Genomic DNA, 144,179 nt, shown 5'->3' on the forward strand with positions numbered 1-144,179 from the left:
TTTTTGCAAGTGTTAAACTTAATGCCAGCTTTTCACAGAGTATAGAGGAAGAAGAGAGTGCCTTTCCTTTTTCACAAGACAGCTCTGTGAAACCTTGGACGTCAATGGACAACCTTGATACTCCACCTCAGGCAAGTGACAAAATAGTTCAAGAAAAGAGGAAAGGCAGTGAGACTGAAGCAGCAAAGATGCCACACCGTCATTCAACTGTGATCAATGTTAACGTAGGTGGAAAAGTCTTTACAATTCCCAAGCACCTGGCTATCAGATACCCTAAAACCAGAATAGGGAGCTTAGCCCTGTGCAGAGATCCTGCCAAGCAGCTAACGCTCTGCGATGACTATTGTGTGCTCACTAATCAGTTTTTTTTTGACCGGGATCCTACTTTCTTTCACTACATCTTCCATTTCTATTGTAGCAATGTATTATGGGTAATGGAAAGTCTTTGCCCTGTCAATTTTGAGGAGGAGATGCAGTTTTGGGGCCTGCGCTTGAGGGACACTCCTCGCTGCTGTCGCATTCTCTACGAGGAGAAACTAGACGAGATAAGAGACCAGCTCAAAGTGAACAGGGAGCTTATGGCGGAAATTGAGCCCCAGCATAGTGAGAAGGGTTTCAAAACAATGTTTTTTGGTGGCATTCGTAAGATGCTATGGGACCTGATGGAGAACCCATACTCCTCAATGGCTGCTAAGGCCTTTGCTGTGTTCTCCAGCCTCTTTGTGCTCATCTCCATTGTAGCGATGACTCTAAATACTGTGAATGAACTGAAAGATTATAAAATCTATGGAAGGACCTACATGGAGTGTGTGGAGATCACTTCAATTCTCTTCTTCACCTTTGAGTACTTCCTTCGCTTGCTGACAACTTGCAACGTCAAGCATTTTCTGAAGAGTGCACTTAATTTTGTAGACTTAGTGGCTGTCATGCCTTACTTTATCCAGCTGGTATTTGAGGCTTTTGCTGACCAGGAAGATCTCAGTGTCCAAGATGATCTGAAAACGATGGCGAGAGTTAGCAAAGTTAGCAAAGTGCTAAAAGTTGTCAAACTAATGCGAATCTTTCGCATCCTGAAACTGGCGAGGCACTCGACGGGCATGCGGGCCTTTGGCTTCACTCTTCGCCAGTGTTTTGAGCAGGTCTGCTGCCTGTTTCTGTTCATTATCATGGGGATCTTCACCTTCTCCGCCCTAATGCACTCAGTGGAACAAGATGTTGCAGGAACACCATTTAGCAGTATACCAGATGCCTGGTGGTGGGCAGCGGTGAGTACGTCTCAAATTGTCTCAAACATTGATCCCAATTAGCAGAATTGCAGTATAATTCATTTATTCAAATACATGGCCAAAATTATGCAGAGATCCAAATGCCACACCTAGGCATGTAGTTTTAAAATCATGGCTATTATTAGGACTTTGCTGCTGTATCAGCCTTCTTTAATCTGGGAAGGCTTTTAACTCAGTGTTAGAATGTGGCTCTGGGGATTTGCTTCCGTTCAGGGACAATAGCATCAGTGAGGTCAGACACAGATGTGGGGTGACGGAGTGGGCTCACATGGGACCAGTAGTGATCAGGTTTGGGTTTTGTACAGGTCAGTCTTCCACATAGAAGTGTTGTTATTGTTGACTAAAACTATATTTAATACAACTTTGAAAAATAGTAATTGAAAAGAAAGTGAAATAAATATAAATATTGGATACAAAAAAAAATATTAGATGAAAATGTTGCTGTGTCAACAAACTGAAATAAGTTTAAGTACTAAAATGAAAATAATATAAAAAAATAAAATTAATTTAAGATACTAGAAATATAAAAAAGTTATAAAAGCACATTACTTAGCACAAAATTACTAAGACTGAAAATATAAAAATAAAAGCTATTTCAAAGTATCAATATACAGTACTATGACCAATATACAGTACTAGTATTTAAATAATACTAAAATAACATTGCACTCAAGCCAATAAACAGTTTAGCTGGTTAAGAAGCTTTTGTTGTGCTGTAAGGATACTGTGCAAATGTATTCAGAATGTACACATATTAGTATAGGATGTGGTTTAGTGGTTTTGTTCTGTACAAAGCTTACATACTTAAACCATTTTTATGCACACACACACACACACACACACACACACACACACACACACACACACACACACACACACACACATAAAATATATAAATAGCATCACTTGCGTGTGAGTGTTTTTTTTATTGTTATCGTTATCATCATTTGCTGTGGCTGTTGTATCCTTCTATCCTCTTTAAATTGTTAGTCTTTATCCTCTGGCAGCTGTGTTTAATCTTGTATAATACCTTGTAATGCCGCTCAAATGGAGGCATCCACACAGATTGGAAAAGTTAAGATTAGTTTGGAACTTTCTGGACGTTTACTAAGTTGACCTGCTTGCAAAATTTTGAGCTGAACTGATATGGAAACATAATTCTCTTTTGCTTCTTTCCTGGTCTTTCATTTGTATTTTGTCCAGTATTTAAATAGTTGTTGTTTTAATATCGTCTTTCTTTTACTCTATTACAGGTGAGCATCTCCACTGTGGGATACGGAGATGTGGTGCCCATTTCTTACTCTGGTCGAGTGGTAGCCTTCGGGTGCATATCTTTTGGTATTATTCTGAATGGAATGCCAATCTCCATTCTGTTTAACAAGTTCTCTGACTATTATGCCAAGCTGAAGGCCCAGGAGGACACTAACACAAAAGTGCAGCAGGGCTTGAACCTCAAAAAAAGACTGCAAAGGAAATTAGAGAACTGCTTCGAGCCCCCATCTGAAGAATCCGATGAGGACAATAGACATCATATCGGTCCGTGTCATCACTAAACGTCCTTGTCACCCAAACTGCCTTCACTGCCCTTGAACAGAGAGCTCAGGTTCCCAGCCTTGAATTAAATCGGGATTTAAAAAATGAGTGTACGTCAGGTTAAAGAAAATTAAGCCGTTAGCTTTAAGATGGCTTACAAATGGCATGTCGCTGAGGATCTTTGGCGCACTACCTCGTGCTGATTTTCAGCAGCATCTTTTTATTTCAGGAAACAAATGGATTCAGATAAAAAGGTATTACATCACAGACTGCAGACTATTACAGTTTTTTTTCGATTGCTAAACGACTGTGAGCACATCTGGAGCTACATGTGCAAAACTCTAACTACAGTCTGCACTAGCAACAGCCACCTGAGCTAAACAGTTCACATCACCTGCAAAACTCATTCAAAGCAACACAACTCTTAACACATGGCTCAAAACAGGCTCAGTGCAGCCAAACACTACACACAACCCTCACTGAGATAACACACACTGTCACTCAAAAACACACTGAGAGGAAAAACACTAGCATCAAACACCAATACAGAAAATACTCACTTTTCATCTCTACAGTTTGAACTGTTTCAGTGACTTCATAAAATGTCATATTTTCTTCAAAGAAAAGAGTGACATTCTTTCACATGATTTATTTACATTTTTAGAACATAATTCTTTAAGGTAAATGAAAATTAGCAGTTTGCTTCAATAGTCTGCAGTAATCAGCAGTGTTTGAAAGGCACAAGGCTGAAATCTATTCTGTTTTGAATGTGTGGTTCACAGTTTTGACAGCAGTGTGTTAGCATTTGAACAAAGTGCTGTAAATCCACAATGTTGTGCAGGTTGTGGTTAAAGTCATGGGATAAGTGTGTAGAGTTTTGAAAACTGTGTTCAAGCAATGAAAAATGAACTAGAGTTTGGTCCACATGAACTGCTGCTGTGCAGACTGTAGTTAGAGTTTTGCACATGTGACTCCAGTTGTGCCCACTGTCGTTTAGCAATTGAAAAAAAACTGTAATTGCAACATCAACACAAACTGGTGGAAGTGCACTGTACAGATAAATACATATAAGAATCCTGACATTCTGAAGATGTTTCTTCCTCAATTAAAACAAAAAGGATTTCCGTGGATCAAGTGAGACTTACGTGGCCTTCAGACACCTTTGGTGTATTTGGAGTGTTGCTTTCACATATTTTCTATTCTAGGTCAAGTGCATTTTGATGCTATGACTTTCAAGGACTGATAAAACTGGAATAATAATAATAATAATAATATTTTACATTTACATTTATTTTAGATTAGCCAAACATATGTTTGGACTGTTTTTGGAAGGCCTGAAGAGTGATTTCCTATACTGTTTTATTATTTGTAATGATTTTTATTTATAAGACCATATCAGCAGTAAGTCAGAGGACACAATAACAAATTTCTTGTACATTTCTCCCAGTATAATCATATATTTTTCCTATAATACATTATATCATCATATCATCAAACTTTTAGATAACATAGGGGCCCCTTTTGCTCTGTGTCACATGACATATTCCTGCAACTTGCATATACTGAAAAAATAATAAAAGATATGAAAATTTTGCTCATAAGATAGAACTAGTTCATCGTATGTATCTCGCTACATAAATAATTCAGTATAATAATTAATTTAAAATCTTTAGGCTCCATGAAACTACATGAAACAAGTAACATTTTCTGTATTTAGCCCATGCACAACGTGAATCTCAGAGGAGCTGCTTTCCTTTGGCTTAGTATTAATGGCTTTGTTTGTATTGCTTTAAGAGTTTTCCCATGAACAATTTTTTTTTTCTTCTCTGAAGACAATCGAAGTGCTAAGTGAGCACGTAAGCTACCGTCTGTGAGAAGTCAAGCAATCTGACTTAATGTCTAATGGGATTTAAGGATCAAGAGGACCCGTGATGCCACTGTTTTGAGTGAAATGTTCAACTTCAATTAAGGGATTGTAAAGACAAGAGCCATTGACAGTTGCATGTTAGTGGCCTTTGTTGTACAGGAAAGGTCATCCTCTGCCACTGACAGCAGGAATTACTGCATAACGGTCATTTATGGGATCATCTAGTGAATTCAGACAATACTGGAATAACTAATGTATCTTTTTGTTATTTATTACATGTTTCTCCTCTGTTGCTTAACCCCCTGTGCTTAATCCACACCAACAGCGAACACAAAATTGAAATCATCAGTATTTCAAATTAAAATGAATTCAAGAAAGCGCCCTGCATGTCTTGCATAATCTTTTTAAAGATCTTGATGTATAAAAGTAAGACGATGAGATGACCACCAATTTCCTGTTAAAACATTTAAAGATAACTTAAAGATTCAAGATGATGCATACTGTACATCACAAGATATTATTAAGGGAAATAATAAATGATTACATTTAGCTGGCCTATTGTTTATTATAAATGATCAAGATGTTTGAAATGACTAATTCAAAATGTATTAAATAATTACTATATTAATTATAATAATTATCAAAATAAATGAGAAAAAGGATAGCAACAACATTCCACTAGGGGGCTTCTGTCTCATTCACTTTTCACTTGAAAAAAAAAAAATAGTATCTTTTTTATCCTAACTATCCAAATGAATAAATGTGTCCACAGATACATTCCATTAACATATAGACCTTAAAACATTTAATAACCAACATTAAATTTACAAATCATCTAAAGAACATAAATAAGATTAGACGGTTTAGATAGAATAAATCTCAAAAATGTTGATCTTTAGATAAAAGGTCCATATTAATATGAGCATAACCATTAAATAAATGTGTTTAGATGAGTTAGTGATATCTATGGTTAATATGGAAGTGTCTTATCCATTTTTCTTCCTAATATTAAAAGTTCACATTCATTGACGCATTTAAGAGACGCATAAAAGAGATATTATAAGGAAATACGAAAAATGTGACCAGCTATCACTATTTTCCTTGAAAATGCATTACAATATATCACAGCTGACACGTTTTATCTGAAATACGTCCCAGCTTGAAGGCCTAAAAGATCAGAACGTGATTTTCTTCATTCAAGGGCAGATAGATGCTTGTAAAACCATGTGTGCCAAGGGTCTGATGGGGGGTATAAAAACCCCCAAATTGGTTTTGGTAGGTAGCCTGCTGTACCTGAACACACTTGAATATTGTTTGTTTCAATTTGATCACCTCAAGAAACAGCATGAACATGAAGGGTTTTGCATCTTTAGCTTTTTTAATTCTTCTTGAGATTTCCAAGACTGAGAGTCAAGATGTACGAGTGAAGCTTTGTGGTCGTGAGTTCATTCGGATGGTGGTCACATCGTGTGGAAGCTCGAGACTCAAAAGGAATTCACCTGATTCAGACCTTCACTTTGCAAACCCCCATAGTAGGTTTGCCTTGTTCTGACATTCATGTAGTTATCAATTCATTAACCTTTTATTTACTTTATTCTGTGTGTTGATAAATGAAAATATCTCATACTGATGTGATCTGTCCCTTTTCAGGGAATCTACAAAACTGGCTCAACAGAGATCTCGTTGCGCAGAAAGGGACCCTGACTGCTGAGGAGGAACAGTGGAGGGAGCACGAATCCCCCGAGAGCATGGCAGAGCATCTAGTCCTCCACCAACAGCACATAAGCCCACCAGCAGAGCATCTGGAACACTCTAGCACTGTGCAGGATCTCAGCATGTCCTCCAGGACCCGCCGTGATGTCGGGCCAGCGGGCGTCTGCTGTACTTCAGGATGTACTATGAGTGAACTGATTCAATACTGCTAAACTCACACAAGCTCTCCTAGGACGGATATAGAGCCCTAAAGAGGTCCTGAAGCTGCATGTGGTATATTAAATTATGCTTCATTAAACATTGCATCTAAGTTACCTCAACTGTGTTCCACTGTTGTTCATAGTCATTATGGTAACATGGCTTCATTTCTGTACCTAACATGAACTAACAATGAAAATTATTCTAATTAATTCTAAATTATTTATTAATCTAAAAATGTTAATTTTAGCATTCACTGATAAAGTATTGTAATCAAAAAGCTGTAACTGTTACTGTAATATGCTTTAACAAACCTGAGCTAACATGAACTAAAAATGAACAGTAGCATTTTTTTATTAACTAATGTTAGCAAAGATTAATAAATACTGTAACAAATGTATTTCTCATTGTTAGTTAATGCACAAATGGGACCTTGTGTGGGTATACGTATTCAATTTAATGAAAAGTGTTGTTTGTTATAGACATATATGATGGCTCATATATATATATATATATATATATATATACAGAATTTATAGATTGGTGGTATATGACTGATCAGTTATTTCAGTAGGACAGGGGACACTGACGGGCTTCTGTGCAATGAATCCAACGAGTGTAAGATAATGTCCAGTATAATTGTTGAATTTTTTTTTTTTTTTTTTTGTGAATATGCAGGCTGTATATTTAATCAATGACAACAAAAATAAACTCTTAGAATTCAAACTGTAAGCAGCATACCAATTTTTTTTTTTTTTACAGTAAATAACATTTGATTATTTCATCACTGAAATACAAATTAATTGTGCTGGTGTAATCTGTATTAAAATTTTTGTATAGGCTAGTTCAACATTCCATATTACAAACTTACAGCTTGAGGGCATCACTAGTAGTAAAAGCATTACTTACTAAACACACCTCCTACATCAATCAAACCTTACAACAGGGCTATTCAAATCTTGCTCTGGATGGCCAGTTTGTTTGGCTTCAACCCTAGTCAAACACACTTGAGCATGCTAATCAATGTTTTTGGGATCATTAGAAAATCACAGGCAGGTGACTTTGATCAGGGTTGGATCCAAACGCTGCCCCGCATTGGCCCTCCAGGGCAAGATTTGAATAGCCCTGCCTTACAACATGGCATCAATATAGTATTTTATTGTTTACAATGTACTAAATCAGTTCTGAACACACCTTCAGACATTTAAATCAAAGTGATATGCTTGATATAAGGCTATAGGAAATGTCTCCGGTTACTGTCGTAACCTCGGGTCCCTGAGAGCGGGAACAAGACACTGCGAAGCATTCGCAGAGGGAGCTCCACCCCTTCTCCAAAAATCTTGAACCCTTATAGGACAACGGCAGTACAATAAACTGTCCAATACAAACAAATTGTCAATAATTATGCAAATCGCATGTGAATACTGGCAGTATATGGCCCTGTCCCAAACGGCACACTTCAGGTGCATTTGCGGTCTTGTGCACTTACAATGGCCATCGTGTGTGTGTGTCCATTAAGTCCACGAGAACCTAGGGTGTCCCATTCGTCATTTTAGCTTTCAGAAGGGTGCTCACGAATGCCCTCTTTGCAGCCGCTATACACCCTTGATGCATACTTGCTGCTGATCCTACACTGGGACGAGATCTTCAGCAGACTTCTACATGACAGTCAAAGCGGCATTACGTCATGAAAGTGTGGACTCAGAGGAAGACAGAGAGGGTTTAGGGTGAGACTTGAGACAGGGCCTGTAATGCAGTGTAGGGCTGTTTAATTCTGATTCTTGGTTCTGGAATCGATGGGATTCGATCCAAGAATCAATTCCCCTCTGTTCACGATTCTTGTTTTTAGATTGAAGGAACCTCTCTCACCATGACTGTAGTATATATAAAGGTCGTAGAAAGTAGCCTTCTCAAAATATGAAGATTTATTTGTAAAAATTATGATACATTTCTATAGCTCTGATTGATTTTCAAAATGTAGTTTTGTCTGCAATGCCCATGAAATTAGTCTTAGCCCACAGCATAGCAGTGGACGTGTGTTTATTACATGAATGGAACAAGACATGAAGTGTCTAAAATACATATGCACAGTTAAGCTGATTAAGTTTCCTTTAACAGTATGCTTTGCACAAAATTTACAAACTTTACACTGAAACAAAATGACCAGAACATTAACAACAATACTGATATAAGTGCTTGTAGTTCATCTGTTTATCATTTTCTTTCAGAATTTTCATTGGCTGATAGAAATGTAAAAAAAATTGCTTTTTATTTAAAATGGAAATAGAATCAAGACCCCCGATCACAACATGATTTATTCTGTCATGAAGTGCTCAAAATTGTGGACAACATAAGTGTGGCGAGGTGGGCGTGGGAAGCCGAAAAAGCTGCAGCGGGAGAAAGAATGTGGGGACGAGCGGTAATAAGGAGGTCAAATGATTAATGATTAACACCTGTTTGTAATTCCAGTGATTGGGGAGAGAGGAGTTATAAGCGCCGAGCAGACCGGCGAAGGGGAGTTCGTTGAGAGAGCCAGAGCTGAGCAGTGTGTGTGTGGAAATAGATGTGTGAAGGCAGAGCGCCGAGCCGCAGTTTACTTTTGTTTATTCTGTTTATTTTTGGAGTTAATAAAGAGCCTTTGTTCGCCACCCCTGACTTCCTTGTCCATCATCTTTCCGAACTGTATTACACTGGTGCCGAAACCCGGGACAAGGAAGCCGGCACGCCGCCATGCAGCCAGCAACAGCAACGCCACTTGCGGAGCTGGTGAAGTCACTCGCTGGTCTTCACCAAACCCAACATCAGGCGCTGAAGGACCTCAAGTTGGAGCAGGAGGATCGCTTCCGGCTGTTGGTCCAAGCCCAGGATGAAGACCGGCGAGTCCTCCGGAGCTTTCTTGGCCGGGAGGGCGCCCCAGCAGCAGTCCCTTCTTTAACACACGTCCCGCTGATGAAGATGGGTCCACAAGACGATCCGGAGGCATTTGTGGACCTCTTTGAGAGGACAGTGGAGGCGTGTGGCTGGGCGCGCACCCAATGGCCGGTGCGCCTCATCCCGCTGCTGACTGGGGAGGCACAGGTGGCGGCCCAACAGCTGCCTGTGGCGAACCTCCTGGCCTATGACGACCTAAAGCGGGCCATCCTTCAGCGAGTTGGCCGTACCCCCGAACAACATCGGCAACGCTTCCGGTCAAGGGAGCTGGGGGACAGCGGCCAGCCTTTCGTGATGGCCCAACAGCTCCGGGACGCTTGTCGCAGGTGGTTATTGGCAGAGGATCGCGATGTCGAGGGAGTGGTCGATCTGGTGGTACTGGAACAGTTCATCGCTCGGCTACCTTGGGGGACGGCCGAGTGGGTCCGGTGCCACCGCCCGACATCGCTGACGCAGGCTATCCAGCTGGCTGAAGACCATCTGGTGGCGTGCCCGGGGGGTGGCGAGCCCCTTTCTAACCTCTCGCTCTCTCTCTCTTCTCCTTCCCTTCCCTCTCCCTCTCGCCCTATTCCTGTTCCCAGGTCGCGGAGTAACGTGCCCCCTCGAGTCCCACAGCAGAGTGGGGCCTTCCAGGGGAACAGACCAGGGACACGGGGGGTGCCGGGGCTACTGGTCCATCCGCCCCTTTTCCCTCTCTCCACCAATCTTTTGGCCATCCTTCTGCCGCTGGGGCAGAAGGAGATGCGGGGACCCGGGGCATTTCCTGGACCGCTGCCCAATGATGGAAGTGGGGGCATTGATCCGGGTTCCCGACTCCCCAGCGGCTGCCCCCTATCAAGCTGGGCTGTACCAAATACCTGTGAGTATCGAGGGGGGTACATTTCAGGCTTTGGTGGATTCGGCTGTAACCAAACCTCCATTCATCAAAGCCTGATGCAACAGAGGGCATTGGATACAAGCCGCAAGGTTAAAGTGAGGTGTGTACACGGGGAAGTGGTGGACTACCCTCTAGTGCCGGTTAGTATTCAGTTTCGGGGGAAAACGCATAGAATGAAGGTGGCGGTTAATTCCCACCTTAGGCATCCGCTGATTTTGGGGACAGATTGGCCAGCTTTTACACAGTTATTGGGGGTTTTGTGTGCGGATGCTTCTTGGGAGACAGGGCAGGGAAACAGAGAAGCGGTGGCGCAGGCTGGCGATGCAGTTGCGGGACCTTCACAGGCTGACTCAGAGGAAACGAGAGCGAGGGCGGACTTCATGTCCCCTGAGCTAGATGACTTTCCACTGGAGCAGTCTCGTGATGAGACGCTTAAAAACGCGTATGACCGGGTCTGCACCATCGACGGACGGCTTCTCCAGCCTGATCAACCGCTCTCTTTTCCTTATTTTTCCATGATAAAGGATAGGTTGTATCGGGTGACCCAAGATACCGAGTCAAAAAGGAATATAACCCAGTTATTAGTCCCAAAAAGCCGTCGGGAAATGCTTTTCCAGGCGGCTCACTGTAGTCCCATGGCAGGCCACTTGGGGGAAGCAAAGACACGTGAGCGGCTCATGGCCCGTTTTTTTTTGGCCGGGCATTCACGAGCACATCCGCCGGTGGTGTGCGGGGTGTCGGGAATGTCAGCTGGTAAATCCGCCGGCCACTTCTAAAGCGCCATTGCGTCCCTTACCACTGATGGAGGTCCCCTTCGAGAGAATTGGTATGGACCTCATCGGGCCATTAGAACGCTCAGCACGCGGGCATCGTTTTGCATTAGTTCTTGTGGACTATGCAACACGATACCCAGAAGCAGTGCCGCTACGCACAATCTCTGCAAAGAGTGTGGCGGACGCACTGTTTCGAGTGATCTCCCGAGTTGGGATCCCCAAAGAGATCCTCACAGACCAGGGCACGGCGTTTATGTCACGTACAGTAAGCGAGCTATACGAGCTACTGGGCATTAAATCGATTTGCACCAGCGTCTATCACCCACAAACAGATGGCTTGGTGGAACGATTTAATCGCACGTTGGAATCCATGGTTCGTAAGTTCGTTAAGGAGGACGCCAAAAATTGGGATAAATGGCTCGAGCCCCTATTGTTCGCAGTGCGGGAGGTTCCACAAGCCTCCACAGGTTTTTCCCCATTCAAGCTTCTCTATGGTCGTCAGCCCCGCGGGGGGCTTGACGTCATTAGGAAGGCTTGGGAGGAGGGGCCTTCAAACAGCCGTAGTGAAATTCAGTATGTCATGGACCTTCGAGCAAAACTTCACACTCTGGGGCGGCTGTCAATGGAGAATTTGCTCCAGGCCCAAGACAAACAGAGTCGGCTGTACAACAGGGGTACGCGAGCGCGTCAATTTACACCGGGAGAGAAAGTGCTTGTGTTACTTCCAACATCCAGTTCTAAATTACTCGCGAAGTGGCAAGGACCGTTTGTGGTTACACGGCGAGTGGGGGATCTCGATTATGAGGTGGTGCGATCGGATAGAGGGAATTCACGTCAAATTTATCATCTCAACCTTCTAAAACGGTGGAATGAGGTGACCTCGGTTGAGTTAGCCGTGACAATTTCGGCAAAGGATGATCTCGGACCAGAAGCAGCGGTCAAAACCAACCCGCTCGCTCTGGTCCCTGGGGGAGATCACCTCTCGCCGCAGCAGCTCGCCGAGGTGGCCAAGTTGCAAGCAGATTTTGCGGACGTATTTTCCCCCTTGCCGGGTCGCACGAATCTCATACAGCACCATATCGAAACGGTCCCCGGGGAAATGGCGCGCAACCGCCCCTATCGTTTACTGGAACACAAAAAAAAGGTGGTTCAAGATGAATTAACGGCCATGCTAGAGTTGGGAGTAATAGAAGAATCGCATAGCGACTGGGCGAGCCCGATAGTTTTAGTCCCTAAAACCGACAGCTCGGTCCGTTTCTGTGTTGATTATAGAAAGGTGAATGCAGTGTCGAAATTCGACGCTTATCCGATGCCCCGAGTTGACGAGCTGCTTGATCGGTTAGGTTCGGCTCGCTTTTATTCGACACTGGATTTAACAAAAGGGTATTGGCAGATCTCCTTGTCGCCATTATCCAAAGAAAAAACGGCCTTCACCACGCCATTTGGGTTGCACCAATTTGTCTCCCTTCCGTTTGGGTTATTCGGGGCTCCCGCCACCTTTCAGCGTCTTATGGACAAAATTCTCCGGCCCCATTGCGCGTACGCCGCTGCCTATCTCGACGACATCATTATACACAGTAATGATTGGCAGCGGCATATGGAACATCTGCGTGCGGTCCTGAGGTCCTTAAGGGCGGCTGGACTCACGGCGAACCCACGGAAGTGTGCAATTGGGCGGGTGGAGGTACGGTATCTGGGCTTCCACTTGGGGCATGGGCAAGTGCGTCCCCAAATTGACAAGACAGCAGCAATTGCAGCTTGCCCAAGCCCCAAGACCAAAAAGGAAGTGAGACAATTCCTGGGGCTGGCGGGATATTATAGAAGGTTTATTCCTAAATATTCGGAGCTCACCAGCCCGCTGACTGATCTCACCAAAAAGGAAGCACCAGATCCGGTCCAGTGGACGGAGCCGTGCCAACAGGCCCTAACCAAGGTAAAGGCTGCCCTGTGCGGCGGGCCGCTCTTGCACTCTCCTAACTTTAATCTCCCGTTTTTGTTGCAGACGGACGCGTCGGACAGGGGGCTGGGTGCAGTCCTGTCTCAGGTGGTCGCAGGAGAGGTGCGGCCGGTGCTGTATCTAAGTCGAAAGCTCTCAAAGAGAGAGACTAGTTACAGCACCATTGAAAAAGAATGTTTAGCCATTCGGTGGGCTGTCCTCACCCTGCGCTATTACCTCCTGGGACGGGAATTCACCCTCTGTTCGGACCACGCGCCCCTCCAGTGGCTCCACCGCATGAAGGATACCAACGCGTGGATCACCCGTTGGTATCTCGCTTTACAGCCTTTTAAATTCAAGGTGATCCACAGGCCGGGGGCCCAGATGGCGGTGGCCGACTTCCTCTCCAGGAATGGGGGGGGGGGCTGCTGCAGGCCGGAGTGCTCCCCGGCCTGAGTCGGGCGGTGGGGGTATGTGGCGAGGTGGGCGTGGGAAGCCGAAATAGCTGCAGCGGGAGAAAGAATGTGGGGACGAGCGGTAATAAGGAGGTCAAATGATTAATGATTAACACCTGTTTGTAATTCCAGTGATTGGGGAGAGAGGAGTTATAAGCGCCGAGCAGACCGGCGAAGGGGAGTTCGTTGAGAGAGCCAGAGCTGAGCAGTGTGTGTGTGGAAATAGATGTGTGAAGGCAGAGCGCTGAGCCGCAGTTTACTTTTGTTTATTCTGTTTATTTTTGGAGTTAATAAAGAGCCTTTGTTCGCCACCCCTGACTTCCTTGTCCATCATCTTTCCGAACTGTATTACAATAAGCCAGTTCGACCATAAAATAACTTCTGAATTGTTTTTTTTAACTGGTTCATTAAAACAATCTATCTGAACATTAAACACTAAACATTTAAGTGGAAACAAATCAGACTTAATCACTGTTGGTTAGCAAAAGACAGATTAATGGGTGCTTCGTAAATGGAAACTACATCCTCAAACTCGGACAACTCGGTAATTTTCTTACAGTTTATTTTAGTGAATTTAAATGTGTGCAAAGTATTGTGGACGAAGGATACATCAGATGTGTCCTTCAAAACAGGCCAAAAGAAGAGTGCGAAACGAAGGCTGCTCAAGGATCCTTTAAATTGAAATGGCCTTCAGCAAAGTTTCATGACATAGCAGCTGAGATATGCAGCTTCGTAGGATGCAGCCTTCCTTTTTTTAGAGACACTCATAGATAAGCTTTGTTGAACTGAAAAAGGCTCTGAATGAGGAGTCAATTCCCATTGATGGGATCGATTCCAACCTTTGGAATTGACTCTCGATTTTGATCAGCCCGAACCAAGGGATAAGACCACACCAAGCATGGGGTAGAACAACACACAATTCCCAAACAACAGCGATGTTGCTATCGATATGATGATGAACAGATCGGGATGCAGAAGGATGCACTTATGCACCTTAAAGAAGCGCTCAAAAACAGCTAGGGTCAGCCATAGGTGCCTGTGAAGGGCTACCATGAACTCCATGGAATGACCGATGGCTTGAGCAGAGAGCTTTATAGCCCTTAGCAGTGTTTCATAGTGCAAAAGTCTTTCACTGCAACTGCGTTCATGTCGCTTCTGTTCAGGGACTGTAGGAGCTTAACTTGAAAAACCTGCAGCACCGCCATCGTGTGCCGCTTTACCACCAGAAGTGTTAAGCTGGTCAGCGAGGTGGGCAGTCAGTATGCAAGCCTGCAAGTGTTCTGCATCATGCATGGCTGAGGAAGGGAACAGACTCGGGGCAAACATCACCTCAATGAGGTATATGCTCATTTTACCGTGGGTCTCCGCCTTGTCCATGTGGGAAAAACATGACTTGTGTGAAAGTGTGGACATGCATCGACTGTCTTGCAGACCACAACTTCACCACCTGGACATCCGGGAAGAATGTAATCTTCCTCCTTGAGGTAGCATGGCAACGGCTCAACAGGAAGCACCAGGAGTCGAGCTTACTCCTGGTAGGTTCCCCCGGAGCATCCCATTTGAGGTTGAAATCCTTAACGGCTTTTGTGAGGACCCAAGTGAGCTCCTCCTGGAGGTCTGGGGGACCTTCAGTGTCTTGGCTCTCATCAGCAAAAAGGACTGGGCAAAGGGGCGACGGCAGAGGATGACTACCCTGGACCGAGGTGTCACCTTTGCACAAAGGGAGGGCAGTACACACAGTTGGACTCAGAGAACGCAGCCTCAGCATGGGCCAGGCCCAGGCAGGCGAGCCAGTGCTTGTGCGTGTCCAGTGGGTCAATGGGGCCTGTACAAAGTCAACAGAAGGTAGCCATCAGATGCAGTGAAGAATTTGTTGTATCTTCTGGTGCATCTTTGACGATGGCAGAGTAAAGAAGATGATTCTGAGGCCATTTTTGCTCTTACCGCATAATATACAGCATTTGCAGGTGGTTTGCATATTTAGTGACAATTGGCCAGTTTATTGTACTGGCGTTATACTATAAGGTTTCAAGAATTTCCGAGAGAGTTTTGCAATGTATAAAATGGCACAAAGACTCAAACATGCTACGGTCTTATAGATGAACAATGCTAACATATATACACACACAAGCAGTGACTTTCTAATTGCAACTAAGATGAGTAGATGTATATTTCAGGCCACATACAGATTGTCAGAGCAGCTGCTGTGCCACAGCTGCTCTTGATAGCACGTCTTCATCTTCCTCCTATGGGCCTCCGTATATTACTGTCACTTTATTCAACAGTCCAGGACAAATGAAGATAAGCAACTTACAATACTGTACAATACAACTCTACAATAGAGGAAACATGCTGTGAATGACTGTTTTCTGACATCATCTGGTAAATTTTTTCGTTATTAGTGTATAATTAGTTGCAATAGCCAGTCAGAAGGTTTTGAGCCACTGTCAATCATTCTGTGAATTCACAGACTGCAGTCGATATATGGGAAACCAAAAACTGAGAGCGCAAAAATCTAACCAGTCTATCTGCTTACATAGCCAAAAGTCCTAAAAAGAATAGAAATACAGAAGATTTAAAAAAAGTCACACTTTTTCTTTTGCTAAACCAGCCTTACCAAAGATTTTTATTATACCCCCGCTGCCCACTTGCCCATTTAAGAACACCAAATTGCAAATGAATTAATTTCAATTTGTATTTAGGTATAATTTCACATTATGGCTTACACAAATTATCTCTTTAGTTTTCTTACCTTGGAACTAAATGCACTGACTAAATGATTTACTGTAGTAACATTAACTGTAACCATGTTGTTTTGCCTGAAATGTGGTAAATCCATGTTGAATGCTATAATATTAATATAGTCCTATACTGTATTCACAAGTTTACACTTACATATAATTGGATTGAGCAAATAGTAATTTTTAAATAGTAAAAAAAAAACATTTTTGGCTGTCCTGAGGGAGGGTTCAGAGCCCATAAAATAGCCCAAACCCAAAGAGCCCCCTATCCCTAGTCTAGGATGAGAATAGTTAAGAGTGAGGAGTTGGGGTGGAGGAGGGATGACGGAAAACTGTTGTGAGACAAAGGTGAGTTGGCTGTATATCTATACATATCATGCTATTCAAGTTGATTATAGCACCTGTGCAAGTGCATCGGTTAAAGATATAAAAGGTGTCAAGGTATTTACAGTAATTATTATTAAGCTATGGCAGTTTTTTGAAGTTATATTTATACTAAAAATAGCATTTATGCTCTCTGATTTTCCAAGTCCTACATCCCATCCGCAGCGCAAACAGACTTCACCCACTCCCACTCTACAGTCCTCTTATCTGCTTTCCTGCCCCTGCACTTCCCCTGTGAGTGAGTGGGTGTTTTCACTACAGCTGCCATGCATAATTAAGGCTGCAGTGGAGGTGTACTGCAGTGGTGCTGAGCTGTAACACCATTACAGGCCGCTGCAACGGTCATGCCTCGCAAGCAGTGGCGTGCAAGGGGGGGGTTGGGTCTCAAGCCTATGCCTCTTTAATCGTCAGTGCTAAAGTGCCCTTTTGGTCTAATATACGTGCCCACGGACCACAATTGTACCCTCGTAATGCAACTTCTCTCCTGCCCCTTCAGAGGTCTGTGCACGCCACTGCTCACAAGTGACCATGTTATACACCATTCCCTCAGTTGTTGCTCAGAGAGCAAGCAGGATGATTAGATTAACTGTACATAGCCCAGTTTCGATTGCTGCTATTTAATGCAAAAAATGCAGCTCATTGAATTCATCAAAGATTCTGATTGTATACACAAACTGGCTCATTGCCTGACATCCTGACAAGTACTACTTGCAATTATATAGTGCACACACTGTGAGGGATGTCCTCACAGGAGATCTCTTAATAGGCTCTGCATCACGACTGAGACTTGGTCACCAAGTGCTCAGTGGTCCCTCTCAGCAATCAAGAGAACACAATTCATTAATATTAATTGAATGCTGTCTTCCACGCATATGTTACAGGTTAATGCAGTAAGCTACTGCGGTACAGTGCTGAATAATATTTCATCAGCAATAACCTGATGACTCTTTGAATTGCTGCCAGAGATACATGTTTTTTGGTAAAATAAAAGGAAAAAATAAACCTCGATGCAGCTGCAGTTTATCATAGGATTGCTGCAAAAAACAACAACAAAAATCCCTGTACAACAAGTAATAAACAAATGATAAGTATTTAAGTACTCATAAATCCATTGTATAGAGATTGCATCTTCAATGCAGAACCCACCAAATAAATTTACTGTTGAAATTTTCCTTGATTTTGTAAAAAATGTTTGCATTTCATTTTTTTTTAAATATTTTTAATATTGCCCTGTGATTGCAATATTATTTATTTATTTATCTACGTATGCTTTTTTTTTAAAGGAATACTTTCACTTGAAAAAATGTCAAAACTTTTTAGGTTGAATAATCAATGTCCAATGACTTCCCAAAAACTATATATTATTTTGTGTTAATTTTTTAAAGTCATAAAGGTTGAGAACATCAGGGTGAGTACATTATGGCAAGTCTACAATAGTAAATCAGGATAGTCATGAAAAGACTTTGAATGATATCAGATATGTTTTTGAATGCCTTCCATTCCAGTGAGGCAAATTTTAAGATGATTGACTCTCATTCTCTTTCAGGTGTGCAGCTGTGAAAGTCATAGAGAGGGCTTAATTAGGACATTATAAATTCCTGCAGAGTACATTCACATAATCTTGTGTGAAAGCAGATTTCACTCCAAAAATGAGAGTAGTACTGATGCTAAGACTTTATGTGAGGAAAATTAGGGTATAATTCCAACAAGAAAAGAACACCAACCCTGACACTCAAAAGAACCTGTCAAACTCTGTGTAAAAGTCATGCATAAAGTATTTCTCCTTGTCTCAATATGCACTGCAGATAATCAAGGCTAGACATAAATAACTGTATCCTTACCATGGGATGTCTTCAGTGAAAGGAGACTGTAATTATTGGAAGGTGAAAGATATGACATTGTTATCAAATAAAATCATCTGAACAATCGGTTCATTCTCTTTCGCTTCTGCTGATCTTCTGATGCAATAATGTTAACGGCTGACTTCAGTTTTATTCCAATAGCCTCATCAGACCGTGGCACCCTGCTGTTTCCCCACAAAATTATTTGCACCCTCTTTGGTAATAAAGTCACTTTGAGGTTGATTAACACAAACAATTGAATCCCATTAAATTCTGTTTTAAGTGACAGGCTGCTTGTAGCCTATGTCAAATAATGGCCCCTGGGCAAACCTCATGCACAAAGGTTTCTAATCCTCTTAAAGATAATTAAAAAAGAGTCATGATTTACTCTCAACTCTGATGCACCTTCCACCACTGTGTAGGCTACAGTTGTGTTGTGTAATATTATTTCCATTGCATAACTAAACCTACAGATTCATTAAGAGTGAAGAAAGACAATCAAGATATTAGAAATTAAGAGAAATCGTTGATAGCGTAACTCAGATTACACTGCAGAGAGTATATTGCCATGACTGGGCCTGTACTTGACTTTACAATTTCCAGTAAAACATGCAACTAAGCTGATGTTCCAAACTAATGTTGTCTGTCAGATTAAATGTACTGTCAGGCTGCAAACAAGTGCAAAATGCCCGTCATTATGAGACATCCAACACACACTCCTGCACTGCGCAAAGCATATTCACCAGTACACACAATACAGGCTCCACAACAGCGTATATACAGTGTGTCAATAAAGGATGTTATGTATCAGCAAAGATTCACTCTATAATGGCTCCTAACGATAATCAAAAAGGGGAACTGAAACTCAATAAGCATTTTAAGCACAATAAAAATAACTATATATATATATATATATATGCTATTCCAGAATTTAATAGGCTACAAACATCGTAAAAAAGCACTCAAACATGCTGAAACATATTTGTCCACGTACTACAAAAAATATATTTGTTATATAATTAGCTCCATGCATTTCTAAAACCACGAGGATGTAAAGTCAACAATAGTCCTTATAAGACAACAGCAAAATGGTGTCTCCATCAATGGTGCGTCCATATGTAGAATAGAATCCTTTCTTCCGAAAGCTGCATATGAGCATCATTCTAGGATCAGTTTTGCTGCGGTTTGTGCGTGCACGGGAACCCCCGAGCCCCCACCCTATTCATCCACCCCCGCTAGTCTCTCAACAACCAAGATCTAAAAATAGAACAGGGAACCCCCCCCCATCCATTTACAATAAGTTACAAGGTCATATAACCCTCCTCTCACGATCCTCAAACAATACTACGGCGTGACGGTCTAGTGTGGATCTTGCGACCAATTAACTATTTGCTGCACGTGAAAAACAGGTTCGCGAGGATTTTTGCTTTCCCCCCTCAATTAGTCACGGCGTATATATAGCCTAATTAACTGCGGAGGAAGTGTTTTCCATTATTCCCCGTTTGAGATACCTTTCAAAAAGCAAACGTACCATTTCTGGAGATGAAAGTGAAGGGGAGACACGGAGAGTTCTCGCGCCATCGGGCTCATGCATATTCACGCGCTGGAGGGCATGCCCGTCACCACTAGACCGAGAATCTCCACACAGGACAACGAGGAATTGTGTCGGTGTGGGCTACCTTGTTTTTTTCCGGGAAAACAACTTCCGCTTCTTATTTTAAATCACTTTATATATGTATTTTATATTATTTTATATAGAGTGCTGATGTCATTGTCAGGAGCATTCAAAAAGATCTGAATGAAGATGTGTAAAAGTGTAAGGTAAGATCGTGGCGATTCTGTAACTTACTGGACAGGTTTTAATGCCACAGCTCATGGCTTACATTTGGTATTTCATGTGATTCCCTCTGTTATTATTAGTCTTAAAATGGCACACCAGAGGTGATGAAAGAAGGGTTCTCAAGGCCTTTGAAGCATATCTTTGTGATGATTTATTCTGACCTATCTTCATGTTGCCCTTTCATTTATACAGACAACCTTTGTCAGGGAAGATGAAAAATATGTGACACCCTCCACCCCTCTATAAATCCAAGCAAGCGCCTTCTACTAAGTGTTTGTTTGATAATCACATTTGATGAGGGCTTTTTTCTTAGTGATTTATTTATTTGTGTTGTTTTTTTTTCTTTTGTTTCGAAACTATAGTGACATTAATAACTAAATCTATTCCACGTAAAAAGCGGATCAGAATGAAAATATTCTCTATTGGTCTTGACAACTGCAACATTAATAAAGCTGCAAAAAGCAAAATACATTTGTAAATGAATAAAATGAAAAATGCATTTCTTAACCAGTGTGAGTGATCCAAGCTGAAAGGGTCCTAAATGATTCAAGCTACAATGCAAACACTACATCAAGGCTTTCTGTTTTTAACAAACAAATCCTTCAACTCTTTAGATTTCTTGCTTTTCATACTGGCATAAAATATTACATTTTAATATGTGCTTGAGCAAACTGAATGTCATTTCTGTCTTAAAATGCAAGCATATATTAGATCTGGTCCCCGTCCTTTCCCACTGGGCATTTATAAAAATCTTTGTGGATCACGACTCATGTCAGCTCAGTTCAGGTCCTTCATTTCCCCTCAAAATATCTGTGTATGTGAAAGAACTGATTTGTTGTGTCATCCTCATTATATTCCATAGATTGCATTGCTTTGTGATGCGTGTTTTAGAGGTAACATCTCTCAGTCAGTCAGATGTGATAGACTGTATGCAGGATATTGAATTGTGCATTCCACACTGTTAAAAATTTACTGTAAATTTTACAGTAAAATACTGGCAGCAGGGTTGCCAGCCAGTTACTGTAAATTTTACAGTAGTCTCACTGTAATTTAATTTACAGATTTTTACTGTATTCTCAATTACAGTAAATTTACTGTAAAATTTACAGTATTTTTTAAATATTTTGTATACTGCATTTTTACCAAAAATAAATTATATACTGCATTTTTAATATATTGTATATGGCAATTAACATAATTATTATCATCAAATACACATATGCTTTTTTCACAGTATGTAAAATGATAGCATTCAATATATTTTCCCTATTACTGACTTAATGACTGGCAGCTGAATTTTAAATGTAAACTATTAACTGCATATGCTTTAAACTATTTTTATCTGCATAAAGTGTTGTATAATGCATAACTTAATTCACCAAAAAAATAAATAAAATAAAAATTTTAAAATCTTAAAAAAAAAACAGGTCAAAATGTTATATATCACTTTCAAATTTACATGAAAAAATGCCATAAAAAGTATATTATTTTGAACTCATTTTTATTTATTTTAAAATTATTTCATTTTTTTTTTAATGGACATGAAAATTTTGGCATGATTTTTTTTTAATTACTTGGAACATATTGGCCATCATGGACCTTGACACAAAGAAATATTCAAACTGCGTTATAACCAAAACATGACCAACATGGTCATATTAAAACAGTTCACCCAAAAGTGATAATTCTGTCATTTCTCACCCTCATGCCATTCCACACCCTTAAGACCTTTGTTCTTCTTCACAACACACATTAAGATATTGTTTTATAAAACCTGATGGCCCAGTGAGGCCTACATTGCTAGCAAGATCATTTCCTTTTCCAATGCCCAGAAAGGTACTAAAAACATGATGAGAATGAGAATACTGAGATGTGTGCCAAAAAACAAAATAATGACTATTCCACAATATCTCGTGATGGATGATTTTTTTAAAAACACTGCTTCATGAAGCTTCGAAGCTTTATGAATCTTTTGGTTCAAATCATAGCATATCAAACTGCCAAAGTCACATGATTTCAGGAAACGAGGCTTCGTTACGTCATAAGTGTTTTGAAATTTCAATAGTTCATGTGACTTTAGCAGTTTGATACATGTTCAGAGCAAATGATTTAAAAACAAAAGGTCCGTAAAGCTTCTAAGCTTCATGGAGCAGTGTTTTGAGATCGCCCATCACTAGATATTGTTGAATAAAATAATTGTTTTGGGAAGTCATACAAAGTCATACAAGAAGTCATACAAACTTTCCATCAAAAACAGATAAAAATCGACCAAATAACAGTTATGCTCCAGATGAAGTTCCATCCCAGGATTCAAAGTGTGACTAGAAATATTGAAAAGAGCAAAGAGGACAATACATTAGATATATTACAAAACATGATAATACTTTCAGAAACAGATAGGGGAGGACAGATACAGTCAGAGACAGATAGAGGGATGAGAGGTACAGTCAGAGACAGATAGAGGGATGAGAGGTACAGTCAGAGACCGATAGAGGGATGAGAGGTACAGTCAGAGACAGATAGAGGGATGAAAGGTACAGTCAGAGACAGATAGAGGGACGAGAGGTACAGTCAGAGACAGATAGGGGACGAGAGGTACAGTCAGAGACAGATAGGGGACGAGAGGTACAGTCAGAGACAGATAGAGGGACGAGAGGTACAGTCAGAGACCGCTAGAGGGACGAGAGGTACAGTCAGAGACAGCTAGAGGGACGAGAGGTACAGTCAGAGACAGATAGAGGGACGAGAGGTACAGTCAGAGACAGATAGAGGGACGAGAGGTACAGTCAGAGACAGATAGAGGGACGAGAGGTACAGTCAGAGACAGATAGAGGGACGAGAGGTACAGTCAGAGACGGATAGGGGACGAGAGGTACAGTCAGAGACAGATAGGGGACGAGAGGTACAGTCAGAGACAAATAGGGGATGAGAGGTACAGTCAGAGACAGATAGAGGGACGAGAGGTACAGTCAGAGACAGATAGAGGGACGAGAGGTACAGTCAGAGACAGATAGGGGGACGAGAGGTACAGTCAGAGACAGATAGAGGGACGAGAGGTACAGTCAGAGACAGATAGAGGGACGAGAGGTACAGTCAGAGACAGATAGAGGGACGAGAGGTACAGTCAGAGACAGATAGAGGGATGAGAGGTACAGTCAGAGACAGATAGAGAACAATAAAAGGAAGATGCAATCTTGGTGTGTGTGTGTATCCTTACATTTCAGAAATTCCATTGGAAATCCATTACTTTGCACAGAAGAGTGGCAACATGTGGGTTGACTGCCACACGTTTTCCTCTGTATCACTTGTCCTGTTTTTTTTTTTCGATGGCACTTTTCCCTTGGCTTTGGTTCCTCTCTCACAAAGCACCTAAAGGGTCATGAAACAGACAATATGTAATTAAGATCGGTTTTAGGACCTCCCAGAAAGTTTGAGATGTCCACTAATAAAAAATAAAAAAAAACATTTAACTCAATAGCTTGATGGTGTTAAACTGGGAGACAAGAAACATTGTTTTAAAGGCCTCAACAGAAATATATATAACATAACATAACATTATTAAAAGGAATGTTCTGATATAACTTATCAATAAAATGCTGGTACTGAAGTTGTTAGAATTCAACCATTACCTTTGAATGAACTCCAAGGTACACACTGCTTCCTCCTGGTACTCAAGATTAAACAAGTAATAAGCAGCAAACAGAGTGGCAAGGCCGGACAGGAAACTGGGCCCTCACACACAACCTCGCCTTCAATACTCAGCATCCAGTGCCCACTTGTCAAAGTGTCTCCTAAAACAATCAATATCACAATAGTAATTTTTACCTATACCATTTTTTTTTTTTTTGTATTTCAGATTTTTACATTTACATCATATACTATATTTAGTAGGGGTGGGATAAAAATGTGATTCTTAAATGTATCGCAATGCATAAGCAGACGATTCTGAATTGATTCACAAATGTCAAAAATCTATTTTCTAAATGTTAATTGATAATGTAATGTTGACGGAAAGTAAAAGGCGGATCTCTGAAACGTGGAAGTGCATGCCCGGACAGTCAGTGACGTGCACATAACTGTGTGTATCCACTGGCGCAGAGCGAGCTTTTTCAGTTCATTTATGGAAGTTGACCTTCCATAGTTGCATATGGTCAGTGGTGGATCGATTATGCAGCAAAATGCCTTCTAATGTGAAACATTAAACCTTCGGGTTGTTCGTTCTTTTGTCCCGTGACAACATTGGCTAGAGTGATTAGTAATTTACAACCTTCCTTACAAATGGGTGCATAGTAGGTTTTTTTTTTATTTTTTATAATAATTATTATTTACTCTTACAGTTATGTGATGCATTTCTGGTTTCAAATTGTTGCTTTTAATTTCTGTCATGATGGTACTTTTCCATAACACTGAATGTGGAAATAAAGAGTTGGTTATGCTTTATATGATGGCAAAATCACTTTGATAAAGAAGATATATTTTTTTCTATCTTTTTTTTTTTTTTTTTTTTTTTTACAGTGGATTGAAATCTTCAAAAATGACCTTATTGTATGATTTAGCTCTTTTGAGTTCACCCTTCAAATTAGACTATAGAACTGTAGTGTTACTTGTTTAGGATTCAAAATGTTATGTGCTTTTAATTTATGTCATAATGTCCTTTTTGAGCAATCATCTTATACATACATTAGACCAATATGTCAAGTCTGCCTAGGAAAAGCAATTATTCTACCAGCAAACTCAAAATTGGAGTAAAAATGAACAAACTAGCCTATAAATACTTTGTATTGTAGGCTAGGATTATTATATTATATACCCTAGTGTTTATTTACTAGACAGTCAAAAATACAAATTAATCAATACTTTATTTATAACAGGGTTTTATTTATTAAAAAATGATAACACACCACAGATCCTCAAGAAACGGAAACAAAAACAGTGACAAATGTCAGAAATAGTGTATGGGTCTGTCACGTGATTAAGGAACGACTTACTGTAAACCCGAGGACTTGTCAGACAAGAGGTGAGGTGAGCTAATCACAGACTGAAGACCCAGGTAAAGAATTAATTCATCTTTTCTGTTTATTATAGCATTTTAGTTTTGTATCGTTTGTAGTGTGAACGTTTGCGTAAGTACTGGATGTGTTGGGGAAGTAACACGTAACATTTAATTACATTTTGCTAAAATGAACGAAATGACTCGGAAAAAAGATTCGTTCATTTTGCTGAACGAGACTCAAAAGTCCGAGTCGGTAAAATGATCCGAACTTCCCATCACTACAACTGATGATAAGATTCAAGTCAAAGGCGCAATAAAACACCAGAGGTGGAAAGAGTACAAAAATATTCTACTCAAGTAAAAGTACCATTACATTAATGAAATTTTACTTAAGTACAAGTAAAAGTACCAGTCTAAAAATCAACTCAAGTAAAAGTAAAAAGTAGCTCATTTAAAATTTACTCAGAGTAAAAATTACTTAGTTACATTTTAACAGTGGGAGGGAGTCAAAAATGGGACAGGCCAAGGATGTCAAACTCAGTTCCTGGAGGGCCACAGTCCTGCACAGTTTAGATTTAACCCTAATTAAACACACCTGATCCAGCTAATCTAATCATTTAGGTTTATTTGAAAACTACATGATATGTGTGCTGGAGCAGGGTTAGAACTAAACTCTGCAGGGCTATGGCCCTCCAGGAACTGAGTCTGACACCCCTGGTATAGGTCTATTAATCTCAAACGAGTTGTTTTTAATTAAAGGAATCAGTTATTTAGAATAATAAAACATTTGGGCTGTTACCAGGCAAATCAGTATCAACAAACTCATCTTTTAATGCAGAGGAAATGCAGAAGATTCATTGGAAGTGGCATTTAGAAGTATTACACTGTTTAGTGCAGGACAAGAATGCATTTAACCTGCAGTTACAAATGCATGAATAATGTTTTGATATACAAAACATAAAATGTTGAATACTCCTTTGAAATTATAAGAAATTAATTATTTAAAAAAAATCAAAAGATACTTTAAATGTGATATTAAAATGGCCAGTATGTGTCAGCAAGTCACTGTTAATAAGTGAGTCATTGCGACTGAACCGAATCATTTAAACGGTTGATTCATTCAGGAACGAAACACTGTCACGTTGCTCAGAGACGCAAAACTGTGCTTTGGTGGCTGTGTTTGGAATTATTTTCTGTTGTAGAAATAGAGCTAAAAAAGGCAATATGGTGTCTAAAACGCAAGTCTCTTAATTAACTTGTTTACTGAACTGTTATATATATATGTATGTATGTATATATTCATGATGATTTTTGGAGGAAAAGACGGCATTCTTTGTGTGATTTTGATTTAATGTATGAAATTATATAAATATGTGAATTTTCTGCCCCTATATCTTCAATTTTGTGATCATTCTAAACATAGGCGCCGATTTATGTTTTTCTCCGTGGGTGCTCAAGGGCGCAAGCCATTTAAAAAATTAAAAAATAGACTAGGCTATTAAAAAAATATTGCATTTCAGAACCTTAGGCTAATGGACAGCGGCCGATACAAACAAACACAACAGCGTCACTTCTCAAAAATACAAACAGGATTGGAGATGAAAAGTTTAACTGACACGTAACCGCTAATGCCTTCAGCTTCTTGGGAAATTAATGTTTTGTAAATATTGATTAAAAGACTATTGCGAAAGGACAGCGTTTCCATTAACCGATTGTTGCGACTAAAATAATGAGTTTCTGGGAATGTCTACCTCATTTATGTTTCGAGGTTTCTTTTGATAGTGGCATGGCTTTTCTTTGAGGTTTCGAATCCATTATTCATATAGGCTAAAAAAATATTTTTTTATTTTATGTATTTAACAAAGAACTTGTATTCTGTCCAAAAGTAGGCTACTTTTGTGTCCATTAGTTTTTCCTCTTTTAAACCGTATATAGGCCTATACTTGAGCAGAAAAATGTTCCCATTTAAACCCTGTTACGAACTTTAAGGAGTCTAGGGAATGTACCGTAACATTTACATATTAACGTACTGCTGGGTATGAAATGAGGTGGAAGAACATGACAGACAAAACTTTGAAAGAGAAAAAATACTGGACGTTTATTCACAAAAAGCCAAAGCCACTAGATCCAGTAAAATAATGTCGATATATCAATATTAATAGGTTTGGCTTTTTTTATAACAAATCTGTCCATTTTAGTCTGATTAATGATTAGTGATTACGGAAAGCAGTAAATGATTACATACTCGCACGGCACTGTAAAGTGGGGGATGGGACGTTTTCAGAAACGCTGTGATTGGTGGATAGGATATGGAACATGCATGCGACTGGTTATGTAACTGACACTGACAACAACATAACCAATCACAGTGTGGCAGACGCTTCATAGCGCCAACTGCAATGTTTAATTTTAAATAAATGTAGCCTACTGGCAGTCTGGCACTGGCACACGTGGGTGCTCATTTTCCGTGGGTGCTCGGTATTTTCCGTGGGTGCTCCACGGTATCGGCGCCTATGATTCTAAATGCATTTTAGGAGACTGAATCACACAGTGAAAGAACGCACTATAAGCGCGCACATCATTAAAACAAAAAATATGATATTATCGCAGATGATATATATAGCACACTCCTCACCACTGTCTTTTTGGCTAATTTGTGCAAAACCTCTTGCTAAAATGTCAAAGCTTCATTTTAACCACCAATGCAACGATGCAATTATTTAGCTTACCTCTACATTCTTGCGAAGGGTTGATGTCTTGTCGAGATTTTATAAGCTGCTAGTTTGGTCTTCCTAGGCAAGTACAGCTTACACTGCATAATAGAGCATACATATGGCCAGGGGTTCACTTCATTTCCTTCGAGTTCAACTTCAGAATATGACGGGGTTTCGTTTTCAGCGGTGTCTGCACCACTAACGCCTGTTTTGACCGTCTGCATCTTTCTTGTGATTTTAGCGCCAGTTTGCCCTCCTGCCCATTATTTACTGACGTAGTTTCCAGGGAGCGATTTTTTTTTTTTTTTTTTTTTTTTTTACTCAGTAATTAATGTGTTTTAAAATGTAGCGAAGTACAATACTTCAAACAAAATATACTTAAGTAAAAGTAAAATTGCAGATTAAAAAAATTACTTTAAAAAGTATTAGTACACAAAAAAGCTACTCAATTACAGTAACGCGAGTAAATGTAATTCGTTACTTTCCACCTCTGTAAAACACACAAGATTTGCCTGCCGACATAAATATAGACACATATCTATAAATAGCATATTTAATAATTTCAAGGAAAAAGTATTTGGTTGCCCTATGGTAATAAATTAGGCTAACTATACAGAGCAGACTTTATATCAAACAGATATGTTAAAGTTTTCACATTACCTGAAGTTAGCAAAGGCTCAAAAAATCTACATCTCACTGGTTACGCACCACTGAGAATTTATATGACACACACACATCCTCCGTGAGCGGCCTGACTGACCGCGAGGCTTTAGAAACGCGTTTTATTTCGGCGCCCGTGTTAACAGCTGACTGCCTGTGCAAAGTTGTTTTACATCATAAAATAATCACGACGAAGTGTGCCGATAAACACGAAGTTACCGTGAATATAAACTATTAGCACTGAAACATGTCATTCATAACGAAGGAACCCAGAGATTTTCTGCCCATAGCCGCTATAGCGACCGCGCTACTGAAACCCCCCCGCAAGTCTGCCTCGCGCCCCGCGGACGGATGATGATTGAATCTGGGGTTACCAGTATAAACCGCGAATGTAGATACCTTCATATACTACAAGTTACCAAACAAAAAAAATAAAAAACTGAAGTCAAGTCACTTACCAGTTTTGAATCACTCCTCTTGCCTTTAACGTTAATCTCCTCGACCGTTCAAGACCTACGATGCGGCTCTGAAGATTTGAAATTTACAGCAAAATTCTGTAAATTTGAGTCAGACCTACACGTGACCCCAGAATGCATTGCAGTTTACAGCAGTATGCTGTATTATTAAAAAACAGCCCGCGGCTGTAAAATAATGCTGTAATTTTTACAGCAATTCATTACAGTGCATCCATTGCAAGCATTGACAGCAATGTCTGCCTGATTCTTATTCAAATGAGAGGCATTTGAAGCATTACATATGTTTGTGTGAGAGAGATTTACATTTTTAAACTGGCTGTCGTACTTCATTTTGGGATGCACTACAGCAAACCAACCCTTGCTGTTAAATTCTTCTCTGTTCATATTGAGTAAAATTAGATTCAAAACTACAGAGATGTTTTTTCCTGATAAATTTATTAACAGCATGTATAACACTACGTTGTGCTCCTAATACAGTAATGGAGTGTAAATCTAGCAAAAAGTATGGACAGGATTGCAAAATGCCTTGACATTTACTTTGCATATATCTTGCCATCTGACATGCTGGGACTAAAACTCAACCAATATAAAATAATGGGATTTTGAAAATTTTGCTTTTTATTTAAAATTTAAAAAGTATCAAAATGTTACAACAGTTACAATTTTCGATTTCAGTTGCAGTTTATTATTTAATAGTGTGGTGATATCAGTTTATATAATTATATAGTTTTATTTAGTTGCCATATTCTATTAATAAATCTGGTTTGATTTAATGACTTGTAAGAGCCTACTTACTACATAGGAGCAAATAATATATTTTTTATATTGTTTGGTGCTTTCTGTTATCTGTTAGGGTTAGGGTTATCTGTTTTCTTTTTACTAAGCAAATTCTGTTCCATAAACATATACGCCACACAGATCTTTCTGTATTTATAGAATTTAGATTAAAGTTATTTCTCATATTGTTTTATATTAGGCTGTTTTTCATGTGGTGACCGTGGAGGACTGTAGGTGATTTCAGGTTTCACTATCCTTGTCTTTTTAGTCCTCACAATGGAAGCAATACCTGATCAACAGCTCTCATGGTTTGGTCTTTTTCAGGACCATAGAAAGCATCTTTATCTTCATTCTTTCCAACACTCATCTCCATTCTCATTATCATGCAGCATAATGGGATGTCCTCAGTAAACTATCATTGATATTAATGAGGAAAGTTATTTATATCTGTGCTTTCACAAAAGCTTGAAGTCTTTCATCTCTAACATGTAAAATGTGTGTTTTATCATATTGAATGATGAATTGGCATTCTGTGATTGAAGATGAAAATTATACTGAGACCTCTATATTGCACAAGCTGGAAAATGTGTGGGTGGAGAATTTATTAAGAGATACAAAATTACAAAAATAAAATTTCTTTCTATTTGAGAACTGCTTGTCTGCACTTGTTAAGATATTTAACAACCGCATGTGAGTAAATGATTCTGACTGAGAATGTTTCTGGAGGATGACAGCCGAGAATCAGATAAAACCTCTTCATAATTTTCCCAGTGTTCAATTCTTTAATGTATTTTTGGTAATGGAATATGCATTATCTTTTAAAATTAACTACATGAGGATGGCATAGTAAATTTATTATAGAATGAACCACCTGATTAGAGTGTCAATCAAGGACAGATCACCTTGTGTTTAAACGGAAGATCCATTCTTCATTAGTCGTCATCCTTGTGTTTTTCAAGTGTGATTAATTCCACATTATACAACAGTCAGTTCCGGTCACAAAGTTTATTGATTTGGAATAACAGCACTGGAATGTTTCGCTGTATCAATCTTCTTTTCTGTGTGAATGGCATTATAGACCAGAGTATGTGAATGGTGCAGAGTAGTGAGCAGCAGCTGTCTGGAGTAAAGAGCATTTTTAACACAGTCACAGTATAAATTTTGTCTAAAATGTCAGTTTTTGAATTATGACGCATAATTTTCTACAGTCATGGAAAATCTGGAAAAATCAGGGAATGAAGGGATAGTGAAATCACGTAAATGAAAAGATACATTGAGATTTCTATAATGAATATAGGCTACTATTATTAAATTCAATTGATATTTTTGTAGGCTAATAACCTTTTGCTAATGATCTTTGTGAGCAATTTTTTTCTTTCGAGTTTGATCTCTACACTTGGTCAAACTGATTCACAGATGATGTCTGAATGTTTCTTTCTTTGTTTTAATCCTTGTCCATTAAAACTTGATAATCCCAACCCTTATAAAAGCGACATCAGACTAGCAATAATTTTGTACCGAATATGCTCGTGTGCTATTGTTTAACTATTTCCCTCCACTCAACACTCGGTTACCATTGTAGGCCTATGCGCAGGTTTGGACATACATTATGCCGTAATAATAACAATAAGCATAAGCAATTTATAAAAGAGGTGCACTTGTCTCCTGAAGTGTTTAATGCTCGTTCTTTTTAATAATGGCACAGGCATGAAAAAGTCAGTCCCGTCAAGGCATCCAGCTTTCGCCGCGTGCATGACCTTGCGAATACCATGTTCGCATCTCAGGTTTAATCTTATCAACTGTAAACATAAAGCGGTTTTCACACGAGGGCGGTGTTCATCTCGGCGATGACGTCAAGAGGCAGGTCTCGCTCGAGCCCACCAATGAGACGAGGCAGTTCGGTTCTTTTGGGGTACATCGCAATGAATGGGTGTCGGTGCTTTACAAGGCAAAGGAGCAATCACAACAAGACGCGGATATTGAGGGGATGCGGCATCGGCACGCGGGAGCTGTCCACCAGCAGAACAGCAACGACACGGACGCTCGTGACAGTCAAAAGGAAGGATCTCGTCCAGTCGCCGCGCTCTTTAGTTTGCCGCCCCCACCGCCATCGATAAAGGAGCGATCCACCTCCTCACATCACAGCCAACATGTACAGTCCTGTCCGGAACGCGGCAGCAGGAACGGCGAGTGCGTGCCTCTGACCGGCCACTGCAGCCTTGCGCACACTGATCGTGTGCCTAACGACAGCCAGCCGCATCCGTTTCCAGGGGCCTCATCTGGCTCTCAGTGTCATTTTGAGGGGCTCTCGCAGAGCAGCCATTCTCCTCAGCACAGATCTTCAGTTTCCCCGCAGCCCTCCCCATCTGATCTGCTGCCGTCGCCTCTGCCTTCGCACATTTCTAATACACGGGATACGCGCCAAAAGAGTGCTAATTACAAACAAGACATCTTACAGCGTCGCGTCGAGGAGGGGGGGCGTCGAGACCAAAACCAGTTGCTGCGGCAACCTTGTTATAATCAACAAAAGGACCCCTCCTTTGAGCTACTCTTGCCAAACTCTTGTCAAGGACAGATAAATGCACGCGAGGAAGCAGAAAAGGAGAGGCAAGTAATTGAGCCTCAGGCTCAGTTACTGTTGGGCAGCAGCTTGCCCGTCAACTACTGCATCAGCGGATCGGGGCAAGTGTTCAGAAACAAGCAAGCGCCGCTGTTGCAGCATCAGCATCAGCATCAGCAGGGTCGCGCGCAGGAGCACAGCCTCCAGCGGCAGCAGAGTGACCGAGACAGCAGCGGGTACCAGGAGGGGGAAATCGCACTCTGTCAGCCGTATCAATGCGAGCGCGCGCTAGAGAGAAACTCGTCGGTGTCTAGTAGTGACAACAGCAGCCCCCCGTACGGCTCTAGCAGTCAACTGTGGCCAGAGCCCCACGACGAGGAGGACAGGAGAAATCGCTCAAGCAAACACAAGGTAGGTTATTTATGTATGGGCACAAGCACAGCTTTCAATATGCAACAAATTGAGAATACACGCAGCGTAATATGCGACCACGCCTGTCCTATGTTATTGTTGGTGTTCTTTTGCTGCCCTTAAATTAATGATCGGCATGTTTCGAGGCGGCTAATTTGATTTGCTAAAACATGTATTCGAAAGTAGCCCATCAACACGATGACATCAAGCACACTGCATCTCATGTATACACTCACGCGGACATAAAACACACTGTGACTTTCACATCTCTCTCTCTCTCTCTCTCTCTCTCTCTCTCTCTCTCTCACACACACACACACACACACACACACACACACACCACAGTACAGACACACACAGGCATTTAATCTGTAGTGCATCAAAACTTGTTATTTCTCTTATGAAGGGTCTAATTGCAGTGCCCAAATGTGTATTAAAATATAGTTAAACATGACAATTCAAGTGAGAAAAAAATTCAATATGGAAAGTTTGGACATCATATTGCCACTTGAAAATTCAACAATTTAGTATATAGTATAAGAAATAAAGATTTTTTAAAAATAATTTAGTTTAAGTCTAAATATACTTGAAAATAAATTTTGACTAATAATTATAGCCATGCAAAGGGATGCAGTAAGCAATCTAGTACTGAAATTGTAGAAAAAGGGCTCAAAGGTTTGTTTATGGACTTTTGATGGGTTTAATATCAATTTTCACTCTTCCTTTCTTCTGATCACCCGTCTGTCACAGGACAGAACATAACCAAAATGAGATCCAGTTTCGCTCATAACTCAGTTATGCTATCATAATCATTTACTTAATTTTTGCTTTTATATGGCAAAAATTAAAACACAATTGTATCTCTGCTTACATGTACACAATGAAACTATACTGAAAAAATGTGTAGAAAGTTTTCACTCATAAATTACTAGTAAATTTCATAATTAAATAAACAGTAACACTTTGACAGACATTTTGAAGTTGAAAGACTAGTATAATTCTCTTATTAAATATACTCCAGTAATCTTTAACCTTATTATTATTATTATTTTTTACAGAGTACTGCAGATAACTGTGTTGTATGAATCTGTGCCACTTTTACAGTGTGTCCAAATGATGCCCTCATTATTTTTTGCACCAGTGCCTTCATCTGCAGTTCATTCAAAAGACTCAAACAGCTCCCAGGGCTCCATTTATTTTTCTGACCCTGTTATCTGATGCCACTCACCGAGGATCCATTCATTTCTCCATTCTTCTTCATGCTCTCTCTCTCAGGTCCTGAAATACCTTTTGTTATAGGTCGATCACAGTGGCTTATCTTCTTGGGTGGTAGTAGCCAAGTCTCACAGAGTAAGGGCTTATATCATTTACACAGAATATATGGACAAAAATGTGGATTAGATCAAAATCAGCACAAATCCATTTCCTACAGTAGTACTTGGCTTCATCGTTGTTCTTTATCAAGCAACATAATGTCCATTTAGTAAAACACACCATATCACATATCTCGAATGCAAATCACTTTTCCTTGATTAGATTCTCTTCTTTTTACATTGTGGTTAATAATTGACCTTAAAGTGTATAATTTGTGCACCACTAGTGTCACAAAATGCATTTGTAAAATTTAAAAATAATACAAAAAAAAGTACATTTTCTAACCTAAAAATAATTTTCAAATGAGTTTCATGAACAAGTTACACACAGCACCTTTCACTAAAATGTTTTAGTATTATGTTTCCAGAGTTTCAAGGTTGGATTTAACCCAAGCGCAGCACTGGCAGCTCTTGGCAGGAAGAAAGCTAACAAAAGAAGAAAAATAAACTGACCTTTTCAAAGAAGAAGAAGAAGAAAAAACTCTTGATATCTGATGCTAGATAGCTGAGAGGAAGGATACTAATGAGAGTATACTGTCAAAGGAAATTAATTTAGATAGAAAGTCTTATCAGTTGGGCAGAATATAGCGTGCATGGTGGAGTCAGAGACCTTTAGTACTTCTGAATACTGTGTTCTATTTTGTACAACCTTTGTTAATGGGAGACACGTTGCTCTGCCGGTAACACAAACAAAAGGACTTTTGGAATACATAGACTATCCATTACATTTTATCTGAAGTACTGCAACAAATAACCTTCAATATCTGTCCCGCACATCCATTTATTTACGCTCCATTTCATTTAATTATATCAATAAATGAAGCTGTGACCCTTAGATCATGATTGCTCCACTCAAGATGTGTCCAGCTGTACTTTGCAGACACACTGGCAGTTTTCCCAACAGAAGAAAACAAGGGAAGCCATCATTTATTTGATTTTTTTTTAAATCAGACATTTAAACGGAATAAAAACACTTTTGTGTGCTTGGTAAGCTAAGTGCATATAAAGACATTGTTTTCCTAATAAATAACTCAACTTTCATGACATTTTGACTATGCGGCACTGTTCTGCTTTTTATAAAAAGCTGTTTACTCGTGTAGGCTGATATCCTTACTTTGCATTTGTAACATTTTGTCCATCCACTCTGTTCTGCCCTAATGGCTTAAACAAAAACTATTTTGGCTGAGAGAGACCGATCAATTACAATATCCTGTGACACAAACTGAAACTTAATAGTAGTTTGCTATTGTGGCCTCTGTGATCCACAGTTCCACAAGCACAGACATTGTACTCTGAAAGGCTTAACATATACTTCTGTGCTTTGCTTGTGTAAATACTTTTCCATTCTTCCTTCTTGTCAGTGTTAAGAGTTTCCTTTTGGCTGGCCTCTCTTTGCTTGCTAAGTGATCCTTGCTTTGTTGTTGAAGTAATGTCATGCGAAACGTCTGATAAACCTCTCTAATATAATTAATTAATACATTATATGATGAAAAATTTAAGACTAAAAAGAAAACAATCAGCTATTTAATGCCATATCAGTCCTATCTCCGTATTAACACAGTGGTACTGCGATCAAACTGAAGACTAGAAGCTGTGTTTGATATGGTTAAGCACCAGTGTCTAAACTTGTGTTACAGCCATTGCTTCTCTTTGTCAAAAGAAAATAGTAGTGTGGTTTTCTGCATTTGTGGCATCATTAGTATATGTTAAAGAGAGAGAGAGAGATATCAGAAGTCATTTTTAATTAATAATCTTATTACAGCATCATGTGTCTTTTATACGTACATTAAAGAGCTGCAGCATTGCTCACAGAGGTTCCTGTTTATTAAGGGTCACACCACCTCAGGGTTTAACGCTATTGTTCAAAAAGCCAGAAAGTCTGCTTCAGGAAGAAATTTATATAAAAGGAAGAAGAGGAAAGGTCTATATTTAACCCTTTAAAGGTCCCTTCTTCTATTAAAGTCTTTCTTTCTTTCTTTCTTTATCTTCCAATCCACCTCCTTTCCTCTCAGACTAAAAGGTCCATTTAAATGGGATCAGTTTGCTCTAAAGGTCTCATGAAGGACATTCAGCCACAACAGCCCATAATACAGAAAATAATCACAGAGGTGTTCAGTGGCCAGTTGGCACATTCTCTGCGTTTTCTTTGTGCAATATAATAACGTCCAGCATTAGAAATGTGTAGTTTTATCTCAGCTGACCACACAGATGATTACATAAAACCATATGAATGAGCCTGGTGAAAATGGAATTATTACTTTTCATTCACTAGCGATACCTAATGGTCAAAATCCCAATGTGAAAACAGGAAATGTGTTACACAAGGAATGAAAAAACATTTCACATCAGTGGCGATCAGAAAGTTTTTTTTTTTTTTTTTAGATAAAGGATTCATTTACATGACAGTGTAACAGTGTACTGCATTTTTCTGCAAGTTTCATACATTTGTAGTTTACACAGAGATGATAATGGTGTGGTTTTCAAAAACTTAGGCCTTCTGTAGTGAATACATGTGTTTTTGTAAGAAAAATATTTAAAAAGTAATAATCACTTTAATCTGGCACAGTTGTATGTACACAGAAGCAGTTCTGGGAGCATGATGTATGAGGTCAGCGTTGTGCATGTGCTGGTGAGTTTCCTTATGTTATCAAAGGAAAACCAGTCTCCTCTTGGCTTATATCGAAATCTTCCAACATTTTTCAAATCCTCGTTTGATACTTCTAATTAGTGACTGACCATTGTTTTGTTTTGATCTCTGCAGCTTTGCTGCATTTGTGACTTCTGAGCAGCACATGTACAATGCTGACCTCATACGTAATTCCCCCAGAACTGCTTCCATTTACAACATTCAGCGCAAGCTAGATTCAAGTGATTATTATGTTTTGAATATGGATATTTTTCTTACAAAAACACATTGATTCGCTACAGGAGGCCTTTAAATTTGCAAATATTAAGAAATGGGGATGTCTTGAAAAATACATCTAAATACAGAATTGATTAAATCTGAAATCAAAATGTTACAAATTGTATCAAGATTTGTATTTCACAATAGTCTGTACATTGGATTTTTTTTTAACAATAAAAACTACTTTTTGAATGTGACCTTACCAGGTCAGTCCTAGTTGCTTTAGAAGGAAACATTGAAAGGTTACATAATGCATGTAAGCACAGAGAACGGTGTGAATAATGCACTCCAAGTACCCTCTCCTCATCCTCTGGTACAAAACTGATCCTTTTTGATGATATGCCTACTAGTAATGTGTTTTTGCATTATAGCTTTCATACAAAGGTAGATGATTCTGTTGGCATATTCTCCTGTCACTATCACTGCTATGGTTGCAGGGATTTTAATACCATCAATTTCAAAGTGGCCTCTTCTGTGTTCAGAGCCTACTATTAATAGTAGTGACATTAAACATTTGACACACTCAGACTTGCATTAGCTGATGGGCTGTTTGGAATATGGTGTTGTATTAAGTTCAGAACATCCAGGAAATAATTGATATGAAATGGTAGTTGTATTGTATGCAAGACCAAGTTGTTAGACCCGAAAGCCTCTTTGTCTAGCCACTTTAACTGTGTGTCTATGATGATACGTTTTGCAGTATATGTAAAGGCCATACTTATACATTCCATTTATTTGATCAAAATTACATGCATAATGTTTTCAGTGTGGACTGAGATTTAAATTTGCAGCATTTCCTCAAAAGCCATTTAAACAGATAGAAAAGTAACACTACTGAATAGCTTCTTTGTAAGTAGATTGGGTTGTGAATGTGATTATCCCATGCAAATATGAGGTGTGACTGACAGCTAACACACATTTGTCAAAGTCAGTAATTTGTTATAATAGTTCTGCTAATGGTAGATTTTTCAGTGCACGTCCAAAACAATCCAATAAATAGAATACAAAACTATGTTATGTTGTAACCCCTAATATTTGTGATAATTAGTAGTGTGAATAGTCATGTCACATTTATTGGTTACTTGTCTGTTTGCAGGTATTTAACATAACTGCAATTATTGTAGATTGTGATAATATTCTAGTTTCTATTTCAAGGACATTTAAGCAGGTAAAGGAATGAAATCATTCGCGTAGTGCCAAACATTCTTGGTTCTTACAGTTTTTAATGACACATCTTCGTTGGGTGAGGAGATGACAGAATGAAGAATATATATAAAAAACATTGCTGTAAAACATGTTATATCATGTTATATTATTTACAGTTTTGCTTGGCTACAGTTTAAATATAAAGAGGACCGAGAATATTAAAGGGGTCATATGTTGCGATTTCAAATTTTCCTTTCTCTTTGGAGTGTTACAAGCTCTTGGTGAATAAAGAAGATCTGTGAAGTTGCAAAGACTAAAGTCTCAAATCCAAAGAGATATTCTTTATAAGAATTTATAAAGTTTATAGTTAACACTCGTCTACGCCCCCCTGAAACGGCTCGTTCTAACGCGCCCCCACATATCTACGTCAGTATGTGGGAAGATTTGCATAACACCGCACAGATGTTCACGCAAAGAAAGAAGGTGTACCTTTTATTCTCGTTGTAGTATTGTTGTTGCCGCCTCCGCCATGTCATATAGACGCTGTTTGTTTCACTGTGAAAGCAAAAATACTTTGTTTGGCCTTCCAAAAGAGGATGATATCCGCTTCGTCATGCCTGGAGCTGATCCGTGCTGGTCACTGAGGAAATATATCAACTTTGCATTGTGGATCGTCGGATCGGCTTTCACTGTGGACGAAGTGGCGTCCAGCCTGGGGTTGTCACATGTGGTTGCTGCAAGACCAAGGTACACTCCTTCGTAGAATCCGCCGGCCATGCCATTCTCAAGACACCCACCTCACTCAATCTGGCAGCGACTCACTCAAGGCCGTGGTGTGTGACGTTGTTCCATTGCGAGAGCAAAACTACTTTGTATTTGCCTTCCAAAAGAAAACACGACTAGAAATCATGTTTATATCACATTTATAATGGGTTTAATGTTTTTGTCTCATTGCTCCGGCTTAACAAGGCTTCACAATATGTTAAGAGGTGTAACATTTCTGTCTCACGCTTGAGACATTCGGCCAATCACAACGCGCTGGACAGCTGGCCAATCACAGCACACCTCGCTTTTCAGAGAGATGAGCCTTTTGAAAATCGACTCGTTTGAGAAGGCGGGGCATAGAGGAGAAACAATAATGTACAGTATGTGTCACGATCATGGACTTTCTGTTCCTTTTGTGTTTCCTTATTTTGGTCATTTTCCGTTCCTTGTTTTGTTAATTGATTAATCCCCACCTGTTTCCATTGCCCTGATTACTTTCCTTGTGTTTAAAAACCCTGTCTGTTTAGTTCCTCCTTGTCCACTATTGATCTATTGATGTTAAGTTCTTATGTTTCAAGATTTGTGTTGGATGTGCCCTTATTCTCCTGTGAGCATTAGAAGAACTCTTTTGATATATATCTCCTTCATCCTGCGCGCTACTCTACACACCAGCACAAGTATTACAGAATAGTGGACCGAAAAGTGAGTTTAGCAGCGTTTTTCTTTCCTTTTTGTTTGTTTTCCCCCCTCCCAGAATGAATATCCCAGCTGTCCAGCTCCTATGCCTGGAGCAGTCTGACTGTTCGGACCACATCAGGGACTTTATTGATCTGGCGTGCCTTACCAACTTCCCAGACCGCTCGCTCTGTACTTTTTATTACACCGGCTTGAGCGAGCGGTGTAAGGCACGCCTGTCAGCGAACGGTCCCAGAGAGGATTTCGCCTCCTTCGTGGAGTGGGTGCTGGTGAATAACGGATCTCCCTTCACCGTCGGCCCTGCTGAAGAGAATATCTCCAGCCCCACTCCCGAACCAGAGACCAGCCAGCCGTCATCCACCAGCCCTGAATCTCCTGTGTCTCCTTTGGTCTTGCCCAGCCCTAGTCCATCTGTGTTCCCTCCCAGCCTCCCTCTCCCGCCTACTCTCAAACCAGCCAGTTCCTCAACCCCATCTCCGCTGATGACAGTCAGTCCCGCAGCTCACCCTCAGTCAGCGCCATCTGGGCGTGATGATTCGCCGTGGGATTTCCAGTCTCCAGCTCTGCCTTGGTGTGAGAATTCCCTTTCTCCACCTCCAGCCTCCGAGCCCTGGACTCCACCTCTGCTCCACCTTGGCACCTAGCTCCCTTGTCTCCACCGTGGCCCGTCATCCCACCAGCTTCACCGGGCTCCCTTGTCCCTCAGGCTCCGCCTTGGTCAGTCGTCGACCATCCGCCATCTCGGGACTAGAGGAAGTAACATTACATCCGTCTAGTTGCAAATTGTAATTTACGAGATTCTGTGTACTGTTTTTTTGGTCCAATAATTAATATATCTGTCGTATCCAAATTTAATAGGAAAAAATTATTGCATTTTTAACACACTCTGTTAGCTTAGATAATTTTGAATTTATAATTGAGTATCATCAGCATAACAGTGGAAACGACACCCGTATTTTCTAATAATATTACCAAGGGGCAACATGTATATTGAAAATAGCAGAGGAACTAGGACAGATCCTTGTGGCACTCCATATTTCACTGGTGATAAATGAGATGACTCCCCATTTAAATAAACAAAATGGTAGCGATCGGACAGGTAGGATTTAAACCATCTTAGAGCCTGCCCTTGAATACCTGTATAGGTTTGTAATCAATCTATGAGTATGTCATGATCTATGGTGTCGAACGCAGCATTAGGATCAAGTAAAACTAGCAATGAGATGCAGCCTTGATCTGACACAAGAAGCAAGTCATTTGTAATTTTAACAAGTGCAGTTTCTGTGCTATGGTGGGGCCTGAAACCTGACTGAAATTCTTCATACAGATAATTTTTTTTTGCAGGAAGGAGCACAATTGAGCAGACACAACTTAAACTTAAAATTTTTTAGACCTGAATGGAAGATTTGAAATGGGCCTATAATTTGCCAGTTCACCCGGATCTTGTTGTGGTTTCTTAATAAGAGGCTTAATAACTGCCAGCTTTAATGGTTTTGGGATGTGACCTAAAGATAACGACGAGTTAATAATATTGAGAAGCAGTTCTTCTGCTACAGATAACTCTTTCAGTAATTTAGTGGATCTAATAAACATGTTGGTTTAGATGCAGTGATAAGTTTATTTAGCTCTTCCTGTCCTATAGTTGTAAAGTGCTGCAGTTTTTCTTTAGGTGCAATGGCTGAAACTGAAGTATAAGATGTTGTAGAATCTACATTTCTTATTGTATTTCTAATGTTATCTATTTAATCGGTGAAGAAATTCATAAAGTCATTACTATTAAACTGTGAGGGAATATTTAAATCGGGTGGCATCTGGTTATTTGTTAATCTAGCCACTGTGCAAAATAAAAACCTTGGATTGTTTTGGTTATTTTCAATGAGTTTGTAGATATGCTCGGCCCTGGCAGTTTTTAGAGCATGTTTATAGCTGGACATACTGTTATTTCACGCAATTCTTAAAACTTCCAAGTTATTTTTTCTCCATTTGCGCTCAAGACTACGAGTTTCTTTCTTGAGAAAGTGGGTATTTTATACCATGGCACAATACATTTTTCTCTAACTTTTTTCAATTTGATGGGGCAACAGCTTCTAATCTATTAGAGAAGATAGTGCCCATGTTGCCAGTCATTTCGTCTAGTTCATGTGTATTTATTGGTACAGAGAGCATTTGAGATAAATCAGGCAGGTTATTTGCGAATCTGTCTTTGGTGGCTGGAACAATAGTTCTACCCAGATGGTAACGCTGAGCCATATAGTTAATATCATTGATACGCAGCATGCAAGATACAAGGAAATGGTCAGTAACATCATCACTTTGAGGTACGATATCTATATCAGTAAGATCGATTCCATGCGATATAATAAAATCTAGTGTATGATTAAAACGATGAGTGGGCCTGGTGACAGTTTGCTTGACTCCAGAAGAGTTTATTAGGTCAGTAAACGCAAGTCCTAATGAATCTTTTGTATTATCAATGTGAATGTTAAAATCTCCAACAATTAGAGCTTTATCAGTAACCAAAAGGTCTGAGAGGCATTCTGCAAATTATTTTAGGAATTATGGATACGATTTAATACACTGTAAAAAAAAGAAAAGTCGACTTAACTTAAAATTACAAGGTAATTTGCTGCACAGCTTTTTTGAGTTTACTCAACTTTTAAACGAAATTAGTTCACTTAACTCAATTCACTGAGTAAGGTCACATGTCTCCCAACTTAAGATCTTTTGTTCAGCTGATTGAGTTTTTATAGTTAAATAACGTACTCGGTTACTAACGTAACCTCGGTTCCCTGAGATGAGGGAACGAGTACTGCGTAAGCTAGCTTACGCTATGGGAAAAGGTCCCCTTTTCTCGAGAATATGAAGCCAAAAATTATCCTTAATTTTTAAATAATGTAAAACGCAGTGCTGCAGCACAGCAGACCCAAGCGAAGCGGCTCGCGCGCTTATTGGCTGTGCTGCGGCAACTGCAGCAACCTATGGTGAGGCGGCGGAGACTAACGTCAGAGCGCGCCAAAATAGGCGTGGCTGGAACTATATAAGCCACCGCTTCACCATAGGGATCAGGTTTTAAATCGACTGAAGCGATCACCCGGTCCGAGCACATAGCACGGCAGGTTACGCAGTACTCGTTCCCTCATCTCAGGGAACCGAGGTTACGTTAGTAACCGAGTACGTTCCCTTTCGAGAGTACTCTCGTACTGCGTAAGCTAGCTTACGCTATGGGAACACAATGTAAAACGCCGTGCGTGCTCGGGAACTTCAACCTGTCACAGCCCGAGGCGAGAGCTCGGGGCTTTATAGCAGGAGAAATCCCAGTCCCAACAGCCAACCTTAGTGAGCTTTATATAGGGAACAAAAAAGGGGGACGTGATAAGGCTTAGCACGTCTATATAGAAAGTACCCTGGCCTGCAGGGCAGGGACTTGCAGATTATAGAATCTAATAAATGTGGACGGAGAGGCCCAGCCTGCCGCCGCACAGATATCATCCAGTGGTATCCCGCAGGACCACGCCCATGACGAGGCCATACCTCGGGTGGAATGGGCTCTGATGCCGAACGGGCAGTGAAGGCCCTTAGATTTGTAAGCCAGCGAGATAGTGTCTACTATCCATCGCGATAGGCTTTGCTTCGTGGTGCCGAGACCTCGGGTGCGCCCACCAAAGCATATGAAGAGCTGGTCCGACCTCCTGAATAAGGCGGAGCGCGCAATATAGGTTTTAAGAGCCCTGACGGGGCAGATGAAGCTCGCGTTGCTTCCGTCGCTTTGCAAGGAAAGGGCTGACAGCGAGATGACCTGCGCTCTGAACGGTGTTGAGAGCACCTTGGGGACATAGCCGTGTGTTGGTCTGAGAATGACTCTGGAGTCATTAGGCCCAAACTCGAGACAGTCAGCGCTTACAGATAGCGCATGTAAATCCCCCACTCGCTTGACTGAGGCCAGAGCCAGTAGAAAAGCGGTTTTGAACGAAAGAAGCTTCATATCGACAGACTGAAGCGGTTCAAAAGGGGGGCCCTTTAAGGCCTCTAGGACCGTAGACAGGTCCCAGGAAGGGATTGAAGGGGGTCGGGGAGGGTTCATCCGACGAGCTCCCTTAAGGAAACGAATGACCAGTTCGTTTTTTCCCAGTGATAGGCCGGCCACCGGAGCATGAGAAGCTGCAATGGCTGCCACATACACTTTGAGCGTAGACGGGGATCTGCCCGCATCTAAACGCTCCTGTAGGAAGGAGAGTATCTCCGTCACGTCACATAAGTGAGGGTCTATGTTCCGTGTCCCGCACCAGGTGGAGAACACTGACCATTTCTGCGCGTATAGGCGCCTGGTTGAGGGCGCTCTGGCTTCCGTAATGGTCTTTAACACTCCCTCAGGGAGGTTCCCGGGTACCCGTTAAGGGGCCATACATGAAGGGCCCAAAGTTCGGGGTGGGGATGCCAGAGCGCGCCCTTCAGCTGCGTGAGGAGATCTTTCCGCAGCGGTATTGGCCATGGGGCTGTACTGGACAGCTGCATCAGCTCGGAGAACCAAGGTTGGGTCGTCCAGAGTGGGGCTACTAGCAGCATAGCACATCTGCTCTTCCTGACCCGATCGATGACCTGCGGTAGCATCGCGACCGGTGGGAAGGCATAAAGCGGGCGTCTGGGCCAATCGAGGGCCAGCGCGTCCCTGCTCTTTGAAAAATATATTGGGCAATGAGCGTTGTCTTCTGAGGCGAAGAGGTCGACCTCTGCCCTGCCGAAGATGCTCCACATCAACTGAACCGTCTGTGGGTGAAGAGACCACTCCCCAGGGGGAACATTCGCCCTGGAAAGCATGTCCGGGCCCCGGTTCAGGATGCCAGGTACATGCGCTGCCTTTAGCGAGCGCAGATTGTAATGTGCCCATGTCAGAAGACGCTCGGTCAGGGTGTGCAAGGTTTCTGACCTGACACCACCCTGGCGATTTATGTAGGCCACCACTGACATGCTGTCTGATCTGACCAGAACGTGGTGGCCCTTTAAAAATGGGAGGAAAGCTTTCAGGGATAGTTCGACCGCTATCATCTCCAGACAGTTTATGTGTAACAGTCGCTCCGGGCTCGACCAGAGGCCGGAGGCAGACCTGCCCTCGTACAGGGCGCCCCAACCGAGGTTGGATGCATCTGTCGAGACTACTTTCCATTTCGAGACAGCGCCCGTGCTTACGCCTAACTGATACCAGTTGGCTATTTTCCAAGGGGCCAGAGCTGTGATGCAGCCGTGGGTCACCCTGATGCGCGCGCGGCCGGAAATCCAGGCGCGCGTTGGAACACGGTCTCTCAGCCAGCGCTGTAGTGGGCGCATGCGCAGCAGGCCCAGTTTGAGAACCGCAGAGGCTGATGCCATCAGACCTAGCATTTCCTGAAATCGTTTGAGCGGGTAAAGAGACCCGGCTTTGAACGACACGGCTAAATGCTGAATAGTGAGAGCGCGCTGTGACGTCAGACGCGCTGTACATGTCACAGAGTCTATGTCTATCCCTAAAAAGGAAATCCTCTGGCTGGGAGACAGAGCGCTCTTGACAGTGTTGATCGTGAGACCCAGGCATTCTAAATGGCTGAGGATCCAGGATCTGTGTGTCGTCAGTAGTTCCTCGGAATGGGCTAAAACTAGCCAGTCGTCGAGGTAGTTCAATACTCGCACTCCCCGCATTCTCAGGGGTGCGAGAGCGGCATCCATGCACCGTGTAAACGTACGGGGCGCTACGGAGAGGCCGAATGGAAGAACCATGTACTGATAAGTCTGCCCCTCGAAGGCGAATCTCAAGAATGGCCTGTGATGGGGTGCTATTTGAATGTGAAAGTAAGCGTCTTTCAGATCCACTGAGAAAAACCAATCCCTCGGGCGAAATTTGCGCGAGTATTTGTTTGGTAGTTAACATTTTGAACGATCGCGTCATAAGCGCTTTGTTCAAACGTCTGAGATCTAGGATGGGTCTGAGACCGCCATCCTTTTTTGGTACGAGGAAGTAGCGGCTGTAAAAGCCTGACTCGCGCTGCGCAGGGGGGACAGTTTCTATCGCCCCTTTTGCCAGAAGGTTTATCAGTTCGGCGCGAAGGACGTGTGTCATTTCGCTTTTCACTTTCGTTTCGACCACGGCGCGAAAGCGCGGCGGTCTGCGAGCGAACTGGAGCGAGTAACCTCGTTTTATTATATTCAAAACCCAATTTGATATGCCGGGGATGGCCTGCCATGCAGCGGCTCGTGCGGCTATGGGTTGAATGTGCTTCGGGCACTGGCCGCCTGTTATGAGGGGACCAGTAGCTCGAGTATGCTGTGCTTGTGACACTGTGGTGACAGCGCTTATTTGTAGGGTTGCGCACTGAGAAGTGGGCACGCGCGCTACATTTAGAGCACCTCCGGCGCGAGCGGGAAGGTGGGCATGAAAGGAGACCCGAGTGAGTCTTTGTGACACTTGGGGGAGTGTGTATACATGTAGGGGTGCGTACTGTGTAGTGGGCACACTGCCTACATAGAAAAAGCTCTTTTTGTGCTTTATTGAGGTCGCCGTGAAAACGGCGTTTGTGTGCAGGCGTGCGTGCATTGTAACAGGCTCGTTTACTGCAGAATAGACATCTCCAACCGCCTTTAGTGAGGGGATTGGAGGAAGCATGTGAGGTTTCTTGTGTGGTGGTCCGGCCGCAGCGGGACTTAACCACGGTCTTTTCAGCCCGAAGGTCAGGAGGGCTTCGGAGGCTCGGGGTTCAGCACAATCCTGGGCCGAGGTCCCCGTCTCTCTGGCGGTTTGCGGCTCGTAGAGCGAGAGCGGTGCTGGGTTTTGGTCGCTGGGCGAGACTGTAAGTCTGGCTGCGATGGCTTCGAGGTCTGAAGGGGCGGCGCATTTCTACGGCGTCCCGCAGCAGAGCTAGAGCGTTTCGGCAGGAAGTGTCTCATTGCCTGTGACGTTTTCTGAGCCTCAGTGAAGCGTTAAGCGAAACCCTTAACCGACTGGCCAAAGAGGCCGGAAGGCGAGATAGGAGAGTCGAGAAAGGCGGATTTGTCGGCGTCTTTCATCTCCGTGAGCGTGAGCCTGAGGTGTCGCTCTAAAACAGCGAGGCTTGCCATGCTTCGGCCGATCGCTTGTGCTGTGGTCTTTGTCGCACGCAGGGCTAGATCAGTAGCGCTGCGGAGATCTTTAAAGTCATAGGTATCTGGGGCAGACTCGTCCAGGTTACGGAGAAGTCTGGCCTGAAAAACCTGCAGCACAGCCATGGTGTGTAGAGCCGAAGCAGCTTGACCAGCGGAGGTGTAAGCTCGGCCAGCGAGAGCTGAGGTGGTGCGGCACGGCTTGGATGGATGCACAGGCTTCGACCGCCATCCAGCGGCTGAGGGCGGGCAGAGGTGTGCAGCATTAGCCTCCTCGAGAGGGGGGAGGCTCTCGTAACCGTGGTCTCGGGCGCCGTCGACAGAGGAGAGCGCTGACGAGACAGAAGTCTTCAAGCGTGCGGAGAATGGGGCTTTCCACGACTTCGTGAGTTCATTGTGAACTTCCGGGAAGAAGGGGGCGTTTCTTTGCGGAGGGGCCGAAGGGCGCCCCTGCAGGAACCATTCATCCAGCCTGCTTTTAGCGGGCTCGTCTGGAGGAGACCAGTCGAGCTGAAGGTCGCTGACAGCCCTTGTAAGCACGCGAGTAAGCTCCGCGTCGATATCGGCGCGTTGTCCGGTGCAGCTGGGTGCTGTAGAGGGGGGGGGGGGTCCGCAATAGAGCCCGACCATTCCTCACTACTGGACGCAGCGAGAGAAAGGCTGTCGTGTCTGTCCTCTTCCGCCTCAGGCGCTCCGAAGGAGAAGGGGGCGCTGGTGAGCAGGGACTGGCGCTGCTCGTCCACGAAGAGGACAGGCGAAGGAGAGAGAGCGGGCGAGGTACGCGGGGAGTGTTCCGGCGTGAGCTCGCGTGTAGCAGTATGCTCAGGCATTCTCTGATCGCGGCGTTTCTTACGCGGCACTTGAGAGAGAAGAGGCGGAGCGGGTGGAGCATCGTGGCTGGTTTGAGCTAATCGAGCCCGCAGGGTCGATATAGCCATGTCGTCGCACTCAGGGCAGCCGCCCTTGAAGAGTGCGCTCTCAGCATGCTCGCGGCCCAGGCAGGAGACACAGATGATGTGGCGGTCCTCGCTGGGCAGAGGGCCTCGGCAGGAAGCGCAGGCCCGAGGCATTTGAAACAACGCCTCGAATTCTGGAGGAAAAAAGTGTGATGCAGCGGCAAACACACTAGCTTTGAAAAGGATATAGTCACGCCGGATGGCGCAGCAGGAAGCGAGTGCTGAAGGCGGCGTCGAGATGAAGCACGAGCCGGCGTCCTCAGATCTGCGTTGCAGTGCTATCCCGCTGAGAGGCTTTTCGACGGCGTGTAGAGGCTTCTCCGGAGAAGACAGCGAAGTGCAGGTGAGATCGCTGAAGGAGATGAAATCTGATCCCTATGGTGAAGCGGTGGCTTATATAGTTCCAGCCACGCCTATTTTGGCGCGCTCTGACGTCCAATGGGCGCGAAGCGCCCCCATTGGTTCATTACTCTCCCGCTCTCACCATAGGTTGCTGCAGTTGCCGCAGCACAGCCAATAAGCGCGCGAGCCGCTTCGCTTGGGTCTGCTGTGCTGCAGCACTGCGTTTTACATTATTTAAAAATTAAGGATAATTTTTGGCTTCATATTCTCGAGAAAAGGGGACCTTTTCCCATAGCGTAAGCTAGCTTACGCAGTACGAGAGTACTCTCGAAAGGGAACTTTCGTTATGTAATTTCAACTTTTAATATTATTATCACTTGACTTAATAAAGACTTAATAAATTACGTTCAGTTGACTAAAAATGTGTTTTTTAACAGCATCACAAGGTAAAAAAAAACCTTGATATTTTATGCTAGATATTTTGGTCCAGGTTTTTATTTCAAAGCAGCAACAGATTGTTAACTTTAGCCATACTCATTCTTAAAAAAAGTAATTAAATGAGTAGGCAGAAAAAAACAAAAACTATCTCTATCTCACTATCTCATTCAACCGGTCCTAAATACTTTAAATGTTCTTTATTAAACATTTTAAATTGTTAACACAAAACATGTTACAAAACGAGCAATAAAAGTGCAAGTTAAATGAGTCGCTGACTTTTTGGGCCTTTAGCTTATTCACCATATCCACCACAGTTAGGGTGAGGCTCCTTTGTCTGTTCGGTGTTGGCGCACTTCATTGCACACATTGCGCCAATTTCATTGTCGTTACAGTGCGCATGCTCCGACCTCCAACCCAACTTTTATGCTTGTTAACTTGCATTTACAAATTGAATTTACAATCAATTCTAGGTTGGTCCAACGATTGTTGAACCAACGTCTTTTCACTAGTTATGCCAACATTTTTGCATTTAATTGTCTAGTTAACTAAAATATAATCATTAGTCTAACTTTTTGTGAGTTGGATTTTTTACAGTGTACACAGTAGCCAGAGCAAGAGATACACTAGATTTATTTTGCATATCTGACAGTGTAAAATTAAGCAGAAGTATTTAGTATTTAGACCAGTCTGATGGAGATCATGATTATAACAGTAGTTTCTGTTCTATACACCTTGACAATAACCATTATTGGTTATATATATTTAAATTATCACTTTATTCATCAATTAGTTTACTGTACAATTAAGATTTAGTCATTGCAATACACTGTGATGTGAAGATGTTGCGGTAGGTCTTCAGATGAAATATGCCATGGTCATGGAGCAGTGCCAACAGCAGATTAATGCTGGGTTTCAGTGTATATGACGCTGACACTTGTTTGTGTGTATTTGATTTTTGCTGACAGGCACATGCTGAGCGAACAAAGCTGAGCCATGCTGGATCCAAGCCCTCCCTCTCTGAGAGCAGTCACTCACTCCCTCAGATAGCCATGAACAGCTGCAAGTACAATGGAGGAGTGGTAAGGCCACTGGGAAGCCTGGCAGCATCAAGACGCAACCTAGCAGAGCATGACTCTGAGACCCAGCCGCTCCAGACTCTTCACAGCTCCGGCCTGGAAGTGGTTGTCTCTAAGGGCAGTGGCGAGGACCCCAGCAAGGCGTCCAATGAGAGCCTGGTCCGAGAGAGTGGCAACGCACCACAGAAAAAAAATAAAGATATTGGCTACAAGTTGGGCCACAGGAGGGCACTTTTTGAGAAGCGCAAGCGGCTTAGTGACTATGCCCTGATATTCGGTATGTTTGGGATCGTTGTCATGGTAACAGAGACTGAACTGTCTTGGGGGGTTTACACTAAGGTAGGTGCCTCCTTCTTTTGCATTTTTCATAACAAATACACAAAATATGCTCATGATAAGCAGTTGGATCCAAAAGTTTGAAAAAGAAAGTTCTTGGATTAAAAATGATAGTTATACTTTATTTGATAACACTTTAATTTACAGTGTCCTTGTTACACAGATTACATGTACTTACTATAGTAATAACAGTAAATTATGCATAATTACATGCAATAATCCTAAACCAAACCCTATTCTTAACCCTACATGTTGTTAATTAATATTACTCAGTACTTAAATGTACAGTTGCACTGTAACAAGGACAGTGTAAAATAAGGTGTAACTTTTATTTTTAAGTGTTCTTGTAACATTATAATTATACAATTAAGTATTGAATAAGCTAATATTAATGAAATATATATTAAATATTGGGGTTAGTTCTGTGTAATTACGTAATTTAGTGTTATTACTATAAGTAACAAGGACAGTGTAAATTAAAGTGTTACCAAAATATCATTTAAATAAAGTAAATAAAAATATCTTTAATGAAATGTTATAAAATAAAAAGAAATACTATTATTCTTACTATTATTCTATTCCAGTCTTTTCTATTTTATTTATTTTTCATAATGTCAGAGTTGTTCATTACAAAAATAGATGATAATATATAATATATATAAATATATATATATATATATATGTAACTGAGAAGCTGCGCTAATCCACTTCATTTTCAGCATTTATTTGCGCATCTTCTCAGTTAACAACAGCTCTGTGTAGTAACAGCTGCTCTATGTGAAATCACGCACCTGATGAAACTAACCGCTGATTAGAGAACCGGCTTTACTGACGACATGCGCATTAACGATTGGCCGATCGTGATCGGAGCAGCCCTAATATATATATATATATATAAAATCTGTGCTTTATTTATCATTTAAATGATAATCGAAAATTATCATTGTCGACTTTACAATTAAGATTTTGTCATTGCAATGGTGTGAAGATGGTACAATAGGTCTTCTGATGAAATGTGCCAAAAATTAATAAGCAATTTTCTGCACTATTTTAGGTTAAAAAAAATACATTTGTAAATGTTAAAAAGTAAAAATAAAATAAATAAATAAATTTGTGAAACTGATCATCTTGAATGTGGCTGTTAATAAAACAAAAGTGACAAACATAAAAACTGAAATTCATGATAACTTTTACTTTAACTTTCCACTGAAATTATTATACTTATAATGTAATTTGTAATAAAGAAATATTAATATTAATTGTATAAAATAGTAGCTTTTTCACTAGTAGTCTTTTGGACCCCACTGTTCTTCACAAATTGTTTCATATCTTTCTGATATGAATATACAGGCTTCATCATAGCACATGCAGACATCACATTAATATTTGTCCTCTTAATCACCTTGATCTACTTTGGCATGTAGCTCTTCTCATCTCCATACTGTTTTGTAGTCTCGCAAGCAGTGCTGGAGGTCTTAGAGAGCTTAAGTACTTTAAACTTTGAGGTAGGCCTATGTTTCAGACAACTCCCAAAGCAATTCTTAATGCAGGGTCCACGAAATGAGGTGTTTGGTTCTGTGACCACTCAGTTCCCTTGAGAAGTGGATTTTGTAATGGTTGTGCTATTTCTAGCCCTGTGGGAGAGAACTGCTACACTGCTACTGTCACATTCAGCTGAATTAACCAGATTATCACACGGCTTGATCTTGCATGAAAAATAGAAAGAAAAAAAACAACAACGAACAATGGCATGTGAATGTCAGCAGGAAAGAAAGGCACACCAGATGTGTCTGACCTTTTAAAAAAAAACCTTGCGGTGACCAACAGGTACATTAATTAGTTTACCATGTAATCTGTCACTCGGGAAATTTATAACAATTTCAGACCTAATTTTTTTTCATAGCGGGACCATTGGGACCTGGGGTTAAATTAGAAGGGGTAAGGGAGAAGGGAGTCTAATTTCACTGTTAAAATTAAATCTTTTAATTGCTTTTCTGAGGTTATATAAATTATGCACGGTTTGCTGAGTTTCTCATACTGGCAGAACATGAAATTCTGATTTGGGAATCTTTGCATAAAGATTAAACAGACAAAACAGTAAGTTAAAAATAAATAAAGTAAAAGCACCATTTTAAGCATAACATCATAAAATACAGGCTTATTGGCTGATGGCTTAAATGGGCATTTTATGCTCTGAACTACATCTACCTTACCATTTATTACTTCTTCTTCCAGTCTGTATGAAACATGCTGATCTGTAATCCAACAAATGATTTGTCATACAACACTAACATTTCAACCAACAAGTCCCTCACTCCCACCAACACATTTAAACTACGTTGACAGGACAGTGCCCAAAAAAACTTTCAGGTATTCATATCATCAAATACACCCACATAGCGTGATTGTGCATGTATGTCATAGGGAGTTTATACAGAGAGTAAACCTAATATCGAACATAATCAGATGTTTTGGTTCCCAATTGCTTGAGATTCATTTGTTGCCATGGGGAATATTATGGAAAGTACATTTTTTGTTCCTGACACAGTGGGGATTAACTCCTCCAGGGTGAAGCACTGCAGTGTATTGTGACGCAGATGGTTTAGACAGCATCTATTCATACAAAAATGTTTCATTTAGTAAGCATGATTTTATAACTTTAGCAGAAGCTGCAAGATTGTGTGCTGTGTTTGTTCATACTAATGGTGTGTTTCGTTTCTCTTGTTGCAGGAATCTTCATATTCATTTGCACTGAAATGCCTTATCAGCCTTTCCACTGTTATTTTGCTTGGTCTTATAATAATGTACCACGCTCGGGAAATACAGGTTAGTTCTTGAGTATAAAGAATAAAAAGTTGATTGTCTTGTATTTGAATGATCTATTAATACTCATTTTAAGGTGAAATGTGTAATTTATGTGTGATGAATATCAACAGACAGAATTTAAAAACATTTTCAAGCAGGTTTTTCTAAACACTCCCACTCCAGCAGTTTCATATTGATCAGCATTGCTGATTAAGGGTTTGCCCATTCCCAGCATGCATTGCCGCATGATTATATTTGCAGGAAAAAATTGTAGGCTAAATCGTGCGCACAATTTATTTATTTTTTCTTGCATGTCATGTGCGGGGCTCCGTAGAAATCAAATATGTTTAAGTTTTTTATATTTTATTTTAAGTAATAACGTTTTATTTATTTATTAAATTTTTTGGTCTTTTTGAGTTTACTGGCTAATTGAGATTTTTTGCATTTAGCGACCAATACAATTCAAATGAAGTAGTCAGACACAACTGAAAAATCTTAGTCCATCATGTTGCCTTTATTTGTTTTTGTTCTGTTGTTAGTGGTTTTTTTAACAGTTAATTTTTTTACAGTGAGTGTTTACACTTTTTGAGGGAATCAGGCTGGTTTAATAGTTTTCCGTATGTACTAAGTTAGTATACAAGAAGGTTTTTACCATCAAAAAAATGACACACTTCACCTTTAAGGCATCCCCACATGGAAAAAACCTCTATAAACATATATGTTTCAATATAGGTTTTTAATATATGTGACATATATAAAATTGGCCGTTTTCCTATATTATATGTGCATATATGTACATATATGCACACATATATATGTACATATATATGTACATATATGCACACATATATTTACACATATATGTACACATATATATATATATATATATATGTGTGCATACATATACCTATATAGGTACATATATTATGCACGTATATATTCACCTATAATAGTAAAATTAAAATCCATAAAATCCGCTGTTAGGCAACATAAATAAAAGTCCAAAATGTAGAAATGTACATTATTTACTTACTCAAGATCAATCAAATAGTACAAAACAAAAAATATAGTACAAGAACAAAAATAAGACAAAAAACCTGCTAGGCAACATAAATAAAAGTCCAAAATATAGAAATGTACATTATGTATTTACAAGAACAATCAAATAGTACAAGAACAAAAATAAGACGAAAACTGAACAGAAAAAAATAATGATCTTTATATTCTTTGAAGGTCTGTCATGACGCGCCTCATTCTCCTCCTCCTCCTCCTCTTCCTTCCTGCACTATCCAATGAAGTTTGATAGGGTGTCCGAGATTTGTATTTTTTCCTCTTTTTTTTCGGCGCACAAATTTTTTTAGCGGATAGGCATTTTCGTCCACACGGATCTGGCGTTTTGGAAGAGTGAAACCGATGTTATAAAAACCGGGTCCCAGAGTGGATATATTTGAAAACGCCGCCTTTGCATTTCGTCTTGACGGCGAATCCGTACATTTTCTGAAAATATGGCGTCATTAGCCCACGTCTCGCCCCTAGTCAAACACCACTACATCACGTAACAGCAACAAAAACATGAACAAACACTGAACGCTAACATTAACACGGATTAATATATGTATTGTTCCATGTTCGTTTGTGTACCACGCGCAGCAAATCCGTGTCTTTTTCTCCGTTTTAAGTGTATCTCTGTGGCAGAATTACAGCGCCACATGCTGGTCTGGCATGTATACTACATCGGTTTCGTGTGGACACGGATATTTCTTAAGACGAGGGAAAAAAAGATCGGGGGTCCGTCTCCGTGTGGACGGGGCCGAAGAAGTAACGGGTACTTACGGTTATGGATAGAAATGTAGCGGAGTAAAGAGTAGAATATTTGCCTCTCAAATGTACTTGAGTAATGAGTACTCCCCAAAAATTATACTAGAGTAAAGTACAGATCCCTCAAAATTGTACTTAAGTACTGTATTCAAGTAAATGTACTCTGTTACTGTCCGGCTCTGTATATCATGTTAATATATTGCCATAGTTAAATTCCATAACATGCCAATTACATGTGATACCAATTTCACGTGTTCGCACATACATAAGTTCTTGCATAATTTTTTTCGTTAATTCTTAGTCTTTGCTTTGATAATAGAAAATGTATGACAGTAAAAAATGGGATATGAGCTACAAAATGACCAGATCCTGCTATTAGCTATATAGAAGACATATCTTGTATGTATAGGGCTTATATGTGGATATGAAGAAGCAATACAGGAGCTATATTTCCTTCATATGCACATATATGCACCTCAATTTTGCCTATATGTGGCATATATACGCATATATGCAGCATATATATTATCATATATGTGCATATATGCAGCATATATGTGCATATACCAGACATCCCAACCTGCAAAAGGTAATTTCAGGGAGGTATCCCCCCCCCCCCCCAAAAAAGGGAAGGAAATAGATCTCAGCTGTAGTCACCTTCTCAGTGAGACTTTGCCTATCTGAATGGGAGAACTGATATATATTGGAGCAGCCTTTCCTGCGCTTAGCCTCCCTAACATGTTGTGGTCCCTAAAAGATATAAAAGCATAAAATATTATTTCTATAAGCTATAGGCCTATGTAATTATTCGTTAATTATGTTTAAATATGTAGATTACTTTTATTATTTATATAATCTGCTTATACAATTTATGTAAACTGCATTTATTTATTTTCCATTGCAACTTTAAACAGGTCTAAGGAGTTTGTTGTTTTCATGTAGCCTTGGCAACTAGCCTGAATAATATGCAGATGAAATTAAACTTGTCAACTCACCTCAACATGCCTTTTGCAATCATATAACCCCCCATGGGCAATGCTTGAGCAAGACTGTCATTATGTTTGACGCCTATAAGACAGGGGTACACTTTCGTGTAGTCTGCCGTAAAATGTGTCTTATACTTTTTTTGTTTTGTGGCACTCTCCCTCTGCCATGGTGCTCCTGTTTCTAGATAGACATAACTGATTAATTTTGTTCAGGACAAGAGATAAAAGCCCGCCTACACTGACAATTGATTGGTTGATTTGCAGAAACAGGCCAATCAGGATGCTCTCTGTCTTACATGCGCTTCGCACACACGCACATTAGCACACACACGCAAGGTCTCTCGCTCCCTCTCCCTCTCTGCCGTGCGTGCGCTACACGGTTTGAAACACAGTATCTGTTTCGCATGCGCGCTTTTGCTCGCTTGGTCTAGATTCCGGGAGATTTTAACTAATTTGCGGGTCTCAGGGAGCCGCTTTCAATATGCGGGAGACTCCCGGAACTTCCGGGAGACTTGGGATGTCTGATATACACTGCATATAGGTTTCATATATGCGCATATATCCACATATAGGTTCTTTCCATGTGGGTTACCTGACATTACATTCCACTAATACATGTTTTCCAGAGGACCTCTGAGTTTCTCTTAACCTCTCTGCTAAATACACCCTATTCTTCACCTGCTCCCCACAGCTGTTCATGGTCGACAATGGAGCGGATGACTGGAGGATAGCCATGACATATGAGCGCATCTTCTTCATTGTCCTGGAGCTGCTGGTGTGTGCTATTCACCCAATCCCGGGCCAGTATGTGTTCACATGGACGGCCCGGCTGGCTTTCACCTACGTGCCCTCCGTGGCAGATGCCGACGTAGACATCATCCTTTCCATCCCCATGTTCCTCCGCCTCTACCTGATTGGCCGGGTCATGCTCCTTCACAGCAAGCTCTTCACTGACGCATCCTCACGCAGCATAGGTGCCCTCAACAAGATCAACTTTAACACTCGATTCGTTATGAAGACCCTTATGACCATCTGCCCGGGCACCGTTCTGCTGGTCTTCAGCATCTCCTCCTGGATCATCGCAGCCTGGACCGTTCGGGTCTGTGAAAGGTATGGCACCACAGCGATTGTGTTCCCAAGCTACACAGCTATACCCCTCCCCTCCACTCGTTCTCTCTTGCTCTCTTTTTCTGTCTTTCGCTCTCCTCTCTGCATCTCCCACTCACTCATTCCCTCCAGGAGCATCTCCAACAGCCTCACGCTGCCTGTATGAAGAGCTTTTCTCCCATCAGCTCTGCGATTGCACCACAAATCCCAGTCCATGTTTTGTAAGATGTCTTAGCAATTGTTAAATAATTCATGACTGCCTAATTGTTTGTTTGCGGAATGGTTTGTTTTGGTAATCTTGAGGAGCCCCAAGGATACCCACTTCAAAAACTGCATCATCATGATCTCATCCCATGAGGCAGTGTAGATTTTGAAATATTAAGGCACATTAGGAAATGGACATAAAGAGCCTTGTTGGGCTAAAGCAGCACTGTGATGGATGGGTTATATTCAAAAGACAGTGATCATTAACTGTTTTATCTGTACTCTGTCTTTGCCATTCCTGCCTGTGTTACCTGCTTCTCCTTACCTTTACCTCTCCAACACATGCCTTGTATCAGAATCAATTAAACCAGAATTAAACATAATTCATTCATTCAATTCTTTGCAGAAACTTCAAGCACTGTCAGCAACTCACAATAAAAAAACCAACCAAAAGCTGTTCGATTTCAGTGAGAGTTGCCAATGTCCAGTGATACGACCACATTGAGAAATGTTTATTCTATGCAGACACGAATGAGGTGATGCAATACGGCAACAACTAATAGAAATACAGCAGAGTTTCACTTGATTCATCTCCTGTGAGATACTGTAGGCAAGATGTTAATGTTACCCCAAGCAATTAGATTCATAAACTGATAATTGTTTGTCTTGTTCATTGCATGATGCATTTATGATATGCTGCAATTACTATACAAACATTTCTCTCTGCTGAATGATAATTTTATAGCAGAAAGAGAACTGACATTTTTACTGGCTATATGTTTAGTTTGTGATGAGATTTTCAAAAGCTATGGCCAGTTATGCAGCCCACCAATAATATGACACAGCGAAAATTAGTGGCGAACAGTAGTCTATAAAATGCTGTCACTGTGAACAGGGCACTAGAAGTTTACTATGAATATATAATAGAGCTGAGTAAAAAGTTATATTCAGATTAATTGTGCTCTTCATTCTTCTTTAAAATTCTTGACAGATCATTTACTCTAAGCTACGACAAAGAAAGGCATATTTTACCAGAGTTTGAAGAGAATGTAAAATATTCAAAAGTTGTGTATCATGATTTGGACTTCAATAATCTACAGTGCATTCAAGTGTAGTCCGAGTCACAAACAAATGACTTTTTAAACAGAAAAAAAAAACTAAAATCTAAATTTTACCAAATTGGAAAATATATATTGACACCTAGCCTTGTCTCTTTCCAACTACACTCTTAAAAATAAAGGTCCCATAAAGAGGGTTTCATAGTGATGCCATATAAAAACCATTTCTGTGAACAGTTCTTAAAAGAACCAATTTTTTTTTTTTATTAGTGTGAAATATATTTTAGTAATCTGAAGACCTTTTACCACTATAAACAACCTTTTGTGCAATGGGCAGTTTCCATGAATGTTAAACGTTCTATCATCGCCGGTAAAGAACCTTTGCTTTTAAGAGTGTAAGGCAAACAAAAGAAATACTTTGCCAAAGAAAAGATATGATAAGGAGAGGTGTCAGTAACTCATCTCTGTGACAGAAAGATGGTTCACTTCAGAATTGTTGTTCACAAAAGCAGCAGTCTCTGGCAATATTTCACTTTTGTGGGTTTATAAGAGACTGAACAGGCAATAATGAAGAGTTTGGAGTGGTAAACGAGGTGAAGGTTTTGATGTTACAACATACCACTACCCAGCACTCTCCACCCCAGTCTCATCGGCTGCAATGCACGACACGATGCTGCCCACACTCTGGTTTTTTTCTTGCGTGAGTAATTTGCATTGCATATGTGTGCCTGTATGAACGTATGGGAAGAGGTTTCGAGTGCGTGTGTGACTATAATTCACTGTTGTACTTTCTATTTCCCCTCTATGCTGCTCCATAGGGATGCCATGTGAGTCCTCGTTCTCTAGCCGTGGAAAACCTGTCATTGTTCATTGAGCTGGTGCCACTGCTGCTCTAAGAGGGAGGAGGGGTGGGATTTGGCAGCTCTGACTGAAAAATACACACTCCAGTAGATTAATTTATTGATAAAAACAAAAGGGTATAACGTGTGACCATCCGCAAAAGAGAAGTTTGTTGATAGCAAATGCACTAATGGTTTCGAAAGCTATGATTTTTGCAGCACTGTGAATCAAGCGTCTCTTTCTAAAGTGCTCAGGAGTAGGAGGGAGGAGGAGGAAGAGGGAGTTTGTGTTAAAATGGAGCAGCTCCTTCAAATCACCTTTACAAACAGGCCTGAGGGCAACTCTTTTTTTGTCGATTATTCTTTCAGCAGCTGTTATTGAACTATAATATGCCCCAGCACAAAAGAGAGCTTCATAAATACCTGTGAAACAAATCTTTATATTTTACCTGATACATGTTTCTTTGTATCTTTATAGTATTCAAATGTAGGTTGCTGTAACGGTAAGGTCAAATTTATTTATCTTGAACCTTTTCTGTTACGACACAGAAAATGTGTTTAAGCAGATGAACAACGCTTGGCCCCATATGACAATTTGAGCACAAAAAGGTGGAATGTTGCTGTCCATTCTAGCACAGTCTCCTCGGAGACGAGGAAAGCAAGGTTTTTGGATTCTAGATTATTGGGTGCCCACTTCTAGTAAACTATGAAACAGCATGGTAGTCTTCATGTTTACTGCTTTGTCGTCATTCAAAAGAGGCGCTCGTTTCTCCAAAGTGCTGCTAAATTGGGCCTTTTACTGCACTATTTTCTTTTCTCTAAGCACACTGGCCAGCCCAAAGGGCAGAACGGTGTGAGACTGGACGAGCACGGAGTCCGTCTGGAATGGGAGGGACGGGAAATGAAGGAAGGGCTGGGACATTGGAGGAACATTGCTGCTATTTGCACCGTTGACTTATCATTCACACTTGAGTTCATATACCTCCTGTTCATCGCTTCACATCTCTCGGTCCTGTTTGCGCCCCCATCTTGCTCACTTTTCCCTGAATATTCTGCATGACTCAGACAGTTTCCTTCTCGTAGGTCCTTTCCCCAAATATACATACAATTCCATGCATCATTCCATCTTTATCTCCTTCTCAAATACGTTTTCTTGTAGCTGAAAGTTTGATAACAGAAAAGCAAAATATGAATAGGCAGAAATAGAGCATTTGCAGGCTATTGAGAAGGTATATTATAATATGATACCTTCCATTTTGTCAAGATGCTTCACAGTATCTCCATGTATGCTGTCTTTGGTGCACACAGTTACTGCAGTGTTGTTTTAGGACGGAAATCAGAAGATGAATAAAAACCAGCTAACAGCATATTCTCAATTAAAGACCTGCTAGAAGGACTGTTTCTACTAACTAAACGTGTCCTGATTACTGTGTTTTACTTGTGCATAAAGCATTTTACTTTCCTCCAGAGAACTGGAATATTGTGTCTGAACCTTGCCTGGATTTACTGTCACACTGAAGCCACTAACATGCAGTGTGAGCTGAAAATGAAGTCAACTACGTAAGGGGATGGGGGGCTAAATTATGGGATTATATGTGGTGCCATCGCTACTCTATGACACTTAGTTAGCATTAGGGATGCACAATATATCAGTAACATATCGGCTATGAACCGATATTAGTGTTGTTTTTATTTGTATTATTATTTATTTCTATCAAGCTACATTAAACATTTTATTGAGCATACACATTTCCCCTATTTGTATTTTTAGATTTTGCACAATATATCGGTACCATATATTAACCGATATTAGTGCTTTTAAAATGTATTCTGCTATACTAAAAATTTTGTTTTGCATATTAATTTGCTGTATTTTCAGATTTTACACAATATATATTAGTGCCATATTGGTTATCAGCCAATTTTAGTGTTTATTTATTTGTTTGTATCAGGCTATGTTGAATATTTAATTGTGCATAATCATTTCCCCGCTTTTTTATTTTTAGATTTCCATCATCTAATGCTCACTTAAAGTTAATCTTTAAAAAAACTAATATTTTAATGACTTTGTTTTTGTTAAAAAATGCTACAAGTTGTTTTTGTTTTAATTTATACAAAATAGTACAAGATGTATTTAATTCATACGTTTTTACTGGCCACAACACAAAAATAATTAACAGCTTAATTTTGTACATTAGTTAACATGGGTGAATAAGGTTTTTATATTTTTCTCCATCATTGCATTCTCTAACCATACTGCAGAGTTTGAGGAACAAGATTGCTAGGTTCTGTGAGTTTTGCTACTAAGCAACCATCTGTAGATTTTTTTATGGAAAATTGGGATATGACTGGGGTATGTGGGGAAACACTTTTTTCAGATAGACGTCTTGATCTAAGTTGAAGGTGGTGCCAGCTCTTCTTCATTTTATGCTAGTATTGCATACAGTATATTGAGAGCTTTAGAAGGCCAGTATGTAGCTTTTTACCTTCGATTACCAGCAGTGAGGGAAATGTTAATGCACTGCTACACTGTCAAATCAAAGGCAAGCTAATGATGAAGACAGTGTGCATAGTCATGATCAGAGCCGCATTACATATTCATGTTCATGTGTGCAAACAGACAGACCTAACAGGATATGACCTCTTCCAAAAACTGTGCCATGTGAATTATTAGAGTCTAATGAGCTTCTAAGAGCAAGTGTATGGTTGAGATTATTGTAGAATGCAAGTCTGATGTAAAAGGGTCTTTACCAGAGTTCTTTTGAGAGACAAATCTGGTATGCCGAGGATTTGTTCTACCTCTGAGACCTGACACCAGCTTCAAAAAGATCAGTTGAAAATGACTGAACCTATATCAGAATGGTTTGTGCCAGAACTGTGCATTGTTTCACAATGTTGATGTAGCACATGGGCAAATATCATACTTTTATGAGAATCATCCCTCACTAGAACTAATTTTATTAACCCGCATATATCTGAATGAATTTTTGAAAAAATGATCAAATGTAAACTAAAAGCAATTTTTTTCCTCATTAAATATGTTGGTCAGTTTTATTATAGGGTTTGTATCTTGCTCTCAATATACTGGCTTATACAGCATGCAGGATGTGGATTTCCTCTCTAAAATGCCTGCATGGTAACTATGCTTTTCGCATGTGAATATGGGGATCTCCCCATTTCAATAAATAATAAAAATAAATTTCACCGCTCTTGCTCTTAGAGCATGACTGCAGAGTTGAATTGTGATATAGACAGGTGCAATTGATAGCAGCATGACCTCTCTTGTGTTTTGAGTATGCTGTCTTAGAGGGGACGTTTATGAACTTTTAACTTTTTTTTATGCAATATAAATGTGTTTGATTTGTACGAAGCCCCGCACATGACATGCAAGAACAAATAAATAAATTGTGCGCACAATTTACTAATTCGTTCCCTCAATGTACTAAAACGTGCACACGTTTACTATTGCGTTCTGTCAATTTGCTAAATCGTGCGCACAATTTAGCAAATCGAGGGAACGAATTTATAAATCGAGTGAACAAAATAGTAAATTGAGGGAACGCAATAGTAATCGTGTGCACGTTTTAGTACATTGAGGGAACAAATTAGTAAATCGTGCACACGATTTAGCCTACTATTTTTTTTTTTTTTCCTGCATATTATGTGCGGAGCTCCATAGGATTAGAAATGATTCGGTGTTGAAATTGAATTAACATTGTGAATCACTTGCGTTCAGTCTGGCTACTCAGTATGACTGTTGAAGAGCCTGGTTTTTTTTTCTGTTATTCCTCATCAGAAGTGTTCCCAAATTGTAATAAATGCCGATAAATGTCTTCTGACCTGTGCTTAACTCCTCCTTGACAGGCTGGGAAAGGTCAACCTCCTGCAAATTTGTGAATGAGCTGCTAGCGATATATAGTCTAGTCTGGGGACCATGATTTAGGTCACTGGATTTGTCTCTAAGGAGTTTACTATTTTATATATATTGTTTTTAGCTGAATTAGATAATCTTTTCACTGATTTGTGGACTGGATTTCACAGTCTAGTATTGTTGGTTTGCAAAGTGAAAACAGACACTTTATCTGACCACTTGTGTTAGTTGTTTAATTTCCTGTTGAAAATACATAATAATTAGAATTTTAAATGATATCAAATTTAGCTTTTTATAAATTTTTTTATTATTTACAATTGTATTTATTTATTTAGTATTATTATGTTTTTATTTTAAGGATATTGAAGCAGAACATTGTGCATTTTGCTTTGTGTCTGGGAAAGTAAAAAAAAACAAAAAAACATTTGTATGGTCAAAACACATTAGCATGTAAATATTTTAAATAATACTATATATGATCCGGTAGGCTATTTACTGCTTTTGGTAAGTTTTACTGTCACATTGTGTGTTTTTACCCCTTATTACTGGAACAATTGTAATCAAAGACCTGATGTTGAGAGGGTGATTTAATTTGACCAAATTCTACTTTTGTATTTTGTTTATTTATTTATTCATTTTACATATATTTTACCAGAAATGTTTGAAAATGTTTTGTAAGTTGGGTCAAAAGTTCATAATTAAACATTAAGCCTTTTTTTCCACAGCCTGATCAAGGTTTCTCTGCCTATTCTGTTCTTACTATTCTAGGTATCATGACAAACAGGAAGTCACTAGTAACTTTCTTGGAGCTATGTGGCTAATTTCCATAACTTTCCTATCAATTGGCTATGGAGATATGGTTCCTCATACCTACTGTGGGAAAGGGGTCTGTCTGCTCACAGGAATCATGGTATGTCTTTAAAGTTGAACTATAAATAAATATAGCATGTCAAATAGAATTTAGGTTACATTTGTGAAATTAACATGAATTTTTGTCACATTTTTAATATTAATATTTATGATTAAAATAAATGCTAATCACCATCTCTTCTTGTAGGGAGCTGGTTGCACTGCACTTGTAGTCGCAGTGGTAGCCAGAAAGTTAGAACTGACAAAAGCTGAGAAACACGTCCACAATTTCATGATGGACACCCAACTTTGTAAACGAGTAAGTGACTGAACTTTATTTTGCAAACTTTGGAAAGAACTAGCCATTTGTGTTAGGACAGTATTTATTAGAAAATAATATGCTTCATTTTCAACCAATCGTAATTTTGTTTTTAAACATTCCCTCATTGCAAAAAATATACTTTCCCTGGAAAATACATAGTTTCTGTCGAATGGTCATGTATTGTAGTTATTTTTCCTAAATACTTCATTATTGTCATCTGTAAGTAATGTTTCATTTTTGTGCTTTTCTCCCAGGTAAAGAACACAGCTGCCAATGTACTCAGGGAAACATGGCTCATCTACAAACACACCAAGTTAGTAAAGAAGATAGATCATGCCAAAGTGCGCAAACATCAGCGCAAGTTCTTGCAGGCCATTCACCAGTAAGCACAATGTTTCCACACTTCAGCATTGTTTTGATGATAATGAACTGCAGTTATGATTAATCATCCCTTGAACAATAAAATGTATTAAATTGAAATATTAGGATTGAAAATTCTAATATAGTTATTTTGTGAAAAACTCTCTGTGTTGTATGTATGTGTTGTATGTAATTCAAGAAACTACTGTTTCATGTTTTGAACGCTTTGGTTCTGTCTCTTTTTTTTTAAGGAACTGTCATATATTTTCTAAAGTCATGTTGAATTAGAAGGGGCAGGTATTTGATAATCCAAGTTCCCAAAAACACTGATCCCCATATTGTATAATAAATTCTTGTCAATCAAGTGTCGAAGAGATTAGCAATGAGTTCTGAGCTTTTAAGGAGAATCTGTCAGCATGTTATTGTTTGTAATGTGATGATTGTCCTTCTCCCCTTTCTTTCCCAAACCCTTACCTTGTGGTTATGGTTAGTGCAGTGTAATGGCTCACATGTTGTGTATATGTTGTGGTTTCTTAACTTGAACTGTGTTTTGTCTTCATTCTGCTCTATCACTACAGAGCTCAGAAGTAAGTTTTGTCCTCTGTGTTTTTCTCCCCACATCCCCCTGTCTCTGTTTCATATGCATGGAGTTGGAAGCTGAATGCCGATTTTGGTTACCTATATTGCTTCTCTCCATTCTAAGTCTAGAATGAAAAAGATGCAACATTACTTAATGCTGTATGGTTTTATGTAACCTTCTGAAGGAGAAGCATCTTTGGAACTGTTGATTTATTCATTTGCACCAAATCCATTATTCAAAAGTAAATCTCTGTATTAACTTGCATTGATAGCCCCACCTTGTGTGTCCAGAGAAAAAATAAGCTCAGTATGCCGGAATAGATGTTTAGGACTTTCATAAACACAGTTGACTTAAATTAAATAGTCTTGCAATTAACCTCTATTAGCTCTATAAAACGTGTTCAGTTGATGCCGTGTTCGCTTCGACATTTAGGGTCATCCAGGGCTTTGATGCAAGATGATATGGAGTTTTTGCATTAGAAAGAATGCTGACCATGTCCTGCATCTCCAGATTTTTATTTTGGATACACCAAAATAAATCCATTAAGGTTGAAAATAAAAAAATAAAACGCTAAATGTTTCAAATCTTGGCATTTGCCAACGAATGACAAATCGGAGTGGAGGATTTGCATTACGAAACGTAACTGGCAGGATATTAAGGCAGCCTTTCTTACAATGTCTCCTCATGGTCAGAGTCATCCCTGTACTCTTTCATAGTTGGTATGGCACAATAAAACAAACAAAAAAAACCAATTCATTAACACATTCTTTTAAAATTTTGTTCAGAACCAAGCCCACAGCAAGCAATGCTATTCTCACAAGCATTTTCTGCGGTGTCACATATACCTCTACCTCAGCTGTTTGCCACTTCCTTTGACCTCATCCACAAACGAGGCTCTCGGATGGCTTTTTTTGTGAATGGTTGACGCGTGCCTGCAGGGGCAAAAGGAGATGTGTCATGTTTGAACGTTAAGTTAAGAGTTTTCTCTTCTTTACATTTCATAGATTGGGTTTGCATGTCTGGTATGGCAAACAGGACTGTGAATGCTTGCATGCAGGCCACTCTCTCTCTATCCCTCATCCTTATGAAGTCTTCCTGACAGGAATCTGTTGCTCTTCCCTAACGTCCCCCTCCTCCCTACCCCCCATCCCTCCATAACCCTGCCTCCTCCCAGGCTCCGCAGTGTGAAAATGGAGCAGAGGAAACTCAATGACCAGGCCAACACTCTGGTGGACTTGGCGAAGGTATATGTTAAAGGCTTTATACTGTGCATGTAAACATCTACATCTTCAACAGAATCATTTCAGCTGCCATGGAATATTTGGCCTGGTAAATGTGGAACAAATAAATGACAAAAGAGTTTTGAATAAAAAAAAAATATATATATTCTATTTCTGTTTTATTTTAATTTAGTTTTCTTCTATCAATGTTTTTTTTTCTATTATTATTTTTTTTGTGTGTGTTTAACAGATCCCGACGTGCTGACTGGTATCATTGAAAAATGTGTAACGGTGTTAAATTTCTTATCACAGTCCAATGTTGTTTCTATGTAGTGGCATTTTCATGTTAAATGCAGGTTGTAAAATATTAAAAATGAAACTGAATTATTTTAGTTCAGTTGTTTTGTATGTCAGTTAATGAAATAAATGTGCTAGTCGAGCAGATATCTGTGGGCAATAGTTTACATATACACTTGACAGATTCTGCAAATAATAATACTTTTAACTAAATAAGAGAGATCATTTAACAAAACAACAGCTTTTTTTGTACTGTCTTGAATATATGTTATTTTATAGGACATATGTTTAAATACAGGCCATTGTACTAGATCGTATCCCTCACAATCTTCAAGAAACAACTGAAAATTCATCTCTTCCATGAGCATCTGAGCAAAAAAAAATAATCTAAGCCTTCACTTTTTTCTATTATTATCCTTTACGTCTTCCTGTCCTAGCTTTAACTGTTTTGAACAATGACTGAAACCTTGTTTAATGGGCACTTCTTGTGTTTATTGCCATATGATATATCCCTTGTTCTATTCTTCAACTGTAAGTCACTTTGGAGAAAAACAACTGCCAAATGAATAAATTTAATGTAAATTAAGATAATAGCTGAAATTGTATATATACAGTATATACCGTATATAAAAACCCCTTTCAAAAGTTTACTCTTTATTTTTAATGCAATTTTTTTTTGCTTTATAATAGTTGTTCATGAGTCTATTGTTTGTCCTGAGCAGTTAAACTGCCTACTGAAATCCTCCAGGTCTTTGCTTTCCCAGCATCTTATGTATACTTGAACCCTTTCCAACAATGACTGTATGGTTGTTGAGATCCATCATTTTACACTGAGGACAACAGGGACTCATACACAACTATTACAAAAGGCAGCAAAGTGCATTAAGAGTTTGGGGTGTGAAAACTGTGAACATAGTGATCAATGTAAATTGTATAAGTTTTTTTTTTTTTTTTTGTAGCTTCCGAAGGGCAATACTAATCATTCTTTGGACAAAATAAGATTTATGAAAAGGATGGATTTAATGATTGATTGCATTCAATCTCACTCATTTTCTGTGTACTCTTCCAGACTCAGAATGTGATGTACGACCTGGTGTCAGAGCTGCAGGAACGCAGTGAGGAGCTGGACAAGCGTATTGGCACGTTGGAGGACAAGCTGGACGCAGTCACCGGCAGCCTGCAGGCTCTGCCCTGTCTGATCTCCCAAGCCATAACTCAGCAGCAGCAGGACCTCCTGGATGGCTTCATGCACCGCTTCTGCCCTGCTTCGCTGGGCTCGGAACGCTCTTGGACCCCTTCCAGACGGCGGCGCTCACCCTCCACTGCCCCGCACACTTCCTCCGACAGCGGCTAACGTGGGCCCGGACCTGCTCACTGCTTCCAAAGGTCTCAGACTTATTCGCAAAAGATGATCAAGCCGAGATTGAGGACTTGTGTTAATAAGTAGAGACGAATGATCAAAAATAGTAGATATATGGTTTATGTTTAGCCATTGTATGGCTGTTCAAGTTAGCTTTTTTGTAAAGCCCTCATATATTTACAAGACTGAGTTCAGGAAGCTGGAGTGAGTCCAGGAAACCGGTTTTTCAAACTGCGAGATCACAGGGTCCAGAGTGAACCAACGCAGACCACAAAGGAGCGACGCACCTACATAGAAGAGATTCACTGGTCCTGTAAGACATCTGTTCCAGGATGAGCCCCGAAAACACGTCACTTCAGCATTCAGCTGGAGACGCAGGAGCACATGACCTTACTACTGAGTAGAATAATGCAGGAATGCCAACCTTAAGGATTCAGTTGCCCTGCTCCGTTAAGTGAAATTGGGTGCAACTAACCTTTTTTAGTTACATATTGGCATGTTATTTTTTTCAGTGCCTGAATGTATAGATTGTGGAGGGTTGTCCATTTACAAATTTTGGAGCGAGTTTTTGTACAATGTTAACACAAGCATTGCATTCCTTTTTCAGATACATTCCTCTTGAAGACATTTAACTTGTCTGTCTTAACAAATACCATTAACTCTGTCGTAGTCTTCTCTTATTTTCTAAAGCCTTTCAATATTTCCACCAGTTAGGGAAGGAAAAGATGGAAGGAGGTAAGGACAGGAAGGAAGGTAGGAAGGAAAAAAGGAAAGAAATATTGGAAGGAAGAAAATCAAGGAAGCTGGTAACACTTTCATTTTAACAAAATCTGAGCTTCCAGAAGTGTTCACATTACCAAGAGGCTGCGTTTTTGAATCTGAAATGAGAGCACAGAGTGCTAAATGCTGTGGTAGGCACAAATGTATGACAGGACTGAGATTGAAACCTTGCATGTTTCAGTGCAATTGTGACGAATGGATTATGGATGGGTTTTTTTCAAATGTGTGTGTGTACTCTTTTGTTTTATTTCACTTATTTTTTACACAGAGATGCATTGAATAGTATTTTTAGAATTGCAAATATAGCGGTGCAGTAATATGGTAATGTATGTTGGATGCATTCCTTGTTTTACCTACAAATGAATTCCTCAACCAAGAGATTGGCGAATCAGTGAAAACTAGAATTAACACTAAACAAATCATTCTGTAATCATGAGAGGACCTTCTCTGATAGAATACATCTGATGAAGCGGAAGGAGATGCTTCAGGAAGACATTATTGTGGCTCACATTTGCACTTTTCAGAACAAATCGTTAAGGCAGCTTGGAGCTATCTGTCTCTCTTGTTCACGTGTATTTTACTACATCTATAGTTTTAAATAATCACATAACTTTAAAAGCAACTGACAGTGTTATGTGTTTGACTGTGTAATTGTCACAGATTTAGAACCAATGACTGCAAACCATCTCACTGCAACTTGCTTTAGAAAAGTTTTTTTATTATTATTGTTAATATGAGTTAGTTTTCCTGTTAGTTATTTTTATTTTATTTATTTTTCTGAGACATTATTTTAATGATTAAAATATGATTTGTTTATTTATTTTTTAACGGGGTAGTAATTATTTCGGGTTGATTTTATTATTTTTTTGCCTATTTTTATTTTGCAAAATATTGGATTCCTAACCAAAGCCTATAACCTTATTAAATTAAAAACTAATATATTTTATATAGCTTATGACCACATAGAAATTAAGCTGCACACTCACTCAAAGACTTTGTGCACACTTCATGTGAGATTGAAGCTAAATTCCCCCCATAACATTTTTAATAATGCATGTTTGCTTTTTCTGATTTGCTAATAAAACATTTAAATTATTATTAACTTAGAAAAAGATTTCCATAGTTAACCATTTGGCGGCTTGATCACAATTCCTATCCAGCTTGTTTCAGTCTTGTCAATACTGACGACATTTAAAGTGAAAACTTAAAAAAATGGAGAATTCTCACAGCTTTCATTACTGAAATATACTTGACACTTCTAGCAGATTTTGATAAAACAGAGATCAAAGACGAACTGAGAAAGCCAGTCATAACATTGAATTCCTAATGTAGACAAAAACAGAAGAACAGGCTGCTTTACTATTTAAGCTGCTTTTGATGACCAAAATCAAGTGCAATTTAGATAAAAATAATTAGGTGTAAAAATGCATGACCATGACCCCTGTTCATGCCTTTCTTTCACTGTCAGCACAGTCTGAATGTTGTTATGTGCCAATTATGAAGTAAGACTCGGATGCCTTCTGATGTCAAACTGCATACACGAGTATATGGGACACCAAATCACTAGAACGTTTTTATTTTTATGGGACTTTTCTTTCAGATTTTTCCTAATTGCCTTTCTTTGTGAAATACCTGTGAATGATCACACAGAGAGATGAACTTGCATTTTTTAATCCTCCCAGGTTGACTGTACATAAAGGCACGGGTTATCATGGTCTGTTGAGATCCTCTTATTTTGTTTACATAGAGATAGCCCAAGAAGCTACAGTGTGGACAAAATCTGCCCATGTTTCAGATAATAAATATCAAATTCTTGAGAATACACTGTGGCACTGTGATATTGGATGAGCATGTGTTCAAACATGAAATTCCTGTGAGTATCAGAGCCTCCTTCTGTGGATATGTGATATGAAAACACTCCCAGTACAATAGTTTTTAATTAATGGGGACAAATGTGTGAACGTCTTGTTCTAGCAATACGCAATGCATCATTCCTTTTTAAAATAAATATATCTTCTTGATGTGTTTGATGTACGGTTGAAGGAGGCAGACCTAGATCCTTAAGTGTGATAATTTTGCAGAGGGACATCTTTGAGACAATCCCAGGAGAGTGAAGAAAATGGGCCACTTCAAGCTGGTAATGACAGCATGTGAGAGTAAGACATATGCCCATTAACGGTGGAGCGGACCTCAGAAACATTTAATTGAAGAGGGATGCAGATAAACCACAGTTAGCTACTTTGGGACAAAAACGACCCTTAGGACATTTTCCAAGGTGAATTCAGACACACATCATTGACAGAACACAGACACATGACGACCATTGAAATGTTTAGATTCAAGATGAATGGCGTGCTCAATCCCTTTTAAGTTTGATTTGGGTGCTCCTCGGTCCAAGGTAGAACATCTTAAGAGACAGTGTACAGTCGTGGCCAAAAGTTTTGAGAATTACATAAATATTAGTTTTCAAAACGTTTGCTGCTAAACTGCTTTTAGATCTTTGTTTTAGTTGTTTCTGTGATGTACTGAAATATAATTACAAGCACTTCATACGTTTCAAAGGCTTTAATCGACAATTACATGACATTTATGCAAAGAGTCAGTATTTGCAGTGTTGGCCCTTCTTTTTCAGGACCTCTGCAATTCTGGGCATGCTCTCAATCAACCTCTGGGCCAAATCCTGACTGATAGCAACCCATTCTTTCATAATCACTTCTTGGAGTTTGTCAGAATTAGTAGGTTTTTGTTTTCCACCCGCCTCTTGTGGATTGACCACAAGTTCTCAATGGGATTAAGATCTGGGGAGTTTCCAGGCCATGGACCCAAAATTTCAACATTCTGGTCCCCGAGCCACTTAGTTATCACTTTTGCCTTATCACTTTTGCTCCATCGTGCTGGAAAATGCATTGTTCTTCACCAAACTGTTGTTGGATTGTTGGAAGAAGTTGCTGTTGGAGGGTGTTTTGGTACCATTCTTTATTCATGGCTGTGTTTTTGGGCAGAATTGTGAGTGAGCCCACTCCCTTGGATGAGAAGCAACCCCACACATGAATGGTGTCAGGATGCTTTACTATTGGCATGACACAGGACTGATGGTAGCGCTCACCTTTTCTTCTCCGGACAAGCCTTTTTCCAGATGCCCCTAACAATCAGAAAGGGGCTTCATCGGAGAATATGACTTTGCCCCAGTCCTCAGCAGTCCATTCACTATACTTTCTGCAGAAGATCAATCTGTCCCTGATGTTTTTTTTGGAGAGAAGTGGCTTCTTTGCTGCCCTTCTTGACACCAGGCCATCTTCCAAAAGTCTTGGCCTCACTGTGCGTGCAGATGCGCTCACACCTGCCTGCTGCCATTCCTGAGCAAGCTCTGCACTGGTGGCACTCTGATCCCGCAGCTGAATCCTCTTTAGGAGACGATCCTGGCGCTTGCTGGACTTTCTTGGACGCCCTGAAGCCTTCTTTACAAGAATTGAACCTCTTTCCTTGAAGTTCTTGATGATCCTATAAATTGTTGATTTAGGTGCAATCTTAGTAGCCACAATATCCTTGCCTGTGAAGCCATTTTTATGCAACGCAATGATGGCTGCACGCGTTTCTTTGCAGGTCACCATGGTTAACAATGGAAGAACAATGATTTCAAGCATCACCCTCCTTTTAACATGTCAAGTCTGCCATTCTAACCCAATCAGCCTGACATAATGATCTCCAGCCTTGTGCTCGTCAACATTCTCACCTGAGTTAACAAGACGATTACTGAAATGATCTCAGCAGGTCCTTTAATGACAGCAATGAAATGCAGTGGAAAGGTTTTTTTGGGATTAAGTTAATTTTCATGGCAAAGAAGGACTATGCAATTCATCTGATCACTCTTCATAACATTCTGGATTATATGCAAATTGCTATTATAAAAACTTAAGCAGCAACTTTTCCAATTTCCAATATTTATGTAATTCTCAAAACTTTTGGCCACGACTGTAGAGAAAAGAAATCTCTGATAGCCGAGGCACTCCATAATTAAAATGTCTGTATTGCAAAAATGACATGTCCTAAATGGACAAATTTAAAATGCCCACGCGTAGCGGCATGGGGCCTTCTTCAGGGCATAGTGAAGCAGATAAAAAACTGATCTTATAATGACAAAGACACACAGGTAGAAGCAAACACACAGGTGCTGACAATCAGTATTGAAGGTCTGCAGGTAATTACTAGGACACGCCTCTCACACGGTTCACGGTAGTCACAATAATAAACAGAAACACAAGCAACAGGTAGCATGCATATATTCATGCATGTATGCATGTGTATGCATGATTGTGTATGCATGTGTATGCATGAATATATGCATGCTACCTGTTGCTTGTGTTTTTGCTTACATTGTGACCAACAGCTTTATTGCTGAGAATCATGTGAGAGGCGTGCCCTAGCAATGTATGCATGAATATATGCATGCTATCTGTTGCCTGTGTTTCTGTTTATTATTGTGACTAATAGCTTTAGTGCTGAGAACCGTGTGAGAGGCGTGCCCTAGTAATTACCTGCAGATTTCAAAAGATTTCTTTTCTATACACGACCATTGAAATGTATCACAGATTTATGTAATCACAGCTGAATACCAAATAAAGTATTCTGGTAATTTGCAGTTCCTCAGATCACCACACAGGTGTCCATAAGTTCCTACAAATAACTGAAATGATTGTCAGCAGACTGTACTCCAGTAACCTTGGTACGAAGGCGTTGAGACAGTTGAAATATGTATTGGAGCTCACATGATAAGCATGATAAAAAAAACATTTAAGGGACCCTAAATAGGCTAACTAGAGGTTATCCACAGGATTTCACCAGTGTGGCAATTTGTGGAACCTAATTTACTAGGTTTTAACTGAATTTAAATGATTCAATGACATATTTATATTCATATTCATAGGGAATTACCAAGATTTTGAAACATTCAAGAATTATAATGTATAATGCATAATGTGTGATTCTTTATATAATGAGTAGCTCTCTCTTATATTAGGTTTTCGTCGTGAGGCTGAATTAAAAAGAGAAATAAACGTGAAATCAGTATTAATCTATTGAAATATTCATTATTTTACTCACAGCACAGGAGCTGTGCTAGTCAATTCTCATCTACTGCCATCTAGTGATTAAAAGCCGAATAACAGAATGATGCTCGATGGCTGCAGCTGACGAGTAAAGAAGACGGTTAAATTCGGTTACATGATTCCAGTGAAACAAAATGAGCAGTTTTGGATAATTCCCTTTGAGGGTTCTAGGAATGTTATCAAGCACAGTTTCTGGTGAGGGAATATTTGGCTGTAGGTACTTGAATGCCAGCCTGTGTCTGTCACCTGACTTGGCCTCTGCTGTTTAATCTCTGCTCTGGCTAGGCTTCCTGCTACAGCGCCTCTCTGACTCACTTTCATCACTGTTGTTTTTTCTGTGTGAAGCCATTTTAGCACAGCCATGTACGTTAACAGCGAACCAGTCTATTCTGACAGCGAGGTGAGTGTTTTTATTTTTGTCTTGGTGCTATTCATGTATTCAGGGCTGATGATTATGATATTTTTACAGAACAGATGCTTAGAAGAGCAAAGTTCAGCTTCCTTTTAGTTGATGATTGGAAACTGTTGTGTATAACTTATGACTGTACTTGACGCACTTTAAAAACAAATACAACTATGACCTTTAACCATACCTGCTGAAAAGATTATACCAGATCTAGTTAGCTGCTAGACCAATGGAATTTTTAGGTTCCAAAACACAACACAGGCTTGGCAACCAACTACGCTGATCTTTTCTGCAGGCACATGAAATGATAATGTCTTTTTTATTAACAATACTTATGAATTTTGAATACTTTTGAGAAATGGCAAGTGATCAAACTTAATATTTTGTGTTTAATTCTTGGTTTGTCTGATATTGTTATCTAATATTACTGTGTACAGCTACTAGACTCCGATTTCCTCACTAGCTACAGCAAAATGACGGACAACAACAGACCATATTCGGATGACATCTCATCCTCACAAAGGGAAAATTTCAACCGAGCATATTCAGAGGAGGATCCTTCAGGAATTCACAATGATGACAATTCTGAAGACTCTAGCTACTCCCCTTATGAACAGAGCTGTTCAGCCAAGCAAAAGGACAACAGGGAAGCCGAGACGATGAAAAAAAGTGCCTTTCTTAAATCTTGGAATGGCCTGTTTAAAAAATGGAAGAAAACTGATTCTGAATCGCATTCCACATCCTCAGGGGGACTTAAAATACTACCCAACGGCACAAGATGTAGTCCACCTGTTTCTCCATTGCTGGACAGAAAACATTGGGATGCATTTCCTGGTGATCTCAAGTATGACACTCTTGAATCCGAACTGACCAGTATCCATCCGGCAGAGTACTATGCTGAGAAGTTAGAGGTATACCAGTTAAAATACTCTTACCTGAAGTCTTGGCCTGGCCTTTTAAGACTACTTGCAGGCCTTCAACTTTTGTTTGGTGGGATGGTTTTCGCCTGTGTATGTGCGTATATTCAGAGAGACAGTGAGTGGTCCAACTATTACAGACCAAATTATGGGTTCGCTGGTACACAAGGTTACCGTTACAATGGCCCCCTGACAGCCTTTGTGTTGGTCATTGTTGGACTCTCATGGTTACTGACCGTTATCCTGATGGTTTTGGGATTAACAATGTATTACAGAACGATCCTGCTGGATTCTGAATGGTGGCCTCTTACTGAGGCTGTTACGAATCTAGTCCTTTCGCTGCTGTACATGGCAGCGGGTATCGTCTATGTGAATGATCTGAATCGTGGTGGGCTTTGCTTTATGACCGTCGGCATCAACCCAATCCGGTCTAATCTGTGTCATATTGAGGGAGGTCAAATGGCTGGGACTGCGTTCATATTCATTAACATGGTCATGTACTTGATAAGCTTCCTGGTGTGCCTTAAAATGTGGAAACATGAAGCTACCCGCCGTCACAGGGAGGCCATGACATGCCAGCTGAATAGCCAGGTAAATGCACATTTTACATTACCTCTCAAAAGATTGGGGTCAGTTAGTTATTTTTTTTTTTAATATAAGGGCACCTTAAATTGATCAATTTAACTTTCTATTCATCAAAGAATCCTAACAAAAGGGATTCCTCATAAATATAAAGCAGACACGTATTTTCAACATTGATAATAAGAACTATTTTTGAGCACCAAATCAGCATAATTAGGCTGATTTCTGAAGACAATGAAAATTCAGCTTTGCCAGCATAGGAATACATTAAATGATATTTCACAATATTATAATAATACAGCCTGGCTGAGCATAAGAGACTTTCAAAAATAAAATATTTTACTGCCAAACGTTTGAAAGGTAGTGTGTATATTTCATTAATTAGAATATGAATCTTTTGTTCTTAACTTCATAAAAAATGTATAATAGTGATCACAGGGTTTTTTGCTTCAGTTTGAACTACAATCAACACTAATGAAATTCCCAGTTTCCGCAAAATTCTCAATTCTCACTGTTGTTATCGAGTTGTACTAATTGTAATTGCTGGTATCTTTCCGTTACAGCAGGATACTCTGAAATCCACATCCAATATGGGCAGCTCCTCGACTAGACCCAAGAAGATATCATTCCAAGATGAAATGGATCAAAGCGCTGTGAATGTGATCACGCTGCCTTATGTCTCAGAGAGAGCTGAAGAACGACAGATTCTAACTGGAGCTATTCCAACAGGACACATTCCTAAACCCAGCGTCGTCGCTGATTATATTATGTTAGTATACTGTACTTCATGGTTTATTTCTGGTCTAACAACAATAAATGATATATTTAGGCCACACAAATGTACCAGGTGTTGGTTATATTCAAAACCCATTTAAGCCCCTCAAAGGATCTAGACAGACTCTTTTTCCATCTGTAAACATTTTAGGTGACTATAGATGGTGTAAAACCAACTGGTCTACATGTAGACAACCTTGGAAAGGGCTTTTGACAACTTGATGGATAATGTGTCACGTGGTGGTGTTTGATTCATGCTGCTATTTCTGGGTGTTTACTTTGAAATGCACCTAACTGCTGGGCAAAACCCCCTGTTATCTCAATCATTGATCATCTGTACATGAAAAATGCAGTTAAATATTACAATAAAACCACACAGCAGGTCCATACAAAATAATAATAAAAAATAAAAAAACGGATGTTAATGAGCTTAATATAAGATGGGCTTGAAAAATAAAATTAGGTTAAGAATAATATAAATAGATTAGGTGTCAATACTGAAAAAAAAACTGAAATGGCACAAAATGAAAAGATTTTTGTTTTTTTTGTTTTACAGAAAATATCCTGAAATCCATTCTGTAGAAGACAGAGAGCAATACAAAGCAGTCTTTAATGACCAATACCTGGAGTACAAGGAACTGCACAGAGAGATCACAGCCACTTTAATAAAGTTTCAGGAATTAGACCGCATGATGAGCCAACTCATCAATAACAGGAGAAGCCTTGAGGTGAGACATGATATTGGAGTCATTTACATTGCCTCTGTAGTACATTTTACAAGTTGTTACAATTCTTTTTGGTTGTTTTATTTAGGATAGCAAGAGAATCATGGACTTAGTGAAAACGTATGAACAAAAAAAGAATGTAAGTCACCTCTTGACTTTATGCTCCTACAAACCCTGAAATACAAGAGATTTAAAATTTATTTTAAACTTCTTATGTGCTTCCACAAGGATCCACACTTTCTGGAGAAGAAGGAATGGTGTGAATATCTGAAAGCAAAACTAAGCCACATAAAGATGAGGATTCATGATTTTGATAGAAATTTCACTTTGAAGGACAGCAATTACAAAAAAAAAAAAAAAAAAAGATTTGTATAATTATTATGGTGCCTCTTTATTTATTCATTTTTTACTAATTACACATTGCTGTTAAAAAGTCATGATGCCAATTTGGCCCTAATCTATAAACTTTACTTTCACAAATTATATATATTTTTTATTTGCACTATTACACTACAACTTTTTTCATGTCACTTTAAAAAATGATATATATCTTTATAGTGTTGAAGCTTATTTAACAGATAACAAAATGGCCCTACTTTTACTGAAACAAAAACAAGTGAAATCAGACATGGACTGTAGCTTTAAAGCATTTTAGAACATTAATAATCATTAACTCAGCTCCCTGTTCACCTTAACTTTCGACCCAGTGAAGAGCCAATAAGACTGATTGTGTCAGTAACAACGGGTTGGATCGGGTTTAGCGTTTCAAGCCAAGGTCTTTCACACGAGTCGCCATGAGCAGCAGCTGTCACAGGTACTCACATCAAATGGATAAACTCAAACATTAAACAATACTTGACAGAAATCTGCCAAGCTTAGAAAAGCAAGACAAAAAGCAAACAAGGAAAAGCCCAGTGGTTGTTGTGTTACGGTAAGTTACATAATGTTTATGTAATATTTGTTTACAACAAAATAATCCCTTTTTAAAATGGATTGTAGTCAATGCAGTTGTGCAAAACACTGACCTTTTAAATCTTACAGTGTCATCAAACCAACATCTTTGCTTATGTTTCATGTGATTGTAGATATTGTGACCGCTATATGGACATCTAACCTAAAAAATTATATTTGAATATTTTTAAGAAGACAGTTGTAAAATTATATTCATGAAAAATACACAAAAAATACTTCCTTCTTTTTAGGTAGAGAGAGAAAAAAACTTTTTTCAATATTCTTGAATAGCTGTCCCAGCAACATGCACCTGTGAGGCTGTATGAAGCTTGCTAGGTTGATTTTCAGCTCTTTTATTATTTATTCAATCTTTTCAAGTTACCACAGGTGTGCAGCTCACCCTTTCTCTAAAGCATAATTAACTAAGAGGATACGGTATTAGACATATTCCTGTTAGCAGTGCATCTTTTCAGCTCTTTTATTCACATACAATGGCTGCATATTGCACCTGGGGGATGCAACAGAAATGTGAGGAAGAAAACTTACAACATGGAAACCCCCAATGACTGCATTTGCTCATGTTTCTCTGAATTATTCAGAGCATCTTGACTGAATTGCAGTAGCCTGATGAAGGGAGTGGTGTTTCAGGCTGGACTCTACCAGAGTGAGAATGTTGTGTGTGCTATAAAAGGGTGTGAGAGTTCCTATAGATCTACTGGTAGAGCTGTGTGCTAACAATTGTATGTTTGTAATCCCAGGGAAAGAAAATAGAGATGAGATTATGTATATTTAGAATTCACTCAATGAAATTTGATTAGCCAAGAATGCTGATATACAGTATAACACCACTGTGACTTTTCACGGTTTCTATCATGCAAGTCTGCACATTCTGAGGTTACATTTCTGCATGTTACACTGGAGAAGTGGCTTTCTTTATGATCAAGTCATCAAATCACTCAAACAATGCTTTCAAACTTACTAGTTTATTAAGTAACAAAAAAACTGTTCCTTTTATGAGTGAGTCATTGAATCAATCACTAAACTGATTTGTTCAGAAATACTCAGTGATTCAGGAGGGACACATTGATTTATTATGTTTTGTCTTGTTGTGAAATAGTTTCATCCGCACAGAAAATGTGGAAAAGAAGTTATATAAAAGCAATATCATTTGCAGTTGTGCCATCTGATTTACTATATTGTGAATTTTATTGCACAAGCTGCTTTGACCATTCAGAAGCGATGACTGGACACCAGACCTATTATTTCTATATAAAAATAAATAAATAAATAAAAAACATTATTAGATGTATAATTGAGATTTTCTGGGTGTTCGTTGAGGGCAGCACATGAGTGTCGAGTGGCAATGTGTAGTTTCAGTGTTATTTTAGTATTATTTATATATACTGTAATAGGCTTTATTATTGTTTTTAATTCGCTTTTTTATATATTCCAATCGAATTTTAATTTGTGTAAGATTTTTATCATTTTGCTATATGCTGTTTTACTATTTATTTTATTTCTATTTTAGTTTTAGTCATTTTAATACTTATGGTTAAACATTTATTTTATTTTTTTCAAGGCAACATTTACAATTTCTGTTTACGTTTTCTTTAAGTTTAATGATTTTATATTTGTACATTTTATTTCTTTGTTTAATTTGATTTCAGCTGTATTTATGATTTTAAGAGTTTTATTTCTTTTTTTTTTGTTTACAATAACAATAAATTGTCTTCTTACCACTAATTCAGAAAGCTATATCTGTTCCGTAATGATCATGATCTAAATTTGATCTAATTTCTTTTTTCAGATTCCTTCATAAATCATGTATGAAACACAGGAGTATGATAGTCCACCTCAGTACAGTCCACACTACATTGCCCCATCAAATATGTACACATCCAGAAGTTTCTACTCTCAAAGAAGCGATTATGGCTTATACTCTTCAGTGCCTGATGCTCCTCAAACGGAGGGAAACCCTCAGCACTTCTACAGATGGTTCTCACCACCTGGCATCGTGAAAACTATGGAGGGACTGACTGCTTTGCTCTGTTTTGTTATTTTCGCCTGTGTTGCTTCCACTCTAGTTTGGGATATGCATGGCTACGAGGGCAGCATCGGGGCCTATGTTGCCGGATCTGGGGGCTATGGGATGGGGTCTGGGTATTATGGAGGAACCTATGGCTATCAGAGCTCTTATATGACACCCTACTCAGCAAAGTCAGCCATGATCTCCATGGCAGCTCTTAATTTCGTAGTATCCTTAGCCATTCTAGTGGTTAGTTTCTCAAAGACTTGGTGTGTGCGTGGAAAAACGTTTTACCTGACAGTTTTTGTGGTGGATTTGGTTGTGGCAGTTCTTCAGTGTATTATAAACATCATATTTGTCATTGGTGTGAATCCCATGGCCCAGAGTTCACAAAGCATCATGTACAACCCCATCCTGATGATGTGTCAGACCTCATTAGGGACTCCCAGCATCAGCGCCGGAGCTGGCACAGGCTTTCCAGGTGCTTATCCGTCCTTTAATCGATATCTTCATCACTACTGCTTCATGGATCCTGAGGAGGTCAGTATGACAAGACATATACTGGTTATACACTCAGTGGTTGAATGAAGAAACATCTATAGAACGTTTCCATTGCACAAAATGTGTTTGAATTATTAAAATGCTCTTCAGACTAAGAAAAACATGGCTCTTTAAGAACTGTTCACCGAAACTGTTCACCGACCGTTCTTTCGGGAAACAAAAATTTTTTCTTCTATGACATTGGTGTGAAAGCTTCCTTTTGGAAACTTTATTTTTAAGAGTGTTATTCTTACTTCTTACCTGCTCTGTACCTGTAGTGTCACTAACATTTAAATCAGTATTGTCTTCTTAATTTTAGGCTGTGGCTCTGGTATGTGGGCTGTTTGTCATGATTGCCCTGGTTGTTGCAGCCTATTTTGCCTATAAGACTCGAAGCAAAATATGGCGTCATGGCAAACCTAATATTTACTGGGAGGAACCACCTATCCTCAGAACCAACAGGAGCCAGAATTCACAAAACTGGGTGAGTTCATAAGTGGCAGTTTTTTTTTTTTTTTTTTGCATATTTATTTGGGGTCATTGCTATCGACATTCAATTTTCCCGCCATATTTCTTTTTCCAGTATTTAAAGCTGATAATATGTGTGAAATATCACAAATATCACCTCTGGACCACACTAATTTTTCTTTCTTTTGCAAATTTTGCACTCATTTATTTTAAGTAAAACATAAGCACTGAAATACATAAAATCTGTGAGATAATACAATTTACTTTAACAAGGTAACACTAGAATCCTCCATGCTATTAAAGCATGCGGTTCACTTGCAAACATGCAAGTAAGCATGCAGACAGGTTGTTATCCTTTTAAGATAATATGCCCACTCAATAAAATGAATAACCAAATGAACACAGAGACCTCAATACATGGTACACCACACACAAAATGACGGTAACAATCAGTGAATAGTATTTGAGTATGAATGGGTCATTTTGTGTAGAAAATAAACTCCAGGTGTCACAAAACAGTATATTACTAAAACAAACAACAACTAACAACTAAACTAAACAACTAACAACAAAAGCAACCATAAAACAGTGTACATTTTTTATTATTCATGCCCCATTGCATGATGGGAAATATGGGATCATAACTTTGGCATTTACTTAAAGAATCCTTGTAAACATAACAAACGTTTCTAAGTAAAATATTCTTATGATTTTTAACTTTAATTTCTACTTAGGCAGTTCCATTTGAATTTGCTTATTTAAGTACAGTAAATGAAAACGAAACCTCAAGTAGCTTATTGAATTAAACGTGACATTTTGAAGTAAAAAGACAAAATAGTATTTGTTTGTAAAATTTATGTAACTGACTGATATATTTATTTACAAGTTTAAAAAAAAAAAACACTTTTTACAGTGCAGTTGCATACAGTGAAATCAATCATATGATGTGAATTGTTTTTGTGTTAATCATTCACTAATTTACAATGTTTCTTAAGGGAATTTCTCTCTTCATAATGACAGATACTGAACAAAGGTCAGGTAGCAAACTGAGCCTTCTTGACAGTCACAGATCATTTGCATTCCTATTACTATATAGGCAGTGTTTGGGAAAGTTACTTTTAAAAGTAATGCATTACAATATTACGTTACTCCCTAAAAAAGTAACTAATTATGTTACTTAGCTACTTTTTATGGAAAGTAATGTGTTATGTTACTTTCACCTTACTTTTTAAATATGAGCAGGGCTTGATTGTTTTTAATATAAGATGTTCTATTTATAGCAAAAGCCCTTTCACATCAAAAAGTGTTGTGAATAAAACTCAGGCAAAACTCAAGGAAAAGTACATTTGTGTCTATACAAATTTGGGGGAAGTCGTGGCCTAATGGTTAGAGAGTCGGACTCCCAATCGAAAGGTTGTACAGTTCTCTCTCCACCTTCAATACCACGACTTAGGTGCCCTTGAGCAAGGCATCGAACCCCCAACTGCTCCCCGGGCGCCGCAGCATAAATGGCTGCCCACTGCTCTGGGTGTGTGCTCACAGTGTGTGTGTGTTCACTGCTCTGTCTGTGTGCATTTCGGATGGGTTAAATGCAGAGCACAAATTCTGAGTATGGGTCACCATACTTGGCTGAATGTCACGTCACTTCACTCATACGGTAGAACACAGGAGAAGAAGAACACTCTTCAGCAATAAAACAAAACAAAAACAATGAAGCACAATTGTTAGTTTATCTAAAGTCATTTTTGCTTATTGGTATGGTTGAACTGGATCATCAATGGTCAGCATCATATACATTAGTTCAGGGGTTCTTAACCTTTTTGATGTCGGGGCCCAAATTTTACAGTACAAAGTGGCCCAGGGCCCAATCAGATATTAGCACTGTATTGGTTTATTGATCTCACCCTTGGTTTGATTTGTATTCAATAACTCCACTTGCAGTTTAACAGTATATTATTCATGTGTATATAAACCTGCACAAACAACAAGATGCCAAACACACAATTCAGGGAACAAATCAATCTGCATCAAGAACAAAATTAAAAGATTTTACCAAGAAAAAAAAATATAATAATATAAATAAAAATAAATCAACTAAAAACAATAAAATGTTTTGCTTAAATTCTAAATAATATTTTTCAAATTAAATAAGTTGTAAATGAAAATTGAAATAAAGTGCAAATGAAAAAAATATAGCTTTATAATCTTCAAAATAAAAAAAGAATAAAAAATGGGCTGCTTTTTATTCTTTCTAGCAACCGATGCTGTATGTCTGTGGCCATGGCCGCGATACGATTTGGTCTCCACTTTTCCACTTTAAAAATGTCTCCGCCTGTTTCACACATAGGCTACTACGTCTGCAGTGCGTATGCAGTCCGTGTGCATTTTGTATGTGGTGCAGAAGAAGCACGGACTCATTGAGCTTTCACACAGGACGCGTTTGCAGTCCGCTACTGATCCACGGCTGTTTAGTCCACAAACACAACATTTGTTCATTATTTTATATTTAAAATCATGTAAAAAAAAAACAACAGTCTATGGTCCAACACTGTTTTTCTTGATTTCTTTGTGTTCTAACATGGTTGGCTAAATGTTAATCTTTTGTCCGGTTTAATTATGTTTATTCCAGTCATGCAACTACTGCAATTAAACTCCACACCACTTTCCTTTTTTAATTGTCCTTGTAAAAAGGATCGGAAGTGTCATATGTGAGGTTTTTGAACTTTAAGGATGAACCTCTTGTCATCTATTTCTGGCCTCCTACCATGAATATAGTAATGTGAAATATGATTGGGAGTCTGCACAGGGTGTTTATTTTGAAATGCACATGATTTTTTACTTCTATTTTGTATTTTCTGTGCGGTTTGGACGCGAGGTGCGTCAGAAATAGACCAGGCGCCCATCTTTAGTGAAGCGGTGCGGAGAGCAGTTTCTGGGACGCTTTTGAAAAGTGCCACGGAGCGTCTGGTGTAAACACAAGCATAGACTAGTGACCGCGATCAGCTCCGGTAACCGCTCGGAGCCGTAACGCGCCGCGCCGCAGACGTGTGCAGTGGAAATCAGGGGTGAAACAGGCGTAACTTTTGCTACAGGCTACGGTTGACTGAGTGTCTTCTTCTGCTTATTAGCGCTTGTTAAACAACTGAGGCATTACCGCCACTAGTGGTGGGATGGTGTATTGTAACTGTCTCATGGATAACAGTGGTCATTTTGGTTGACCCACGGCCCTCGCAGCCCACAGGTGAAGAACTTAAAGTTTTTTGCGGCCCTCCAGGTGGCGATCACGGCTCATGCGTGGGCCGCGGCCCTATGGTTAAGAATAGGTGCATTAGTTAATAAAATGGGATTAGATACATTTGTGTTATTTAACATTTAATTATTGCAGGTTAGCATCGTATTCTGAGTTTGCATTTCACTGGTTTAATTTATTTTGATGAATACTAAATCAGTTTTTTGCTAGTGGGATGAATTAATGCACATTCACATTTAGTCTAGAACTACATTATGTTCACACAGCGCACACAACACCTTTGTACTTTCGATTTCTCCCAATATGGAGACAGGAGATTTGTCAGTCAGTAAATGGAAAAACAAAGTAATTGGCGTTACTTTTTTGAAAAAGTAACTCAAATATTTTCTTGTGAATTAAAATGTAATGCGTTACTTTACTAGTTACTTGAAAAAAGTAATCTGATTACGTAACTCTCGTTACTTGTAATGCGTTTACCCCAACACTGTATATACTGTAGGTGATGCATGATGTTATTTATTTTTTGTATAGAAACGGATAACAGCTTGTGCAATAACTGACCGATAATTTCATCCAAATGCGCTTTAGCTTGTTTTAGGTAAGTTTCTTCTTATTACAGCTTGAAAAGAATAGCTTCTGGTGTAATTATCAGGAAAAAATAGTTATAGTATACAGTCGTGGCCAAAAGTTTTGAGAATTACATAAGTATTAGTTTTCAAAAAGTTTGCTGCGAAACTGCTTTTAGATCTTTGTTTCAGTTGTTTCTGTGATGTACTGAAATATAATTACAAGCACTTCATACGTTTCAAAGGCTTTTATCGACAATTACATGACATTAATGCAAAGAGTCAGTATTTGCAGTGTTGGCCCTTCTTTTTCAGGACCTCTGCAATTCGACTGGGCATGCTCTCAATCAATTCTGGGCCAAATCCTGACTGATAGCAACCCATTCTTTCATAATCACTTCTTGGAGTTTGTCAGAACTAGTGCGTTTTTGTTTGTCCACCCGCCTCTTGAGGATTGACCACAAGTTCTCAATGGGATTAAGATCTGGGGAGAATCCAACAACACCAAACTGTTGTTGGATTGTTGGAAGAAGTTGCTGTTGGAGGGTGTTTTGGTACCATTCTTTATTCATGGCTGTGTTTTTGGGCAGAATTGTGAGTGAGCCCACTCCCTTGGATGAGAAGCAACCCCACACATGAATGGTCAAGTCAAGTCAAGTCACCTTTATTTATATAGCGCTTTAAACAAAATACATTGCGTCAAAGCAACTGAACAACATTCATTAGGAAAACAGTGTGTCAATAATGCAAAATGATAGTTAAAGGCAGTTCATCATTGAATTCAGTGATGTCATCTCTGTTCAGTTAAATAGTGTCTGTGCATTTATTTGCAATCAAGTCAACGATATCGCTGTAGATGAAGTGACCCCAACTAAGCAAGCCAGAGGCGACAGCGGCAAGGAACCGAAACTCCAGACAGAATGGAGAAAAAACCTTGGGAGAAACCAGGCTCAGTTGGAGGGCCAGTTCTCCTATGACCAGACGAAACCAGTAGTTCAATTCCAGGCTGCAGCAAAGTCAGATTGTGCAGAAGAATCATCTGTTTCCTGTGGTCTTGTCCTGGTGGTCCTCTGAGACAAGGTCTTTACAGGGGATCTGTATCTGGGGCTCTAGTTTTCCTGGTCTCCGCTGTCTTTCAGGGCAATAGAGGTCCTTTCTAGGTGATGATCCACCATCTGGTCTGGATATGTACTGGATCCGGGTGACTGCAGTGACCCTCTGATCTCGATACAGACTGGATCTGGTGGCTACGGTGACCTCGGAATAAGAGAGAAACAGACAAATATTAGCGTAGATGCCATTCTTCTAATGATGTAGCAAGTACATAGGGTGTTATGGGAAGTGTTTCCGGTCCCGGTTTACCTAATTAATGCAGCCTAAAAATCCTTTAACGGATTTGGATATTAAAAGCATATTAGTATGTTATGTGTAAGCCAGGTTAAAGAGATGGGTCTTTAATCTAGATTTAAACTGCAAGAGTGTGTCTGCCTCCCGAACAATGTTAGGTAGGTTATTCCAGAGTTTAGGCGCCAAATAGGAAAAGGATCTGCCGCCCGCAGTTGATTTTGATATTCTAGGTATTATCAAATTGCCTGAGTTTTGAGAACGTAGCGGACGTAGAGGATTATAATGTAAAAGGAGCTCATTCAAATACTGAGGTGCTAAACCATTCAGGGCTTTATAAGTAATAAGCAATATTTTAAAATCTATACGATGTTTGATAGGGAGCCAGTGCAGTGTTGACAGGACCGGGCTAATATGGTCATACTTCCTGGTTCTAGTAAGAACTCTTGCTGCTGCATTTTGGACTAGCTGTAGTTTGTTTACTAAGCGTGCAGAACAACCACCCAATAAAGCATTACAATAATCTAACCTTGAGGTCATAAATGCATGGATTAACATTTCTGCATTTGACATTGAGAGCATAGGCCGTAATTTAGATATATTTTTGAGATGGAAAAATGCAGTTTTACAAATGCTAGAAACGTGGCTTTCTAAGGAAAGATTGCGATCAAATAGCACACCTAGGTTCCTAACTGATGACGAAGAATTGACAGAGCAACCATCAAGTCTTAGACAGTGTTCTAGGTTATTACAAGCAGAGTTTTTAGGTCCTATAATTAACACCTCTGTTTATTCAGAATTTAGCAGTAAGAAATTACTCGTCATCCAGTTTTTTATATCGACAATGCATTCCATTAGTTTTTCAAATTGGTGTGTTTCACCGGGCCGAAGAAATATAGAGCTGAGTATCATCAGCATAACAGTAAAAGCTAACACCATGTTTCCTGATGATATCTCCCAAGGGTAACATATAAAGCGTGAAGAGTAGCGGCCCTAGTACTGAGCCTTGAGGTACTCCATACTGCACTTGTGATTGATATGATACATCTTCATTCACTGCTACGAACTGATGGCGGTCATATAAGTACGATTTAAACCATGCTAATGCACTTTCACTGATGCTAACAAAGTGTTCAAGTCTATGCAAAAGAATGTTGTGGTCAATTGTGTCAAACGCAGCACTAAGATCCAATAAAACTAATAGAGAGATACACCCACGATCAGATGATAAGAGCAGATCATTTGTAGCTCTAAGGAGAGCAGTCTCAGTACTATGATACGGTCTAAATCCTGACTGGAAATCCTCACATATACCATTTTTCTCTAAGAAGGAATATAATTGTGAGGATACCACCTTTTCTAGTATCTTGGACAGAAAAGGTAGATTCGAAATTGGTCTATAATTAACTAGTTCTTTGGGGTCAAGTTGTGGTTTTTTGATGAGAGGCTTAATAACAGCCAGTTTGAAGGTTTTGGGGACATATCCTAATGACAATGAGGAATTAATAATAGTCAGAAGAGGATCTATGACTTCTGGAAGCACCTCTTGTAGGAGCTTAGATGGTATAGGGCCTAACATACATGTTGTTGGTTTAGATGATTTAACAAGTTTATACAATTCTTCCTCTCCTATAGTAGAGAATGAGTGGAACTGTTCCTCAGGGGGTCTATAGTGCACTGTCTGATGTGATACTGTAGCCGACGGCTGAATGGTTGCAATTTTATCTCTAAAAGTATCAATTTTAGAAGTAAAGTAGTTCATAAAGTCATTACTGCTGTGGTGTTGGGAAAAGTCAACACTTGTTGAGGCTTTATTTTTCGTTAATTTAGCCACTGTATTGAATAAATACCTGGGGTTATGTTTGTTTTCTTCTAAAAGAGAAGAAAAGCAATCGGATCTAACAGTTTTTAATGCTTTTCTGTAGGATAGGTTACTTTCCCGCCAAGCAATACGAAATACCTCTAGTTTGGTTTTCCTCCAGCTGCGCTCCATTTTTCGGGCTGCTCTCTTTAGGGTGCGAGTATGCTCATTATACCATGGTGTCAAACTGTTTTCCTTATCCTTCCTTAAGCGTAAAGGAGCAACTTTATTTAAAGTGCTAAAAAAGAGAGAGTCCATAGTTTCTGTTACATCATCAAGTTGTTCTGAGGTTTTGGATATGCTAAGGAATTTGGATACATCAGGAAGATAACTTAAAAAGCAGTCTTTTTTGGTAGAAGTGATGGTTCTTCCATACTTGTAACAAGAAGTAGAATTTACAATCTTGGCTATATGAAGTTTGCACAGAAATAAATAATGATCTGAGATATCATCACTTGGCTGATTAATTTCAACACTATCAACATCAATTCCATGTGACAGTATTAAATCTAGAGTATGATTTCGACAATGAGTAGGTCCTGAAACGTGTTGTCTAACACCAATAGAGTTCAGAATGATCCCAATGCATCTTTTTCATTATCAACATGGATATTAAAATCACAAACTATTAAAACTTTATCTGCAGGCAGAACTAACTCGGATGTAAAATCACCAAACTCTTTAACAAAGTCTGTATGGTGCCCTGGTGGCCTGTATACAGTAGCCAGTACAAAAATAACAGGGGATTTATCATTAACATTTGTTCCTCTGGATAATGTTATATGAAGCACCATTACTTCAAACGAGTTATACTTGAAGCCTGCCCTCTGAGAAATCCTGAAAACGTTGTTATAAATTGAAGCAACACCTCCACCTTTGCCTTTTAGACGCGACTCATGTTTATAACAGTAATCTTGGGGGGTGGACTCATTTAAAATAATGTAATCATCAGGTTTTAGTCAGGTTTCTGTCAAACAGAGTACATCTATATTATGATCAGTGATCATATTATTTACAAAAAGTGTTTTCGTAGAAAGGGATCTGATATTCAATAAGCCAAGCTTTATCATTTGTTTATCCATATTGCTTCTGTTTTTTATTTGTTGAACCTCAATTAAATTGTTAATCTTAACTTGGTTTGGACGTTTTTTGTATTTTCTAGTTCGGGGAACAGACACAGTCTCTATAGTGTGATATCTAGGTGAAAAAGTCTCTATGTGCTGAGAATTAACTGACCTCTGTGACGGGAGGCAGCTAGCAGACGGTCGGTTTAGCCAGTCTGTCTGCTTCCTGACCTGGGCCCCAGTTAGTCAAGTATAAACAATAAGACTATTTGCCATAATTCTAGAGAGAAGAGTGGCGCCACCCCAGGAGGGATGAAGACCATCTCTTTTCAACAGGTCAGGTCTGCCCCAAAAGCTCGTCCAATTGTCTATGAAACCTATGTTATTCTGTGGGCACCACTTAGACATCCAGCCATTGAGTGATGACAATCTGCTATGCATCTCATCACCACGGTAAGCAGGGAGGGGACCAGAGCATATTACAGTTTCTGACATCGTGCTTGCAAGTTCACACACCTCTTTAATGTTATTTTTAGTGATCTCCGACTGGCGAAGTCGAACATCATTAGTGCCGACATGAATAACAATCTTACTGTATTTACGTTTAGCATTAGCCAGCACTTTTAAATTTGCCAAGATGTCAGGCGCTCTGGCTCCCGGTAAACATTTGACTATGGTGGCTGGTGTCTCTATATTCACGTTCCGTACAATAGAATCACCAATAACTAGAGCACTTCCATCAGGTTTCTCAGTGGGTGCATCACTGAGTGGGGAGAACATGTTTAATGTTTTGATCGGAAGAGCGGTGTTTTGACCCATGACTACGCTACCTCACTGTCACCCAGTTGCCCTGCTGCAGGGGCTCTGTTTCCGGAACCGAACAATGTATAGGAATCCCTGAGCTAGACGCATCCAAAGCCGTATCTGGAGCCCTAACATTCTTACTGTCCTCAATTAAAGTTTGGATGCGTGTCTCTAATTCTGAAATCTTCTCTGTCAGCCTAACTATTTCCCTGCATTTATCACATGTGAATCCCTCATCAGCGACAGAGATAGATAAACTGTACATGTGGCAAGAGGTGCAAATAACAATAGCAGGAGAAGCCATTACTCACCGTGCTTGATGAAATATTCTTTCTGCGGTTGTTTGATGAACTTGTGAAAAACTGGAGCAAGAGAGAGGAGAGGAGAAAAGAAAACAGCGATAGGTTCGAATGAAAACGCTAATGACAAGCTAACGAGTGCTAACGCTTTGCAGGTGTACTGCACTCACGGATATAAAATAAAAGTGAACGATCAAAGTTAATCTGATAAGATTGATTGATAATATCAGAAATATGGTGTGAATTGTTATATTTTACCACTTTAAAAAACAGAGTGTGATAGTAAGATAGAGATTCTAGAGAAAAAATAAAATAAAAACAGCTACACCGAGCTACGATTAGCTACAGAAGGCCAACAGGAAGTAGAGAAAACACTGTCCAACAGCGACACCCGCAGGCAGGGAGGTATCTCGGAATGGTGTCAGGATGCTTTACTATTGGCATGACACAGGACTGATGGTAGCGCTCACCTTTTCTTCTCCGGACAAGCCTTTTTCCAGATGCCCCAAACAATTGGAAAGGGTCTTCATCGGAGAATATGACTTTGCCCCAGTCCTCAGCAGTCCATTCACTATACTTTCTGCAGAAGATCAATCTGTCCCTGATGTTTTTTTTGGAGACAAGTGGCTTCTTTGCTGCCCTTCTTGACACCAGGCCATCTTCCAAAAGTCTTTGCCTCACTGTGCGTGCAGATGCGCTCACACCTGCCTGCTGCCATTCCTGAGCAAGCTCTGCACTTGGTGGCACTCCGATCCCGCAGCTGAATCCTCTTTAGGAGACGATCCTGGCGCTTGCTGGACTTTCTTGGACACCCTGAAGCCTTCTTTACAAGAATTGAACCTCTTTCCTTGAAGTTCTTGATGATCCTATTAATTGTTGATTTGGGTGCAATCTTAGTAGCCACAATATCCTTGCCTGTGAAGCCATTTTTATGCAACGCAATGATGGCTGCACGCGTTTCTTTGCAAACTTAAGCAGCAACTTTTCCAATATTTATGTAATTCTCAAAACTTTTGGCAACGACTGTACAAGGTCAACTAAATAACAGCAGTTTTATTTGTTAGGCCTAAAAAAATTAAGTTTATTTTATTTGGTTCACTGTGAGACTTCAGACTGGGTCATTCTGAATTCTTGGACTATGCAGCGATTTTCCTGGAAATGACTTCAGTTGTTTGTTGTTGTTAAGACAATACACAGGTAATGCCATGTTGCGCTCTCATCAAGTGTGCTTCCTGAAAACTGAAATAACTGCACTTCATTAGAGGAAGTCATGCATGTGCATGAGGGTGGGATAATTTGGTTGTGATGGATTTACAGTGCCTTGGTGTATTGTATGATATAAAACTGCCCAAGTGGTCTCTTAAGATACAGTATTGTTCAGAGAAATTTGTGATGGTATCTCTGATTGTCCTCCAGTCTGGTCTAGTTTCCCATCAGGTCATTCAGAGGTTATGTCAGACTTAAATTTACTTATTACATGTTGTTCTGTGGTTCTCTAGCTATATTAACACTTCTACTTGGTTTGTTCCAGCGAAGCACTCAATACACCCCCACTGTGGTTTTATCAGAGAAGGCTTCCCCTCATGTGAAAGCAGGCAACAGTGTCCCCTCTTACAATGAGGGAACAGTGAGCATCTACAGCGAGGGAGCATACAAAAGTAATGTGTGAGTACAGCCGTCTTTCTGACCATGAAAATGATGAGAATTACATCATGACAAATTACAATTACAAATGCAAATGAGTCCAAAAACCTATAAATGAGTCTTTTCAATGCACTTTATTTTAAAGGTATTCTGAGAACATGAACGGTTGCTTCCCAGAGCCATTGTGCCAGAATCGGTGGATGTGCTTTAACCCTGTGGAGGAAGTTGAAGTGCAGAGCAGCTCAGTGCAAGAGAAACCTGTAACGTACGAGGTTGAGGATGTGCTATGTGAGACAGGGTACACCACTGCTGGAGATTCGGCCACTGAATTAGCCATGAATGAGTTGGAAGAGTGAGTTTCTATCATGAATACTTCTTATCCTCCTTATGCATTGGGGAAAATATTTTTTTGTAATCCATTGTTGATTTTGTAAGTTTGCCCACTTACAGAGAAATTAAGGGTTTGTAATGTTTGTGGTAGATTTATTTTAATGCATTGAGACAGAATGCCAACCAGAAAATCCAGAAAAAACACATTATGTAAAGGTTAGAAATTGATTTGTATTTCAGTGAGTGAAATAAGTATTTGATCCCCTACCAACCAGCAAGAATTCTGGCTCCCACAGATTGGTTATGTGCCCATGTGGAACACAGATTAGTCCTGTCACACACAAGAAGTTACTCCTAATATCAGCTTGTTAGGTGAATAAGACACCTGTCCAATCCTCCATTCCAGCCTCTCCCACCACCATGAGCAAGACCAAAGAGCTTGTCAAAGGTTGTCAGAGACAAGATTGTAGATCTGCACAAGGCTTGAATGGGCTGCAAGACCATCAGCAAGAAGCTAGGTGAGAAGGAGACAACTGTTGCATGTGTGATTATTCGGAAATGGAAGAAATACAAAACAACCATCAATCGGCCTTGGTTTGGAGCTCCGTACATGCCCATTTAAAGTTTGCCAAAGAACATCTAAATTATTCAGATAAGGGCCATGTACTGTAAAATCTTGGATGAGAACATGCTTCTCTCAGCCAGAAGACTGAAGATTGGTCATGGATGGGTCTTCCATTATGACAATATGCCGAAACATACCACCAAGGAAACAAAGGAGTGGCTCAAGAAAAAGCACATTAAAGGGTTAGTTCAGCCAAAAATGAAAATGATGGAGTGGCCTAGCCAGTCTCCAGACCTCAATCCTGTCGAAAATCCGTGGAGGGAGCTGAAACTTCTAGTTGCCAAATGACAGCCAAAAAACCTTAAGGATTTAGAGATGATCTGTAAAGAGGAGTGGATCAAAACAGCTCCTGAGATGTGTGCAAACCTGGGGACCAACGACAAAATAAAACTTTCCTCTGTGCTTGCCAACAAGGGTTTCTGCACCAAGTACTAAGTCATGTTTTGCTTGGAGATCAAATACTTATTACACTCACTGAAATGCAAATCAATTTCTAACCTTTATATAAAGTTTTTTGTTCGTTGTTTTTTTTTTTTTTTTTTTACATTTGTCTCTATACGTTAAACCTACCATAAAAATTATAGAAACTTCATTTCTTTTTAAGAGGGCAAACTTACAAAATTAGCAGGGGATCAAATAAATATTTTCCCCACTGTATGTTGTTCTGTTCAAATCGAGAATCAGTTGAGAACCTATTTTCTATTACTGTTATAATGGCAGATTGTTTTGCAATATAGTTAATAGTATTTTTCCTGCTACAGTTCTTATTCAGAAATTACAACCGATGAACAGCGCAGACAGTACAAGAAACAGTTTGATATCTGCCTCGCTCTATATAAGAACCTCCGTGTAGAAATAGATGATATCAGTGATCAAATGAATGAACTGAGCCGAGAGTTGGACACCCTCCATGAGGAATCCACCAAGTTCCAGGTAGGCATTACCAATAAAGTAAAAATAATAAAGCTAAGAAAGTACTGAATATATATATATATATATATATATATATATATATATATATATATATATACACACACATAGGTGACATAGAAGGAGACCGCCGACAGACCAGGATCTTGTCTTCATGACAACTATATCTATACTTCATGTTGAGCATAAATATAAAGGCTACTCATGTCAACTCAGACATCTACACATTATGTTACAACATTTTATATGATATAAACTCAGTACAACCCATATGTATTATGTATGTATATATATATATATATATATATATATATATATATATATATATTAGGGGTGTAACGGTACGTGTATTCGTACCGGACAGTTTCGGTACAGGGCTTTTGGTACGGTGCACGTGTGTACCGAATGACCAAATGCAATATTTTGTGTGTGGAACAGAAGTAAATTTTCGTGTTTCCAAACGAACATATTAAGTGGCGGAAGTCTCCGCGTTCAGCGCAAATCCCGCCCTGCAGCTGATTCAAAGGCCGGTGACACACTGGCTGCGTGGCGTGAGCGTGACGGCTGCTTCGCGCTTTCTGTGTCTTTACACACCAGAATCGTGCCTGACGCGGCGCTGGCACGCTGCTGTAGGTGACATAGAAGGAGACCGCCGACAGACCAGGATCTTGTCTTCATGACAACTATATCTATACTTCATGTTGAGCATAAATATAAAGGCTACTCATAAAGGACACCGTCAACAGTATTGACGGCAAAATAGACTATGTTTGACAGGTGCAATATATGCCAGTGTGTCACCGGCCTAAGGTTTCCAAAAGGCATCACGCGAGTGTGAACATCACTACAACTAGGAAAAAAACGATTGTAATTCAAACGCAGCTCCCGTCGGCATTTAAACAGACCTTTGCTCTTAATTCCGATCGGTCCAACGCAATTAACGAAATCTGAGCAGGTCTAAAAACTGAAACTGTTGATGCTGCACTTTACACTTTGGAAAAGTTATATTATATATTTTTTAAATATGAGCAGGCCTACAAGCTGGGATTGGTAATGCTGCACTGTAATCATAGTTATTTATTTATATTTTTCATTATATTTTATTATTATGATATTGGTTTGAGACTGAGAGTATTTTATTTAGTGGAGAACTTTGCAGCAGTATTTTATTTCTTCTTTTTTTATTTTATATATATTTTAGTAAAAAGTTTTTAAAAAAAGAGTGTAAATAAATCACAAAAAAAAAAAGTTTATAGTAATAAACAATCTGCAGTTTAATGTTTGCATTTCTTTCCCTTACTGTACCGAAAATGAACCGAACCGTGACTTTAAAACCAAGGTACATACCGAACCGTGATTTTTGCGTACTGTTACACCCCTAATATATATGTCAACTCAGACATCTACACATTATGTTACAACATTTTATATGATATAAACTCAGTACAACCCATATGTATTGTCTTTGTAACACAGGCTGTAGCTGATGAATATAATCGACTCAAGGATCTGAAGCGGGTAGGCAAAAATATTTCTCAGTACAGTTCATATTTTATCTATCCATTAGTATTAAAAGACTGGTTACCCTCAATGGTCTAAATGTAGTCACTATGTGATCCCTAATGCCCATTTCCTTTCTTCAGTCTCCAGAATACAAGGCTAAGAAGCTCCGTTGTAAAAAACTGAGGCAGGAGCTGTGTCATATCAAGCAACTGGTGAAAAATTACGACAGATGCTTTGCAAGGAGAGAGAAGAATAATATTGCTGATCATCAGGATTTCTTTGTCTAAAACTGTACATGTGTATGCATTCACTGTATATGTCACCATTTGTCTAGACATTTGCAAGCTGTGCTGAGTGAGTTGTGTCTGTAAAGTTGCCGTAAAATGATCTTTTTGCTATCTGTGTGTGTGTGTGTATATAGGTGTATATGTATATATACATATATACACAGTATATAACTATTCTTTGTAAGGATGGGTAACAGGCAAAAAAAGTTAAGTACAAAATTCAATGCATGATACTTCTGTTTAATCAAGCTGTCATACACAAGTATTTAAAAAGACAAAGATATTAAAATGAAAACTGTACACATTGCCGTTTTGATGCGTTTATGTATATTAGACCGCCTGATACATTTCAAGGCCTAAATATGAGGTAATATTAGTCATTCACATGTATGATAAGGCTAGAAAACTTACATCTCACAACAAGAGCCAAATACAACATGCTGTCACCTGTAAAACGCCCACCAGAGCACTGCTCCACAAAAGACAAAACAGTCAGGTAGTGCCAGTTTCTTACCAAGAATGGCATTGTACCGCAAACATAGACAGATAGATCCAATCACTCCTCTTTAGTGTAAAGTGAGCAGCCCAAGTGTGTTGATAAATTTAAAAACTGACCCAGCCATGAAAGACTGAAAGTCGGTTTGAGCCTCAACAGACTGTAGAGGTATTTCTTTTAGTCGACATACCAAAATACCAGTTTAGCATTAACTGGTCAGTATGAAAAAAAAGCATGAAAAGCAGAATAAAACCAGTAGAAGATTTGGTTTTTCAATCTAAAAAAATAAATAAAAATGACTACTTCATTTGTCATCTCAAATGCAGCAGCGTGCAGTACAGAAAAATGAATAATTCTCAAAGACATAAGTATGTACCTTAACTTAAAGTACAAATACAGTTCCCAATTAATTTGTCAAATGTTATTTCACAAAACATGATCCAACCTCTCGCATTAGTTTTTGTAAATTTCAATCTCTCCTCAAAGAAATGCATTAGCATTGATAGGGAAAAAAAGAGCTAAAAATACAAACCAAGTAGTTATCATTGGCAAAACATATGTTTAAGTCCCAATTCTGACCATTTTGGTTTGGTTTGTATAGGTTTTTGGATTTCATCATGTGTACTTCCTCCTCCTCCAGGCCTTCTGGTACACAAAGACTTTATCTCCTGCTGCCTCCAGGGACAGTCCAAAGTGACTTTCATGCTCACACCCAACTGACAGACCTTTTTGTTTTGGATTTCAACCAATCTCCACTTAATAACTCGCTATGAAACTGTACCTTACATCAGATAACCAATATTTCTCAAGTAATTTTTTAAGAATGCTTCTGGGCCACATAAGAGCATTCAAAGAGCATAGATCAAGCTTTCTGCCATCTACTACTGAATTCACCATTCCTGTAGTATGACCCCGTTGCATTAGGTGATACAGTGAATATCAGATGTGAATATGTGCTTGAAAAAAATAGACTGAGATCCTCACTAGTTGTGCAGTTCAGAGGCGTTCAAACTGGTTTGTGGTCATATATGATAATGGTTATTGTCCGGGAACATACGGCCAACTTATGGAGCTGCCAGACAGCTGCATGTCACGGATGAGAGTCTCAATGGGCGTTTTGCCCACGAGGCGCATGAAGAAGAGCTGAGAGATAAGGTTGGCGGGCACGGCCCTCAGAGCAGGCAGTCGCAGTAGGAGGCGTCCAAAACGCTGGGGCTGCCCGGGGTACTGCATGCGCTCGTACTCGGTCAGGGCCACCTGAGCTTTTTCCTGCAGGCCTTCCACGTGAGCCGGGTCTGTCAGCCCACATGCATCTAAACACAAACAACACCAGGATATAACAGATATGAAACTAGAACAGAATGATGCCAGCACTGCCAAGGTCATGGTGGGGCTCAACAATAAAGATGGACCACTGGCCAGAGACAAGTTGCCCACAAGTGACAGACCGTAAAAAAAAAGTAATTAATTTCCAACGAAAACTAGTACGAGAGGTACATGGAGTTCTGGCCATATGTGTTCGTGGATCTTTCAAATCCGATTTGAGTTTCGGGTGCGTTAAAAGAATTAAATCTAAATCAAAACTAGGACTGTGAGGTGAAAACTGCCAATATTTTTTGACTGAACCATAAATATTTAAATAATATTTCTGTAAAGTGGGTGGCAATTAATTATGGCAACACTTTATTTTAATAGTACACTACAACATTTTCTTAAAAATAAATAACTCTGCAACTACATGTCAGCTACTAGCCATCAACACAAATTCAACTAACTAGTGACTTATTCTACTAACCTAATCTTAACCTAATGGTCTATTGATTCTATAATTAGAGTTAGCTGACATGTGGCAAAATATAATTTATGTTTAGCATTAGGAAACCTTCTATATTTGACTTTAAACTCATTGGTGGTCATTTGTTTTGTGTGGATATTTGCATGCATACATGTATTGTTGATTTATTTAACCACAGTGAATAAACGGAAGGTAATGGCCAATTCATAACCAGTTTGAAGGTTCAGTGCGTCCGCCTTTTGGAGACAAATTGTGGAAAAAGTATGCGAATGTCAGAGATGGTGGAAAGTTTCGATGGTGGAAAGCTTCGATGTGTGAGTTTGAGGTAAGCTTATGGCCAGTTTGGCCAGTGCTGCACCATCATTTGTTACTAAGCTTTGGTAACTTGAACATTTAGTTGCACAATACACTGAGTTAAACTTGTAACCAAGATAAAATTATCTAGCAGGCTAACATGTTTTGTAGAAATTGTAAGAATGCTTTACAAATTAAGTATAAACTAATTAGTAATGGTTAGCCATGCATGTCTGCACTTACATTATTACATTATAACATTATCTTTTCTAGCAAATTAGCAATTACTTATAATTTTCTTTCTAAAATAAACACATAATTCAATGAATTCAATGATGAACTGCCTTTAACTGAAAACTGTGTTTACTATTGTCATTTTGCATTATTGACACACTATTTTCATGTTTAATACTGTAAAGTGCTTTCACACAATTTGTATTGTTAAAAGCACTACATAAATAAAGGTGACTTGACAAAAATTAACATTAGATATTTAATGATGATGATTATGATCATTATTATATTAATCATTACACTTAAGTTATAAATGATGGAATAAACCTAAATTCAGATCAACCAAAATTAAAAAAAAAAAAAAAAAAATTTGGTACTTGAAAAACAAACATTTAGAGAAAAAAAAGCAGCCTTGCATAGGTTCAATTCCCTGCAAAGTACGAACATGCAAGCTGAAAATGTTTAAATGCATTGAGAGTTATTTGGATAAGTGCCAAATTAATGTGTAAACTAAAACTAAAACATGATGCTACAGGACAGAATACCTGCATATGGAAGTATATAATTTATAATTTGCCTTATTCCTAACAATCTGTTAGGTTTAAAGGTTTTTCACAATGCATTTAAGAAACATTGAGAAAAACAGACTTAGTCTGATCTAGTAGAGTGTGCTAATATTATGCTTGAATTTGACTGCCAACACAATTCTCATTATTCTCTACTATTTTTGATAGAGTACAAATATATTAAATCTTCATAGATCCGATTATGTTCGGTTAAATGCAGTTTAATCTGAGTAACGTGTCTGGCGCACCTGGTGAGAAGAGTGCTATGGCCTTCAGACAGCTGTACTCTGCTGAATCCACTTGCAGGCGGGTTAGCTTCTCTACTTGGTCCTGGAAGACACGCACCTGGTCCATGAAGGACACCACCCTCTCAGCAGACATGGGAGAGGAGTGAAAGCCTGCGGCGGCAAGCAGCGGGGCCATGTGCAGGGGCAGGGCAGATTGGGCTGCGTTAAGAATAAACAGTTCGCTCCAGCTGAGCCGCAGCAAGGCCACCTGCTCAGATACAGGCAGCTCAGGGAAGTAAGGAATGTTTCGGGCCCATTCGATGATGCTAAACAGGAGTCTGGCGGCTAGCTCGCAGATGCTGTCGATGCCCATGGATCCTCCGCCCCCCTGCATCTGCTGGTTGTACTGATGGCTGTAGCGGCTGTTAGGGTAAGGCTCTGCCCGCAGGAGCTGGGAGATGAGCTCAGACACCGGCTGCCCATTGTAGATCTCGCTCACGCCGCTGCCGGCATTACCGCCCACTGGAGTCGTGGATGGGCTGAGGCTTGAATGCGAAGGTGGGATGCGTCCACGCTGAACTGCTAAAGGGGGAAAGGGGAGAGTCGTGATGGAGTTGAAACGCTTGATAGACTTTGTTTCAATGCTCCTTTCTTTTGCTATCATGCAACATCTGGCAAGAGTCAGAGAACTGGCCTGAGGGATTAGAAACATCTAATTCCTGATTACACAAGCACTCAACAAATGAAAAAAGGAACATGCAAACACCGTTTTAGTCAAACCTTCAGACACTTTATAAATGAGGAATGAAAGTGTTCAATAATAAGCTAAACATTACAACCATCACTCTGTTTTAAGAGCAAAACTGTTGAGGAAATTAAATATATAGGTCATCACACCCTAATGTAAGTTTCATCATGTGCACTGGTAAACACTCACCATCTGGGCCGTCTTAAAATAAAATACAGCTCTTAAGACTCTTGTCACTCTAACTATCAAATATAAAACAGTGATTCCCAAAGCTTTCTGCTTTAGCATCCCATTACGTTTGTCAGACTGATTACATTGTATGCTTGTATCTGCATGCAGTCAGAAACTAACTGTTGTCTGTGTAATTTTGTGGGACCCAGTCACATTTAATTCAGACTGCAAACTCACAATTTGTATAAAATACAATTAATTTCCCATGACATTGTAGATTCAATAGCATTAAAGTAGTTCAATTATTTAAAGAAATTAATACTTCTATTCAACAGTAAATTTACTTTTAACGTTACAAAAATTTCCGTTTCAAATAAATGTTATTTTGAACTTTGTTCATTAAAACATCCTAAAAAAATTTATCTTGTTTCTCCCCAAATAAACAGTACAAGTTTTCAACATTGCCAATACTTCCTTGAGCAGCAAATCAGCATATTAGAATGATTTCTGAAGGATCATGTGACACTGAAGACTGCAGTAATAATGCTGAAAATTCAACTTTACCATCACTATATATATATGTTTTTTTTTTAAATATATATATTCTAATAGAAAATTTTAACTTTTTTTTGTAATAATATTTCACAATACTATTTTCTAGAGCCCGACCGATATGGATTTTTTTGGGGCCGATGCCGATATTAACTCGAAAAGAGCCGTTTTATAAGCCGATATTTTGATTTTAAAAATAAACTGGATATTAGACCCATTTCCTATAAACTGCACTTACACAACATTCAATAGCAAAATATCTGCCTGTTCTATGTATGTGGGCTGTATAAACCATTTTCCAGAAGGGATTATTTAAAAAAAAAAAAGCCTTGGATTACAGTCTCAATGACTAAACAATTGCACATCAAAAGTATATATATTTTTTAATGATCAAAAAACAGTCTGGTTTTAAACATTTAACACTTTTACTTTCTTCCAGTTGAAGCTGGTTTTAACAGTCTGTGTGTGTACTGTAAATAAATTATAATACTAAAGTTAAAGTATTTGCAGAAGTAGTCCCACACTTTGCTGCTACAACATTCACCTTTTTCAGCCATCTGTAGGCAGAAAGAGAGACAGAGAAAGAATAAGCATGTGTATTAATAATATCACCATGTATCATTACTCATGTTATCATTAGAATTATAATAATAATAAACAGGGATCTCCTACATAGGCAAAAATTAGAAATATATATATTTTTGTATTTTTCAAGCAATAGGTATGACCTATTACCTACTTATCTTTAACAATATTATTACAACATTTTCCTGTTATGTCTGTAAAGTTGCTTTGAAACAATATGTAAAAAAGAAAAAAAGCGCTTGTTCAGCTCACATTTATTTACATGTCCCCTCTGGTTTAATCATTTCTGACGCAGCTACTGTAGTTACTGTAACTACACTATTTGCTCTCACAGACACATTCACAACGGACCCGTATATCTTCTCTTCTCTTTGTGCAGTCTGAATCAAAACATCGTCATGCGCTGGCGAACGTAAAGTTAGCCTACTGTTGCCGGAAGATTACGGAATCAATTCGAAGTTTAATGGTTAACGTTAGTGTCATGAACACACCGCTGTCAATTTTAAGAAGAACCACCTTCAAACAAGTTAATAGCAAGCATTTAAGGGGCTTGCTAAAAAAGGAAGCTATATTAGCGTTAGAGTAACGTAACAGTTGTTGTTTTTTCGAGGCACGCTGTACATAACTTCTAGTCATTGACTACACGCGGCCCCCTGCCACAGTTACGCGGTCATAATGTGCAGATATATTTAGATATATTATCTGCAGATATATTTAGAATAAGTTAAACGCTAACGTTATAGTTTGACCTCTTATTAACGTTCGCGCTCTTCCACTGATAAACATGGTATTGGCTTTGTTGCTAATCTAATATAGCAATGCATTAGCGGCTGTAAGTGATGTTACAGAATATTTAGAAGTGATAATGATAGGACCGTTAGCTAGAACTACCACACTGTTTTTATATACAGTGTATGAACTAAATCTACAATCATTTCACATGACGAACGACAGACTCACCGTCAAAAGAGTGCACCTCCTGTGGCTTGGCTGATAGCTTTCTTCTGTAGTGGATTTCTGGCGCTGTTGTCAACTGGGGAGTTGCAGAGCTCCCTCTGGTGGGCACACTATGCAACACTCATAACATGAGTGAAGCATGAGACTCTGTTTCTCATGTTTCATCGGCCGTTATAAACGCCGATGCCGATTTAAATGCAATTAGCTCATATCGGCCGATAATATCGGCCGGCCGATATATCGGTCAGGCTCTACTATTTTCACTGTAATTTTGTTCAAATAAATCTAGCTATGGTGAGCATAATTACCTCCTTTCAAGAACATTTAAAAAAAATCCTACCGACCCCAAACTTTGGAACGGTAATGTACATTTGAAAACGTGTCCTTAATCTTCCACGAGAGACACAGCCCCTTTACTTTATACATATATTCTACAATATGTAGACAAAGCAGTGCATAAGTGGATTCATGAATTGAGTCTGTGTGGATTAAACATTGACAGAGAGCAGGGTTGGGCGATGTCTACCAAACTGGAGTGAAACATTATAATGGACGATGACATCGGGGGGCGGGGTTAGGACCTGTTCTGGATAGACAGTTACCTTCTTTGCGCATTCCAACTCTGAAACACTTCTTTAAACGGCAGTATTGACACTGGTTGCGGTGATGTTGGTCAATCTGGCAGTCTCTGTTTGATCTAAAAGACACCAAAAAAATGGCTTAATGAACATGCTGAGAACATCAACTATCACGTACAGCAAGCACATACATAAACATCGCTGCTACCTGCAGGTATAGTTAAGGTTTCGTCGGACACTCCGTTTGAAGAAGCTCTTGCAGCCCTCACAAGTAAACACACCATAGTGTTTCCCACTGGACTTGTCACCGCAGACCACACAGTCAACCACACAACCTTTATCATCCTCCCCGGCCTCCATGTCGCTGCCGCCTCCTTGGGGTGACCCGTCGTCCCCATCTCCCCTCAGATACCCCTTGTCACCAAGTCCATTAGTCTCCCCATTGGGATCTCCCCACCCCCCTCTCACCATGGCCATTGCTTGGTTCTCAGCACAACTGAGGAAAAATACTCCCAAATGTGCTGTTGGCAAAGACAGTTTCAACTGACCCCCCTTTTTTGACAGCTGGGTGTTCTAAAATGAGAAGATGTGAAGGCGTCTATATCCTGTAATTGTCTTCAGCTTCGTCTGACACATTTAGACTCAGACACGAGTCCTGAGTCACTTGTCCGAGTCAGTCAACTTTGGTCTTCAGAAAGTGGGCTGTGCATCTTGTTTTGCCTCTTTGACGGACCATATTTGCTTTTTTACTCCTGGTTCTTTAGTCACACCTTGATTAAGGTGTCGTTTAGATCTTAGCTTCCAATCCAGCACCTGTGAAAGAAAAAAAGTTGCTCACTAGTTGCTCATTTAGTAAGTAATGGAGCATAAATTATAACGTCACCTACAGAATTTTTTGGCATGGATAATTATTTATTTACTAAGATAGCAAGTGTTTTTCTTTACATACTGTGGCCTTTACATTATGAATACACAGCATATTAATTAGGGGCCAAGCACCGAAGGTGCAAGGCACCTATTGTATCCGTTAGCATATTTTTTTTCTTCCGCCGCAAGTCTATGGCAGTCCATAGAACCGATCGCGGGAAAGTTGTAATGGTTTGACATTCTGATAGAGGACAGTACCAACATTAACTATAGCAAATTTGAAGTCTCTAACTCCAACTCTCTAACGCCACCACTTGTCCTAAGTTTCAATATTTTTATGCTAATAACTTTTGAACCGTAAGCCAGAAAATGATGGCTCATGCCAAGTCGATTTAACCCCCAAAATCGCAAGGCTTAGTTTTTTTGCTATTTTAAATTTTTCGAAAAACCTACTTTTTCGAACTCGTCCTAGAAGGTTAGTCCGATTTTCACTAAATTTGACATGGATCATCTTCAGACCATGCTGGCAAAAAGTTATGGATTTCGTGTCGATATACGAAATGGTTCTCATTTAGAGTATCAACAAATTTGCTGGAAGGGTGCCAAAATGCATTTGAGGCTGTATCTCTGCAAAGCTTTGACATATTTGCACCAAACTTTGTATGTGTCATCGTCACCTCACACTGACCATGCCACATAAATTTGGAAACGGCGCCACCTATTGTCCAAGAGTAATAAACCATTCATTAACCTTCAATTATGAAATGTACAAAAATGCTAATAACTTTTGATTGCATTAGGCTATTGTAATGAAACTGATCTCAAAATATTCCTTGGGTTGTGCCGACAATAGACATACAAATTTTTTTAGTACGAAATCTGAACTCCCTGTCCGCATTTTGATTAATGTTGAAAATCTACTTTTTCAAACTCCTCCTAGACCTTTAGTCAGATTTTCACAAAATTTGACATAGATCATCTTCAGACCCCATTGGCCAAAAGTTATGGATTTTGTGTTGATATATGAAACGGTTCTCATTTAACGCGTCAATGAATTTGCTGGAAGGGTGCCAAAATGCATTTGAGGCTGTATCTCTGCAAAGCTTTGGCATATTTGCACCAAACTTTGTATGTGTCATCGTCAGCTCACACTGACCATGCCACATAAATTTGGAAACGGCGCCACCTATTGGTTAAGAGTAATAAACCATTCATTAACCATGATTAATTACACATATAAAAATGCTAATCATTTTTTAATGCATTAGCCTATTGCAATGAAACTGGTCTCAAAATATTCCCTGGCTTATGCCGACAACATAGATACCAAATATGCCAGAGTAAGCCGAACTTCCTGTCCGCCATTTTGACTTATGTTGTAAACCTACTTTTTCGAACTCCTCATCAACTGTTAGTTCGATTTTCACCAAAATGATTCATATGATCTTTAGACTGTGCTGACAAAATGTTATGGATTTTGGATCGATACACAAAATCGTTTTCCCATACCACCACGACGAAATTGAGGCATCATGCCAAAATGACACTTCAGGCTGTATCTCTGCAAATATTTTAGCATATTGACACTAAATTTTTGTGTGTTATTGTCATCTCACACAGAACACACCAAAATGATTTGATTTCAGCGCCACCTGTTAGACAAAAGTGATAGGCCATTTAATCTTATTACTAGTGGTTGTATTTATGATTTTTCAGCCGTTTCAATTACAATCATCCTAAAATTGGTTTAATTGCTCATTGTTGGACTTTGTGTGATGCTCCATGCCATGCTTAGCTCCTAAATTTGCCGCTGGAGTGCTTGGCGCCGTTATTGCTGCTTGCAGCTATATTTATTAATACATTTGATTTTTTTATATAACGGTAGTTTTACTGGAGCCTAGTATCTACATATTACCAGAGAATTTGTCTATCCTTTCAAAATGTCTATCCTTTCCTATTTTGCTAGATCCAGTTATGATGGAAAAAAACAGAAACACACACACACAACTATTTTCAATAAACGTCGTAAAGCATACCATAACAAGCAATAATCAGACACTCAAAACATATCAGTATAAAAAGACTCGTCTCCCTACAGTAAGGTTATACTGATTGTTGGAGGAAGTGCTGCGCTTGTTTGTTGTGAAATTAGGGCAGACTTTTGGAGTCCCTGTAACAGTTACCGTGGCGCTGACTGAAAACGGATAAACGGGTGAAACCACAACGTAAACTCGCGCTAATTGTTTCGCCATGACCCGGAGATAATTGCCCCCTTTCTTGTTTTTTTGAGAGCCAGTAACAGGCATGCGGCCTAACCTCCAGCTATCTCCACGCAGGGGGAGGGGTGGAGCCATAGCTTTAGCGACATACCTCACTACTGACTTCGGCGAACACTTTATATTTTCGCTTACCTTTGACGCCCCGAATGATAAGATATAATTCCGATAACAGCGGCGAACCCCAGGGAATGTTTCAATATCCCTACCTGCTTTTCGAAGTGCAAAAGTCGCGTTGGCTTGAAGAGGACAAGAGGTAGCGCGAGCCAGTGTCCAGTAGAGTGCGCGCACCGCGCGCCGCGTGCCTGTGAGCGAGCGACTGTGTATGTGTGTGTGTGTGTGTAGGGGGGTGCGGAGGGATTTGACACAGCTATTCAAGCCCACGGTTGCCATGGTATCTCATGCCTTATATGGCAAATAAGTCAAAGAGCAGCTCTGCTGGGCACACAAAAAAGAATGTGGTGTTTTTCTCCTGAGAGATCAGTGACCTCAGGCGTGCTTCAAAGGACTGCAAATATGCCTGCAGGACGCCAAAACAGTAAATAAATACCATACGAGAACATTTAGTCTAGAGCCATGACAGGCTAAATATATAATGCTCTATTATATTATTAATAGCTGTAATTATTTAAAATCGGACAAAACATTTATAAAGGACGTATTTAAACTAGCTAGTATCATTATTAGTCAGTCATACTAGTAGTGATTGGCATTTTTGTTGTTGTTGTTGTTGTTGTTGTTGTTGTTGTTGTTGCTGTAATTTTCACAAGCAATGATTTATTAAATGCTAGGCTAATACTTATTCCACTAATATCTATTCCAGCTTGGCTAGTGTTTATATATTAGATAATGTTAATTTATAAGAGGCTGTATAATATCTTTCCCAGTTAACAGTAACATTTCTTATCTCACTAGTTACAAATGCATTTTCAATAATGACTCATAATGGTTACTTTATATTTCAATTAAAAGTTTTACTAGTAGTATTATAAATGCTGAAGTAGTGTCTAATAAAAGGTACTAATTTAGAGTACATTGGATTAGAAGATACCTAAATTAATAAAGATAGCAGTAAAGCTAGAAAATATGTACCAGCAACAACTGGAATAGTGGTAAACCTAGAAATTGATATACATAGTTGGAAGTGACTAGGTGATATCTGAACTACAAATCCCAAATGGAATTCAAAATTTGTGCAGTTTCCAGTTACAATGGGTTAGATACTTGTGGTTGAGAACTAGTTTGTTCTGAAGTGACTTGTCACTAGCAGATGACTTGCTAGTATTAAAAAACAAACAAAAAAACACTGTTAATTAAAAAATAGAAAAAAACATTAGTTTTAAGAAATAAACATTAGAACACTTGGAGAAGCTTTATGATCAAAGTGAAGTACAAATCATGTTAATGGCAATTACCAGATAAGGTTTCAGTAATAGCCTGAGAGTGTATCTACAGGTAAGGTAAAGGTAAGTTCAGACCAGATTTCCGTAATAAGAGGTCAGAGAGTAGGAAAGGCATAATTTTGTGAAATAATTATATTTTGCGCAATTATCAGACAATGCAGGTGAGCTTTACAAGGTCACAGGTTCAGCCAAAGATTTTGGTTTGGCACTGTTTCCAGTATAAAGAGGCATGTACCTTTTCTTTAATTTACATTTGTATTACTTTCAAACAATGAGAAAGCCATCCAGGTTGTACGTCTTGTTGTTGATTCAGGAGACAGCTGTCTCTTGTTTGGAGATTTAGATCTTGGCCACCAGTTCACATAATTATTCAAAGGTCACACTCCAGAGAAAAACATTTCATTTGCTGCCCTCACTCAACCTCTGTTTCCTTCTCAACCGTTTCTGTGAATTCATATTCTTAGTAACAAAAATTCTTAGTAACATACTCGGGACCAACAGCAAACTAATTTGGCATCACCAATTTATATAAACTCTTTTTCAAGATTTGGTCATTTAGAGTCTCTTGGCAGTGTGTAAAGCCCCCCCCCCCAATACAGTGTTGTGTGAGCAGTGAGCATGGGTGCGAGAGAGTGCACACAAAAGAAAAGTGTCTGAGAGTGCATGCTTGAGTTATGTGCATGCATTGTACAAGCTGGGAGTTGATTGTTGGCCTCTGACCCCAGAGTTCTGGAATGTGATTGATCTCTTTTAGGATACAGGGTATCATTGTAGCTCTTACTTATGCTGATTTTACTGAGCCCTAAGTGCATGTTCTAATATACATGGGCTTCAAAGACTTTTCATAAAATATTGTTTTTATTATAAAGTAAAATATAATTTTTTTTTAATATGATATTTTATTTAATGAAAAATTTCATATTGCTTTATTATTTCATTTTATTGTGCAATAAAATAAAAATTGTATTTTATTTATACAAATGATTTTATTCTATTTATTTGAATTTGTCTGTTAAATGACTAAAGGCGGGCGTACATGGTGCGATTTCTGCTGTCGTACGAGTTCGAATTCGTACGCATTTTTTTCAATCGTGTGGAAATCGTGTATGCTCGTATGGTTGCGACTTGTATCATGTGCAAGGAATTACGAGCCAAGCAGAGTGCCTTACGAGCACTTCCTGACCTCCCGATCATTTTTAAACATGTCTAAAAAGTTTGTGAGTACGGAGCCGAGGAGGTCACCTAAATGGGAAATAAATACAATCCGTGGCAACGGTTTGCAGTCTGTCCCCTCAGTTTATAAACTGTACTCACGAATTCTTAAACTGTTCCCTAGGTTTAACAAATCGTGTCCACGGATTAACTAACCGTACCCACGAATTTCCAATCCGTGCAATCCGTGATTTTGTAAACCATACCTTCAGTTTTTGAATCCGTACCCACAAATTCATCATCTGCGCACGCATTCGCAATCCGTTCAGTTGAAATAAAGGGAATTTGTGATTTAAGTATAATAAAATCACAAACATAAGTCTTCATGTTAAGAAATAATAGTACACAAACATTTCAAGTGGGCGCCCACTTGACAACCCAAAGGGTGCCATCACTCAATGGACCATCCCACTGAGTCTCATCAGTGCCTCAAGTATGCATTAAGAGATATCAACATCAAGTCCTATACAACAGATCTGATCATCTGCAGAGCCAGTGACTGCTGTGAAAGGGCAGCTGACAACAAGGGAAAGACCTTGTGACAGCATGGAAAGACAGCTGACAGCAGGGAACAGATCCCAACGGGAGGTGCATGGGTCCCACCCACACATAGCTACGAAAAGTCCTACGATAAAACACCCTCTGAGCCAGCGAGAGCGGGGGCTGAAGATGGCTCGTTGGTGGATAACCCGGTAATGAACACAGGAATGGAACATTATGAGATTATGAGATTGATGATTAGCTTAGCTGAAGCTCTGATAGCTACAGCAGGACATAAGCTCCAGATCTGCATTTGTGGTTGGACAAAGGTTACTTCCACTCAAGGCCTGAAATCACACCAGGGCAAAAAAGGGTGCCTAAAGAAGACAGATGGAGATAGATCACCTAGTCAAGGAGAGGAGACAGCTGAAGAAGCAATGGAGGAAGGCCACAGAGGAGGAGAAGGAGGGTATAAACCTGCTGCAGAAAGAGATTCAGGGCAGGCTTGCAACACTGAGGAGAGCTGAAAACATCCTGAGGAAGCGCAGGAGGAAGGAGCAAACAAGATCACACTTCTACAAAGATCCCTTCAAATTTGTGAAGAGTCTCTTCACAAAGGAGAAGAGCGGAAGACTCTCAGTGTCAAAGGCCAACCTGGAAGAACATCTGAAAAACTCCTGCACAGATGACAGACACCAGGAAAAAGTTACACTCCCACCTGACATGGAACCAATCAACCCACCAGAGCATGAGCTGGATATCAGTCCACCCAGGTGGAGTGAGGTAGAACAAACCGTCCATAGAGCAAGGGCCGTATCATCTCCATGTCCCAATGGAGTTCCATACAGGCTCTATAAAAATGCTCCAGATGTCCTGTGATTCCTCTGGATACTAATGAGAGTTGTGGGGCAAAAGAAGGAGATACCAACATCCTGGCAGAGAGCTGGAGGGATCCTTATCCCCAAGGAAAAGGACTAGTCAGAGATCAGGCAGTTTCGACAGATCAGCCTTCTAAACGTAGAGGGAAAAATATTCTTCAGCATGATCGCTCACAGGCTGGCAGGATACCTGCAAAGAAACAACTTGATTGACACATCAATCGAGAAAGCAGGCATTTCAGGCATCTCCGTTTGTGTAGAACACACTAGTGTCATCTGGCATCAGATCCAGGTCACCAAAAAGGAGGGAACAGATCTTCACGTGGTGTTCCTGGATCTCACAAATGCCTTTGGCTCAGTCCCTCACAACCTCCTGTGGACAGCCTTTGACTACTTTAGAGTCCCATCAGCTCTCACAACCCTTGTTAAGGCCTACTTCCAGGACGTCCAACTCTGTGTGACAACAGCAGAGTACACAACAGCTTGGCAACTCCTGGAAGTGGGAATCATGGCGGGCTGCACCATCTCCCCACTGGCCTTCACCCTAGCCATGGAGGTCATCATTCGGGCCTCTAGATGGACAGTTTATGGACAGTGAATAAGACCAGGGCTGAGGCTGCCGCCGGTCAGAACCTACATTGATGACCTCACAACTCTCACCACGACCAAGGTTTGCCCTGTATGGCTATTAAGAAAGCTCCAGGAAAACATTGAGCGGGCTCGCATGAAGATCAAGCTGAGCAAGTCCAGAAGCATCGCCATCATCAAGGGGAAACTGTCAGACCAAGGCTTCCACATCGGTGAGGAACCCATCCCAACTGTCTCCGAGAAACCAGTGAACCAGTGGTCGGTGGAATGATGCCTCCCTTAAAGACAAAGAGCAAGTAGAGCAGCTTAGGAAGGAGGTAGCCAGTGGCCTGGAAAACATCGACAGAACCCTGCTTCCTGGCAAGCTGAAGCTCCGGTGCATGCAATATGGACTACTTCCATGTCTCCTGTGGCCACTAACCCTCTATGAATTCCCACTCTCCAAGGTGGAAAAGCTGGAGAGACTGGTCAGCTCATATGTAAGGAAGTGGCTTGGCCTTCCCAGGTGCCTCAGCAGTATTGGACTTTACGGCAAAGGGATGCTACACCTGCTCATTTCCAGTCTGGTAGAGGAGTACAAGCGTGCCAAAGTCAGACTCGAGATGATGGTACTGGATTCGAACGATCCATTTGTAGCCCAAGCTGCCCCCATCTTGGCCACCGGGAGGAAGTGGACCTCGTTGGCTGCATCTGAGCAGGCAAAGGCAGCACTCAGACACAAGGACATCGTGGGGCGAGTGGAGGAGGGGAGGAGTAGTCTTGGACTTGGTACAACAGTGTGGAACAAGGCCTCTCCATCTCAGAGACGCAAGATGGTGGTCCAGGAGGAACATCGGGAAGAGGAAGCAAGAAGGTGCGCCCTAGCTGTGGCACAGGCAAAGCAAGGGCAGTGGATGGCATGGGAAGGAGTGGAGAAGAGGAAGATCTCCTGGAAAGAGCTGTGGGAGATGGAGGCATTCAGGGCAAGCTTTACCATCAGGGCTGCCTATGATGTCCTACCTTCTCCCGCAAACCTAAGACAATGGTATGCCAAAGACCCCACGTGCCCTTTATGCCCAAGTCTAGCAACACTGAAGCACATCTTAGTGGGATGCAAGACCAGTCTCACCCAAGGCTGTTACACCTGGTGGCACAACCAATTGCTAAAGTGTCTTGCAGCAGTGTTGGAAAGTCAATGGACAAGCGTGAATGCCCTTCCTCCCCCATCACTCCAGTGGCAGCCAACACCATTTGTTCGGGAGGGTGAGGGTCAAGCCAACCTCACCACCATAAGATCACACTCTGGTCAGCTGAAAACGCAGCCACCAACCTGCAACCAGACCTTGTTCTGGGGTCAGCTTCGCTCAAGCTTGTCTACATCATCGAGCTCACCGTGACCTGGGAGGGTGTAGTGGAGAAGGCCTATGAACGGAAAAGGTTGAGGTACGCTGAACTTGCAACCGATGTGCAACAGCAAGGCTGGAATGTGAAATTACACCCAGTGGAAGTAAGCTGCAGAGGGGTTGTAGCCACCTCAACATCCAGGCTACTCAGGGAGATGGGAGTGCAAGGAAAGCCCCACCGGCAGGCAGTCAAAGACCTCTCTGCAGCTGCAGAAAAGGCAAGCCAGTGGCTATAGGCGAAGAGAAAAGACTCCGCATGGGTCTTCAAGTGAGTTGATGGCACCTAGGGAGTGAACCTGCAGAGTCTCATCAGAGCCTCAAGTATGCATTAAGAGATATCAACATCAAGTCCTATACAACAGATTTCCAAAACTGTAAAAGGTTATTTAAAAAGAAAGCATTCATGAATTATTTTATGACATACATTTTTACTGTCTTAAGTGCCCTAATGTATTTAACCTATAAATTAAAATAATAGCCTAATTTTAAAAAACTTTTTTTTAAATTATTTTTTATCGTGGGATGGTCAATTGAGTGATGGCATCCTTTGGGTTGTCAAGTGGGCACCCTCCATCCTTGGTGTTTTGCTGATAGGCCCACAACACCTCCAGAGGGTTCAGCAGTGAATCCCAGCATCCATTATTATATTATTATACAGGTTATGCATAAAAAACTTTTATCCAAAATGACTTACAAAGGAGTCCAGAGTCAGTCACAATGCCAGGTTTATTATACAATAATAATCAATTGCTAAGTTTATCACAAATTAAACAAGATTTTGATGCACATCTTTATTATTCAATTATTGTATTCCACCTCTTACTAGGCTACACTTGATAGAAAATCACTTAAGACACTTTGCTGTAGGCCTATTCCACATAATAATATTCAATAAAACTGTATGTTTACACGTAGGAGCTTGCTGCATGAATCCGTGAGTACAGTTTACAAATCCGAGGAAACGGATTGTGAAAGCGTGTGCACGGACTATGAATTCGTGGGTATGGATTCAAAAACAGAAGGTAGGCTACGGTTTACAAAATGTAAGCACACGGATTGGAAATGGGTACGGTTTGTTAATCCGAGGGAACAGTTTAAGAATTCGTGAGTACGGTTTATAAACTGAGGGGACGAATTGCGAAACCGTTGGCACAGATATTTTTTTTCCTCCTACAGGTGACCTCCCGGGCTCCGTACATGAGCTATCGGTTTGAATTCGTGACATGTGTGCGGTTGAACGAGCTGATTTGTTGATATATCTTAAATTGACCAATGTGGATTATTGACCAAGCGTCAACCTCCCACTCTCTCTCTCTCAAGCCAACAAGTTTTTATACAGTCTATGCTATTGACCAAGAGGATAAACTCACTGAACTCTGGCAGGAAGGTCAGGGTAATTTTGGCTGAATCGTGCTGAGAAAACACAGAGGAACATTGTGCTTTGCGAGTTACCCATCACGTGTTGGTAGTGGCGTGTACCACAGTTTGCTCTGCCGATTGCGAAATGTGATTGGTAAACAGTTTGCCAGTATATATCCTGACCCAGGAACAGCGAGCGATGTATGATGTTTCTAGCAGCGTGTACCATGACAGGGTCGTCCGTGATGATATTTTACAGCGGATTGCCCAAGAGCTACAATTATCAGGTGAGATGTTACCTATTGTTAGCTACAGTTATCCTATGCTAGCTATAGTATAAAACTAGGCTTTTTAATTCTCTCTCTCTCTCTATCTGTCTCTCTCTCTCTCTCTCTCTCTCTCTCTCTCACTCTCTCTCACTCTCTCTCTCTCACACACACACACACACACACACACACACACACACATGTTGTTTACGGGGACTCTCCATACACGTAACGGTTTTCTATACTGTACAAACTGTATATTCTATCCCCATACACTACCTCTGCTCTATCCATCACGGAAAATTTTTAATTTTAAAATGTTTAAAAATTTGTAACATTTCAATTAAACACTGTTCAGTATTTTTTAAGCCATTTGGTTTACGAGGGCACAGGAAGTGTCCTCATAAACCATGTTTACGTTGTAATACCCATGTCATTATAGATATTTGTGTCCCCATAAACCATATATATTATTCCAAGTGTTATTTGGAAATATCCCCTTAGTGGTGTGATTCAGAGGCTACGTTCACAGGTCTTGAAAGTGAATTCTGTAAATTTTTTGTATGTCAACATATTCCTATTATTCCAGTTTAGTACCAGAAATGGATTTATCTGAAAAGTGTGAAGTGAACACTGACTCTGTGGCTCGACAAAAACATTGCTCGGTTTGAGTCCAGCTAACAAGGAACATTCAAATAGAATGTTCAGACAAAAAAAAATAAATGTACAATATTTAGAGAGAACATTCAAAAAATAATATTTAATTACTTAATGGGAACAGAGGTGGGTAGAGTACCCAAAAACTGTACTCAAGTAAAAGTAAAAGTACTTATAGAAATATTTACTCAAGTAAAAGTAAAAGTACTAGTCTGAATAGTTACTTGAGTAAGAGTAAAAAAGTATCGGATAAAAAATCTACTCAAGTAGTTAGTTACTAGTTACTAGTTACAATCCTAAACAAAATGTCACAGGTTCCAAAAAAATATTAAGCAGCAAAACTGTTTCCACCACTGGTAATAAATCAATATATTAGAATTATATTTTGAAGGATCATAACTCTGAAAACTGGAGTAACAGCTGATGAAAATTCGGATTTGCATCACAAAATAAATTATATTTTAAAGTATGTATTATATATGTACAGTATAAATAACCTTTGACACAGAGAAGAGAGAAAACTCCTCACATGACCGTTAAGTTACAGAACATCTGTCTGTTTACTTAAGTAACAGATATAGGTGTCATGCCATAACATATTTTTAATACGACTGACTTTATATTAAATATGAATTTAACATTGAAAGTCAATGTGATATAAAAACTGCTACTAATTTTTCATTGTTCATAAAGAGAGCAAATAACATTTACATTATCAAAAATCATTTTCATTGACAGTCTAGAGTTCAATCACTCTCAAAAACTCCCATTAAAAGCACTGAAACTGTTAACACTGTGAAATCAATATCTTATTTACCGATTCGTTCACACATCTGCACTTTGTTGTTTCTGACGAGAGAATTCGCCAGAAAGAGGTATTCAGTCAATGAGCGAGTGAAGGAAGCACCGGCAATTCAGCGATGACTCATCTGAACGCCTCTGATTGGCCATTGCATTCATAAGCTCAACAGAATCGTGTGTGATTGGTTATAATGAGCAGTGCTGTAAAAACGCATCTATCTCTGGCTCAACGCCAGCAAGCGATCACAGATCTGAATTTAGCAGCTGATGATATGACTCGCTGAACGTTCTCACGCCGGTGTGATTGTATTAATATTAATAAAATCTTAATCGGCTATTTTTTGCCTTTTGGAAGCTGCATTCAACTTGGTTCCCTTCTGTTATAAGTGACACAACAAACTAATGTCATAGTGGTATCCTGTAATCTGTAATCGAATGTAGCCCAAGTTATTACCTGTTGAACAGTAGAAAGCACGCGGTGTTCATCTAATAAAGATCTTCATCGCTAGCAAATATAGCTTTGCAGATTTGCTTTCAATTCATTGCACTTCCATAGCCACGTTTTCAACGCTGCTGATGTTAAACATTACAATTCTGAGTGAACCGCTTCAGACGCTCAGCGCGTGCGGCAGGGAACTGAACGACTCATTCAAACTGATTCATGAACCTATTCACTCGTTTGCCAACTGGTTTGATCAAGCTTTTCAACAGAGTTGACTCAAAAGAATGAATCATTCGCGAATGAGCATCGCTCATTGCCCAGAGAAAAGTAGACGGCACGTTTGGAATAAACTGAAGCATTTATAACATTATTGCATTTGCATTAAGATAAAGTAACGAGAGGAGCGTCGCCCACAGTAACGAAGTAAAAGTACAGATTTTTTCCAAAAAAATTACTCAAGTAAGAGTAAATGTACCCATCTTTAAATATACTCAAAAAAGTATTAGTTACCCAAAAAATGTACTCAAGTATATGTAACGAAGTAAATGTAACTCGTTACTACCCACCTCTCAATGGGAATTTTAGCAAACTGTTTTAGAACATTATTTTTACTAGCTGGCTGGTAGCATCCAAAGGAGGTCTACTATACCTGTGGAGAACTAATAACGTCTCAGTGGCATTTTAGTTTAGGTATCAAACCATGTATCACATAATTCCTGATGCCATCCAGCTAAAACATTTTACTCCACTAAATTAACATTTTACAGCTGTGTCACTCCTAAATTATTTTCTATGGATCATCCGGAATCACAGGCTTTATTATTTTTAAGTATGTTTAATTACTTTCTTTTTTTATATATGTTGTTGTTACCTGTTGAAGTCTTCAGTACAATCACATAACACAAGCACAAAAGTTTTTACGTTAATGAGGTGATGTTGGCAAGTTTACTTGGAAACATTTGAAACAACAGTGTGTGAGTGAATCTTGTTAGATGATGATCATTTTAACATCAGCCGTATTTTAGAACAGATAAACAGGACGATTAATTCTTGATAATGTCAGGAGATGTGTATACATCTGTGTTTATTACTGATTTCCTTCATTTGTTCAGTAGTTTACTTAAGAAGTGTCCAGACAGTGCCTTCTGCGTTTGTCACCCATAGACACAGCTATGAATTACTGCTTCCTCATGGAATCGGGGTGGCACATCAACAGTTCCCGGCAGGAAAGCCAAATGCTTTCATAATATTCTTGTCCTCTGGCTCTTAAGATTTATATATAAGATATCAGGAAAAAACATGATGTTTAGAAACATATGGCTCAACAGCTACAGCATATAATATAAAAGCACAAAGTTATGGCTAGTAACTTAACTGCAACATGTTTAAACTAAAACTGGCCAAGGAGAGAAATACTTTGCTCAAAGGCAATTTAAGACATCATGTAAGAATGTGTAGTAAATTTCAATGAGTCAATCAGAAATATTTTAGAGCATCTGTTACATAATACCAATATAAAAGAATGTCATGTAATAGATTCAAATCATCTCTGAATATCTGTTCAAAACAGCACGTAGTCAAACCGTCAACCACGTGCTTTGTCCAGTGCCAACATGCTGTCAAACAAAAGGATCTGTTTTGGCAGGACATGCATGTTGGAACAATGTACTGTCTGGGTTTGAGTCGTCCCCTGGTCAGTGCGTGATGTTGTTCTAACCTCTGAAATCATGACCACAGGGTGGACCAGGGAAGTGTCATCCAGTGGGAGGTGCAAAAAGACAATATAAGCCGGCAGCGTTAACATATTCAACTTCTTATTTTGCCTTTGATATTTTAGGAGAACATTTTTGCATAGTGAAGGAGCTGGGGCTTTATTGATGAGGCCACATTTGAGCAATAATGTACAACAGTAGTTACTCTCAGGCCAGCTTTGGCTTGGCTGCTAAGAAGATGCGTAAATCGAAAGGCAAGAGCTGTGGTTATTACATGAAGATTGTCTTCTTTTTCTCCTCACTCATCCAGTCTCTGATTATTGCGAGTCTAGTACTCTTTCTGGTGTACGGACAGCCCGATCACAAGGTGGAGGAAAAGAGGCTGCAAGAGTTGGACCAAAGTGTTAGCAAACTAACGATGGAAAATTTCATTCTCCGTGGGAAGGAAAAGAACCTCACCAAAGTTCTGAACGTCACTCTCACTGCAAAGCTGATCAATGACAAAGCTCTGGCTGAATTACGCAAACTGGCGAACATCTCATCTATGACAATAAGGAACATGCAAACAACAAATGTGAGATTTGTGGCAAAATTGAAATGTATTATTTGTTGTAGATAACATTATGCATTTTTCATACAAAAGAGAACTCTTTAGTGTTTTAAAAGGGTAAATGGTAAAGGCATTTAATTGCATGATGTTTGGTGTTCTAAGAATGTTTTCTTAACATTCCCATTAGGCTATGTAACAGTAATTTCCAAAAATTTAGTCAAAGTTTTCAAAATGTCCTTTTCAATGTTGTAAGAACTTTTCCTTGGTTATATGAATGTTCTGAAAAAACGCTGGCTTTTAAACTTCCAAGAATTTAGCAAATAGAGATTAAGAGCATTAAAATGCATCACTTGAACGTCAGTTAACAGTTTTTTGCTTTTTTTACAGTCACGATATGAGATGGAAAAAAGAATGACAGCATCTCGTGGATGCCCTCCTACATTTTGTCCAGATCCAAATGGTGAGATGGTTCTTTAGAAAAATTCTTAAATTGAATATTTTTATTTTTACAAATTAGTTCAGTACAAAAATTTAGAATTTATGTTTATTTAACACACTGACTGTAAAACATTTTCAGTGAACTCTTTCAACTATATGTTTTTTTTTTTTTAAGACAACAACAGACGTTTGCAAAGTATGCTTGAGCAGTCAGGAGAAATGCTGAAGCTGGTTAAAACAAACTTTACTCAGATGTTGGCGTTTAGTAAAGCTGAGTTGGACAACTCCAACAAAGAAAAGGATGGGTATCACTTGGAAGCAATTAGACTAAGGCGAGACAAGGCTCTCCTTGAAGAAGAGCTCCTCTTGTACCAAGATAAGTGCAAAAATGATCTTGTCAGTTCTTTAAAAGGAATCCCCGATGTCACTAAAGAATTCCTCAAAAGGATCGATGACCTCTTCTCAAAACACATTTCTTTCCAACTAACATGTGATAAACAAAAAAATCAGCTTGAAGACATTCGGGAAAACTGCAGCAGTCTTTCAAGAGAAGTTGAGAACAAGCTCCAGTCATATCTGGACATAGTGGGAAACCAGTACACAAAAATTAATGGGGAAAATGCCAAATATATGACAGAGAACAAACGCCTGAAAGAGGACGCCACTTGGTGCAATCAGAATCGCAGTGCCATGAATCGTGAGAATCGCAAAACTCTTGAGCAACTTCAGCTCAAGAATGACAAAGACAGTGAAAAACTTCTGCTAGAGAATAGAAGGCTTAAAGGAGATAACAACCTGAAAGAAAACCTTCTCTCAGTGAAAGAAAAAGAAATTAAAATGCTCACAAACACCATTGAAACTCTCAATACTTCACTTGTCAACTGTAAGGTGAGGTTAATATGGTATATTTACACATAAGCACAATGATTTAGTTTTATATATATACAAATGATTAAAAAAAAAAAAAAAATATATATATATATATAATATATATATATATATATATATATATATATATATATATATATTTGTATAATTATTTTACTTATTTTAATATTACAAACAGCTATGTTTGCAATTATAAATTAAATATGTGGTTACAATGTACTTTAATTAATTTACTATTTTTTCAGCCACAAATGCGAACTAACCCATTCATGAACAACTACGGTTTTCCAAACATACCTCATACTGGTGGAACCGGTCTGAGTTCAACAGGACTGAGCAAACCAAACATGCCATGGCCCGGGACCGGCTCCACTGGGCCAGCATTTTCCAGTCCTAATGGTGTAGGATCCATCCCAAGATGGGGCAGCACAGGATCAGGTGTGACAGGATCTTTAAATACAGCTGTAGGGGCAACAGGGACCATTTCAGGTGGACTGGGGAGCACGGGATTTGGCCATGCTGGATCAAGCACTGCATTTGGCAATATAGGTCAAAGTGGAGCAGGGATGACAGCCTTCAGCAGTACAGGATCAAGTGGAGTAGGGATGGGAAAACCAGTGATTGGAGGTACAGGTGTTGGCTCAGTTGGGTTTAACACACCTGGATTTGGAGGAACAAGAACACCAGTTGGTGGGAGTGAAATAAGCCAAGGTAAACCAAGCAGAAGCGGTATTAGTCTTTTAACTGATATTTCATTTACTCAGAGTGTTTTGTGCTTATTTTTACAATGAATATTTCCTAACCTTTTATGTTTGATTTACAGCACAGATAAATCTCCATTTGAAGGAGCTGCATCGTTATTTAGTCCCAAATAATTGAGGGAGTGAACAAAGTCCTGGCACAACCCAGTTGTCTATAACAGTTTGAAAAGAGAAAACGTAATATACTGACCCTGTAAGTCTGTAAAGTGAATACTAATTATTAACATGAATGTTATTTAGATTTTGTGGGATGAAGCTGATAATGTCTTTTGTGCATTAAAATCATTTATGCTTGTATATATCTTATATTCTTATATATATATATATATATATATATATATATATATATATATATATATATATATATCTTGTATAAATCATTCACTACAATTGTCTTTCTTAGTATTTTTGTACTTTTTTATTTGATCTCTTGCTACATGGAATAAAAATAAATAAATAAATGAAAAATAAGCAGAACATGTTTTATTCATTTTATTATAATTTTTTGAAATTATTTTTGCACTTTTCTTCAATAATTGGTTACATAATCCATAAGGAATACAAGACACACAAGTAAAGTCACATTATCGGGGTCTGATGGTTATCTACGTATAAAAAGGGGAAAATATGGATTGGATATACTGTTAATATACTATTGCAGTTCAGTATTACACTGTAATATACTATAAATGTATATTTCTTACTCATAATTATAGCTCAGCTCTGAACCTTACATAAGTACAAAGCCCTAGAATGTTTTTGCATTCTTCCAGCCTCTAAATAAGCCGGAAATTAACAGAACAAATGTGTTTACATAAAAACACAATGACTCCAGGCCACAGGTGTATAACACCAATGCAGTAAAATGAACATACGTACAAGAAAAAATATAAATGAAATTTTCAATGGGTCCACTTAAAATAAGCTTAAAATAGCTCTGGCTAAGCATCAGGCTATTGTCATTGTTTTGCGTCAATGGGAAGCACTATTTAAAACAGAGCCGCTCTCCAACCAAAGCAAATCCATTTAAGTGCCATACCGAGTCATCACTCAACCAACTGCATGGAAGGTTGAAGTCAGTAAAGTGATTGCATTAATGCATTCTGACGAAATAATGGAATCAATCTGAAATATGATTCATATTGAATATGCAGCCTGTGAATATTGTGAATGAAGAAAGAAATTAATCTTAAATACAGAGTAAGGTACTGGCAACGCTGCACTACCTGAACATAATGTAAAACAATTAAAATTATTTCCCATGTCAACAAGCATCCTGTCACCAGGAATGCCAAAAAGGTGGATCAGACAAAAGCAAAGAAACAGGGCGCCAATTAATATATAGAGGCGTCACAGAAGGAGCCTGCCATCCAGCTTAAAGGATATCCTTTGTTTGACATACGCGATTTTCCACTTAAGACAGTAAGATCTCCGGTTCTCAAAGAAGGTGGCTCTGACGTCTGGGACATTGACAGCAACATCTTTGAACTATCTTTGTAAAGACACAGAGATATATACAGAAAACAATGCAATTATTGTTTGTGGATGTGGCTTGTTTAGTGCCAGTGTCTCTGAACATTATATAAACTAGCTGATGTTATCCTGAGCTTTCTCGTCATGATAGTTCTGAAAAAAGCCAGATTAAATGGTCCCCCTGGGCTTTAAAAAAAAACATGAAGAATTTTTCTTTGGGGTCTTTTAAAAATAAGCACTGCGTTCTGCATCTCGAGGTAGGCTAAATATCCCTTCTCCACTCTCCATCAGGGAACACATATAGGTGCTGATTATTATTACCTCCTTCCTACCTATTTCAGAACTCATCACATTTTGTCTCTAGAAACTAGCATTCTTTGTTCCCCCGAAGCACTAATTGCATTTCCTATTTGCTTGGCCCCCATTTATACCATTCTGGTAAAGACATTAAAGGCCAAAACCATCTCTTGTTGACCTCTACACATATTATCTTTATGGTCTAGATTATATATGTTTTCTAGAAGATGAAAACAGCAAATGCTATTTATAGCATGCACAGTATTACCAATTATTCCAATGGTCAGGTGTAGGTGTACAGTGTATGTGTATATATCTGTACAGCTGTGAGAAAATACATTCGCTTTCAAATACATTAATTTTTTGCCTTTCATTTAAATTATTAACTTAAAATTATTGATAATTTATTTGAATCTGTTTTATGCTGATATGACAGACATATATATTATAATTACATACAAATGATAATGGGGAAAAATAATACAAAATAGGACTGGTTTGTCTAAGATTACAAATGAATAGGGTTAGGGTTAGGGTCAGCGATGCAATCCAAGAGTGTGTTTGAAAGGGAACTGACTTTATATGGTCCTTAACGTTGTTCCTGCAGGTTTATTTATTTTTATTAAAATGGCCTTCAATCTAACAGATATTCTCATATTTCCCACTCGTATGCGGCTCTCCGCCACTTGCTGAAGCTTGTCCTCTGCCTGTCTGACTCCACCGGCCTGCCTACCTGATGGTGCTAAGGACGGAGTGGCTGCGTATTTGACTGGTTTTCCATGGGGGACCTGCAGTTTGCACTTGTATGGCATATGGGATATGCCCACATAGCAAACGGACTTGGCCCACATGTGGCCTCAAGGTGGCACTGCTGGCCTCCTGTCGGCAATGGCATTTACCCTTTTAGCCAGAGCTGGGCCATGCGTGGCAATGACTGCACGGCGGGGATCCTGCAAACAACATAATGGCCGATTGTAGATGGGAGGAGTGTGGCCCAGTTCAGTCAGGTGAAATGTGGCCCAAATCTGGCTAAGATCTGGCAGCATGTGACCCATGATAAACAAGATAAATACAATATTGCATTATAATGGTTAAATGATCACATACATTTTAATGAAGTGTATTGTTAAAATGTAGTATTTGATATGGCAAGTCAAAACAGAATGAAACAATATCATTTAAAAATTAAGCAAATCAGTCAAGTGCATTAAACTGCACTTAATTATAATTTTATTACATTTTATATTATTATTCTTGGTACAAATAATCTTAGAATCCTTACATGAAAAGAAAGAGAAAGAGAGAGTATTTAACCATTATCATGTAATATTTATTTGGTTTACTATGGGACACACACTAATCTATAATAGAGTGGGGAAATATCATTATTATTAGTATGCTGTCATGCACAATCATTAAATGAAATGATCATGAAGGTATTTTATTTTATTTAAATCCTGTATCCATTTGTTACAGATTCAAATTCAAACCGCATTCATTGGCGATATGTACGCCATTTGGACTACTGTGGTACTGCTCTTTGACACATCTGTAATAAATTCTTATGATTAAGTTACATGTGTCTATCTGTTATGTTTCTCTTATAGACTGTATACTTTATACACTCACTCTTTATTGGTTGATTTGTTCTTTATAAAAATAAATAGAAAAACCAATGCAATACGTTTTTTTATTGCACAGTTACATGATGTGTGGGTTTTAAGTCTGATTTTCTATTCAGTTTAATGTACTGTACTTTATTGGCATAGTTTGTGTCTACATTAAAGCATGTCACAAAATGAGTAAATTGCGATCATAGTAATATACAAGGTAATAATATGAAATATTAAAATTCTCAGACAGCAATATAGTGTTGGCCCAGATCCGGCCCACATCCGGCCCGCGTGAAATCCATGCTGGCCAGATGTGGGCCGGATCTGGGCCGACTAAGGCTGATTAACTGGCTGAGATTCGGGCCAGTTATGGCCCATGTGTGACCCGAGTCTTTAATCCAGTTCTGGGCCACTTCCGGGCTGTCATTCTTTATGATACTTGGGCAGAGGGAAAAGTCATTGTGTGGCCCGGATCTGGGCCAGAAGACATTTGCTATGTGGGTGGTCAGACGTGGGTCGCTTGATGTACTCACTTAATGAGGGACTTCTCTGGTTATTTAATTTTTACTCAACAGTTTAGACCGCTGGGTCGGACATATATTCTCACTTAAAAGGGTCATATGATGCAATTTAAATTTTTCCTTTCTCTTTGGAGTGTAACAAGCTCTTGGTGCATGAAGAAGATCTGTAAAGTTGCAAAGACTAAAGTCTCAAATCCAAAGAGATATTCTTTATCAAAGCCACGCCCCCCCTCCCCTAAAACGGCTCATTCTAACACGCCCCCACATGTCTACGTCACTAAGTGGAAAAATTTAGGTAATGCCGCCCAAATGTCACGCAAAGAAAGAAGGCGTGGTTTCAGTAACCACAGTTAGTGTTGAAGCAGCCATGTCAGGGAGATGCTATGTGTTTCTAGGCAAAAGCAAAGGCATTATATTTGGTCTTCCGAAAATAGATGCATTTAGGAATCTTTAAGATTACTTACAACAGAAAAGCAACACATTTTATGGACAACCTAGGAGAGGAAGTAATTCTGACTTTGCTACGACAATCTGGTGCTTCTGAATCAGCTACTGGAAGTATGTTTTCTTATTACAGTATTTAAATAAAGTGCAAACACATAAGAGTTTCACTGTATCATTCATGCCACTCTGTTCCCCTTTCGGGCTTAAACTGATGGTAAAACTAAGGACATTATTAACTGTCTTTACATTTATTATGAAAGGGGATTTTGGAAAGGGGCGTTACATTTCCAATGACTGCTTGTGGTGTTCGGCCAATCACAATGCACTGGGTAAGTTGGCCAATCAGAGCAGACTGCGCTTGTTGGAAGGAGGGACTTTGTAGAAAACTACACGTTTGAGAGAGGCGTGACATAGAGGACCTACAATAATGTACAGTATTTGAAAAATAATGTGTTTTTTAACATTAAAGCATGTCAACATATTCTGTAACATCAAATACACAAAAAGCAGCATATGACCCCTAAAACTATGAAGAGTTCAGATGCAAAAGCCTCTGAAAAAGTGCCATCTGAAATTTTCATCTAAAATGAGCATTTTTACAGGCTCCAATATTTAAGTTCAGTTATTTAACTTTAAAGGGGCCATATGATGCTGCTTAATAGAACACTATTTTGTGGATTTGGTGTAATGAAATGTGTTTATGAAATGCATTTTAAAACACATTATTTTCCACATACTGTACATTATTGTTTCTCCTCTATGCCCTGCCTTTCTGAAATGCATTGATTTTTACAAAGCTCGTCGTTCTAAAAAGCGAGGTGTGTTCTGATTTGCCCGCTATCCAGTGCGTTGTGATTGGCCAAATGCCTCAAGTGTGTGATGGATATGTTACGCCCCATTACAAACGAGGCATTTGTTGCATCCAGTGGGGACATAATTATGGATTATAATGACTTATAATGTCTTTTACAAGTTGCGTTGCATAGCGGTGCGTAAACATTCAACCGTGTCTGCATTTGTGATTGGAGAAACGACAAACACAAGCGCTACACAGCTCAAAACTCGCGTTTGAATCATCAGTGGCAAATCTTTTAAATATGTAAATGTACTTACAGACTCAGTCAGTACAGCCGGTGTTTGTCCTACCCTGTCAGATTTTGCTACCTACCATTAAAACAATGGGTAGAACAATTTGACAACGAAAAATGCTTCCGGTAAAATTATGGTTTATTAAGGTCTACACCTACCACAACACTAAACATACCCTTACAGTAATGCAAATGAAGTAATAGTGTTATATTCCCAGTTAAAGCTAGAAAGGATACAACTACAGGAAACCAACAATAAATATTTTTTCTACCCATAAGATTGTGTTTTATTAAAGTCTACACATACCCTAACCCTAAACCTTCCCTTACAATAATAAAAAAAATACATTAAATATGGTTGTTTAGCATGAGAAAAGGGATGCAATATTGATATGCGCATGCGCAGTAAACCCTGGTAGGAAAATCTGACAGGTAGGATAAAGTGTCAGGACACCGGCATTGTAGTCTACTCCCAGGATCAGGAAACAGTCCTCCATAAGCTGCACACATCTGAATATTTGGGTTGAACTGTTCTGGAACAGTGTTGTAAATACATATGCATCAGTCCTCTTTTCGAAAGCCAAACAAAGTATTTTCGCTTTTGCAAAGAAACACACAGCATCTTCACAACATGGTGGGTGAGGTGGCAGCAACAATAAAGTTACACCTTATTTCTTTGCATGAACATTTTGGCTGTGTTATGCAAATATTTCCTCATTGTGTCGAAGACATGTGGGTTGTTTAAACAAGGCGTTTTAGGAAGGCGTGGATGAGTCTTAACTTTTATAAAGAATATCTCTTTGGGTTTGAGACTTTATTCTTTAATTGCAACTTTAGGGATCTTATCAAGTCACAAACAGCTTGTAACACTCCAAAGAGAAAGGAAAACTTGAAATCACATCATATTACCCCTTTAATACCATAGAAAAGAATCTTTGCCATTAAAGCAAAATTACTGAACCTAAGCATTGTTGCCTGATAAAAAATACTTATTTTAGATGAAAATTTCAGATAGCACTTTTGGCTTTTGCATCCGAACTCTTCATATTTGACAGATACCATGATTGTTTGTGGTGATTTTGTATTCAGAATTGTTTATTATTTGGTTCTTTTATGTATTTAATAATTATTGTTGACTACAAAGCGCTATAAAAATTTAACTTGTTTTTAATTTTTATTATTTATTTAAATTGAGCAATATATTTTAATAAAATGTACTTATGAAGGATAAACTGATGCATAAACTGGGAACACGGTTCACTGAGAAAAGAGGAAAATAAATCTAAAATACATTTAATGATTATTATTGATGTGCTGGGGGAAAAAGCTTATAACAACACAGTAAAAGAGTTAGCGGTCTATTGTTGTTTACACAAATTCATAAGGTAGGCTACACAAAACATTCCATTTTATGGAATGATCCTTGAAGAAGTGGTCAATAAAGGCTGCAATACAGCTCAAAGTACGAAACAACCCCAGTAAGACTATACGGTAATTATAACTTCAGATCGCTACCAAATCTATGCTTTAGTCTCACCTGTACTGAATTTCCAACTCTTTGTGCGCGAGATTTTTGCGCATTCACTCGGATTGGATCGTTTCAGTACTGTAATGAACCTTATTTAAGTCTATGTCCATCAAAAATAAGACTCCACAATCATTGTACCACAGAAAGCACTTCTTTTATTACAATTATAAAGCTTCTAAAATAAAGGCACAGGTGCGAGTATGGGGAGAGGGGAAAAAGGCACGGGATGACACGCAATCCCCACGTCAATTCATCTACTCACACACACAGTGAATCTTCAAATGCAATGGATTAATACAATGGTGCCCCCTATTGGAAACCTCACGTCAACCTACACTACACACATAATTAAGACGTGTTACTCCGTCCCTATACTCCCCGACTCCCCTTCCTTATACCGATCGCCCTTCACACACTCTCACCATTCATTCTCTCATACACACAGGAATAAATTAAAACACTTCCCTCTCCCCCGGTTTACAGGGCCCAGCCATGGGGTAGAGAGCAGTCACGACAGACCGTCAGGGGGAAATCATTCCAATCGGAGACGGGGATGAAGTTCACCGTTACTTCTAGTCCATATACCTTCTAGTCCATATACCTTCGGAAACACTCAAGTCCAATTATAGCCTCATTCATCTCCTAAAGTTAGCGTGACAGTCGGGCAAAAACGCCAAACAAACAATCCCGCGAGGTGATGGTGACTCTAATAGTTAACCCCTCCCTCCTAGCTCAACTCACTCACACACACCGGAGTCTAACTAACTGACTATCTTCATCTCCGGAGGACCTATTGTCCCCGAGAGACAGCCAAACGTAACCCCACAAGTCACCCACCTCACAGCCGCTGCTACATCTCATGCACCTCCTTTTCACGAGTCCTTTGATGTGGCAACAGGTGAATACAATCAGAGCAAATCACATAATCTCCTATAATTCAGGAGGACTCGTCCTCGAGTCAAAGATGATAATCTTTCGCCCAGGTCGGTAACTTCCTACGTCGTACAGGTCGAGAGGTCTCTATAGAAGGGGCCATGTCATCCTCCATTCGTCCACCATCATCTACCGATTCAACTCCAACGATGATTCTGACTGCTGCACTGGAGACATCAACAAATCATTTCGATGAAGTGCACCCTTCTCTCCTACAGAGCCAAGTTGTCCCTCTGTATGATGTGGTCTCTCAGATACCCCCAGAGGCACTCTTTGAAGGGTTGGCTGATCCACCAATTGCTGTTGTGGCGGTTGCGCAGACTCCACACTCCCCTCCACCCTCTCTGAAACAAATTGAGACACACATGGTTTTAAACGATTGTGATGAACAACTACCGTTTTGCCCCCCTTTATAGGTTGTATCTGGTACAACACATCAGACAATCGCTCGATCACTTTAAAAGGGCCCTTATAAGCTCTCTGTAACTTAAAACACACCCCTTTTTTTCTGGCCTTATTCCGGACCCAGACAAGCTCCCCCTCCACATAATACTGTACCTGGGCCCGGAAATCAAAATATTTTTGTCTGGCAGAAGCCTGTAACTGATGTTGCTGTACAGCTCCCACCACAGTAGATAGAGTCTCAGCCATGCGTTGCACATATTCATTTGGGGAATCAAAAGCTTCTTCCAAATTCACGTTCAACATTACATCCACAGGCAATACCATCTCTCTCCCAAACATTACTTTATAGGGAGTAAAGCCAGTGGTTACATGTACACTGCTACGATATGCCATCATGACATAAGGCAACAATGAGTCCCAGTTATTCTGGTTCTCATCCACAAAGAGAGACAACATGGCCAGCAGGGTCCTATTAAAACGTTCAACGAGCCCATCTGACTGAGGGTGGTAAGGTGATGTACGAGTTTTATTAATCTCCAATAAACGACATACTTCCTGAAAAAGAAGAGACTCAAAATTCCGTCCCTGATCAGAGTGGAGACTCCGAGGAACTCCATAACGGCACACCCACTCTTCAACAAAGACTTTGGCAACAGATCGAGCTTCTGGTTTGGCAAAGCAAAAGCCTCCGTCCATTTCGAAAAGTAATCCCCCACCACCAAGATATAACGGTTTTTATCCATAGTTTCAGGAAGTGGACCTAATATATCCAAAGCAACACGCTCATAGGGCCGAGAAACAATTGAAAGACAAAGGGGGGCTTGAGGATTTCGAGCTGGAAGTTTGCGTGAGGCACAATCCAAACACTCACTACACCATCTCCTCACATCAGCAAACCACCCTGGCCAATAATAACGATCTTTAATCTTGCCCTGCAGTTTTTGCACACCTAAATGACCACCCGTTACCATATTATGCAGCATTGTTAAGACTTTTGAGACCAGACACTTTGGAAGTACCACCTGTACTTTACCAACTGCATCAGAATTATGCGGCGGAATCCGCACCAGTAACTGGTCCTGCACCTGAAGCTGATCACACACTACTGCAAATTTTCGCAACTCCGGATGGTCTCCTATCATCCCACGCTCCTCGGGAGCCTTACTCAGCCAGTGCAATAATTGGCCCAACTCCATATCCTCCCTTTGCAGCCTAATCAAGTCATCATCCAAACTTTCTATAGGTGGTGCACCTACACTTAAACTAGACACCTGCACCACTCTAACAGGACATGTCCCCCCCATTAACAGTTTGTCCCACTTGACCAGGCATTTCTGAAACTGAATTCAGAGCAGGAAGTCTAGATAAAGCATCTGCATTAGCATGTTGTTTGCCTGGTCTGTGAACGATCTTGTACTGAAAACTGGATAGCTGTTCTAACCAACGAGCAAGCACCTTTTTGGTGGTCGCATACTTGCGTTCTTGCTTTGTAAGGGCCCGACTCGCATAGGCTACTACTCTCTCCATCCCTTCCTCTACTTGGGATAATACAGCACCAATTCCAGCATCTGAAGCATCGGTATCTAAAATAAATTGTTTTAAGGGATCAGGATAGGCCAAAACTGGAGCAGATGTAAGACATGACTTGAGTACTAAAAAAGCTCTTTGACAATCATCTCCCCAGTGAAATTTCCTGCCTTTTTCAGTCAATTGATGCAATGGACGGGCAATTTCAGCAAAACTCTTTATAAAACGACGATAATAAGAGGCCAGTCCCAAGAGACTACGCACCTCAGTCTGGTTCCTAGGAACTGGCCACCCCCTTACAGCTTCCACCTTAGATGGATCAGCCTTTACACCATCGGCTGAAATTATATGCCCCAAATAAGACACCTGTTTCGCAAACAAATTGCATTTGGGTGGCTTCACCTTTAAGTTAGCCCCATGTAACTTCCTAAAAACTTGCTCTAAACGCCCCAAATGTTCTTGAAACGTTTTTCCAAAAACAATTATATCATCAAGATATACCAGACATGAAGTCCACTGAAGGTCTGCTAAAACCCGATCCATCAGTCTTTGGAAAGTAGAAGGAGAGTTACACAAGCCATAACTTAAAACATTAAATTCAAACAGGCGTTGTCGTGTTATAAAAGCAGTTTTTGGCTTATCATTGGGGTCAACTTCAACCTGCCAGTATCCACTGGCCAGGTCGAGAGTAGAAAACCAGCCAGCATTTGTTAAACTGTCCAAGGCATCATCTATTCTTGGAAGAGGATAAGCATCCTTCTGTGTAACCTCGTTTAGCTTCCTGTAGTCAATACAAAAACGTAAACTACCATCTTTTTTTCTAACTGGTACCACTGGAGCGGCCCAGGGACTACAGGAAGGCTGAATGATGCCATTATCCAACATTTGTTTTATGTGATCAGTCACTTCCTGTTGTAGATGGAGTGGAACTCGGCGAGAGGCAATCTTAATAGGTGGGGCAGACCCTGTGTCAATCCGATGACTAACTAAGTGCGTCCTACCCAAGTCAGTATCTCCTGTACTAAAAAGTTGATTATACTGTTCTAATATTTGGCCAATAGCCTGCATTTGTGCTGCATCGAAACCTCTAGAGTCCAAGCCAAGATAGGAGATAAGGGCATCAACAGACCATGCCGTCATAACACCCCCACCCTGTTCCAGTTCTTCTGCCCCTTCCCCTACCTCTATATTTGTGGACAAAACCCCAATTTTCATACCGTCACGAAGAGTATGGGGTTCCTCAGTTACATTAAAAACGCGCACTGGCATAACCCCACCCGTCACTGAACACACTACATGTGCTACAAACACATCACAATGACGAGGTAAAGAAGAACCAGGCTCCAACATACCTATAATCCTTCCAGATGGCGCTCCCTCGACTGAACCCTGAATTAATACTTCACTGCGTGGGGGTATCCTTGTATCTCCCCGAACTACCACAGGCAGGGGAGGAACTTGAAAATCAGCTTGCAATTGCACCTTAATTTTTTTTCCCATGAGATAGCAGCATAGTTCATCCAAATCCAATTTTGCACCGAATTTGACTAAAAAATCACTACCTAATAACACTTCTCCGGGGTTAATGTCCGCCACTAAAAAATCAGATACTACAGCCAAAGAATCAAATTGACAAGTAGTTGTCCATTGGCCTACCACTTTCATCTTCTCCCCATTTGCCACTGACAAGCTGCCCTTGTACTCCACCAACTCACCTACTCCCCCAGTGGCCTCCCACCAAAACTGCTTCGGTACAATTGACACTTGTGCTCCAGTATCTACCAACAAACGGGTCTCCACACCCCCCACCTTACCAAACATATAGACCCCAACTGTTCCCGGCCGAGACTGACCCATCTCCCCCAACCTAGGCACAGAACAAACAGGGGCGGGCACCTGGTCTACCGTGCCCGCCCCCTCCCATTTCCCGACACATATGGACAATCCCTTTTAAAATGACGAGTACACCCACACTCCCAACAAGCCTCATTTCTGTCATGGTTCTGCTCACTTCTGTCATGGTTCTGCAAATCCATTCTAGCACTATCAATTTTTGAAGTCCGAGTATCACGCCTATTAACGGGATCTAATTGCTGGACTGATCTAAATGTATTCAAGGTCCAATCTTGTAACATCTTAACAGTAGTCTGCAAAGTTTTAACTTCTTGGCGAAGCCATTCCACCATAGTTACTAAAACTTGAATTTGTGCCTCTTTTGCTGCTCCCACATTCTCATTTACCACACCACAAACTTTCGCATTTTGGGGAGTAACACTTTGTTCCAGATCCCTTATTAATTCCAATTCTGACGCCAAATTAATTGCCCCCTCCAAAGTGGCTGGCTTAACACTGCGCAGATGAATACGTGTATCAGCACTACCTACGTGTGCAATAAAATGGTCTCGGGCCAGTAAATCTCTAGTTGTACTATCTACAGAAGGATACGCTTTGAAGATTAAACGTCTCAAAGCATTACCAAACTCGCGCATAGTTTCAGTTGGCTGTCTCTTACGGGAGGAAAAACTCACCCGATTCCAATCAGTACTTTCACACGGCTCTAAGCATTTACCCATTGCTGCCTTCAACTGAGTAAAATTCCGTCGAGCCTCCTCAGGTAAACCGCAATAAATATCACGCGCACGACCTGACAACAACAAGGACATAAATTTTAATTTTAATTCATCGTCCCACCCGTTAATTCCCGCAGCCATTTCAAATTGGTCAGCCCGATCCGACCACTCACGCCCAGTTCCCGTAAACGTTTCAGGCATAAAGACGGGGCGAGGCGCGGCATTTAACTGCCTGAAAGTTTCCACATCTATTATAGGCACAATATTAGGACCACTCGCCCCTTCTAATTGTGGCTCTGACATTTTGACGGACAAAAGACTACAAAATAGTTCAACCAGATTTCAGTAGTCCCACCGCTGCCACCAGTGTAATGAACCTTATTTAAGTCTATGTCCGTCAAAAATAAGACTCCACAATCATTGTACCACAGAAAGCACTTTTATTACAATTATAAAGCTTCTAAAATAAAGGCACAGGTGCGAGTATGGGGACAGAGGAAAAAGGCACGGGATGACACGCAATCCCCACGTCAATTCATCTACACACACACACAGTGAATCTTCAAATGCAATGGATTAATACAATGGTGCCCCCTATTGGAAACCTCACGTCAACCTACACTACACACATAATTAAGACGTGTTACTCCGTCCCTATACTCCCCGACTCCCCTTCCTTATACCGATCGCCCTTCACACACTCTCACCATTCATTCTCTCATACACACAGGAATAAATTAAAACACTTCCCTCTCCCCCGGTTTACAGGACCCAGCCATGGGGTGGAGAGCAGTCACGACAGACCGTCAGGGGGAAATCATTCCAATCGGAGACGGGGATGAAGTTCACCGTTACTTCTAGTCCATATACCTTCAGAAGCGGGGGAAACACTCAAGACCAATTATAGCCTCATTCATCTCCTTAAGTTAGCGTGACAGTCGGGCAAAAACGCCAAACAAACAATCCCGCGAGGTGATGGTGACTCTAATAGTTAACCCCTCCCTCCTAGCTCAACTCACTCACACACACCGGAGTCTAACTAACTGACTATCTTCATCTCCGGAGGACCTATTGTCCCCGAGAGACAGCCAAACATAACCCCACAAGTCACCCACCTCACAGCCGCTGCTACTTCTTTTTGATTGGCGGTTTGCAACTATTTCTTGTGCATTACCGCCACCACTGGACTGGAGTAGGCACGGGAGTTACTAACTATTCCCAAACTAAATATACCAGCACGTTAAACTAATATAATAATAAAAAAAACAAACAAAAAAAAACCTTATATCCTTTTTAACAGGCCTGTACTTTTCAAAAAAAGAAGTAATAAATCAATTTTCCCTTGAGCTTCTTTTCAATAGTGTTTTAATTTCTAACGACATTTTCTTTGTTTTCAACTCATTAACAAGCCTCTGCCTTGCCTCATTGTATTTATGACAGTCCATTATTACATGCTCTATTGTTTCAGGTATATTGTTCTGGCAATACTCACAATTTCCATCTCCATGCTTTTTTATTAAGAACATTGTACTATTCAACTTTGTATGACCCAACCTCATCCTTGTTAGTATAATTTCTTCCTGTCTTGATCTGGTTATTTGTGTGTCTTTTCCCACTTTCCCTTGTATCCTATAAAGATGTCTTCCTGTGTACCCATTATTCCAAATATGCTGCCACTTTTTAATTGTTTTCGCCTTTACTATACTTTTTATTTCTGCTTTACTGTACTTTACATCTACATCTATATTGCTTTTGTCTGTAGCTCTCTTTGCATGCTCATCGGCCAGTTCGTTACCCTCTACTCCTACATGGGCTGGAACCCATAAGAATGTCACCCTCCTTCCTGATGCTTGTATTCCACTTGCCAGCTGTAAAATTTCGATTAAAATATCTTCCCTTGAATCAGACCAATAATTCTGAACACTAAACATTGCTGAACTTGAATCAGAGGCAATCACTGCCTGCAGACAATTGTTAGACTCGATCCACACGAGTGGATATGGTGGATAGAGTCTAACAATTATGGTGTTAACCATATGGCAACCAGTTCAGCAGTATACACTGATAGGTCATCATTTATCCTTTTTGCCTTTGCTATTCCCATCTCAGGGATTACATAAGCTACCCCTACTCTCTTTTCAATATTTTTAGACGCATCTGTAAAAACCTTTACACACTCTTTGTATTTTCCTGTTATATAATTTCTTACCCCATACTTATCCACTCCATCTTTCTTTCTTTCCTCCAACAGTCCTAAATCAACCCTCAATTCTTCCAACATACAAGGAGGCACTACTGGATATGCCACTGTAGGGCTGATGTTCAGTGACCCAATTCCCATGTTATTCACCTTATCTTTTATAACCCACCCATAACTTTTAACTTTCATACTTTCTTTTTCCTGACATTCTCTTAATACTGTCTGAGACATGTGGTTCTCTTTATGACCCCTGATGTTTGCCCAGTATACCAGTGCTAGCTGGTCCCTCCTCAAATGCAGTGGCATCTCACCCACCTCTGCTTGAATTGCAGCTACTGGAGAAGTTTTTATTGCACCACTAATTATCCTCATTGCTTGATTTTGCATACCATCAAGTTTGCTCAAGCTTGTCTTGGAGGCTGATCCATATGCTATACAGCCGTAGTCAATAACTGATCTCATTAGACCTATATAGATGGTTTTCAATGCTGACCTTGTAGCACCCCAATCTATCCCGCATAGACACCTCATGACATTTAGTATCCTTTTACATTTTTCTACCATCTTTTGGATGTGACATGCCCATGTTAACCTCTTATCAAACCATACTCCCAGATATTTAAAGATCTCAACCCTTTCCAACTCTTTACCTGACACCATTATTTTTAATTCTCTGCAAATTTTTTTCCTTGTAAAGAACATAACCTTTGTCTTCTCTATTGAGATTCTAAATCCCCATTTCACTCCCCATTGCTGAACTACATTCACAGCATCTTGCATCTTACGCACAATAAACTCAATGTTCCTTCCCTTCTTCCACATTGCACCATCATCCGCAAATAACGCTACTCCATCTAGGCCATGCAAGTCTTTAAATATCTGGTCTATCATAATTACAAATAATAAAGGACTCACAATGCTTCCTTGAGGGGTTCCATTTTCTACTCTAAAACTCTCACTTATTTTCTCCATCAATTTTAACTCTCACTGTTCTTTCAGATAAGAAGTCTCTGACCCACTGATACATCCTTCCCCTAACTCCCATCTGATTTAATTTAATTAATAGTCCTTCTGTCCACATGTCATAGGCTTTCTCGATGTCAAAAAACACTGCCACTACAGTCTCTTTATTCACTTGGGCCTTTCTAATGGCTTCCTCCAGGCATACCACTGGATCCATAGTACCCCTTCCCCTTCTAAAACCACTCTGGTAACATTGCAACAATCCTTTTGACTCCACCCAATACATCAGCCTATCATTTATCATTTTCTCCATTGTCTTACCCATCTGCGTTGTCAATGCTATAGGTCTATAACTGCTTGGACTATGAGGGTCTTTCCCTGGCTTCTTAATTGGTACAATGATAGATTCCTTCCACTCTTTAGGGATAACTCCCTCCATCCATATCTTATTATACATCTTCAACAAGACATCCTTACCACCATCACTCAGATTCTCTAACATTGAGTAGCATATAGTGTCTTTTCCTGGAGCTGACTTTCCTAACTTCTTCAGTGCTCTATTCAATTCTCCTTTTGTGAATTTCTCATTCAAACTATCATTTTCCCCATTCCCATTCTCAAACACCCTTTGATATTTAGATATTTAGACAGGTTTCTTCGCTCCCTTTTCTCTCTTCATAACTAAGGTTTTCTGAACTGTGTACTTTAGCTAGTGTTTTTCCTATAACTTCTGCTTTCTCCTTACTAGAAGTTATACTGCCATCTCCATCAATTATCACAGGATATCCATATTCCCTACCGTTTCCTTTCATTTTCCTAATCATCCCCCAAACCTTCTCTATTGGAGTAGTTAGTCCTAAAGAGTCACAAAACGTCCTCCAGTACTCCCTTTTTGCTTTCCTGACATTTTGTCTTACCATTGCTTGCGTTCTCTTGTATTCTATCAAATGTTGGAAATTGTGTGTCCTCTTAAGTAATCTAAATGCCTTATTTCTTTCTTTAACAGCTTCCTTGCACTCTCTTGACCACCATGGCACTATTTTATTCAAGCGTTTGGGTTTGGATTTTGGAATAGTGGCATCTGCTGCTGCTATAATGCTTGACCTTATTTCTCTAGTTAACACTTCAATACTTTCACTACCATCAACACATGATAGCCATTCCTCACTTAGCTCTTCAAACTTATTCCAATCAGCTTTCTCCACAAACCACTTCTCTACTTTCACTTCTTTCTCTTTCTCCATCTCCACACCTATGTGTACCTTTATAGGGTAGTGATCGCTACCCACTGTATTTCCTCTTAACACCTCCCATTCACATTTGTCTGCCACATTTCTCGTGCCCAAGGTTAAATCTATTGCTGACTCTTTTCCCCTAGATACATCTATCCTTGTCCAAGTTCCATCATTAAGACATACTAGTTCCTTCTCTTCTATAAATTCTTCCAACACATTCCCATTTACATCATCTTTATCACCCCATAAAGTGCTATGTGCATTAAAATCCCCACACCAAATAACTCTCCCCTCCAAATCTTTCCAAATTTCCTCAAGCTGGCTGCTTTTTAACTGATTACATGGGTTGTAAAAATTTATAATTTTAATGTTACCCTCTTTTGCCCACACTTCCACAGTGACATATTCCAATTCCTCTCCTTTCTTAATTTCCTTGTACTGCAGCCCTTTCTGTATAAAAGTCATGATCCCTCCACCTTTCCCATTCTCTCTATCCCTTCTTACTGCATTATACCCTTTTATGATAAAATCTAGCCTGGGAATTAACCACGTTTCTTGGACACATATAACATTGGGTTTTTCCTTAACATCTTCCGCATACTTCTTAAACTCCTGGCCATTCGCAATTAAGCTCCTGGCATTCCATTGGAGTATTATTAACACCATTAAGAGGATCCAGCCCATGACTGAGATTGTTGAGTTTCCTCAAGGGTTTCTCTAATATTTTCCCACTGTAACCCTTTTACATCCAAATACTTCTCAGCAGTTTTTACTATAATCTTAATCCTTTCAGTCCTGCTAGTCGTCTGGGCTGTGCAGTTAATGATTTCTGCCATGAAAAGCACAAAGCCTATTTTGCTCACTATCAATGTTTCTTCCTGAATCCTGTTACACTTTACACATCCGTCATTGTCTTTACTCTTGTTCACTGCATTTTGTGGTATCTTTGGTACTCTTCTGGCTGCTTCAGCATACGTGATTTCCTGATTCACTTTAACCTTCTGAACTTCTTGCATTCGCTTGTACACTTCACACCCACCATATGCAGCACTGTGCTCTCCACCACAATTGCAACATTTTTTCCTTGCCCCTTCCTCACATTCATCATATTTGTGTTCACCACCACATTTACTGCATCTTATTTTTCCTTTACATGCTGCTGCCACATGCCCATATCGTTGGCAGTTGAAACACCTCAAAGGGGGTGGTATGTACATCCTAACATCGTAGCTCATGTACCCTATAAAAACTTTCTCTGGAAGTCTTTCTTCTTCAAAGGTTAGCAGTACTGAGAGACTATCACATACTACACCATCTCTTTTTGTTTTTAATCTTTTTGCCTCACTCACCTTTACATTCTTTATATTTGTACACATTCCTTCCATTGATTCCTTCTCAGGGATTCCTGTTATTACTCCTCTGATTCGGCTTTGAACTTTCTCCCCTTTTACTTTCTGTCCATTTAATGCATTTGCCCTTACTGCCTTCTTTTGTTGCACCTCATCCTTACACTTTACCAATAATGATCCATTCCTTAATTTTTTCACACTATTTACATCTCCTATTTCCTTATGTATAGCTTTCGAAAGTTGTATTGGACTCCATCCATCAAAAGTCACTCCCTCCTGCACCAGTGTGATAAACACATTAAACTCTTTTACTTTTTGCCTATCTTTTACCTCAGTATAATCATCTGATATTTCCACTGATTTCTTTTTCTTCCGCTTATTTCCACTCACACCCGCACCCTCTACCTCCATCAGCAGCGGCTCGCCCATAGAGGGCGCTGGGGCGCCGACCTCCCTGTCAGTTTTTATTTTTATTAAATTTTTTATTTAATAATAATAAGCTTTTAATAATCTCTCGTTTTGAAAAATAATATGTGTTAATGACATGCTATTAATGGTTTTACTTTAGAATGTGTTTAGAACTCTCCAGAATGATATTTGTATTCGCTTCATGTTGGTGTAGTAGTAGCCAATAGGCTGTCTTCCCTGGGCTCCAGTTCGCTCAGCCCTACAGTGCTGGAATTTAAGCCAATGGTTCCCCTGTTGCTATGCAAAAAAGTTTATATTTTGCCAATCATCGTCGTCGAATTTTATGGTTTGGGGGCTCTGAAAATATCGCCCGTGGTACAGATTAGAGCAGTGCACCTGCTGCAGCACGGGATATTTACCTCAGAGGAGTGCGAGTGCAGTATGGAGGCGCCGATGACGTCGAGTAGCATTAATTTAGTCGTGGGAGTTGAGCTAGCCCCAAATTCAGTTAAATCTCTACACCTGTATCCCTTTGAAAGAAGAACATTAGCGGAAAAACTAATTGTAAAAGAACTCGGACCAGACAAGCCAGAAGTGAAAATAACCCAACAGACACGAGAAAAGGAGAAAATCTACAAGAGATCCTTTTCCCGAGGTTGGTTCAATCGAAAGCTTTGGCTTACTAGCTGTGGTTACGCCAATGCAATCTTTTGCTTCCCTTGCTTACTGTTTAAAACAAGTGCTTGTGATAGCTCGTGAACACAGACAGGGGTAACAGACCTGAAACATATGTCAGAACGCATTAAGAAACATGAACGGGCAAGAGTGCATATGGACAACTCTGTGAAGCTAGCCATGCTAGGCCGAATTAGCATAGCCACACAGCTAGATGAGGGACACCGCATTGCCATAAGAAGGCACAACGAGGAGGTGGACAGGAATCGGCATATTTTGTCAAAGATCATTGATGCCGTGAAATTTTGTGGTGCCTTTGAACTTGCTTTGCGTGGTCACGATGAGAGTGACGCATCAGAAAACCCTGGCATTTTCCTGGGTCTAATTGATCTCATGGCCTTAATCGACCGTGAGTTGGAGGTGCACCTGGAGAACGCCACTGTTTTTAAAGGCACTTCGAAGACCATGCAAAATGAACTGTTAGACTGCATGTTGTCAGTTCTCAGAGACCGCATTCTGGAAGAAGTGAAACAGTCGGACTACATTGCCATTCAGGCAGACGAGACAACCGACATCTGCACTCATTGTCAGCTTGTGCTTGTGTTACGGTACATAGATGGCCACAACAACATTCAAGAACGCTTTTTTAGTTTATCGCGCTTCCAAATGCGAACGCTGATACGATTGCCACTGCATTATTGGAAAGGCTGAGCACCATCCTTCCAGCGGGACAAGAGGGAAAATTAATTGCCCAGGCCTACGATGGTGCCGCAGTGATGAGGGGTGCTACTGGTGGAGTGCAGCGTAAAGTGCAAGACGTCTACGGGAGTGCATACTACGTTCACTGTTATGCGCATCAGTTGAACCTCATTATGCAGCAGGCAACATCCCACATCGCAAAGATCGGCCAGTTTTTTTTCAGACGTAGGGGGGTTTTCGACATTTTTTTCCAAGTCATTCAAACGAACGGCAGTGCTGGATGAAGTGGTGGCACACAGACTTCCAGGTGCTTCAACAATGCGATGGAACTTCCACAGTCGAGCTGTTAACACAGTTTACGAGCACAAAGACGAACTGGTTAAGTGCTTTCAAACCATTCGAGACAGAGGAGACTTTGATGCCATATCGAAGAGAGAGGCCGGGGGTTGTATGAGAATGTTGGAAGATGAGGTTTTCTGTTTCATCCTGGCTTTATTCCACAAAATCATGCCACATGTAGACATGCTGTTTAACCATCTGCAGAAGAGGAACATAGACTCTGTCTTCATCGCAGGGATCACCCAGAGGTTCACTCACAGCATACAGGCCATCAGGTAGGCTATGATTTTGCATATTGGCTGAAAACATGCTTATGTAGCCTAAACAATAAAAACATAAATCCACATGGCTGTACAATAGAGTACAATAGAACCTATCATAAATATCACAATTTCGCCAACATGTTAGACTAGTGAATTTATTTGTGATGAATCTAGATAACATTGACTAGGCCCAACACAACAATAGCACATATTTTAATACAGTTTTATTAAAATTATTTTTATATCTCCAGCAAGTTGGTTTCTAATACAGTAATTTCAGGGTGGACAGTGACTTGTGAAACTTATTTTGGATCAGGGACTCCGTTCCTTCTCTAGTTGTGGATGAGGAGTATAGGGGACCTGTACAGGAACCACCCCTGAAGAAACGGAGGGCAATGGGAGAAGAAACACAACAGCATCTGGCAATAGAGGTAAGCAGTAACAGAAATTCTATTTCTGTATTCTATTAGCCTATATGTATTCATGTTCGTTTGCACATTTTTGTATTTTTAATTGTCATTATTAGACATCTCTATCTACTGGAGAATGCAGAAATTATGATTTTTTTTTTCACATTTGTGCTTTTATTAATTATTGTGTAAATGGTGTGTATGTGTGAGAGTGACACAGACAGCCAATAAAGCTTAGAGAGAGAGAGAGAGAGAGAGAGTGTGTGAGAGAGAGAAAGAGAGAGAGAGAGACTGAGTGGATAAGAGAATGACAGCTAGTGTGTGTATTATAATTATAATTAATAAAACTTACTTGTTCATAACAAAATTGTAACTGCTGTGAATATGCTGATTTTATTGTATTGTTGAACTGAGAAATGTGAAAACTTAATGTTTTGTGCTTACTTTTCTACAATTATGTATCGTTGCATAGGTATGTGATACCATTATGAGCCATGCCAAGGAGAGGTTTTCTTTCACCAATCATCTCATCAGTGCCACTCTGTTGCAAGGAGACTTGTTTCCACAACACAGCAGAAAGTTCCCGGATTCAGCACTAGGAACCACGGTGGATGCCTATCCCATGTTGGACAAAGCCAGACTTAAAACAGAACTGTCCCTGATCTATGAAAATGAGGACTTCCAGGGTTGCAGTGGTGCACTGGCTCTCTTTCAGGTTGTAATGGAAAATAACCTTCAAGACACATTCACTGAAACTGTAAGTCTTCTCAAGATCCTCATCACCACACCAATGACAACAGCAGAATCGGAGAGGTGCTTCTCTACTTTAAAGAGGATAAAAACCTTCCTTAGGAACACGATGGCACAAGATCGCCTCAACGCTCTGGCTATGCTCTCTATAGAGAAAAAACTCACACGGGACATTCCAGATTTCAACACAAGGGTCATTGAGAGATTTGCCACTCAGAAAGATAGACGAGCAAAGTTCCTGTACAAATAAGAGAGTCCAATTTCTGAGTTAGTTTAACTTTAGTAATTATAGCAGTACTGGCCTTGTACGGCATAATATTTGTAACTTTCACAATGTAATCCATTTTACGATGTTATAAAGCATGTTGCAGTGCATTCTGGGCACAGAATGCACTGCAACATGCTTTATAATTGTCACCATTGTTGAGATTCACAGGCTGATTCTTGATGTCTGTGTCTCTCTTTTTTGTATAAGAGAAATTTTTTAGAAATTATTTGGATTACATTGTAAATATAGCATATTCATTTTTATGCTGTCATTCTCTTAATCATTCAGTCTCTCTCTCACTCGTAGTCACACACATCATATTTCACACACATTTGCCATTAAAATAGTGATCTCAATAGGAATGTAACAGTATGTTTGCATTGCTTTTTTGTTTTGAAGTTCTAGGCTGGATTACTGTGTTTCCATACTAGTTAAAATGTTAAAATCATCTTTCTTCTCATACTTGGTGTTCTTCAAGGATGTTGTCCCACCCTTTCTTTGAGAGCCTTCTCTCTTTCTCTAGTATCAACACAGACTGTTATCCATTATCCAATTTGTGAACTTTTAAAGATATGTAGTCTACAGCTGGGGATTGATTAAAGAACTAGATTGTTGTATTCCCTATTATAATTTATTGTTATGCTTTGCATTTTTTCTATCTGGACACGGAGCATAATAAACTTGCAACTTGTTCATTATCATTACCTGTGAAACTGTTGATTTCTACATGGCAGTTCAATTAATATTGTCTTTTTAGACCATTGGTATTGACTGGTTTGAGTTATAAGCAAGGGACATGGGTGGCCTAAAATGCACCAGAATGCAGGAAATCACAACTATGAAATAAAAAAATTTCTGGGGGAGGAGCACTCAAACCCCCCGCTCAAACAGCCCCACCTAAAATATTTTTCACCAGCCGCCACTGACCTCCATCATTTCCTACTCCGTCCTTCCTCCAGTCCCACGTGGCGCCCTAGCGAATCGCTTTCCGGTCCATTTTTCTCAAACTGCCATCATGGCTTCCCACCAGGGCCAGATTAACACTTTGTTGTACCCTGGGCAACAATATTCAAGGGCCCCATCATCACGACCCCGGGATCACCATAATATGGTCATATACAGAATATATTACAGTAATATACAGTAAATATACTCAATACTTCAAATTCTAACTGTCATCAGGTGTATTTTGATTTACAAATATTTAAATGTTCATAGAACTACAAATGCACTACTATGTCCCCTATCAAAGACATTCACTCACATATAATGCTATGAAAACAAAACACATCAGCATCTGTATAATCTGGTAAAATTGACCCACTACATTGAGAGGGAGGGAAATATCCTCCATTTTCACAAAAATGAATAAATAAGCAACCACTTTCAAACCATTGTTTATTTAACAACATTTATTCCCAATATAAATGTATTGAATTGATAGAGCTATAACAGAAGACCACAGACAACACATCAAGAAACATTTTGGTCCTCAGCTCATTTTAAGCAGAAATCACCCTGACAGGGTGACCCTGTCTCCTCAGAATTCAACAAGGCAATAAAGTTATTAGTCCAACACAAACAATTTGAAATCTGCCAGTTATCCCTCCACAACAATATACAGCATTTTAATAAAGCTGGCACCTCAAGGAAAAAATAAATAAATAAAATGCAGTATCACTATTATCTGCTCATAAACATTTTTATCCTAAGCTCATTTTAACTTGTTTTAAAATAGAACAACATATCACAGCACAATTAACCAGTTAAACATTTTAGTGCTACATAAACATTTAGAAATCTGTCAATTTCTCTGAAGAAGACAAGACAGAAATAAATGCTACATAATCTGGCAAAACACACAATTTTAGTCCTAAATAATGAGGAAGTGCATGTTTGAATTTGAAATGCCTTCATTTGGCAAACACATCTTACAATGGCTTTTTTCTGGACTTTGACTGTGCAAACTGGTGTATAACATCTTCCAAATCAAGGCCACTAACAAGTTCATGTCCAATAGCTAAAATAGAAAGATAAAAATAAATACTTCAAAACCTGGCAAAACACACAATTTTAATCCTAAATAATTAGGGAGTGCATGTTTGCTTTCATTTGGCATCTTGAAGAAAATTCCTGGCTAGCTGAGTTGTCCTCGTCGTTGACGGAAGCTGACTTAACAGAACTGTCGGCAACATTAACAGGAGTGAAGAAATTACCTATTTTAGGTATATACTTAAAATTTTCTGCGTTTCTGATGTCCTTTTCCTTTTTTAATTTCCGCTTCGCGCTCCCACTTAGCTTCTCCATGTCAGATTTTTATCTGTTGTAGCAACGCCTGACGTAACCCGCTCGGCGTAACATTTGACACACTTATATATATATATATATATATCTCTCTTAACTTGAGTCTTAACTTGAGGCCCTCTCTTCATTGGTCATTCCGAGACTGACTCTCAACCGCTCTCAACTCACGTTCAAAGTCATAGGCAGCGCAGCGT

At 39.6% G+C, this 144,179-nt stretch overlaps 6 protein-coding genes across 12 annotated transcripts in view; 5 read left to right on the forward strand and 1 right to left on the reverse strand.

Annotated features, from left to right (window-relative positions):
* Window positions 1-3,095, forward strand: part of LOC132154957 (potassium voltage-gated channel subfamily V member 2-like) — a 3,420-nt gene extending 325 nt beyond the window's left edge. The window contains exons 1-2 of the mRNA XM_059563707.1: window positions 1-1,265; window positions 2,540-3,095. The exon at window positions 1-1,265 is cut by the window's left edge and continues 325 nt beyond it. Of these exons, the coding sequence (XP_059419690.1) occupies window positions 1-1,265; window positions 2,540-2,839 (1,565 nt within the window). The 3' untranslated portion in view covers window positions 2,840-3,095. The remainder of the gene's footprint in view (window positions 1,266-2,539) is intronic.
* Window positions 3,096-5,952: 2,857 nt separating this feature from the next.
* LOC132154973 (relaxin-3-like) lies at window positions 5,953-6,677 on the forward strand. The gene is made up of 2 exons (XM_059563724.1): window positions 5,953-6,218; window positions 6,337-6,677. The coding sequence occupies exons 1-2, from the start codon at window positions 6,032-6,034 to the stop codon at window positions 6,609-6,611; spliced, it is 462 nt and encodes a 153-aa protein (XP_059419707.1). The 5' UTR covers window positions 5,953-6,031; the 3' UTR covers window positions 6,612-6,677.
* Window positions 6,678-19,893: 13,216 nt separating this feature from the next.
* On the forward strand, window positions 19,894-68,989 carry kcnn1a (potassium intermediate/small conductance calcium-activated channel, subfamily N, member 1a). Of its 4 annotated transcripts, none has more exons than XM_059563691.1 (10): window positions 19,894-20,203; window positions 20,294-20,356; window positions 49,657-50,106; window positions 52,834-52,929; window positions 56,404-56,822; window positions 63,560-63,701; window positions 63,849-63,959; window positions 64,217-64,344; window positions 66,077-66,146; window positions 67,489-68,989. In XM_059563691.1, exons 3-10 carry the CDS (start codon window positions 49,741-49,743, stop codon window positions 67,771-67,773), a joined length of 1,617 nt encoding a protein of 538 aa, XP_059419674.1. In that variant the 5' UTR covers window positions 19,894-20,203; window positions 20,294-20,356; window positions 49,657-49,740; the 3' UTR covers window positions 67,774-68,989. The 4 variants fall into 4 exon arrangements, 3 of the variants coding, with proteins under 3 accessions (XP_059419674.1, XP_059419673.1, XP_059419672.1); XM_059563690.1 differs by having other exon boundaries at window positions 19,894-20,199; XR_009437212.1 differs by lacking the exons at window positions 19,894-20,203; window positions 20,294-20,356 and adding exons at window positions 31,851-32,966; window positions 64,819-64,909 and having other exon boundaries at window positions 67,489-67,539.
* A 4,756-nt stretch (window positions 68,990-73,745) lies between these two features.
* Window positions 73,746-95,647, forward strand: LOC132155429 (uncharacterized). The gene is made up of 13 exons (XM_059564273.1): window positions 73,746-74,064; window positions 74,508-75,578; window positions 76,133-76,338; window positions 76,900-77,071; window positions 77,157-77,207; window positions 77,297-77,431; window positions 79,839-80,585; window positions 80,905-81,069; window positions 91,773-91,906; window positions 92,031-92,237; window positions 93,602-93,773; window positions 95,247-95,288; window positions 95,414-95,647. The coding sequence occupies exons 1-13, from the start codon at window positions 74,026-74,028 to the stop codon at window positions 95,558-95,560; spliced, it is 3,288 nt and encodes a 1,095-aa protein (XP_059420256.1). The 5' UTR covers window positions 73,746-74,025; the 3' UTR covers window positions 95,561-95,647.
* Window positions 95,648-96,253: 606 nt separating this feature from the next.
* LOC132154961 (nuclear receptor subfamily 2 group F member 6-like) lies at window positions 96,254-106,218 on the reverse strand. Of its 3 annotated transcripts, none has more exons than XM_059563713.1 (5): window positions 106,116-106,218; window positions 102,972-103,576; window positions 102,788-102,882; window positions 99,194-99,751; window positions 96,254-97,369 (listed from the first exon to the last, which is right to left on the reverse strand). In XM_059563713.1, the coding sequence occupies exons 2-5, from the start codon at window positions 103,238-103,240 to the stop codon at window positions 97,095-97,097; spliced, it is 1,197 nt and encodes a 398-aa protein (XP_059419696.1). In that variant the 5' UTR covers window positions 103,241-103,576; window positions 106,116-106,218; the 3' UTR covers window positions 96,254-97,094. The 3 variants fall into 3 exon arrangements, with proteins under 3 accessions (XP_059419696.1, XP_059419694.1, XP_059419695.1); XM_059563711.1 differs by having other exon boundaries at window positions 99,194-99,754; XM_059563712.1 differs by having other exon boundaries at window positions 99,194-99,754; window positions 106,042-106,195.
* Window positions 106,219-113,313: 7,095 nt separating this feature from the next.
* Window positions 113,314-119,870, forward strand: LOC132154954 (plasmalemma vesicle-associated protein-like). 2 transcript variants are annotated; one of them, XM_059563703.1, is made up of 6 exons: window positions 113,314-113,495; window positions 117,397-117,660; window positions 118,024-118,096; window positions 118,250-118,962; window positions 119,208-119,673; window positions 119,786-119,870. In XM_059563703.1, the coding sequence occupies exons 1-6, from the start codon at window positions 113,412-113,414 to the stop codon at window positions 119,839-119,841; spliced, it is 1,656 nt and encodes a 551-aa protein (XP_059419686.1). In that variant the 5' UTR covers window positions 113,314-113,411; the 3' UTR covers window positions 119,842-119,870. The 2 variants fall into 2 exon arrangements, with proteins under 2 accessions (XP_059419686.1, XP_059419685.1); XM_059563702.1 differs by lacking the exon at window positions 113,314-113,495 and having other exon boundaries at window positions 117,172-117,660.
* The last annotated feature ends 24,309 nt before the right edge of the window (window positions 119,871-144,179 follow it).

Source organism: Carassius carassius, chromosome 12 (genome assembly GCF_963082965.1).
Source record: "Carassius carassius chromosome 12, fCarCar2.1, whole genome shotgun sequence".
NCBI lineage: Eukaryota > Metazoa > Chordata > Actinopteri > Cypriniformes > Cyprinidae > Carassius > Carassius carassius.

Coding starts and splice junctions, on each gene's coding strand:
- LOC132154961 (XM_059563711.1), bottom strand. CDS start 103,240: ATGGCCATGGTGAGAGGGGGGTGGGGAGATCCCAATGGGGAGACTAAT. Junction 102,883..102,971: donor AACCTTAACTATACCTGCAG/GTAGCAGCGATG, acceptor GGTGTCTTTTAG/ATCAAACAGAGACTGCCAGA. Junction 99,755..102,787: donor AGTTGGAATGCGCAAAGAAG/GTAACTGTCTAT, acceptor TTCCCCCTTTAG/CAGTTCAGCGTGGACGCATC.
- kcnn1a (XM_059563689.1), top strand. CDS start 31,983: ATGCGGCATCGGCACGCGGGAGCTGTCCACCAGCAGAACAGCAACGAC. Junction 56,823..63,559: donor ACCGTTCGGGTCTGTGAAAG/GTATGGCACCAC, acceptor TTACTATTCTAG/GTATCATGACAAACAGGAAG. Junction 63,960..64,216: donor ACACCCAACTTTGTAAACGA/GTAAGTGACTGA, acceptor CTTTTCTCCCAG/GTAAAGAACACAGCTGCCAA.
- LOC132154973 (XM_059563724.1), top strand. CDS start 6,032: ATGAACATGAAGGGTTTTGCATCTTTAGCTTTTTTAATTCTTCTTGAG. Junction 6,219..6,336: donor TCACTTTGCAAACCCCCATA/GTAGGTTTGCCT, acceptor GTCCCTTTTCAG/GGAATCTACAAAACTGGCTC.
- LOC132155429 (XM_059564273.1), top strand. CDS start 74,026: ATGTACGTTAACAGCGAACCAGTCTATTCTGACAGCGAG. Junction 76,339..76,899: donor GTCGTCGCTGATTATATTAT/GTTAGTATACTG, acceptor TTTGTTTTACAG/AAAATATCCTGAAATCCATT. Junction 77,072..77,156: donor ATAACAGGAGAAGCCTTGAG/GTGAGACATGAT, acceptor TGTTTTATTTAG/GATAGCAAGAGAATCATGGA.
- LOC132154954 (XM_059563702.1), top strand. CDS start 117,274: ATGTACAACAGTAGTTACTCTCAGGCCAGCTTTGGCTTGGCTGCTAAG. Junction 117,661..118,023: donor GGAACATGCAAACAACAAAT/GTGAGATTTGTG, acceptor CTTTTTTTACAG/TCACGATATGAGATGGAAAA. Junction 118,097..118,249: donor ATTTTGTCCAGATCCAAATG/GTGAGATGGTTC, acceptor TTTTTTTTTAAG/ACAACAACAGACGTTTGCAA.